General features: G+C 36.6%; 3 protein-coding genes and 3 long non-coding RNA genes across 6 annotated transcripts; 1 reads left to right on the forward strand and 5 right to left on the reverse strand.

Moving 5' to 3' along the window:
- Nucleotides 1–379: 379 nt before the first annotated feature.
- On the reverse strand, nt 380–2,916 carry LOC126824989 (uncharacterized). Its single transcript, XR_007681722.2, has 3 exons — nt 2,781–2,916; nt 2,189–2,256; nt 380–1,520 (listed from the first exon to the last, which is right to left on the reverse strand). It is a non-coding gene; the product is annotated as an uncharacterized LOC126824989 (long non-coding RNA).
- A 13,816-nt stretch (nt 2,917–16,732) lies between these two features.
- Nucleotides 16,733–30,834, reverse strand: LOC126824954 (TBC1 domain family member 7). The gene is made up of 6 exons (XM_050554416.2): nt 30,557–30,834; nt 27,966–28,150; nt 27,035–27,175; nt 26,740–26,891; nt 26,110–26,239; nt 16,733–25,226 (listed from the first exon to the last, which is right to left on the reverse strand). Exons 1-6 carry the CDS (start codon nt 30,756–30,758, stop codon nt 25,113–25,115), a joined length of 924 nt encoding a protein of 307 aa, XP_050410373.1. The 5' UTR covers nt 30,759–30,834; the 3' UTR covers nt 16,733–25,112.
- A 2,885-nt stretch (nt 30,835–33,719) lies between these two features.
- LOC126824957 (uncharacterized) lies at nt 33,720–51,922 on the forward strand. Its single transcript, XM_050554420.2, has 6 exons — nt 33,720–33,858; nt 40,106–40,263; nt 43,219–43,371; nt 44,183–44,301; nt 45,057–45,235; nt 46,747–51,922. Exons 1-6 carry the CDS (start codon nt 33,752–33,754, stop codon nt 46,871–46,873), a joined length of 843 nt encoding a protein of 280 aa, XP_050410377.1. The 5' UTR covers nt 33,720–33,751; the 3' UTR covers nt 46,874–51,922.
- Nucleotides 51,923–68,348: 16,426 nt separating this feature from the next.
- LOC126825000 (uncharacterized) lies at nt 68,349–73,067 on the reverse strand. The gene is made up of 5 exons (XR_007681737.2): nt 72,790–73,067; nt 71,427–71,912; nt 70,488–70,533; nt 70,137–70,177; nt 68,349–69,782 (listed from the first exon to the last, which is right to left on the reverse strand). It is a non-coding gene; the product is annotated as an uncharacterized LOC126825000 (long non-coding RNA).
- Nucleotides 73,068–74,632: 1,565 nt separating this feature from the next.
- Nucleotides 74,633–80,045, reverse strand: LOC126825016 (uncharacterized). The gene is made up of 3 exons (XR_007681758.2): nt 79,907–80,045; nt 76,165–76,282; nt 74,633–74,954 (listed from the first exon to the last, which is right to left on the reverse strand). It is a non-coding gene; the product is annotated as an uncharacterized LOC126825016 (long non-coding RNA).
- A 14,975-nt stretch (nt 80,046–95,020) lies between these two features.
- On the reverse strand, nt 95,021–118,439 carry LOC126824924 (leucine-rich repeat protein SHOC-2). Its single transcript, XM_056101621.1, has 17 exons — nt 116,937–118,439; nt 113,793–113,924; nt 112,979–113,047; nt 112,258–112,287; nt 109,824–110,009; nt 108,993–109,088; nt 106,708–106,828; nt 106,038–106,146; nt 105,041–105,134; nt 103,716–103,820; nt 102,783–102,897; nt 102,304–102,428; nt 101,420–101,507; nt 99,919–99,988; nt 99,116–99,183; nt 97,214–97,383; nt 95,021–95,275 (listed from the first exon to the last, which is right to left on the reverse strand). Exons 1-17 carry the CDS (start codon nt 117,165–117,167, stop codon nt 95,246–95,248), a joined length of 1,839 nt encoding a protein of 612 aa, XP_055957596.1. The 5' UTR covers nt 117,168–118,439; the 3' UTR covers nt 95,021–95,245.
- Between the last annotated feature and the right edge of the window lie 9,556 nt (nt 118,440–127,995).

Raw genomic sequence — 127,995 nt, forward strand, 5'->3', positions numbered from 1 at the left:
CACAACCATACATAATAATTACATCCAGGAACTGGCACCAAGCGATACTCGTCTTCTTGTTCTTGGAGTTGACTCTCTTCGATAAAAGCGAAGGCTATGTCAGTTCAAACAGGATCGACACGAAACCATTTTCAGGCACGCTTGTCGCTTCGACACTTGCGCTGCTTCGAATCAAAGTTGGTGACAATGACGACAAGCTGGGCGTATGGTTTATAATATACTGTACCTGTTATTGTGTAATTTCTTAAACGTTAACTTTTCCAATTACATCTATATTTGTTCAAATTGTAATAGCATAAGATTAAGATATGATGTCTACTATTCACTTTGAAATTACAAAGTCTGCAACAGTCTGTTTACATAAAACAAATGACCAATATTTAATCATTGATTATAGTTTATTTATTAAAGGCCATTGTACACTAGTATAATAATGTACATATATCAACAGCATTAGACACCGACTCTGTACAATATTACATTTACGTATATATACAAGTTCATGCATGCTGTATTTTGAATATAAATTCGTTTATCTTCGGGTACCATATCATTGACTTATTCCGTTAAGTGCAAACTTTATTTCATTTTTAATTATCACTTTTAAGTACTCTAGACGAAATTACTGAGACAAATAAGGATAAGAGAGCGAGAAAGCGAGATTCAAATATTATACGCAAAAAACAATTGTTATAATACATGAAATAAATCAAATTTGTAAAAATGGAAATACAGAACATTTCATTCACAACTTTTCATTATCAAGATTATTAAACTAGTGCTCACTATAATCTAATTCATATTCTAAAGACTGTGTGGCCTATAGCAATGGCTATTTAAATATTTAGAGGCGTTATATTTTCATAGCTTCTAGCTATCTATTTAATTGCTTTTGACAGTTCAGTCAGAACTTTTATTGTGTCTTCTATTTCATTCGCCTTTTGTAAGAATTGTATAGCCAATTCATTCTGTTTTCCTTTGTACATATCTACTGAAGTAGATATAATCGTGTATATATCAAAGGGCATTGATATGGCTATTGCCATTTTTTTAGCGGCTTGCGCAAACATTTTAGGGGCTACGGAAACCTCGACAATTGCATCACGAAAAAAGAACGATATATAAATTTGTTTAACCACCCATTCTGCACTTTGATTATCTAAACTCCCAACATCATTCGCCATTTCCATGAAGTCAAACAGTCTGGTCATCAACTGTTCGTCATTCTTCAGAATAGTGTTCATTTTCGTGCGTGTCTTTTGAGTAATAAAGTATTTACAAATGGAGGCTCCAATACTAGTCATAGTGCCCATAGAACCAAGGGTGCTCCTAACATTCCTGCAACCCACATGGCACCCCCCACGACACCAGCCATACTACCAGTTAGTTTACTGATCTTTACATCTTTATCCATTTTGTTCATGGACATGGCTTCTCCTCGAAGCAATTGCACCAAATTTTGTCTGTTCTCTATTAGTTCCGTTAGCAATGATAACCCCATCTTCATAGCAGACGCCAAGCTGAAAATAAGAAGATATAAATAGAGACCCGATAAAGGTTGGCGAGGATCGATAAATCACAGCAAAAACGTTTTTATTATCGACTCCTTAGTTGCATGTACAGTAGAATCTGTATGAGCAGCCACTCATATTCATTGATATCTCCTTGTAAGCGGTCACGATAAATTACCCCCGTAAAAATTCTGTTGTTTCATCTCTTTATTCAACGGTCACTCCTCTAACGCGGCCAGCGGTCACTATTTTACTAATAAATTCAACAAAACATCGCCCATTCAACGGCCATTGTTGAATGATACCATCTTGTCGTTCTTTGTAACACCCTCACTAATCCCGTGAGTAGTAGTTAATTAACTGTACCCCCTCTGATCAGTTAAAACGAAATGTAGTAAAAATAACAACCAACCCGGGGTTATCTGTTTATTAATCTTTGTTTTATTAAACGACTAACCTGATCATTGTTTTCACGCGTAACGGCACATTATTTTATACTGATTGAATAAAATAAAAGCAAAAACGTTTTTATGATCGACTCCTTAGTTGCGTGTACATGTATAGTATTTGTAACATCTATAATTTATAAACAAACAACACTTCGATTATATTTGCCATGAGTGATATTAATTGTATTGAAATCAACATTATTATGAATAAATAATACAATTAGTTACCTCATCACATCACTCGCCATATTCTCCAGTCCAATTTGTATCCCTGTACAAGGCTATTATTATATTGTCTGTAAAGAATGTTAATAGCTAAATGACAAATTCCCAAACTTTATTTCTATACGATTTACGAGTAAATAGCCCCTTTGTGAAAACAAATATCACCGTTTCCAATACAAGCCGATATTTTTGCTCAATCCCAGGTGGAGAATATTTAAAGGTGCTAAATCTCTAACTCAATATTTTCCATTAGAATTAGAATTCAATATTGTCCATTTCAATCAAAATTTATGTTGTTATCTTGCCGCGAAAATATTGGATCCAATTTTAGAAAAAACATATCCTACTAGACACCGATGAAGTAATTAGTAATGTCCATAAAAAAATTGAACATAGATCAATTTACATACATTCATATTACATTGATATATGCTTTACACCCATTTTCGTCTATACACCCTTTAAATGTATCATATATAGTGTATGTAAGTACGAGTGGTAGCTCTGCAACAAAGTAACCAAAACAATTACAATACACGTATTGAATGGTTTATCTAACCGCATGTATTTTACACTAAAATAAAATAATTTCTACCTGTACTTCTTGTTCTTGTAATAGCGCCCTCGACTCTATCACAACAGTAAAGACACCGGCAGGTAAAAATTCAAACCCACTTATTAAAAGTACAAGGGGTATTATGTCAGCTTTGTATATGTGCACAAAAGAACTGTTGCACACAGAAGTAAACAGGGGCGGATCCGGGGGGGGGGGGGGAATCAGCTAGATAATTTTTTTTTGTAAATCAACACTTTTTATGAGAAAAGTTTCTCGGCCGTGTGCTTTATCCTTTATCGTCAGATGTGGGACAGGAAGGGCACTCAAAGCACCAGATAATGATATAGACATTATGTGATATCATAATTAATGTTTTGCATCCTTGAAATTAAATCACTATGTCATAGTATTAATTCATAATAAAAATTGACGTCAATTGAGGTGTGGAATTTTTCTGTTTAAAAAGCTCAATGTGTATGTATATACGCCAAAATGACGATAGACATGCGGGAGGGGTGGGGGAGATACATTGTCACCAATCTGGTTAAAACACAGATCCTATTTCGTTTCGTTTTTATAGTTCAAAATTTCGTTTTACTTGTCTTTACTACACTTGGATCTGGAAGACTTGTTATTTAACGCGTATTCTGCTTGAAATGAGGGGTCAGCCAATCAAATGGTCTGTCGAATCGAGTGTTTGACATTTTTTGCCCGCAACTGTGGGTAATCCACTAGTAACATCAATGCTGATTGGTTAATCAAATGTCTGACGTCATAGGTCAAAAGTCGGTCTTTTGACCCCTGACGTGACCTATCGCTATAACTTGTCAGATCTTCATGTAGTGTAGGCCATCGAAAGTATACAAAAAATGAAATGAAATATAGATCTGTATTTTAATCAGATTGTATTGCCACAGGAACCTGGCAAACCCCCTCCTGCAAAATTTCCTGGATCCGCCCCTGGTAAAATCTAACGTGTGAGCCGTGAGAGAGAGAGATGGGGTTTAACGTCCACTCGACACAAACAAGGTTATTTCGGAACTACATTTGATTTAATTTTATTTCATTAAATCGCTTGCGCGTAGGTGTCTTTAGCAGTGGGAGGAAACCGGAGGACCCGGAGAAAACCTACGAGGTTGGACAGGCGACCCTACACCTTGTCACGTATAACCGGGGACTCGAAACCACGGCAGTTGACTGAGTGACAGACCTTATGATACAGCGCGCACATGCTAACCATTTGGCAGAGAGAGAGAGAGAGAGAGAGAGGGGGGGGGGGGAGCTAAACTTCTACTCAACACAAACTAGGTCATTGTTTGTTTATTTATGAAATGTAAATACATATGTATCTATATCTGACAGGGAGAAGGGTTTAATATAAACTATATCAGTTAACTAATCCCTATTCTGATACAAATCTTTATAAAAATATTGTTTAGAAAAAAAACACTAGGTCATTTCGGGACTATCATACTGTACAATTGTATCTTATTAATCGCTTGAATAGGGGTCTGTAGCAATGGGAGTCATTAGGTTAGGCAAACGATTTTACGCCTTGTCGGGTTTGAGAGTGCATGTCTAAATATAGCGGGCCTTGTCACCCCACACCTCGTTAAGTGTTAAAATATTTAAACAAAAATGTCAGTATTTATTTCGAGGGTATTAATTGACAAAGGGTTGGAACGTGACATCTTAATTCGTCTGGCTGTCAGCCCAGTCGGATCCAGGGGCCTGTTTCACGAAATTTTAACTATGATAAAATCCAAATTTTAGTAATTTGATTGGATAATAGTAGATTGATTTTAGTGCTAAGCCAATCAAAATTGAAATATCTACTAAAATTTGGATTTTATCTTTAGTTAAAATTTCGTGAAACAGGGCCCAGGCCCACTTATAACCCTTCAACTGGCTCGTCATACGTTTAATAACTATGTGCGACCAATCTAAAATGATATAGTAGAATGCTAGCCCACTAGTTTAGGCTGGTGCCACAATAGTATAGCTAATAGTAAGTGCAGGGGGACTTCACCACAATGATGTAGAAATGAAATGGGGTTTAACGCCCTATTTAAAACCAATTGCTTCAATGAATACGAGCACACGCTATGCAGCGTGCTGTAAGGGACATTGTATCCGGACAACGGTGCTACGGTATACTCCTATTTCGAATTATAACTGTCAAGTAACCATGGAAACTCATAATGTATACAACGGCTGAAAACAAGCATAAGTTACAAATTATAAAATAAATTACATTTCACGCAAATAGAACAAGAATTAGTAAACGATAGGTGGTACGTGGGTGTTCCACGTAGTGGTGTTCTACGATGTGTTGTTTACACAAATTAACTAAAAATACTCGACGATAGATGGTGTTCCACGATATGTGGTGTTCCACGAACAATACAAGTGCGTGGTGTATGCATAAATATAAGTAAAAGTATTCAACGATAGAACGTGTTCTACGAATCGACATTTCAAATATTAAACATACATTATGCAAAAACTACATCTGCCTATTTCAAGTATTTTTTTAGACTTCAGATGTTATAGAAATTATTAATTAGACCTTTATTTACCTGAAATACTCAAAATCAACTCTGTAGACTCTCGGATGGCTTGGATACAGCCGATGAAAGGCCTACCAAGCGAGGGTACCATAGCCATTGAGAATGTTACTTGATAATCGAGCATATGTGTTTGGAGTTATCGTCTGTCTATCAAATGATCGACAATTCTCGTAGACGGTGCTGACACAGTTGTTGCTTATTTCTAGTCCAAACTTTCAATAGTGTTAACTCCGCTCAGAATAAAGTAATTGGACTAAAATTTTCAATATTTTCTTTTTTTATCATCTATTTTTGAATTATTATAGCAACAATGGCCAACTCTTTATTAAACTCTAAAGTAATGATTCTATAAGAATGGCGAAATCACTTTTCACAACGGCAGGTTCAGTTTCAAAATGCCACAGTGGGACCACGCCCCTTGTAACATAATGTCCAGTTAGGGGTTTACAAAAGCCAAGTTCCCAATTCCTCACTAAAAATATATTAGAAATATCAAAACAAATAAATTGAAACTAGAATCTTCATCGGACTGCAGTGTTTTTATTGGCTATTCAAAAACTGTAAGCAGAAACTGGTTAGCGCACGACAACCATCATAACAAATGTGTCCTATATACTAGACTTATAATATAACCCTTATTACATAGACAATATTACCGCGGTATATAGTATAGAAATGAAATAAAATGGGGTTTAACGTCCTACTGTTCTACCCCGACTGGGCTAACGAAGACGGCCATACGCTATACAGTGTGCTATGGGGGAAATTTTGCACAGGCAACGGCACTATGGCCTACTCTTATATCGAGTGATCTTTTACTTGCATGCCAATGTACACACTGGACCTCGTTTTTTCGTGCCATCCGAACGACTAGTAAGCTGTCCTTGAACTAACTCGGCCAATGCTGGGATCGAACACGCGACCTTCAGACTAGCGAACCAGCGTCTTACCCACTTAGCCACCGTGACTTCCGAATATAAAGTAGAATATAACCTGTGTAACATAGAAAATATTATCATGATGTATATACAGTATATAGTTATTACATAGTGAAATATATCATGCTATTCTCTGGTTGGCTGGTAAATACATGTATAATTAAACAGTTAACTTGACAGGGGAAATGCCAAAAGGACTATATCCGTCCTGGGAGTCACGCACAGTAATCTACCACGTAAGTTATAATATTTCAATTATTTTGAAAATGTATTAAAATAGGCAATAAATATACAAAAACTTAAATATACAAGTATACAATAACTTAAATATACAATAACCTTTTCTTTTTAGTGAAGCCTGTACCATAACAGGCCCGGGACTGTACAGTGCAGTGGACGCTTACGGCTGGCCCCCGGATCCATTCACTTGATTTGATATTTGTTTATTTGGTGCAATGTCTATTTTCTGTCTTGTCCGCAGGTTTATCTTGTAGATTTTTGTTTTGCGCGTAGTGCGGTCCTCCTGCACTAACTAGTAAAGTAGCTAAGTCTCTAACTTAGTATCATCCAAAGTCTTCCACATTGAAAACCCGAATTATTTGTCAATTTAAATCAATATTGGGTTTCTGATATCCAATATTTAAGACAAAATAAACATTTTACCATTGGTACACGAATCGTGTACCACAATGCGTTTCATTTTATTTGTAACAAGGGACTCGAAGAACAAGGCTAGACATATTCAACAAGTCATGTCATACGGTAACCTCATATTCTTATCTAGAGCATGCAGAATAACCAGACACAATAGGTTACCACTCGATTGAGACTTCTGCCGTATTTCGCCGAACATAACTGATTTGAAATTAGAGTAAAAACGGAAACGATTGAATGTAAATCAGTTTACAGAGAGAGAGAGAGAGAGAGAGAGAGAGAGAAATGGGGTTTAACGTCCACTCGACACGAACTAGGTCATTTCGGGACTAAATATGGTTCCATTTTATTTCAATAACTCGCTTGCGCGTTAGGGTCTTTAGCTATGGGAGGAAACCGGAGGACCCGGGGAAAATCCACTAGGTTGGACAGGCGACCCTACTCCTTGTCACGTACAATCGGGGAATCGAAACCACGCCAGTTGACTCAATGACAGACCTTATGATACAACGCGCACGTGCTAACCATTCGACCGATTTGTTTTACAGATTTACACAATGGAATTCACTCGGGTTTAACGTCTTGGCAACACAATATTAAGGTCTCTTTGAGATTAAAATATCATTATTTGCTCTCAATATTTACATGTGCATCATGAGTGATTTTCGGGCGTACCTAGTGATGGTGCTATGCGGTGCATACGTTAAAATCACAACATTGTGCTATGTGGTACATACGTTAAAACCACAGCATTGTGCTATGTGGTACATTCGTTAAAACCACAGCAGTGTGCTATGCGGTACATTCGTTAAAACCACAGCATTGTGCTATGTGGTACATTCATTAAAACCACAGCAGTGTGCTATGCGGTACATTCGTTAAAACCACAGCAGTATGTGCTATGCGGTTCATCCGTTAAAACCACAGCAGTGTGCTATGCGGTTCATTCGTTAAAACCACAGCAGTTGATATCTTTGTATATTAACTAGAAGGTCAAAAACCACTGCAGAGGATATCTTAGTATATTATACATACATTATGCAAGAGCTAAATCTGCCTAGGTCTTTCTTTGGGCCTGAAATGTATGTTATCTAAATTATTAATTAGACATTAATTAACTTATCCACACCATAATCAACTCTTGATGTCATCGCTAGCCTGCGATATTTACTGGATTAGGACCTGATTTGCTGCTCAACTTTCATTCATGATTAAATCATGAAATGGATAATCGAGACTATGTTTTTTTTTTATCGTACCGACAAAAGTAATGATTCAATCGCTAAATTCTCGGTTCAGAGTGGATCAATTTGACTGAAATTTTCAGCAAATTACCTTTACATTGTCTAGTTTTTAACTATTATAGTGAGAACTTCCAACTCTTTATCTATTCTCCGACGATGTATCTTTAAGTAGGAGGCCAAACACAGCAGTGGATATTTTAATATAATATGCAACACATTGCTGACAAAACATGTCTCACACGCTGTGCACTTTTTAGGAATTTTACATGTATTTTTATTCTTTTATTTTCAGAATCCAATCATTGATGAAAATGGGTAGAAGTCTAGCCTCATCGTATTATGACTTCAGTGACAAACTGAACTTTTATTGGACGAGTTTAATTCTTCTCTGGGTGCTGTGCTTAAATATGTATTTTTGGAGTCGTTGATCAGCTGCTGGACACCTGCTCAGTTCACTAACCAACTGGGAAAATACGCACACGGGGCATGCTGGGAACAAGACAAGGTCTACCTTCCCTTGCAGAATGTCATCCCAGTATCAAGTCATGGTGGTGAAAGGTCAACAGAAACATTCCATACATGGATTCCAGTTGTTCTAATATTTATGATGTTGGGATTCCAGATACCACGTGCTGTCAAGTTGGTGTTTGATTTATTTCTAAGAAATCCGACCAACACAATTAGCGATAAGGACAACCAAGCGAGTAATACAGAAAATGCTGAACAACTCGCTCAGATCATCAGAGAATCTCAGAATCAAAGCTCATTTATTAGAACTGTATCCTTCATTATTGTCAAACTTTTAGTTTGCCTAATCTTCTTATCCAGTTTGTTTTTGTTTCACGTTATTTCAGAGATTCCGTTTGAAAGGAAACCATTGAAATATACAATGAGAAGATGAACAAAACCATCTCGGTTCCGGTTTACATCTTTCCTAAAACCATTTTATGCGATTTTGCAGTCAGACAGTTTCAGGTCGTTCAACGCCATACCATCCAATGCAAAATGCCCGTCAACTATTTATACGAACAGTTTATTCATATTTTCTGGTTTTGGCTTTTGGGTGTCGGCATATTCACTGGCCTCGTTTTGGTCGTTCAGTTGGCCTCGCTCATTATACCGCCGATAGTCAGACTGAGATTCCGAGGAATTATTCCTGAAAAACAATTGAACCAAAGGAATTTTTCTATCGATGATTCGCTGTTAATATTGTTGAACATTGAGAATAGATCTGGCTTGGCCATGACACGAAAAGTGACTGCCATTTTGTCACAATCACCACGGTCGAGCGCGAACCAGGGACCAAAGGGATATAACTCTCAATCGGGCTTCCACGTGGGAGAAGATGCTCATGACGAATATTGGAATGAACGCTGAGGCTGATACAAGCACCTCCCCGTTGATGGACGTTAGTAGATCAGAAAATCTGGTCTTCCGTAGTCTCGATTAATATTAAACAATTAGATATTTTGTTAAGATCATTATTTGCACAGTGAAGACAATAGCCTGGCTCTAGGTACAGATCCCAATCATTTTTACAGCCTGAAATCAGCATGAAAGCAAACGGTATTTTTGTCGGCGATATTCTGTCGGGCAAAACAATCAGCTCCTACGATACTCATGTCTGGCCGCGTATCTCCTTGGAATTCACCTGAGTAACGACTCCGGGGATATCTTTTTAAACCAGGAGCTTACAGGCGATGACCTAAGGCAATTTGTACACAATTTTAACTTGCTCCAATATTGCTAGCAATATCACCCGCTTGTTCGTTACTGCGACATTAACGAATATCGAATTTTGTCGCTCTGCAATCATTTATCAACTGTAGTCTCTTTGCAGTACATGTACTTGTTTTGTTTGATCAATCAACGTAAGCTCAACTATCATGTGAGCGTACAAAATGGTGGCACTCATTACCTAGATTTTCATCCATGTGCGCCGCCATTTTGTCAAATTATAATATCAACGAGAGTAATCCCTAAATCGTCGCCTGTAAATTGGATGTACGAACACACATACAGTCCTGATTGGATGTACGAACACACATACAGTCCTGATTGGATGTACGAACACACATACAGTCCTGATTGGATGTACGAACACACATACAGTCCTGATTGGATGTACAAACACACATACAGTCCTGGGGGCAGTTTCACAAAGCAACTTACGATGAAAAATTTGCGTAAGTTTATCGTTAGGTAAACTTACGTAAAAATCGCGTTTCACTAAAATTCTTAACTTATGAAATTCGTAACTTTTATCGTAAAGTCTACGGCAACTCTCACCTTGTCGTAAGTTGGAATTTTTTTCGTATCTTTGACAAAATGGCCACCTTGTTACTTTATGCGGATCGGCAACTTCGACGAGAGAGAATATTCTGGGATAGATTAAACCCTCTCGACACCCATACAGATGAGGAGTTAGTTTCGCGGTACAGACTTGATCGGACCAATATATTACATCTTATTAACTGTATTATTATTAATAATGATGATATCGAAACCGCAACTTACCGATCGAAATCCTTGTCATCACCTGTACAAGTCCTGATTGCATTACGATACTATGCCACAGGTAGCTTCCAAAAACTCATTGCTGATGCATTTAATGGTGTTTCACGAGCAATAACAACCTGTGTTGACGATAAATTATCAATAAATTTCCCCTATTCCATGGAAGATATCAATTCTACAAAGGAAGGTTTTCACCAAATAGCAGGCTTCCCAAATGTAGTGGGAACGATTGATGGTACACAAGTTGCCATCATAGCACCATCGGGAGAAAATGAGCCGCTGTTCGTCTGCAGGAAAGGGTTTCATTCCATTAATGTTCAAGCAACAGCTGATTCTAAACTCAGGTAAATGTACGAATTATCGTCTTGTTTTAACTTTAAGCTTCAACATGACACGCGATAAGGGGAAAGCGATAAGGGGACTCGTCGTAAAATTACATAGTTCACTGCATAGTTCCTTCAGAATCCCATAATTCTGTTCAACCCCCTTAATTAAAACACCGAGAGCTGCCGGGTTCCAATTTTGTTTTCGCCTTTTTGGTTCCATTTCGGCTTTTGGCAGACTTACAGACGACGTATGGTACTATGTCACGCGCTATGACGTAGCAAACAAAAACAAGTAAACAACAGGCATGAAAATAGCATTTTATTCATAAATACACCGCTAAATCTTAGCATATATATAAGGAATATATCATTTCGTCGTTTATGTTTCAAAAGGTAAGGATCAAATCAAACATAACGGCTATAATGCCGACATTGTCAACATTCAGTCCGTGGGAATGTTTACAGAAGTGTGAATGAAGTGACGCAACATGACGTCACGACCATTCGTGACGTTTTTACGAAAAAAGATACGAGAAAAAGTTAAGAAAAAACTTACGCCGGCCTTTGTGAAACCGGCGTAAATAATTCGTATCTTTTTCGTAAGTTTTTCTTAACGTAGTTTTTTTTCTTAAAGTTACGAACTTTTGTGAAACTGCCCCCTGATTTCGACAACACCGGGGCATCTTGCTTACACGAGCAAGCACAATCGACCTTGTACATTAGGCTGAAGCGATAGATTGGCGGATATGCCTCAAATTTTGCACTGTATTATCATACTATATGAGAATATTTTAACTCTATATTTTATTACCATACTATATGAGAATATTTAACGCTCTATATTTTATTATCATACTATATGAGAATATTTATAACTCTATATTTTATTATCATACTATATAAGAATATTAAAGGCTTTATATTTTAATCAAAGGCTTATTAAAGGCTTTATATCTTAATATCATACTTTAAGAGAATATTTAATCACCGTACAATATCTAATTATTATACTCAATGAGAATATTTAAATCTCTGTCTTTCATTATCATACTTTATGCGAATTTGTAAAATTGTACTAAATAGAGTTGTGTAGGGCTGAATATTTTACGATTTTTCTCTGAGTATCTGAGAAGATTTTAATCTATCACCATCAATGTTTCATATAAATGAAATATGATATTTTCTAGTTTTGGAACACGTTTGTAACGTATCCATAATTAAACGAATCAAGACCCTGGTTGTTTTTCTTGTTTCCTGTCGACTAGTGGTCGCGAAAATGAAATGGGGTTTAAGGTCCTGCGTTTTTGCACCGACTGGGCAAATGAAGACGGGAATTCGACATGCAGTGTTCTATGGGGAAAATTTTGCCCGGACAGCAACACTATGGTCTACTCTTTTTTCGAATTCCAACTTTCAATATGGTTATATTACATGCACGCTAATGTGTAAACGGGGTCTCGGTTTTTCGTCTCATCGCAATGACTAGACACTCTTTCTTGTCACGTAGCGCCTTACTCACTGATCAAACGTGGCTTCCAGTAGTTTTCGTAATATCGGTGTGTACCTTTGCAAAAAGTTTTTTTTTCAAAATCACAACATTGTTCAGCTGTTTGCTCTTAATAACTTGGAATTAGACATGACGTAAATTCAGCCATCTTGTAATTGTAATTGTGACGTCCAATCAGGACAAATGTCCAAAGAACAAACAAGTCGAATTTTATGTCGATCTTAACCAAATGGGCAGAGGCTCTGAATCTTTCCGAAGAACATCTTCCCAAGGGCAACAAGAAGAAGAAGAACAATGAGAATGCATTTTAATTCATAACAAAGTAACCTCAATAAACTGATGAATAGCGCTATGTTATTATTTCACGTACAGGTATCAGTCAATTCAGTCTGATTATAACACAGATCTTATTCCGTTTCGTTTTTGATAGTTCAAATTTTCATTTTATTTGTCTGTACTACACTAGGATAAGAGTTATTATATAACAGGCGTTCTAGTTAATGTGAGGAATTGGCCAATAAAATGATCTGTTACGACGACTTCTTGGCGTGCGATGCGCCGAACTGTGGGTTAACAACTAGAAACATCAACTCTGATTGAATAATCAATGTCTCACGTCATAGGGTCAAAAGCCGCTCGTACGACCCCTGACGTGACCTTCCAGTACAACTGATCAGATTTTCATGAAGTGTAGGCCATCGAAGGTATAAAAAACGAAATGAAATATAGATCTGTATTTTAATTAGATTGCAGTCAATTTTGAAGGCAACTATCTGAACTGCTCACTGTATAACCGAGATACAAACTTTTGAATACCGTGAAGACAATGTGCATTGTAATGAAAATACCTCGGTTGCATTAAAAATAATAATTTTACAAAAACTGTGTAATAACATTATGACTTATTCATAAAGATCTGTTCACGTTTTTCCGTGTTTTGTGTGTGTGTGTGTGTGGGGGGGGGGGGGGTGGAAGGCCGAATGGTTAGCACGCGCGCGCTGTATCATAAACCCTGTCATTAAGTCAACTGGCTTGGTTTCGAATCCCCGGTTGTCCGTGACAAGGAGTAGGGTCGCCTGTCCAACCTCGTGGGTTTTCTCCGGGTCCTTCGGTTTCCTTCCACTGCTAAAGACCCCTACGCGCAAGCGAATTATTGAAATAAAATTAAACCACATGTTAATCCAGAAATGACAGGGTTTGTGTCGTGTGGACGTTAAACCCCATTTCTCTCTCCCTCTCTCTCTTTTCCGTGCTTTGTGTCTCTGGGTAAGCTAGAGGTAACCTATATATCTGATTAAAATTTCTGTTCCAACTGGATTACACTTGCCTTAACTGGATTACAAGGGCGAGGCTACTATTTGATCACTTCAATTTTCTCTGGAACCGACACATATATCGGCGACAATGGGATGGGATGGGAGAGGGATTATTGGGGAGTGGTTTATTGGAGAGAGAGAGAGAGAGAGAGAGAGAGAGATGGGGTTTAACGTCCACTCGACACAAACTAGGTCATTTCGGGACTAACATATGGTTTTAATTTTATTTCAATAATTTGCTTGTGCGTAGGGGTCTTTAGCAGTGGGAGGAGAAAACCCACGAGGTTGGACAGGCGACCCTACTCCATGTCACGTAAAACCGGGGATTCGAAACCACGCCAGTTGACTCAATGACAGGCCTTATGATACAGCGCGCGCGTGCTAACCATTCGGCCATCCAACCCCCCTGGTTTATTGGAATGGAATGGGTTTGTTGTAATGATGATGGGGTTTATTGGAATGGGGATGGAGTTTATTGTAATGGAGTGCGGTTTATTGTAATACAATGGGGATGGGGTTTATTGGAATGGGATGGGGTTTATATAATGGGATGTGATTTACTGGAATTGGGATGGGGTTTATTTAATGGGATAGGGTTTATTGGATTGGGGATGGGGTTTATTGGAATAGGATAGGGTTTATTGGAACGGGATGGGGTTTATTGGAATGAAATGGGGATGGGGTTTAATGAAACAGAATGGTTTTCTTTTAGAATGTGATGTGATTTATTGGAATGTGATGTAATTTTTATACGCCCACATTTTCATGTGGACGTATTATTTCGTCGCCCCTGTCCGTCCGGACATCAATCCGTCGGTCCACAATTTGTTTGTGCACACTCTACAGGTCATAATTTTTATCCGATTTTGATCTCCCACAGATCTCTGTTCCTTTCGATATTGGCATGTATCGGATCATAACTTCATGGATTATAGAACCTGGTTGTACCAAAAATCACGTTTTAGCTTGTGGTCCCTCTAGAGGTCACAATTGTTATCCGATTTAAAAAAAAAAAAACCTTTGAATATATCACCGTTACACCGTAATGTTGGTTGAGTTCGAATTTCGTGAAAATCGGGCCAAAACTGCCGGACAAAATGGCCGCCTCTCGTACGCAAATAGGTTGTGGACCCTCTAGAGGTCACAATTTTGATCCGGTTTTGATAAAACTTGAAATGCATGTTTATAACCCAATGATATTGGTTCCTTTCGATATTCGTGCATATTTCTGAATTTTTTTCCCCACCTTAAAAATATATCACCATTCCACCATAATGAAGGATGAATTCGAATTTCGGGAAAGTTGAAATGAAACTGCCCAACAAAATGGTCTTTCTTTGTACGCAAATGGTGTAAAAATATTGTAATACGAAGGTTATGGACCTTCTAGAGGTCACAATTTTTATCCGATTTTGATGAAACTTAAAACACATCTTTATACCAAGGTTCTCGGTCCCTTTTGATATTTGCGCATTTCAGACGATAACTTTCTGGATTATTACCCTGATTGTACAAAAAATCGCGTTTGTTTTTAGCTTGTTCTCTATCCATCTCTTGCAAAATGTGGGCGTATCCTGACTGGCAGTCGCTGGTTTGGAATGGAATGGGTTATTGGAATGGGATGGGGTTTCTTGGAATGGAATGGGATGGGAATGAATGAAATGTGATGTGATTTATTGGAATGGAATGGGGTGTGGTTTATTGGAATAGAATGGGATGGAGTTTATTCAAATAGAATGGGGTTTAATGTCTCGGTATTTTGAGACTAACATATGTTATTTTATATTTCAATGTTTACCGATAATATGGGGAGAATTTTACCCAGGACAGTGTCGTTTCCGCATACACCTCATCGCATTCCAACTGTTAATGGTTCTTGTCCGTGGATAATGTCAACAGATGGACCCATGTTTTCATCATCTCATCCGAACGACTAGACACACTTTGCTTGTTAATCCGACAAGCGCCACCCCTGTCAGGCAGTCCAGAACTGTGTTTTTCCTATGCCTACGACGTGTCCGAACCACGAACCACCTCTTTTGTGTTCTCGTAGACTTTGGCTTCCAACCCCTACCCCAATTTCAGAATTTGCACATACCCTATTAAATTCGCTGACACTCTGGGAAATCCCGGATATGCTACACAATATTTATATGAATTGACTTTGCCTTGTTACATCTGTATGATTGTGCTTCTCACGACAGGATTACATAGTCTGCAACTGGCAGTGAACACAACTGACAACAATTCAATCATAGATTCATACATTATGAAATAAAGCATGTGAACGGTGATACAGTAATAAACAATATCTACAACATATTGTCAATCGTTCAAACAGTGATGACCTGCCTCAGACTATAAAATAATTTGAATGAAATTTTCAAAATTAATTTTGCATTAACTATTATAGCAAGAACGATCAGCTCTTTATCTAAATCTTATATTTAATATACAGGAGAGAGAGAAATGGGGTATAACGTCCACTCGACACAAACTAGGTCATTTCGGGACTAACATATGGTTTATTTTTTTTTCAATAATTCGCATGCGCGTAGGGGTCTTTAGCAGTGGGAGGAAACCGGAGGACCCGGAGAAAACCCACGAGGTTGGACAGGCGACCCTACTCCTTGCCACGTACAACCGGGGATTCGAAACCACGCCAGTCGACTCAATGACAGACTTTATGATACAGCGCGCGCACGCTAACCATTCAGCCATCCAACCCCCCTGATATACAGGAAAATCAGAATGAAATGAAATGTAATGGGGTTCAACGTCCTACTCCGACGGGGCTAATGAAGACAGGCATACGCCATAAAGCGTGCTATATGAGGGAAATATTGCCCAGGCAGCGACACTATGGCTTACTCTTATATTGAATTCTAAATGCCAAGGGATCTTTTACATGCACACCAATGTATAGACGGGACCTCGGGTTTTCGTCTCATCGGAATGATGACCATTAATGACAATATCATAAGTTTTTTAATTTTATCTTCCATTTATTTATTTTTACAAAAGATTGTTATAGCCACCCTTCCACATATACCTATACTTTACAATACTAAGACAACACAAGAATCTATATAAATTGCAACATATATGCCCAGTGCTCACTCTGGGTTCCATTTGTTTCCGCCAATGTTTTATTTTAATTTATTAACCATACATTTTTTCCACCAAAAAAAAAAAAAAATAAAAAAATAAATAAAAATATCTGTTAGTTTTTTTCAGTAATTTTTATTACATTTTTGCTTTCAATATAAATACATACAAAAGACATACATGTACGGTGTTACAATTTACAAAATTCTTCTCTGCTTTGCAGAGACCCAATTTTAGTACACTACAACCAGTTGTGAATGAATTTGTAAAGCTAGTTGATTGTAGCAATATTGCTAGAATTTCTCTATAATGATGGCATTATATTGTATTAATTAATGTCTTTGGCTAATTGTACTAAAAATGAGTGACAGGTTGACATATAAAAAGAGTTATAGAATCAAAACATAGCTGTTTTATGTGTCAAGAAAAAAATCACCAGATCACACGTGATTGGAAATTTATTAATTGCATTATTTGACTTAAGTAACCGATCATCTCAGTAATTGCACAGGTCCAGGGTCATGAATAGATTAGTCTGTGTGTGGTGTCCATATGGGTGCTATAAAAGAAATCCTGGCAAGCCTTTAAGGCAGATTTTCATTAGATTCCGTAGATTACATATGAGTTCCTAGACCATATGATATAGCAAAATCGGGGCGAGTCTGGCTGGATGGGGTTTGAGAGAATGACTTTATTATATTATGCATTGTACCATATGTAACCAGCTTAATATATAAAATGTAAAAAGGAACTGTTGCATTGTTATTCCTGGCAAGACAAAAGTCTTAACTTACTGACATAGATAAGAAGAAGAGAATACACAACGTGAAGGGGAAGCAAAAGACGGTAAGTGAAATTACTAGACGATCACAAGGCTACTAAGATATGTAGTAAGAAAAGAATGCATGGGTCATACGTAGGATGTGGCGACCGGTTTTAGGGTGTGCCCGCTTTCCACGTCTGACAAAAGATGTAGCAATATCGTCGTGGCGACATTGTTTTTAAATGTATAGACAAAGAATAGAGAAATAAGATAGCTGTATATTTCATTAATTAATATATTTGGCAAGTTAGGAGTTTCAAACATATTCACAAATATATTATATATAGTGTGTACTTAAATCAACTTAGGGTATATATAAATGACATATTGTTATATAAAAAAAAGAGTTATTTAGCCAAAATATGTGTCTATAAAATACCACAGAGAGCACGTGTGAAAGGAAAAGTACTATTGCGTCATTGGGTTTAATTAAACCAATCATTTTGTTAATTACACAAGTTCATGGCCATGAACACGCTCTGTTATGCGCGATATACGTGAGTGCTATATAAGATATTTATTTGAAACAGAACTCCATTAGATTCCAGAGAGGTTCCATCTGAGTTCCTAGACAGCCGCGAGGCTGGCTAGGGTGGAGAAATGGTTTTAGCTAGTATTGTAATCTGTGCTATGCTTGTATACATATATTCGGCTATGCTATATAAAATGTTGCATTGTTATAACTGGGGAAGGCAAACGTCTTAAGAAAGCAGTAAGAAGCAAACCCACAACGTGAAGGAGAAGCAAAGACAGCTAGAGACAAATTCTAGACGACCACAAGGCTGCAGAAATATTTAGTAAGAAAAGATGCATGGGTCGTATGTAAGATGTGGTGACCGGTCTGACATCTCCCGCTCTCCACGTCTGACAGAAAGGCCCATGGTGCTACAAAGACCCATGGTGCTACATGATACACGTGTGGAACAAAACATTGCTTTGGTAGCTGCATCATCAAGGATTTGAAAATACTAAGACAACACAAGAATCGATGTAAACTGCAATATATATATATATATGCATGTTTATCTTAAAAGATTGAAGGAATAAATGATTTTTGATTTTGTTCTTAAAAGTAGGTCTCTTAACATTTATAACAGGAGATGATGTCATATGGTTAACTTACACCATAAATCAGGTGCCTGAACACTAAAAGATCTTTACCAAAAATGTAAAGGTTTGGACTTTAAAGAAAAATATCATCTGAAGAACTTAAACATGGCCATGATGCATACATATTTAAGAGTTCAGATAAATAAACAGGTGCTAAGTTGTTCAAACATTTAATCAATTCTATAAGAAATAGGTAACCAGAGTAAATGTTTTAGAATTGGGCTAATGTGATTATAATTTTTTTTTATGCTGTAATAATTTACATTTTTTTTTTCAGAAATATCAAAAAAAAAAGAGTAAAGTTCAGGAAATTTTAATCATCTATACATATGAAAAAAAAAAGAAACAACATAAAAATGTGTTGTTATCAGCAAAATTAATTTTTTTTTATAATAAAAGTTTTTTTGGGGGAAAATCTATGGATAGGTAGCGACCTTAATAATAACATAATCCCATATACAGGCCACAATTCTATGAAATACAATTACTGCTTATTACTGAGCTACGTTTTGATTAGGCTTGATCAAGCAGTGAAGCGTCGCTCAGTAATGAGCAGTAATTGTATTCCATAGAATTGTGACCTGTTTATATTCCAGTTTAATTACTATATATCACTGAAAGAATAATACAACACTATGTGGTACTTTATCTAGAGTATAATAATTAACATCTAGATGTACATGTATGCGTGGTACTTTACCTAGAGTACAATATCTAGTTGATTGTTTGCATCTAGATGTGCATAATAAGAATAAAGATGGTCAAACACCTCTAGATTATTGTAGGGGATCATTCACTGAATCAGATGAAAAGATAAAATATATTAAAGCTAAATCCTCCTATTTCGCGTTATAATCATACAATACCACATGTAGCATGTATGTTTAGTACTTTATCTAGAGTACAATATCTAGTTGATTGTTTGCATCTAGATGTACATAATAAGAATAAAGAAATTATAAGTATTTTTTTTCAATAAAGGTGTTATTGTACGGTTCGTACAATACAACACGAGGGATGTCTAGAAGGTATTTTATCTACAGTACAATATCTAGTTGATTGTTTGCATCTAGATGTACATAATAAGAATAAAGAAATTATAAGTATTTTTTTTCAATACAGGTGTTATTGTACGGTTCGTACAATACAACACGTGGCATGTCTAGAAGGTATTTTATCTACAGTACAATATCTAGTTGATTGTTTACACATAAATGTTCATATACAGAAAGTTTTTTTTTAAACCACACACAGTTATTTCACTGTTGTAAATCAGGTGTAAGTCATGTAGATAAAATAAAATATCTAGTCAGTAAAGAATCTGATATTAACACTCGAGATAGTAGTAAGAATACAAGGCGGCATGTGAGGAAGGTACTTTATCTAAAGTACAATATCTAGTTGATTGTTTACATATGAATGTTAATATACAGACAGGTTTTTAAAAGCACAGAGTTATTTAACATGTAAGTCATGTAGATAAAATAAAATATCTAGTCAGTAACCATTCTGTAATGTCCTATAGCTTTTCCTTTAAATTATATTGATGATATTGTTACAAAATTAAAAGGCAGCAAATATTTTAGTGTTTTAGATGCAAATATGGGTTTTTACCAAATTAAATTATCAGATAATAGTTCAAAATATACAACTTTTAATACACCTTTTGGTAGATATAGACATCTTCAAATGCCTTTGGGAATCAGTAGTGCACCTAGAGTATTTCAGAGAGCGATGCAATAACTTTTTGGAGATTTAAATGATGTAAAAATCATGATGGATGATGTTTTAGTACATGGTACAATCATTGAAGAACATAACAATAGACTTGAACATAATTTAAATTTCAGTCCACAGAAACCAAATTAGGGCAAACAGAAGTAAATTACTTAGGACATATACTAACGCAAAAGGGATTGAAACCATTACCTACACGCATCGATTCCATCGTTAATCAAAAAAGATCCAGAAAACCATATACGAGTTAGAAACCGTTATGGGCATGATTGCCTATGTTTCTAAATTTGGAACAAATTTAAGCCATATAAATGCGCCATTACGCGAATTGAAAACCAACCCAGAATGGACATGGGGTTCAGATGAAAAAGACGCATATGAAAAAAAATCAAGCAAGCCTTAATTTCAGCGCCAGTCTGAATATTACGGTTTGACCAAACCAGTTTTACTTAGTGTAGATGCATCAACCAAAGCATAAGGAGCAGCAATTATACAAGAAGATGGAATAATTGCATATGCATCCAGATCATTAACGGTAACAGAACAAAAGTATGTTCAGATAGTGAAAGAAATGTTAGCTGTAGTTTTTGGATGCTCCAGATTTCACAAGTTGATATATGGGAAGAAAGATGTTAGAATTGAAAGTGATCAGAAACCATTAGAGCGTTTATTTCGAAAACCGATTCAGATGAGAATTCAGAGAATGATGTTAAAATTACATCCATATCATTTTACTTTAAATTATACAAAAGGCAAATCTATTGGATTAGCCGATTGCTTAAAACGGTTGTCAGAAAATAAAACAGATCCAGAGATGGAAGACGAAGAACTAATGGTTTGTATAGTAGATACTTTAGCTAATAGTTGTCATGATCAAATAGCCAGTGAAACGTGGAAAGATACAGCATTACAAGAAGTTAAAAACTCTTATACTCAATGGATGGCCCGAGAGCAAAAAAGATGTTCCTACCCAAGCAGTACAATATTTTGATCTTAGAGAAGAACTCACGCAAACTATTAATAAATTTCTGTTAATTTGAAATTTAAAATTGAAATGTCATAATATATATTTAGGTGTGAATTTTTTTTTTGATAATAAAAGTTTTTTGGGGGGAAATCTGTGGACAGGTATCGATAGTTTTAATAATACAATCTTATATACAGGGAACAATTCTGAGGAATACAATTACTGGTTATTACTGAATGATGTTTTAATTAGGCTTCACTTGCCTTTATCAAGCAGTGAAATGTCGCTCAATAATGAACAGCACATGTATTCCATCATCTTCAATAGAAGGCTTGATCTAGCTTTAACTATGTACATCTTATCAAGGTCGTCACGTAATACCCTGCATATTTCGGCACTAATTTCGATTGGGTATTCGCCCAATCATCATCGCCAATACCATATTTCACGTTCTTCATCTGAAATGTCTACATGTGATAATCGAGTTGCAAAGCTCAAGGTTCGTTCAATGTCAAGGTTTCCGTGGAGGTCGCTATGTCACAACCTCTGATTGGACACTACTGTTTACGTGTCTGCAGATAACGTAGCTAAAAGTTCGGGAATTATAAAGTAATATAGCAACGTCCAGATGTTGTAAAACTTGCAGTCGTTGCTTCAGGAAAATGGTATTCCATAGAATTGCGACCTGTATATATCCCGGTTCAATTACTATATATCATTGAAATAATAATACAATACTATGTGGTACTTTATCTAGAGTACAATATCTAGTTGATAATTAACATCTAGATGTACATGTATGCGTGGTACTTTACCTAGAGTACAATATCTAGTTGATAATTAACATCTAGATGTAAATGTTAAGAGAGAAGATGGTCAAACACCTCTAGATTATTGTAGGTTATCAGACACTGAATCAGATGAAAAGATAAAATATATTAAAGCTAAATCCTCCTATTTCAGGTTATAATCATAAAATACCACATGTAGCATGTATGTTTAGTACTTTATCTAGAGTACAATATCTAGTTGATTGTTTGCATGTAGATGTACATAATAAGAATAAAGAAATTATAAGTATTTTTTTTCAATAAAGGTGTTATTGTACGGTTCGTACAATACAACACATGGCATGTCTAGAAGGTACTTTATCTAAAGTACAATATCTAGTTGATGATTTACACATGAGTGTTAATACAACAGGTTATAGCAACCGTACACCGTTATTTCACTGTTGTAGATAACATGTAAGTCATGTAGATAAAATAAAATATCTAGTTAGTAACAATGCGGATATTAACACTAAAGACAGTAAGAATACAGCGCAGCATGTGAGGAAGGTACTTTATCTAAAGTACAATATCTAGTTGATGATTTACACATGAGTGTTAATACAACAGGTTATAGCAACCGTACACCGTTATTTCACTGTTGTAGATAACATGTAAGTCATGTAGATAAAATAAAATATCTAGTTAGTAACAATGCGGATATTAACACTAAAGACAGTAAGAATACAGCGCAGCATGTGAGGAAGGTACTTTATCTAAAGTACAATATCTAGTTGATTGTTTAGCCTACATATGAATGTTCAGAAGGTGTTTTAAAGCACAGAGTTATTTAACATGTAAGTCGTGTAGATAAAATACAATATTTAGTCAGTAACAATGCGGATATTAACACTAAATAGAGTAGTAAGAATCCAACGATGCATGTAAGTTAGGTACTTTATCTAAAGTACAATATCTAGTTGATTGTTTACATATGAATGTTAACATACAGAAGGTGTTTAAAAGCACAGAGTTATTTAACATGTAAGTCGTGTAGATATGAATGTTAATATACATGTGAGGAAGGTACTTTATCTAAAGTACAATATCTAGTTGATGATTTACATATGAATGTTAATATACAGAAAGTTTTTTTTAAACCACATGTAAGTCATGTAGATAAAATACAATATCTAGTCAGTAACCATTCTGTCTATTCAAATGGAGTAAGTATCCATCTCAAAACAACTTTTAAACCACATGTAAGTCATGTAGATAAAATACAATATCTAGTCAGTAACCATTCTGTCTATTCAAATGGAGTAAGTATCCATCTCAAAACAACTTTTAAACCACATGTAAGTCATGTAGATAAAATACAATATCTAGTCAGTAACCATTCTGTCTATTCAAATGGAGTAAGTATCCATCTCAAAACAACTTTTAAACCACATGTAAGTCATGTAGATAAAATACAATATCTAGTCAGTAACCATTCTGTCTATACAGTGTGAAGTACATACCAATATTAACTCATTCTTATACCTCATTATACATAGCGGCATGTGAGTTAGGTACTTTATCTAAAGTACAATATCTAGTTGATGATTTGCATAAGAATGTTAATATACATTTAGTTGACACATTAGGTATTAACTGAGAATGTACATGTTAAGAATATATATATTAGCAAACAGCTCTGCATTTTTTGTCTTAGTGAGAGGGATAAGATTGGTCTGCTAATCATAAAAGAGTACGTTAACCATGGTATGTTATCTACAGAACAATATCTAGTTGATAGATTGGGTATGAACTAATAATGTACATGTTATATATGTTGGCAAACAGCTCTACAACTTTTGTCTTTGTGAGAGGGATGAGATTGGTCTACTGATCATAAAGCAGTAAAATATCTGAAATTCAGACTCATCCATCTAACTTATGTGGAATTAGTCACCTAAAATCCAAAATATGGATCAAGGTATTTCAGGATGTTTTTTAAACCCAGGCATGTTCAGGATTTCTTTGACTGGCATTTAGTATCAATTACTTGATAAAGAAAAAATGAAATGAAAATAAAATGAAATGATATTTAACGTCCTACTTTTCTGCTCCGACTGAGCTAATGAAGACGGGCATACGCCATAAGGAGTGCTCTGAGGGAAATTTTGCCCGGGCAGTGGCAGTATGGTTTACTCTTATATCTAATTCCAACTGTCAAGGTTTCTTTTATGCACATGCCAGGCCCTCTGTCCTGCATCACTGGCAAGTTGGAACCACGCTGGAAAATCCTGATGAACTTTCTCGGCCAACGCAGCGAAGGAACAGGTGACTTCCATGTTAGCGAGCCAATGCCTTACTCTGTGAGTCACTGTGGCTTCGTCAAAATGTTGCATGTTAATAACTCAGTAATTGTTCTTCTATAAGTAGCTTGTATTTCAGGATGTTTTTTTCAAACTTAGGATTGTTTAGCTGGTTGTTAATAGGACTGTATTAAGATTCAGAGTCAACCAACACTGTTATACACGTCGTTAAAACTGAGAGCAATTATTGAAAATGATGTTGCTACACATGTATATGTTATCCTGGACAATGTGTATATCTACATTCAATCCAGTTTACACAAGTAACATTTTTCAAATGGAGTAAGTATCCATCTCAAAACAACTTCACAAGTTGAATTAATTAAATAAATACTTTCATGTTTCACCTATGATGTTGTTTGTGTCATCTCGAGACAGGTAAAAACAGAAATTTCTGCGAACTGTTGGTAAGATATATTTATCATAATGATTTATCTAAATGTATGTCTGTGTCTGGTTGGATTAAATAACCACCATTTTTCTGCCACGTTTCCAGGGCATCGTTGACCACTCTATCACCACAGTCTGTTGGTATCTGCATTAAAAATGTAAAATAAAAAATGACAATTAGTCACAACAAGTCACATTCATAATGGGCTTACAAAAAAAAAGGGGGCGGGGGGTAAGTGTCGAAATGGTTAACAGGCGTACATTGGCTCATAAGGTTGGTCACCGAGTCAAGTGGCATGGTTTTGATTTCCCGCTTCTACATGACAAGGAGTTGAGTCACCTGTCTAACCTCATGGGTTTTCTCTGGGTCCTCTTCCGGATTCCTGCCACTGCTAAAAAAAACCTATGCACAAGCAAATTATTGAAATTTTTTTTTTAAAAAACCCATTTTAGTCCAGAAATGACCTACTTTGTGTCAGTGGAATTAGACCCCACCTCTTTCTCTCTCTCCTCCTTCTCCCCCCCCCCTCTCTCTCTCTCTCAAAAAAAAAAGAAATATTAGGCTGAATTGTGTGGTTAGTACACAGCATAAGATAAAGCTGAAAGTCCTTGTAATTACAAGTAGATTCAAGACAACATTCTTCTCCATTTTAAACAGAGCAATGGAGTTTAATATTCACTAAACACAAACTAGGGACCAACAAATTGAATAATTCTATTTTTAACTGTCAAATCTTCTTGTAAATGCACACCAATGGGTACAGAGCAATGGAGTTTAATATTCACTAAACACAAACTAGGGACCAACAAATTGAATAATTCTATTTTTAACTGTCAAAGCTTCTTGTAAATGCACACCAATGAGTACATGGGACCTTGTTTTTTCGTCCCATCCAAAAGACTAGACACTGCCTTTGCCCAGCTCTCCATCCTACACAAGGGGAAACCACACTGGAAATTTCTCGGACTAACCTGGCACCCAACCCGAGACTTTCTGGCATGCACATATAAATAAAAGAATGATTTACCTTTTTAAGATATGTGATCATATCATCTGTATTGTTCATACTTAATAACGGTCTTTTAAAGGTGAGAAAAATAGAAACAGCAACATAGATTAAAATAGTCAGAGATCCACCAATCACTTTATCCCAGATCCTGTAAATAAAATACCATCATTAGGTGCACAATTCAGAACACTTAAAATTCCAGGAGTTTTCCAGGAGTTAATTACTAGATTCCAGGAGTCCCTGTATAGAATTTTACATCATAATGTATTTTTTCTTAAAATATATAGCGAAACCACAAATGTTAATTTTCCAGGAGTTTCAAGGAGTAATAATGTTTTTCAAGGATTTCCCAGTACTGGAAAACATATTTTCATTTTTCCAATATTTTCAAGGAGTTTCAAGGAGTGTGCGAACCTTGTTATATGAAAGGGTAATCATGTCCAAGAAATAAGTTTGCACTCGCCTTACAAGAAAGTTTGTGCGGTTAGTGACAAACTGTCTCTGTCTCTCTCAGGGGTGCCGCAGCTATACATGTGACTTGGGCAGTTTGGGGCACTTTCAGAAGTACTATTGCAAGGAAGTCCAGAGATAAAGCGTTAGATGATGTTCTATAAATTTTCGTAAGCAATTCTTTAAAAATATCTTCACCTTTCAAATGATGTTTCTGGTAAGACATCACCAAAACAACCTCGAAACCAGTCTATTAAAGGGAGATAATCTAATACATTATTCTGCTCCAAATGATGGAATAACTTTAAATCACAGTCTTCTTTTTTTAAACAGATCACAGTTTTATCAACCTGAAACAGAAATTAAACACTGATTGGTTATATTTAATACTAATCAATGATTGGTTATTTTGGTATACTGACCATTGATTTATACATGTCTACTGATCATTGATTGGTTAAATTTATATATATATATATATATGTATACTAACCATTGATTGGAAATCTTCGTCTAACTGATGAAAATAGGAGAAGAATTTGGTGGAGATCCAGTATTGTTCTATTCTATCATCCGTTAAACTACACACCCCTCGGGCTATTGATAAAAACCCACTATATCTTGGATCACGTCTCTATAAAACACCAGAATAAACACATGACTTTTAAATTTCATTATTGAAACTACAAAACACCAGAATAAACACATGACTTTTAAATTTCATTATTGAAACTACATGTATTGTAGCAAAGATGAAAATATGTGAATCAGTTTATGTGGCACACAGCCATCTTAAGAATATCTTAGGCTCCCAAGGATCAATATGCAACTCATGCAACAAACCATTGCCCAATTCTTGAGAAACTCGCATTGTGTGCTAAAAATAGTTCCCGGTAAATCATCAAATCGGAATGAACTTTTTGAAGTCAAGATGTGGAAAATGTTCCAAGGATCATTAATATGTAACTCATGCAACAAACCGTTGCCTAATTGTCAAGAAATCAGCAACATTTCATTCTAACAATGGCGAATAAGTAGCCACTGGGGGCGGAGCTAAGGAACCGATTTCACGCTGATTAATGGTCAGCGAGTTTTACAAGAGATAAGCAAAGGGTAAAGTTATCTCTGGGATCGAGATAGCATCAAAGTGGGTAAATTCGAACATCACGCTTCGTCACCCCACTCCACTGCAACATATGTGGTACATATAACCGGCATGACCCCATGAATCTTTTAGGACATCAAATTTAGGCCACAAGCGAATTGGGCCTGGGCCCTGGGCGAATCATGCTTCATTGCTGCACTCCATCCCCACATGTGTGTTACCAAATTAACCATCATCACTCATGACTATTTAGGTCATCAAATTTGGGCCACAGGTGAGATGGGCCTTGGGTGAAGCGCTGGGTATTTTGCTAGTTTACCATATTAGTTTCCTCAAAGGGGAGACAACCCTGGTCTAAAAGATACATCTTGAAGAGAATTTCTTCTTCCGGTGTTTGACTAGAGATTCTACGTAAAACCGTTAAACCATGGTGGATATCTTTATACTGTTGATTTCTCTGATCTGTTACAAATTTATGTGAATCTTGACTTGTTGGTAAAATTCCTAAAGAAATAAAAATAGATTCATGTTTATCCTCTGATTAAAGATGCATTATATTGCCAATCTAATTAAAAAGCAGATTCTATTTCATTTCGTTTTTTATAGTTCTAAATTTTGTTTTACTTGTCTTCACAACACTAGAATCTGGAAGAGTTGTTATATAACAGGCGTTCTAGTTGATGTGAGGAATTAGCCAATGAAACGGTCTGTTAAGGCGAGTTCTTGGCGTGCTCTGCATGGAACTGTTAGTGAACCCCTAGAAACGTCAACACTGATTGGTTAATAATCAATGTCTGACGTCATAAGGTCAAAAGACGCTCATATGACCTCTGATGCGAACCCCCCAGATCTTCATGTAGTGTAGGCCATCAAATGTATAACAAACTAACAGTGAGGCTGATGTCCCCCGCCGAAATAGGAAAATAATTAGAGGACACATATAAATTTATCACAAATTATCTTTTACAAAGTATTGAACAATCAAACAGTATATCTTTACTTATAGTCTAACAATCAAAGTAGGAGAGTTATTGTTTTCCAAAGTCTCGACCAATCAAATTGCGTATCGCTCTGCTTACCCTGAGCAGAAAATGCTCATTATCAAACTTAGTCAAGGTATTACTGTAATGAAACTATACACCAAGTTTCATCAATCTCACTTAATTAGAACAAAAGTTACCGTGTCCCAAAGCATCAACCAATCAAACTGCTTATCTCTGCTTACCCTAAGCGGAAAATGCTCATCTTCGAACTCCATCAAGGCATTGACCTAATCAACACATACACCAAGTTTGAACATTCTAGCTCAATTAGGAAGAGAGTTATCGTGCCCCAAAGTATCAACCAATCAAATTGCTTATCTCTGCTTACCCTAAGCGGAAAATGCTCATCTTCGAACTCCATCAAGGCATTGACCTAATAAACACATACACCAATTTTGAACATTCTAGCTCAATTAAAAGTTATCGTGTCCCAAAGCATCAACCAATCAAATTGCTTATCTCTGCTTACCCTAAGCGGAAAATGCTCATCTTCGAACTCCATCAAGGCATTGACCTAATCAACACATACACCAAGTTTGAACATTCTAGCCCAATTAGGAAGAGAGTTATCGTGTCCCAAAGCATCAACCAATCAAATTGCTTATCTCTCCTTACCCTAAGCGGAAAATGCTCATCTTCGAACTCCATCAAGGCATTGACCTAATAAACACATACACCAAGTTTGAACATTCTAGCTCAATTAGGAAGAGAGCTATTGTGTCCCAAAAAGTGTGACGGACAGACAGACGGACAGACAGACGGACGAACCCATTTTAATAGTCCCCTGCTTTCTTCGAAAGGCGGGGGACAAAAAAACGAAACAAAATATAGATCTGTATTTTAATCAGATTGGCAGTAGGACGTTAAACTCCATTTCATTTCATTTAATCAGATTGGGCAACTGTATTCTCTAAAGTCCAGTTGTCAGGAGAAATCGATGCCACTATGGTATTCTGTTTCAAGAGAGAGAGAGAGAGAAATGTGGTTTAACGTCCACTCGACCCAAACTGGGTCATTTCGGGACTAACATATGGTTTAATTTTATTTTAATAATTTGCTAGCACGTAGGGGTCTTTAGCAGTAGGAGGAAACCATAGGACCCGGAGAAAGCCCACGAGATTGGACAGGCGATCCTACGTACAACCGGGGATTCAAAACCACACCAGTTGACTCAATGACAGACTTTATGGTACAGCGCACACGTGCTAACCATTCAGCTATCCAACCCCCTGTATTCTGTTTCAAACACTGTTTATTCAATACATATTTACGTACCGGTAATTATGGTATCTGAAAACAAATGAAATGAAATGGAGTTTAACGTCCTACAGTTCTGCTCCGAACTGGGCTAATGAAGACGGGTATACGCCGTACAGTGTGCTATGAGGGAAATTTTGCCCGGACAGCGGCACTACGGCTTACTTTTATATCGAATTCCAACTGTCAAGGGATCTTTTACATGCACGCCAATGTGTACACGGGACCTCGGTTTTTTGGCCGCCAAGTCGGTTAGAAGTCAGAGACATATTTTTTAACAAAGTGTTGTGTCTCTATACTGACCCTAGCGAGGTAAGCAAGGTCTTATTTTCTCACTAAGATGTTCCTTTACAATGTACAATCATTCACACCATCACCGATTAGCAGTAAAAAGTTGCCCAGTAAGATTGACTGGGGCAGATCTCAGTTTCGACAACGCCACGGACAAGGCCGTTCAGGGAGAGTTCCTGAACGTACAGCCAGGCCGAGTGTAATGAGAACTAACTACGTTCAGAGCTGAACTAGGCATAACCATGCATTAATCAATCACAGTCACGTGTTTGAAACATCATTATTACACAATTCAGTGAGATTCTGATGCTTTAATTACCTAGGAGAACTTTCCAAACCATCAATCTGTACATAGCCGGAAGAGAGAAACGTAGACAGAAATGTCTCAATTTATCGGCATCTAAAAACGGTTCTTTTAACAAGCTCAGAATCTCAACAGATTTTTTTTCTTCCACCTCATCTTCCAGACGAAATCCACACTTTTTATAATAATACTGTCGGAAATTTCTTTCCTCTGTCATTTTAGTTTTTTAAAGTTTTGTAAGACATATAAAACGCTTTATGGCTCAAGACGTGAAGACAGGAAGAAAGTCCAGTTTACGGCGTCACATGAGTAGTCTCGGTTACCCAGTAAACTCGTCCAAAAAGAACTCGACCACAGCAACTAGTTAAGTCGTCCACAAGGTAATGGTTATGCCGACCAATACTTTATTCGTACTCTTCAATTGTATGGAACAAACAAGTTTTACTCATTGGTTGTTTAATGGAAGATAAGAGACCCAATCTATTTCACAGGGGTAGTGCGAATGCCTTCTTCTGTAGCTGCGAAACAAAACAATTAATTTTTGAAATTATTCTTTCAAGAAATCTTTCAAGAAAATAGGTATTTTATCCAAAAACCTAAATTAAAAAAAAAAAAGAACAAAAAATTCAGTCTTTTTACAGGAATGATAGAACGTAGCTGCAACATTTGTGAGTCGTGAAATTTGTCTTAATTGGAGCAAGACGGAAGACACCATTTCTAGATAGAAAGAAAGGGTGACAGTCAATGACGTCATATATATATATATGACGTCAATTGATGCCAGTTAACTCTATGAACTCTTTCACAAGCAAAGTCGTCAACAGTTAAATCGTCCACAACTCGTGCACAATTTGAATGTATGGAATAAATAAGTTTTGCTCGTTGATTTTTGTTGATAACCGATCACGACCAAGATTAGTTCACCGCTGTATATTCGTATTGTTTGTTAATTGGCGTTATGATTTTAGGTCAATTCACCGATGTTTTTGTAATAAAGTGTATTCGAATTGTTATTTAACTGGCGTTATGATTTTAGATTTATGATTATTTCACCGATGTTTTTGTGATAAAGTAAACTGGTATTGTTTATCAATTGGCGTTATGATTTTAATGTTTAGACAGCATTTAATTGACTTGATATGAAATCTGAATATAAATTATTCGATGGATAAACGTTTGTGATCAGATTAGTTTATAATGTCTAACATAGTTTATCTTGTTTATGGGGATCACGTGGCTATGTGGGTAAGACGCTGGCTCGCTAGCCTGGAGGTCGGGTGTTCGATCCCTGCATTGGCCGAGAAAGTTCATCCAGATTTTCGGCGTGGTTCCCCCTTGTCAGTGATGCAGGCCGGGGGGCTTGACAAGGACAGCTGTCTAGTCGTTCGGATGGGACGAAAAACCGAGGTCCCGTGTACACATTGGCGTGCACGTACAAGATCCCTTGACAGTTTGAATTCGATATAAGAGTAGGCCGTAGTGCCGCTGTCCGGGCAAAATTTCCCTCATAGCACACTGTATGGCGTATGCCCGTCTTCATTAGCCCAGTTCGGAGCAGAACAGTAGGACGTTAAACCCCATTTCATTTCATTTCATTTATCTTCTTTATAAAAAGGTATTTTACAATTACATATTGACAGCTGAATCACTCGCCAAAACAAAATACGTCACTGAGTCTACGGTCAATAATCAACTAAATTGCGCCGGAGCAACTTTTAGATAAGACAAATTAGATTGATATTATTTCGGCACCATAAATAATTTAAAAACTAATCGTTGATTTAATTTCCGTACATGAAATGGAACTAAACAACTCCAAATATAAGAATTCCGTATATGAATCAATTTAGAATAACAAAATACGAATTGTAACACATTGTGGTCTAAACCATGTAATAAATTATAAAATAAATCAATTAAATCAATGGAACCCGTTGTAACGTGGAGATTGCATGCTTTCTTTTAAAGTTGGGTCGTCTGAACAACTGAAGATAACACTGTCTTGTCGAAAAAGTGGCTACGTGCAATTGTATTCTCTGATCTCTTATATCACGGGGCAATCCTGTTTTAGTGAAACCAACCTGCATGAAAAGTGTAAGCAAAAAAAGAAGTTGGACTCTATTCATGATAAAATATTTATAAGATGGGAATTATATGAACTGGGGAAGAAGAAGAGTGTACCGGGACTATTGAGGTGAGTCGTTTAGTGGCTGTGTAGTGGATTATCTATTAATGAAATCGTTATAGAATAAAGTGATCTATTTTGTTGTTTGTTATTTATAAATGCGACCGCTCTAGATCGGCGATAGCCTGTTAACTGACGTGAAGAAAATATACTCATAAACACTCATATTATACTGACTGAATACTTTCTGTGTCCCTAACATTACACAATGTCGTGTGGACGACTTAAACAACGTATTTCTACATCCTGAAATTAAACTAAGTCGTGTGGACGAGTCAACAAATGCCGTGTGGACGACACCACCAACGAGTGTGGGCGACTTAACTAGATTTTTCGCGTGGACGACTTGACTGACTTTCCACACATTCGGCAAACCTCGAAGATTCTACGCATCTAATCTCGGCTGTATGACCATTTCCGACATATTTGAACTATTTTAAAGGTTCCGAATGAAAAATGACCACCCCCATGGAGATTTCTGTGGAGAGTGTATTATATCAACAAACGTCACGTTTGGCATTGGGTTTGGGGAATTACAAGGGAATTTTATCAAACCAGCAGCCTTGAGACACTATCTCTGCTCATTTAGGTATATACACTCTACAAAAGACGCAATTTGGGACTTTTTTGTAAAAGCGACACGTTTTCCTGTTTAAAGTAAACCGGCAGCCGCATCGCAAATGTATGGGCGTAGGTACATATCACTGACTGTCATACAGCCGAGATTAGATGTAGGGTAACGGAATCTGTCGAGTTTTGCCGAGTGGCTTTCCACAGAAATCGTAGCAAAGTCTGGGTGACAAAGACTAAACAACCAGCCTGTGGAATTTTTCTTCAATTCTAGTTTCGTAATAACGATTTTTTCAAAATCGTTATAAAACACGACGTTTATAGATTGTTTTACTACTCTTAAAACAGTTCTTAATCTAATTATTTCATATTCTATTAGATTTTTATTTATTTTTTTTATTTTACGAAAGTTCAACTCTGTGACTAATTCTGTATACAAACCTCAGTTTATCAAAATGGAGGCCAAAACAGAGGTTGTGGTTTATAACTCGGAGAAACCGTCGATACAGACGGCGATCTCTGCTGTTGATTTATCAAAAAAATTGCAGAAAAGCATGCTAAGGTAAGTAATACAACTAACTGTAAAATATAATGACATTATGCCCATGTCTTGAACCGTCTGCATTTTATATTTTATGTCTCGAATTCCAGTACAGACCCGACTGCGCCAGCTTCACTCTACTCTACACATCTACGTATAAGTTACCAGTAGCCTACATACATGTACATGTACTACATGGGTTGGGTTAGGGGTTGCATAATTTGTAAACTTTATATTTTACGGAATAAGGATGATACATAAAATGTGCTATTTGCCCTGTCATTAATATCTAATTCAAGCCTCTAGAGGCTAATCTCTATTTTATAATATTAAACTTTTTTATTTGCATTAGATCTACTTAATACTAGTTACAGCACACACTTCATGTACACACATCAATGTCCATACATAACAAATATAGATTATTTGAAAGTGAATAATAAAATAATAATATAATTAATACTTGAATTAACAATTTTATCGTATCAGATTTATTTTTTTTAAAAAATACCGAAAAACCGTATAACCTGATATATTATTATGTCCCAATATTGATGATAATACATTGCTATATCATTAACATCTCAAGACAAGTGACACTGTAGTGCATGGTATGAAGTCAAAATGGCAATGTGAGAGGTCACATTGGTGCAAGGACTCGTAATTGAGGAACACTTGTTTGGCAAGGTCAAGGTTAGACAGTAATTACAAAAGCTAAATACCAACATATAAACCTACTGATGTGCTTGTTTTTAGCTACGATCAGGTCCCTTTAGTTTCACTTGATAAACTTCAATTTTATTATTAATGCCTGTAACATCTTGAAAATAAGTTAATTTTATACTATTATTACATGTAGGACTTGTTAAACATACGTGCCCCAAAGAGAAACAACTTTGGTTTATCTGCAAATATTGTCAAAAATATAAATTAAATCAAGTGTTGTTTTTATTCAAATTGATGCAGACATTAATAATTATGGTGTATTATTCCTGTGCAACCCATATCGGGTTAGTACTATGATTGGCTGTTGTACAAGACGATCCGCCTTCATGGCGTCAAAGATTTCAAGTTTAAAATGCCGAAGAGTCAGGCTATTATCGCTTCGATTTAAAAAGACATGATTTGTACCTGTGTCAGGTAGGATTATATGCTTAATTGTAGTTGAATGCGGCAGAAATGTTGTGAATAACAGTAATCAATCGTTGTTTGGAAAAAAAATTGTCTGGTTTGCGAAATGAAAGCCCGATTTGATCAGCATTGGGGTTTGCCAGATGGATTTATATAGTACCATCTCATATCTCAAAATACGGAGGGTTGAGAGATGAGGTTTCTTATTATATTTACCCCTGTCACAACTGTCACTGTCTTGTAAATATCAAAAAGTAGATTTTAGAACCCTGCCAGTTACATTTAGAAATGTACATATTATCTTTATTAAACATACATACATGTACATTATGCAAGAGCTAAATCTACCTATTTCAAGTCTTTCATTAGGTCTGAAATGTTATCTAAATTATTAATTAGACATTAATTAACTTATCCAGACCATAATGCACTCTCGATGGCATTGCTAGCCTGCGATGTTTATTGGATTACGTTCCGATTGGCTGTTCGCCTTCCATTCATAATTAAATCAAAAAATGGATAATCGCGACTATGTTGTTTATCCTACCGACTTTATAGGGATGATGATCAAAGCTAGTCCCAATATTCAATCGCTAAATTCCCGGTACAGAGTGGATCAATTTGACTGAAATTTTCAGCAAATTGCCTTTACAATGTAAAGTTATGTCCCTTTATTTTCGGTAAAAATGTCCAACAAGAAAAATTTTGAAATCCCATCACTGCTTTACATTATCTAGTTTTTAACTGTTACAGTGAGAATTGCCAGCTCTTTATCTAATCTCCCATAATGTATCTTTAATATTTTACTTTAACTAACTGGTATGACATTCTATTGTTAGAAATTGAATTCATCAGTAAAAATAGCATTTTAAACATACAGGTACATTATCCAGGTCTTTCTTTAGGATTGAAATTAGTGAAGTGTTATTTAAACTACTAATTAGACACTTACATGTATTAACATGAAAAGACCATAATCGATGCCATCTTATGGATCTTAAGTATCAGTTGGTTGAGGGTGAATCTCCAGCATGATGCCTATTGACATTAGCAACAATAATTTGACATCAAGCGATGATTTTCGGCCCAAGCACCGGTACATGTATTCAAAATTTGACTTCTTAAGATAAATGTATAAATTATCACGATAATACATGTATCTTTTATTGTGATTTGATAAATTGTCACTTTTTATACGTCCACATTCATAATGTGAACGTATTATGCCGTCGCCCCTGTCTGTGTGTGTGTGTGTGTGTGTGTATGTATGTATGTGTGTGTGTGTGTGTGTGTGTGTGTGTGTGTGTGTGTGTGTGTCTGTGGTTCGCCTACAGGGCGCAATTCTTCATGGATTTTCTTCAAACTTGGTATACTTATTCCTTATACCCCAAGGAAGATCCCTATTGTTTTTGGTGCATGCCCGACCCCCCGGGGCAGAGCCACGCCCATTTCTAGTATTTGTTTGTTTGTCGTCTACAGGCCACATTTCTTAACTAATAATCTTGAAACTTTGCATACACATTCTTTGTACCCTAAGGAACATCCCTATCGTTTGGGGTGCATGCCCAACCCCCAGGGGCAGAGCCACGCCCATTTTCTTTTCGTGTGTCTTTGTGTCGCCTACAGGGCGCAATTCTTACTGGATTTTCTTCAAACTTGGTATACTTATTCCTTATACCCCAAGGAAGATCCCTATTGTTTTTGGTGCATGCCCGACCCCCAGGGGCAGAGCCACGCCCATTTCTAGTTATTCTTTAAGTGGCATTTAGCGATCAGGGAACAAATTAACAGAACACAGTTTTTATGGGATACAATCACTAGTTTATTCTAAAAGCACGACGTTTCCACAAGTATTCTCTTATCGTTATCAATCAAGCAAAAAAAAACAAAAAAAAAACGTCATGCTTTTAGAATAAAGACATCGATTGTTTTAAAATAAAAATTGTGTTCTGTTAATGTGAACGAAATGTTATACTGATAGCAGTCCTACAACCCAGTTTTATTTCACAGACCCTCAATGCAAACTGGACCATATCAAACAAAACAGGAATGTGGACGTATATTGCTGCGTTAGCGATGCTCTTGTTTTTTTTTCCCATTATACAGGTACATGTACATGTATATCGCTCAACCCTAAAAAAACATACTTGTAGCTATTGTATGAAGAACAAGCCTATCTTCTTATAGTTTTATAGGCCTACAACTTTTTCATAATAACACAACTTTATGGATTTACTACTTCTTTGTTTATTACATGCAACATTTCAATACTCTTACTGGTACATTGTATCTTTATCAAGCAATAATCAATAATGAATAAATTTTTGTTTAAAATTTTAGTACCGGTATTGAGAATCATATCAAGTGTAATTTATATTCAATGATTTTGTTCTCATGTACCTGACTGTACAAGAATTTCCCTTGTGTAATAATTGTCATGTTTATTTTTCTTATTGTTAGATTATTTTAGAGTAGAAGGTGTGCAATCATTTATTAATTCATTTTTCTAAAGATAGGCCTAAAGTCTGGATAATGTTGCTACTCATAGATAAACTGTGGTCAATGATCCGTGAAGAATCTGCCCTGGTTTACTTTATTGATTATTAATAGATATACTATTCAATAAATTCCAAAAGGGACATGAAATAAATAAAAAAATAGGTGAAGAATATCTGTTGTCAATAGAATACCCAGAATAAATAGATATGTTGATAGATGTAGTAAAAAGTATAGTTATTATTCAAATTTCTATATGATATTCTCTTTGTGTGAATATTTTATTTTAAATATATTCATGAGTAACTTGATCACTTGTTCTATGGAGAAAAAATATGTATAATGTAGACTACACGTAGGACTATGCTTTGGTACCATACTTAAAGATACATTATGTAAGACAAGAGCTGAATTTTTTCTGGCTTCACATGTTATAAGAATTATTATTTAAACATTTATTGTCATGACAAGCCCAATATCAACTCTCTAGCTCTGATTTTAAAGAAAAATGTGGGTTAGAATTAGAAATGAAATGAAATGGGGTTTAACGTCCTACTGTTCTGCTCCTATACTGGGCTAATGAAGACGGGCATACGCCATACAGTGTGCTATGAGGGAAATTTTGCCCGGACAGCGGCACTATCGCCTACTCTTATATCGATTTCCAACTGCCAAGGGATCTTTTACGTGCATTCCAATGTATACACGGGACCTCGGTTTTTCGTCTCATCCGAAGGACTAGACAGCTGTCCTTGTTCGGCCCTCCGTTCTGCACCGCTGACAAGGGGAAACCACGTCGGTTAGAATTAGAGTGTCACGGCCGTTTAGATGTTGAACAAGGAACTAGATAATCCAATCTGATTAAAACACATACAGATTACTTAAAGATTACATACAGATCCTATTTCGTTTCCTTTTATATATTTCAAAATTTAGTTTTACTTATCTTTACTATACTAGGATCTGGAAGAGTTGTTATAACCTGCATTCTGGATGATCTCGAGGAATTAGCTAATGAAACGGTCTGTCACGGCGAGTTTTTGGCGTGAGGTGCATAGAACTGTGGGTAACATACTAGAAACATAAGTGCTGATTGTTACTCAAATGTCTGACATCATGGAGTCAAAAGCCATTCGTATGACCTCTGACACGACCTTCCACTAGTATAACTGATCAGATCTTCATGATGTAGTAGAGGCCATCGAAAGTATAAAAAAAAGAAACAAATTATAGATCTGTATTTTAATTAGATTGGTGTTTTGCCATAAGTATGTGTTATGGTAGATTACAATTGTTACACTTTCGCTACAGTTTATACTATATAGTCTACGTCTACCTACATGTATATTCTGCCACAACCATGTTATGCAGCAGATCCTAGAAAATATAATTGTTAATTTGGGTTTTTTTTGGCTCAACTCCTCTGGTACATATACATTTGTAGGCTGCCCCTCACAGCCAGAAAGCCAGAATTGGAATAAAAAAAGTTTAACTTAAATGAATGTTCTCAATTGACAATCTTAAAGGGGTTTTAAAACAGGTCCAGTGCATATGCACAGTCAGTCAGCAGCCCTATAGCTTTTATTCACCTACAGTACATGTATAGTCGAGCTCATGATATTCTCTATGCATCAACCAATACAGCTCCAAAAACATCTAATATTAATGATTCTGAATTACACTTACATTTTGATTGCTAATTTTGGAAAATTACATCAGGTATATTTTTCTCTGCCATTCTTGCTGTAATAGTTAAAAAAATAAATAATACAAAATGAATATATTGAAAATTTATTTTGAGCAATTAAGCTGTCAATGGTTTTAGTTTTGACAAGATGTGTACAATTGATCGTAACCACCGAACTGGACATTGGAGCCTTAGTCTCGCTTCTCCATTTTAAAATTAAATCTTTAAATGGTCAAACCGTTCTACTCTACTTAAAATCAGAACCAAGCGATGGCATCAAGAGTTGATTAATAGTCTTGTCATGTTAATAAATGTCTAATAAATGATTTATATAAAATTTAAGGCCCAAAGACGGCCTGCAATGGGCAGATTAGCTCTTATACATGTATAATGCCTATTTAATAAATTTTCCAGGCCATACCCATTGCAGAGATTTAAAAGGATTTGAACGACCGCAAGATTTAAAAAATGAACTATAAAATGAACAAGCAAGGCTTAGTCTCGATTGTCAAGTACCATTGCTACGATAATAACACCCCTCCCCCCAAATACATGTAACATGACTATTTCTTCAGTGATGACAGATGAGCGTGACTAAAGCAGGACACACACTGATTCGAATTGGAAACAGGAACCACATACTACCGATCAAAAAACTATGTGAAACAAATAACGCCACCCCCATGCAATAAAATCAAAGAAGAATCACAACATGTTCAAAATGATGGCGTTGTTGTATGGTTTTTTTTAACATATTTTTAGGTTGAAGGGAGAATTTATTGTTTGTTTATATATTTTTAGTTTGAAGGGAGAGTTCATTGGTGGTGTATATATTGTTAGGTTGAAGGGAGGGTTTATTGTTTGTTTATTACATGCAGGTTGAAATGAGAGTTTATTGTTTATATATATTTTCAGGTTGAAGGGAGAGTTTATTGTTTGTTTATATATTTTCAGGTTGAAGGGAGAGTTTATGTCTGAAGATGGTAAAGGTGTAGCGTATCCCAAATTAAAGACTAGTCCATTATTTAAAGAATATAAAGAAGATGCCTGTTTATTACAAACAATAGATTTAAACACTTTATCAGAAGATGAAAAAATACCATTTTTTATAAGTATCCTTTTAAAAAACTTTTACTCACATCATTTGATTGGATCATACATTTGTCGTTTATTGTGTATATTGAGTCGTGTGTTTGGGTTTGTCTTATGTTTATGTGTGGTGCACTATAATTTGATGAGGTGGGGTGGGGTGGTAGGGGATCTGATGGTCTAATTTGTACACTTTAGATTGTAAGGTCTGTCATTGAGTCAAGCAGTATGGTTTCAGTTCCCCGCTTGTTTGTGACAAGGACTAGGGTTGCCTGTCCAACTCCAGATCCTGCAGTTTCCTCCCAAAACCTACCGGTAAGACCCATATGCGCAAGCTTATTATTGAAGTATAATTGAACCATGTGTTAGGCCTGAAATGACCTAGTTTGTGTTGAGTGGATGGTAAATGCCATTTCTATCTCTCTGATTGAAATGTCTGTGTATAGTTTTATGTCTTGTCCGTGTGATTGTTTATGTGTTGTGCAGACTGGAAGTCGCGTGTTTGATCCCAGAAGTGGTGCAGACTGGAGGGCCTGACAAGGACAACCGTCTAGTCGTTTCGATTAGATGAAAAACCGAGTCCCGTGTACACAGTGGCGTGCACGTAAAAGATCCCTTGGCAGTTAGAATCCGAGATAGGAGAAGGCCATAGTTGGAGCCTAACAGGATAATGTTAAACCCCTTTTCATTTCAGCCTAGAAAGTTCATCAGGATTTTCCGACGTGGTTTCCTCTTGGTGCAGAACGGAGGGCCTGACAAGGACAGCTGTCTTGTCCTTCAGATGAGACGGAAAAACGACGTTCTGTGTATACATAGGAATGCACGAAAAAGATCCTTTGGCAGTTGGAATTCTATATAAGAGTAGGCGATAGTGCCACTGCCAGGGCAAAATTTCCCTCATAGCATACTGTATGGCATATGCCCGTCTTCATTAGCCCAGTATAGGAGCAGAACAGTAGGAAGTTAAACCACATTTCATTTCATTTTATTTCATTTTATTTCCTTCTTCACATTCTAAGAATAGAGTCATTAACTCAGTTGGAGCAGATTGATTTCCTTCTTCTTATTCTAAGAATAGAGTGAAATAGATGGCTTCGATCTGATGAACATGTGTATATAGCGTAATAATCTCTATACAGCAGTTTGTTGATGTTATCTGTCAATTGGTGCAGAGAAGAATACTGATTGATTGATTTGATAAACAAATCTTGATATTGATCTCTGATGTAGATATAAACTAGGTATGGTAATATAAGATTAGTAATTATAAACAGCAACTGCACTCATTAAAACACAGAATATACAATACGTTATTACAAATCACACACTCAGATATCAGAATAAATGGTGTTTTTTTGTTTTACGTACAGCGTAAAGGTTATGGATGGATCGCACTAATTACCTTTTACCAATCAGCCATTAAGTCATTAAATATTGATAGAAATAATAAGTCTATTTTCTTATTGGTTTGTCTGATGGTAGCCATGCTTATTCTATATGTTCAGTGTATTTTACTATGTAGGAGTAAGGATGTGGGGTGGGATGGTAACTTGTTATAGAGGGCACTTATTTACAAATTTATATGCTTTGATACCGACCAGTGAAATCTTGTTTAAATGTCGTGTGTAGGCCAATATAAAATAGTCATTATACCTTTGTGCTGTTATTTTATGTTCACAGATTACACTGTAAATTGGGTATCATTTAATCTTGTGTATTTAGCCCTCTGAAATCTGGTCAAATATACACAACCTGATTGATTATTGATGTGTAATGTTTAACAGTCGTTGGGAAGTGAAATACTTGTAAATTGGATAGCCATTATCGAAATTGAACAGTCAGCTTTAAGCCGCGTTTACACAATACAAAAAATCCATACAACTGTCAGATGCAACATATTGGACGTCCGTTTACACAATATAATAGTTTTATCCGTTGTATGGCCACATTTGTTCCTTTTTAGTAATTAAATAAAATGGTAGCAATAGACCTCAAGGCGACCCCTCTCATCCCCGTCATCGTTTACTTTTGACGCCGCAGGTTCCAGAAAGTCCAAGCTTCCGATACACAGTTATTAGATTTTCTAATTCAGTCGTGGATAGGTTTAGATCCATTTTAGAGGAAGTCAAAATACATGTCCTCGAAGCGACAGAAGGCGACATTATTTTTATCCTTGTTAGCGAATGTTATTTTCTTTCAATGCTTAATGAATCAAACTATGAAAGATGGACTTCTGTTTTGTCTCCTTACTGATCAATACGCGTTGAATTCGTGTGTCAACAAATTGGTGAATACATGTAGTATCTTAATTGTTGGCCACTTCTGGTCTAATTGTTAAAATAGTGTTAGTTGATGTCTGTACCATGTGTTACATGTGTAATGCACATCGTGTGTACATGTAGTTGATGTATGTGTCATGTGTACCTACATGTATGTATTTTATGCTCTCTATAAATGCATATTAACTTAAACCTGTAGAAAGGATCGTTCAAGTAGCAATAAATCATGAGGAGATAGATAAGAGAATCTGTTTATTAACTATATAACATTAAAGATATAATATTTCGATATTAATATGTACCATGTACCAGCACCACTCTACAAAGTCGACATACAGTTATAAAACTTCATTTCTTGTGCAAGTCTTCAAATTATATGTGCTTTTGTCAAGGGGGTTGGGTGGTAAATGGTTTAATGCATGCATGTTAGATCATTAATTAAAGTGGCAAGGTATCGATTTACCATTTGTACAATCTTGAAATAAAATTGACGAATGTTAGTCCTGAAATGGCTTAGTTTGTGTAGAGTGGATGCTACACCCAATGTTAACCTACATCCATACACGTACATGTACCTACATGTATTTGTCTATGGGTTTTTTTTATACGCCCACAATTAATTTTGAGTGTATCTTTTTTCCCTGAATATGAGAAAGATGAAACGTTGATAGAATTTATTCAACCATAACTTTATACAAGATATTTATAACGCTCTGACTATACATAGTCTAGCTGAACAGAAGGAATTACCAGATTCAGTTTTAAAAATGTATCAGTTCTGGAGGACGGCAGCGTATAATATTGGTGGCCATGTTTATACGTTAGATGACATTGAACATGGTATACTACGAGGTAAGTAGAGATATAATTTGGTAATGATTATAGCTGACCTGGGAATATTCATTTTAAATGTATGACAAAATGTCAGGCGCTGTTTGTTTAACCTGTCATTTTGAATTTTTGTGTCGGCCATGTAATATGAATTTATAAAAACCCTGAATAAAGACAAACCAGTACCAAACACAATAAAAGGCATCAGAGGCATTGTGCCAAGAATTTGTGTCTGACATTATCTGTAAAGTTAGCAGAAAATATAGTAAATGATTTATGGACTATAAATGTTTCACGACTATAAAACATTGTAGAATGGATAAACCTTTTAACAAAATTACAAAATCTGTCTTCTACGTGTTTTTGTTTTTTCAATAGATTTTCATGTACGTAGTTGATCTTAAACACGAAGTGACTGTAATTTCTCCTTAATATTTGAGTATGTCAGTAGGAAAATGACTTGTTTCTGTTAACTACTTGTATATGATAAAATCTTTAGGAGACATATTTTTATACTGCATCCACTTGGCTCAATTCGTCCAAAAATTTCAACAGAGAACTGGAAATCTCTGCCCCGGGGGTCATGCGTTTAGTTATTATTGCAAATATGTGATTGAAGTACATGTATTGACGGGTAATTATAATCTTTCCTATACATTATTCTATGTATTACAGGTAATCATTATATTCTATTACAGGTAATCATTATATTTATTACAGGTAATCATTATATTCTATTACAGGTAATCATTATGTTCTATTACAGGTAATCATTATATTTATCACAGGTAATCATTATATTTATCCCAGGTAATCATTATATTTATTACAGGTAATCGTTCTCATCCTGCCAGTAATCAACCACTATTCAGTGAGAAAGATCCCAGATTAAAATTTGCTGTGAAGAAAGTTGATCCTAGAATCCATTTTGCCCTAGTCTGTGGAGCCAAGGTAAGAATTCAGTATTTACTACTCTTTTAGATGAGTCACATTTATTGTGATAATAATTTGTGAAATGGGGTTTACCATCTTACTGTTCTACACCAACAGGTGTGCTGTGATGGAAATTTTGATCTGACTGTGGCATTACGATCTACTTTATTTTTCATCACATATGAATGACTAGACCCTTTACTTGCCAGGGTCTCTGTTCTGCACTTGACTAGGGTCATTGGGGGTTGGACAGCTGAATGGTTGTATCACAATGTCTGTCATTGTCAACTGGCGTGGTTTCGATTTCCCTATTGTATGTAACAAGGGGTAGGGTCGCCTGGCCAACCTTGTGGGTTTTCTCCGGGTCCTCCGGTTCTCTCCCAATGCTAAAGATCCCTACGCACAAACAAATTATTCAGATAAAATTAAACCATATGTTAGTCTCTCTCTCTCGTACCAGACTTAGTATTTTTTTCAACCAACACTGGGATCGATTTCAGGACCTCTTGAGTTATTGAACCAGGCCTTAATCTCACTAAACCACAGTATGTGTGGTTTGTGAGAAGTATTGTTTACAAAATGTCTACTGCTACACCATAGAGTACATCATGAAAATATGTTAGTCCCAAAATGATCTAGTTGTGTTCCGTGGATGTTAAACCCCATTACTCTGACACAAAACTCAATCATGCCTTCTTAACACTGTGATGAATACAAATTTATGTGAGGAGTCTGATTTTGTGGTTACAAATTTTGTATTTCTTGTGTTCCAGTCATGTCCAGCTATAAATGTGTACTCCCCAGCGAATAAAGACCATGCATTAGATGAGGCCACGAGAAATTTTTGTCGTCAAGAGGTCTCCATGTTTACTGAATCAGATGAAATTTGGTTGTCAAAGATATTTCAGTGGTATCGTCAAGATTTTGGTGAAACAGACACAGATGTGATTCGGTAAGTCATTTGTTTTCATCTGTTTAAAAGAGCATCCAACTTCAACAGTGGCTGATCCAGAGGGATGTGGGGGGGCGGGGGGGTCAACCCCACTGCTCATCTACTTAAAATAAAATTATGAGAAAAGTGTCACGGTCATGTGCTTTATCCTTTATCATCAGATGGTGGGATGGGATGGGCATTCAAAGCACGGAATAATGGTATTGTCATATGTGTTATCACAATTACTGCTTTTGCATCAATGAAATTGAATCACAATGTGGTCCTATTAATTCATAATACAAACTATGCCTATGCAATTTTAAAACGATGATGGCTTCTTGCATTGTCAAATGTCCTTAACAGGAACCTGACAAACCCCCTCCTACAAAAATTCTAGGATCCGCCCCTGTTCAAGCTGTATGAAAAAATGTCTGACCTCTAGGGGTTCAGTGATTTATAGTTTTGAAGCAAAATTTTGCTAAGATGTATAATATGACTATTATAGTATTTATGAAAAAATTGGATTAACTCTTTGATTTAGTCATGAAAATTACAATGATAGTAACAACTAAGAATTATCCCAGCTCCAAACATTTCTGTTCCGAAATCCCTTGTGAAAAACATAATTAGTGATTAGACCTCACCAGTTTGATTTCTTTTCTTTGTGGGCTTTATAAATAAATAGATACATGTTTGAATCTCATAAAAATTTGAAAAATCTTAGAAATTAAAGACAGCACAACCAAGGACTTTTGGTTTTTTATTTTTAGATAAGTCTTTTTCATGAAGAAATAAGAACAAGTCTTCTTACATTTTTTTATCAAAGAACCGAAAATCAAATGGGTTTGACCTCACTCTGGAACTTGCATCACATTAGAATTTTTGTGCTTATACATTATAATAATTATGGTCTTATACTGAAGCCATTCATATGCTTCCTTATGTTAGGAGCGGGGTGAGTTGGCTGAATGGGTTAACACCTGTGATTTAGCTCATAAGGTCTGTCACTGAGTCAGTTAGTGTGGTTTTGATTCCCTGATTATATTTGACAAGGAGTAGGGTTGCCTGACAAACCTCATTGGTTTTCTCCCGGTCTTCCGGTTTTCTTCCACTGCTGAAAACCTCTGAAATGACCTAGTTTGTGTCATATGGACCTTAAACCCATCTCTCTCTCTCTCTCTCTCTCTCTCTCTCTCTCTCTCTTTGACCATGCTCGATTGACAGTCCGGAACATACAGAATTCTAATATAGGTGCGTGGAATTCAGTCCTGTCACATTCCTGTCAACTCTTACAACGGAGGTGGTGTGAGTAGAATCGTGACATAATTAAACACAACAAATAAGTTTCGGCTGTCGCAGTTAGTCGATGTATTTTCTAATGCAGACAACACATGCATTGTAGTCCGAAATCCAACTTTTAACTCGATTATCACTATTTTTGGGATTTAGAGAATTCAATTCCAAACGTTCGACTGTGTGTTCCTTTTGTGTTATTATTGGTTTTTAACTATTTAAATATTTTCTTTCAGATGGACAATACCATATTTAGACGCAAATCAACAAGACAGAGCTAATCTTCTGCTCTTAAAGTTAGAAAAAATAGGTCAAGTTGACATCAAATATAATGAATACGATTGGTCATTGAATAAATCATGATACAAGCCAGATGATTGGTTGATTTTAAATATTGTAACCGCTACATAGTCGTTTAAGCGTAACAGCATGTATTTGGTAATTGACTCCGTTCATGCATTTATAAATTATATAATTTACTATTAATTTCATATTAATTTCATTATAATTATTATCCACATGTAATATTTAAACATTTTATTGAAAGATATGTATCTTTGACAGCCAAGATCTTAAATATGTAACCCATCGTTTAAAAACAACCTGAAACTACTGGTAAAACTGTCTTTGTGGCCAAAAATATGTGGATCAAATGTGATACTTCCAAGACATCCATAAATTATTTTAAAGGGCATATAGCTCTGTTCCTTGAAACCTAGTGATGCAGGACAGAGGACCTGATTAGGACAACTGTCCAGTCATCCGGATGGAATTAAAAAAAACATGGTCCCGTGTACCTAAAAGAGCCGTTGGCAATTGGAATTCGATAGAAGAGTAGGCCGTAGCGCTGCTGTCTGGGCAAAATTACCCTCACAGCACACTATATATCGCATATGCCCTTTTTGATTAGCCCAGTTGGAGCAGAACAGTAGGACGTTAAACCCCATTTTATTTCTCTGAAACCTTAAATTTTGAATATTATAGATAATATTGGATTAGAGCTACATGCCCTTTAAGTTACTGGTTTCGAATCCCCGGTTGTACGTGTCAAGGAGTAGGGTCGCCTGTCCAACCTCATGGGTTTTCTCCAGGTCCTCCGGTTTCCTCCCACTGCTAAAGACCCCTACGCGCAAGCGAATTATGTAAATAAAATTAAACCATATGTTAGTCCCGAAATGACCTAGTTTGTGTCGAGTGGATGTTAAACCCCATTTCTCTCTCTCTCTCTCTCCCTTTAAGTTACTCTTGCCGTGAGACGATGAATGCTTTAAAATTGTTTCTGATTCTATGAATGTTTACGCATTCTAGGAATCGTGAATTATTACTTAAAGATGCATTATGTACATGTAGGAATTTGATAAAGAGCTGACCCTAGTCACAATTATCTCGGTCAAATTACTTTATTCTGAGTGAAGTTATGACTGTTTGAAACTTTGTCAAAAATAGCGTACTCTCGATTGTTATTTCTACGATAATAAACAAAGTCTTGGTTTTCCATTTTTTTCTCTAACCAATTAAATGGCACCGGTGGTCTAATCCAATGTTCTAGAGAGTTGATTATAGGCTTGTCATGTGAATAAATGTCTAATTAATAATTAATATAAGAGACCTTCAGCATGTACATAATACGTCTTTAAAGCTACAATTTCATATTTTTAAGTTATATTTTTAAAATTTATTAAAATAAAGCCTTAAAATAGATGGTATCCATACACAGTCCTACCGTGTTAAAGAATAATCCTATTAATCCTATAATTCACTATTGCCAGCTGAGAAATTGGCAAAAATATCATTTTCAACTTCAAATTCAAACATTTGAACATAGCTATTCCATGGAGGGAATAGGAAAACAAGGGAGGTAATTGTGTTATTTCCTATGTCAATGATTTTTAAGGGTGGGAAATAATGCCCATGATTTTATAATAGTGAGTTGATAACCTATTGATCAAAAGACATAGAAATAATTATGAAAATATGAAATTCTCGCTTTAAGTGGATTTGAGTCTGGAAACGACTTAGTTGTGTTGAGTGTTATCTTTTTCACTTGCATATTTTTATACACCCACATTGAAATGTGATCGTATATTGACGTCACCGCCATCCGTCGGTCCGGCATCCACAAGCAAGGCTAAAAGAAATCTTGTGGCCACTGTACAGGGTAAAGATACTATCTGATAGATTTTAAATTTATACACAGTGTTTACGATCTTAAGGCGAGGAAACCTATTGATTTTCAACAATTTCCGATAATTACTGCCAGAGTTATGGCCCTTGAATACTTGAGAAATCTTGTGGATGCGCAAGAGGCTAAAGGTAATATAATTTTATACACAGTGTTTAAGGTCATGAGACAAAATATTGTGATGTAATGGTTTTCATTACTGACAAAAAACCCCCTTGTTGACTGTCTGGACAACTTAGCTGCTGTGGGTGTATGATTCGTTGCTTGGCAACCTATCTTTTCCTCAAACCTCAACTGCACGATATAGAAGTATGTAGAACTATAAGTACATAAAAGACTGAGTTAGAATATATTCAGAGTTTTAGACTGTGCTATGTGAAACTTTTCTATGCAAATTATTTCTGTAGTAGTTGATATAAGCTGTAAATATTTTTATAATATGTTTTTAGCTAGACAGTGTCCTGATATCATTTAATAACCATACTTCAATCTGATTGTATTTATTATAATCCATCCTTCCAGTTCAGTGATAAAATATTGGATATGTGGACCACAGCTGATTACATGTTTCTAGCACATATTTAATCTGATTGTTAAATGTGGCTATATGTTGCATGTGCTGTAATCCATTCATCCTATGAAAGACCAGTTCAGTGTTAAAATACTGGATGGGTAGGCCACAGTTGACTCAGCTGGGTTACATGTTTCTAGCTGGCATCCCAATATCAATGCCATCTGCACATATTTGATAACTGATTGGTAAATATAGTTATATAGTGTATATGTATTTCATTCTATTAAAGGCCAGTTCAGTGATAAAAATATTTTATGAGAAACCACAAGTCATTCAGCTTGTTATGTTTTAAGTTGAGTACTTTGTGAAAATTCTGTATGATTGTGTTGTATTGCCTTTCTCTGTTCTTCCATAAATACCGCAACATTTAACACACATTAGAGAAGTTACTATTTTTAAATTATTTTCATATTGTTGTATATAAAATCAATCAAAGTAGTTTTCGATCTTGACATTCGATTGACATTTACACCAGAATCAGTGACTATATCATGGAGAAATTAATTGATATTGACAAGATTTGAAGCAATTATTAATAGAGAGAGGCACTCTGCAGATTCCCAGTGCAAGTTTTACCTCATTATTACTTCTGTTTGATTTTATTTTATAACTAATGTCCATTCATACTTCTGTTTAATTGAATATTATAGTATTTAAAGTGTTATATTTTAATGAGCACATAAGTCGTGCACTACAATAATGTACAATATTGATAATAATATTCATATAATTATAAGGATGTGTTTTTCTTGTGAGTGGCCCTTTTCTCAATTTATTCTGCATAAATTAGATTTAGTAAAATAGTTATTAACAGTGAATGTGTTTGTTAGAGGAATGACTGTTGACGAGATGAAGTATGTTATAGTGACTAGGGCTTCATTAAACTACTGTTGTAGTGGTCTGCATCCACGTTATTGATACTGGGTGTGACTGATACACCAGCACTCCATTGTCACTAGGGCTTTATTAAACTACTGTTGTAGTGGTCTTCATCCACGTTATTGATACTGGGTGTGACTGCTACAGCAGTACTCCATTGTCACTAGGGCTTTATTAAACTACTGTTGTAGTGGTCTGCATCCACGTTATTGATACTGGGTGTGACTGCTACAGCAGTACTCCATTGTCACTAGGGCTTTATTAAACTACTGTTGTAGTGGTCTGCATCCAAGTTATTGGTATAATGTAGACTAGGTGAAGGGAACCATGACACTTAACTTATGGTATATCCATAAAGGTATTTGCTTGCACGGGTATTGATTCATTAATTCACTTGTTTAGAGAAGTCAATAGCAATGAGAGGAACCTGGAGAAACCCACAAGGTTAGGCAGGTGACCCTTCTCCATTGTCACGTACAAGCATAGAATATTTATACATGTATTTGCTTGTGCACATATTGATCGGATAATTTAGTTATGTGCAGGGGTCTTCAGTAGAACCTGGAGAAAGCTTACTAGGTTAGGCGTACAAGCAATAATTCTCCTTATTACCTAAAAACGTGGACGTATAGTTAGGCACTAGTGTAATTACTTTAATAAAAATAAAAATACAGCTGGTTCGTTGTTTTTATGACAAATGTTAATTCTAATCTTGTTAGCATCCATTTATATTATTATCGCAAGTGGCTTATACTGTTTTTGTTAAAAATTGTCTGTGATCTGTTGCCATTCCTTGGATATTTTATACAAAAGGACATTTTGATGTCTGTTCAACACTGCTCAACATAGTTTTTACAGTGTTTCCCAGTTATAGAAAATCATGTTAAAGGAGAACTCCATATCCAGTGTGCTAATTTATTAAAGAGGTAACTATCTGCATAAAATAGAAAAAAACTGCAACAGATGGAGTTGTCCTTTAAAATAAGATTATTATTAAGTTTAATAGTGCTGAAGTTTTTATATGTTTTTCACTTTATGAAATAATGTTTTATGGTGTTTTTGTTTTGAAATCGGCATTTGAAATGCATCCAACAAGCGTTTTCCTTCGTTAGATTTTAAAGGGGCATTACCACCATAACCATAAAAATAAATGTAATTTTGAATATGGTATTCAGTAAAACACATGGAGGAGTGTTCATTAAACTACTAAAACAATTGTGTAAAATTTGTAAAAAGGAAATTAAAACGCCTGTATCTCAGCAATCGGAAATTAAAACATCTGTATCTCCGCAATGGCTTGACAAGATCTGTCTCATACATGTATGTTGCATACAATATAATTTGTAATTTATATCGCGGATGTAACTTTATTGTCAAACCACTTCAAATTGTAGTGATGCCTCTTTAAACTTGGTGAGATGTAGATCTTTGATTAATGTATTTTATAAAATTTCTCAATTCTATTTCTAATTGAGGAAAGGAAGTTATTGTACATACATGTACACAGCCAGGTTTAATGAAGTGATTTGTTGAATGATAAAGTTGATTGAATGAATAAAACAAATTAGGTTATATATTGCTATGGTTATCAATCTTTAAAATAATATACATTACCATGGTTACCACCAGTCTTTGTTATATATTGCTATGGTTACCAACCTTTATAATGTTATATATTGCTGTGGTTACCAGACTCTATAATGTTATATATTGCCTTGGTTATCAATCTTTTTAACACTCGAATTGCTTTAATCATCCATTAAATAAAACATTGTGTTTCTGACATTTGTTGTCTTTAACTATCACCTGTAACAGATTCTGTGAAATATCCTCTGTTGTCAATGCCATAAAAAGACCTGTGTTCCTCATCCACAGCTTTGACACTTGCTGAGGCCATGTGATGCTTGTTTGCTAACCAGGGGGTCCTGTGGACATTTTAAATGTTTCTTGATGTTGGAATTTGACTCAAGAGTAAGTCGCGGTCTGGGCAAAATTTCCCTCATCGAATATTGCTTGATGTATGCCTGGGCTAAACAATACTTTGTTAAAAACCATTTCAGTTTTAAGTACATTTTTAACAGGGTGACGTCATTAAAACATACGTAAGGGAGATAACCAGTCTGTGCTTTCTGGAGGCAGACCACCGTTATATTTCCCTATCTCGATGCCCAGTTCTATTTATAGCAATTCTCTCTCCTGTCTCTTTTCTCCTCTTTTGCATGCCCATTTTTGTTGATTTTTTGGTCTATAATTGACGAAGAGGGTTTGAATTAACATTTACCGCCAGGTTTTGGTAAATATTCATGATTTGGAGGCGGAAGGATAACGGGGTTATCAGGTTGGCTACGGTGATATGTACGGCAACTAGTTACATGTTTTTAGTATGCTTCTGCAAGTTTGTGTATCTCCAAATTTTGGTGGTCAACTTCATACAAATTTTAGTGCAAAGACATGACCATTTGTTCCTCTGTCTGTAGTGAAAAGCATTCAGCCAAACGAAAATTTGAAAATTATCCACCCTTTTCCACGTTCTCACTACGTGCTGGTTATCTCTGTTACAGCCACCTCACCTCCTGGAGGTTCCGTGTTCGATCCCTGCTTTGACCGAGAAAGTTCATCGGGATTTTCTGGCGTGGTTCTTCCTTGTCAGTGGTGCAGAACCGAGGGCCTTACAAGGGACAATGTATAGCCGTTCGCATGGAACGAGCAGCCGCGGTACCGTGCACACATTGTCCAGGCCAAATTTCCCTCATAGTACACTGTATGGCATATGTCCGTCTTCAGTAGCCATGTCGGGGGGTTGGATGGCTGAATGGTTAGCACGTGCGCGCTGTATCATAAAGTCTGTCATTGAGTCAACTGGCGAGGTTTCGAATCCTTGTACGTGACAAGGACAAGAAATAGGGTTGCCTGTCCAATCTCGTGGGCTTTCTCCGGGTCTTCCGGTTTCCCCCAACTGCTAAAGACCCCTACGCGCAAGAAAATTATGGAAATAAAATTGAACCATATGTTAGTCTCGAAATGACTTAGTTTATGTCGAGTGGACGTTAAACCCCATTTCTTTCTCTCTCTCAGTAGCCATGTCGGTACAGAACAGTAGGACGTTAACCGCCATTTTATTTCTACTTAGCTGTGTATAATGTAGTTCAGCTCTGAACGTAGGTCTCATTACACTCGTCCTGTACGTTCAGGAATCGTCCTATTGAATCCTTGTCGAAAAAAATTCACTTCCCAATAAATTTTACTGGGCAACTTTTTACTGCTAAACGGTCGTGTGTCACTCCCTGTGAACGCCTGAACAATGTAAATGAACACCTTAGTGAGAAAATAAGACTTTGTTTACCTCGGTAGAACCAGTATGAGCGACACAACACGTCGCACACTGTTTAATAAAATTGATACGAAAAAAGTCAATTTAAAGGAAAAGAAGTGATGTCTCCGGTCTAAGTAGACATAAACATCATTATTAAATATATAACCATAATAAACACCATAATTACCTTAAATAGCATTCACCTAAAACAATATAGGGAACACCCTTAGGGTATACAGAATAGGTATGCAAAGTTTCGAAAGGGTCTAACAAGAATTGCGGCATGTAGGCAACACACAAACAGACACACAAATTGGGCGGGATTCTCTGCCAGGGGGTCTAGCGTGCACAAAAATAATGGAGATCATCCTTAGGGTATACGGAATAAGTATGAAAAGTATTCAAAACGATCCTTTAAGAATTGCGGCCTGTAGGCGACACACAAACAGAAAATGGGCTTGGCTGTACCCCTGGGGGTTGGCATGCAACACTAAGGAATAAGTATGCCACACTAAGGAATAAGTATGCAAAGTTTCAAGATGGTCCGTTAAGATATGCGGCCTGAAAACGACAACCAAACATTAAAAAATTGGGCGTGGCTCTACCCCTGGGTGTCGGGCATGCATTAATTAGCCTGTAGACGAGTAACAGGGATCATCCTTAGGCTATAAAGAATACGTATGCAAAGTTTCAAGGCAATCCATTAAGAATTGCAGAGGCGACGGCAATAAACGTCAACATTATGAATGTAGACGTATAAAAATAAAATGACAAAATATTGTACAGCAAACGTAAACAAACACTTAAAGAATTTTTGAATAACGAGTTTAATCAACATGAGAATACACTAGTTAGTACCAACGGTAAACAATATATTGAAAACATTTTGAATTGTATTGAGGAGGTGAAAACTAAATTGAACAATGAGAAGGAAACTACGTGCTCAAATGAGAGAGAGAGAAAGAGAGAGAGAGAGAGATAGAGAGATCATTTAGGGTCTAACATATGGTTTAATTTTATTTCAATAATTCGCTTGCGCGTAGGGGTCTTTAGCAGTGGAAGGAAATGGGAGGACCCGGAGAAAACCCACGAGGTTGGTGTTTAAATAGCATTTAGTAATTAAACACATTAATAGTGCACGTGTTGCAGGAAAAAAAAACGTAGAAAAAACTTGACGTAATGACAGGCCTTATGATACAGCGCCCAAGAAGAAGCAAATACAAAATGTTTCCTCGGAATAGAAACAAGAAAGAAAATAAACACTGTTATTCAACAACTGACTTATGACAATAACGAAATGATTTCCACCTGTAATAAAAATACAGTTTGGAATTTATAAATTGTATGAAAAACTGTATTCACAAACCAGTAAATCAATACAAACACAAAATATTTTAGTAATGAATAATAATAAACACCCAGTAAATGATATATTTGAACACATGTTTGAATGTCAAACTGCTCTCAAATCATTCAAACACGACAAACCGCCAGGTAATAACAGGCTTAATGTTGGATTTTACAGAAAGCACTGGTCAATGGTAAGGATCAATGTACCAAATTCTTGACTTCGAAGATGGAAAATTACCTATTCTTGGTAATAAAACTAATTCCAAAATCCGTAAAAAAATAAAACTCAACCGACTAATTGGAGACCAATTAGCTTAATTAATGCAGACGTGAAAATCTTAATGAAATCCATGATATCCATAAGATTAAAACCGTTCCAAACCAACCTTATGTATCCACACCAAACAGGCCCAGTACCTGGTAGGCCCATATAGTCCAGTCAATCTGGGGTTAGACCCAAAACAAATTGCAACAGAATTAATTTCACTAGGATGCTTTTCAATATAGTCCCCTAAACAACATCCCAAAAATTTTCCAAAATATTTTGGGTGGAAATGGGTCAAATTGCGTAATATGCTAATTAGCATAATTTTATATTTCAAAAATTGACTTAATGCTATAACTTGGCTATTAAATGTTCAAATTTGGTGGAAATTGTTTCTAAAGCCATGTTTGCGTGGCCTGGGAAGCAAATAAACACATTTAGAATATAATCACTTTATTACATAATGCACAATATGCAAATTAACAGCCGCCATTAGTGAAAAACTTATATTTCCCCCTAAATCTGAAACTCTTTTACTTAGCTCCATGAAACCAGTATCTACGCTCATAATTTCAGGGTCAAGGGTACCGATAAACACTAGGAGAACATCACAGTGGTATTGCATAATATAGAATATGCAAATTAGACGCCTCGGCCATGACTGAAAAATACACTATTAGTCCAAACTCAAAGTATTTGCAATAACCTGAAAGATCAAGTTCCAACGCCCATTTTATTACTTTCAAAGAAAGTAATAAAAGTATCTGTACCTCATTATGGAGAATATTTGACTGATTGCATTAGTACCAGAGCACTTTTGGCATGGGGTGGGGAGGGGGTGGTCATATAGCCCTGATGAAAACAAACAAATATCAAAATTTTATCATCAGAATTGTTTCGGAGGTGCTACATCTATGTCCTTTGAAGTCTCCACAAGTATGTCAGTGCAGTCCAGTGAATGTTTTTTTTATAAGTGGACCAATCAGTGCCACACCTAGTTTAACAGTTACACCTGAACAGTCACAGGAACTCTTTAGGTATTAAGAAACCCTCGACGTTTTTCATCACCATTATATGTAATCATTATAAAAACATAACTGTAAATCTTATTGTCAGTGATTTTATTTATTTTTAATATAGTTTATTAATTGATGAATGCACACTATAATGTATCTATACATTAATCATTATCAAAACATTATAACATAGCTGTTAATTTTATTTCACAGTTAATCATAAATAAGCACAATTGAAAATTGAGCACAATGTTTATAATAAAATGAACAGTAAATTTGCAAAAGTCCTTGCTAATGGTGCTGTTGTCTGGTAATGCGAGAAACGCGGACATGGTAAATGCAAAACCACAGTAAAGATCCAGAGGGAAGAGGTCAGCCAGTCAGAAAAAGTGAACAAACTGATGCTGGTGACCCAGTACGTCAAATGATTTTTGGGGTGAAAAATAACATAAAGAGTAAATCCACTGGAACTCAAGAGATTGCAGAACCAATTGTCACTGCTGCAGTCTCAAAACTACCAGAAAGAACCGTTTCCCGTCTTCCACCTATTAGACACCTCAAACGTACTATAAGATGTTTCAAGACTACTATCAGGAAAGCTGGTACCTCTACCACCAACTCAACAGGCCATGAAAATACCGGACCAATACAAAGAATATTTTAATGGGGAATCTTTCCTTCTGTCTGGCAGTGGTACAAACAATCCAGGTGGAATTTTACTGTATTCAACAGTGACCAACCTGAGGGTCCCGACCTCAACCGATCATCGGTTTGCTGATGAAACCACTAAAGTTGCACCTGAAATATTTTACCAGATTTACACCATACATGCTCCTATCGACAACCACATAGTTCCACGTGTTGGTGCTCTACTTAAAAACAAGACTGGGGATACCAATTTCCGGGTGTATTCCCAGTTGCTAGTATTAAAGTCAGATTTTCGTCTGTTGTCTGCTATTAATGACTTTGAGATTACTAAAAAAGAGAGCTTTTCCTGAAACTGAGATATACCGTAAATTGCAGACGTAGGGACCTCATCAACGTTAGCAAACAGACAATGAATCCAATCTTGACTTCAGAATGATACCTGATAGTCGTAACCGTAGGAATATGTGTACAATTGAACTATGGTCCCGCTTCCAAGAACGAACAACAATATAAATGGGTGGCACAGATGATTTCAGACTCTTGTCTACGATATCACCCTGACCCTTCTTGTATGCTGATTGAAATTGGTCATCAAGATTGTTAATAACAAAATGTTGTTTTAGTCTCGTGGATATAACTTTCTCAATTAATTTTGATATGTATGACAGATTAGACACAGGTCGAAAGTTCTTAAAGTTATTCGGGTCTAGATTTGGTTTCTTCAGTAGCGGTTTAACATGGTCGATTTTTGTGAACTGACTTACATTACCATGCATAATTGATGTATTAACAATATGTGTAATTATTGGTAAGAGTTCATTTATACACAGTTTAAGTAACCATGTTGGTATTGGTCAAGGTTGCATGAAGAGGACGAAGATTTACTTATCAAATCCTTGAGTTCCTTATTAGAAGCAGGAGAAAAAATTGTAAGGGGTGAACCAGCGAAGGGTTTTTCTTCAGACAAGGCAGTAGATATATGATCAGGAAATTCGGAACGAATTTTGAGAACTTTTCGGTTAACTTAGTACTTGTATTTTGAAATCTGTGGCCTTGGTTCTTTAAGAAACTGGAAGTCAGCTTATAGATTTGACGTGGGGTTTTCTTATTTTGGATAAAGCTATTGGAAATGTAACTGCGTTTTGACGAAGAGATAAGACTGTTAGTTTCATTTCTTGCTTGTTTATATAAGTCTCGATCAATTTCAAGTTTAGATTTACGCCATCGTTTTTCAGCTTTACGTCGGTCAATCTTTGACTGTCGAATGTCATCTGAAAACCATTTTCTATTCGGTCGTAAAATAATGTTTCTTGTTACGACTGGAGCATGTTCATCAAGTATGTTTGTTAGTACTGCATTATAAAGTTTAATCTGATCAAGTACATCGGGAATTTCCTGGACACGATCTTAAAGTTTACTACTTGTTATCGATGTTTTAAAATCTTCAACGCTCAAATTCTTTGTATCGCGATAGGAAATTAAAGTTCTTTTTGGTTTTGGTTTTGCGGAAATCAGTTCACTAATAACACAATAATGATCCGAGATGAGATTATCTTCAACCTTCAAAGATTTGATCAAGTCACTCACTGTTGGCGCGGGTTATCACTATTTGCCAAGGGTTCTTTTACGTTCACGCCAACTGGTACACGTGATCTCGGTTTCGTGTCCCTTCTGATCGGGTATACATTGTCCCTTTTTCAGTCCCTCCGTCCTGCACCACAGACAACGGGCAATCACGCCGGAAAAACCGAGGACTGCTTCAGTTAACACAGGGATCGAACACGGGTCCTCCAGTTTACCGAGCCAACGTCTTACTGCGCCACCGTTGCTCCCAAATGGTCTATCGCCTGCGTTGTAGTTCATGTCCGTCATTAATGATGCACTATTCAAGAGCTAAATCTGCCTAATGCATATTATAATGACCTCAAATGTTATATAAATTATAAATTGTTTCTATTATAGTGAGAACTGTCAGCCCTTTATATAAATCTTACATAATGCATATTGAGACATGTGCCGTAAGGCAAAATGTCCCTCATAGCACACTGTATGGCGTGCGCCCGTCTTCATTAGCCCAGTTTAGGAGCAGAACAGTAGGACGTTAAATCCCATTTCATTTCATTTCATTTCTTTATCAGCAAAGAGAACGTAAGTGTGGTTTCCCCTTGCCAGTGGGTGTAGGTTAGCGTCGTAGGACGTTAAACCCCATTTAATTTCATAGCTGAAATGAATGGCACGAGGAATAATTTAAAATGTGATATTGTCTTACGAAAATATGCCCCTTTTCCATTCAAGATCTGAAAATAATTCGTCGGACAAAATTACAAATGCTGATTATCCAGTTCCAAATTAAATGTCGGCCTTTGGGTTAATAAAAACGAAGGCTACTTGTACAATATCACATTCCTATATCTCAAGAAACGTAAGTGTTAATAAATACGTACTACAATATACTACAGCTGTGTTTGGGGTTGTAATAACATGACCATGGTTTGCTGGTTGCTGGTTACGGAACGAACAAAGAGAGGGAGAGAGAAATGGGGTTTAACGTCCACTCGACACAAACTAGGTCATTTCGGGACTAACATATGGTTTAATTTTATTTACATAATTCGCTTGCGCGTAGGTATCTTTAACAGTGAGAGGAAACCGGAGGACCCGGAGAAAACCCACGAGGTTGGATAGGCGACCCTACTCCTTGTCACGTACAACCGGGGAATCGAAACCACGTATGATACAGTGCGCACATGCTAACCATTCGGCCATCCACCCCACCCCCTGAAAAGAACAAACAATAATAACTATCACCATTATAATAGTGATAAATAATATCACTACACCTACTATCACTCCTATCATGGAATTGGTAATGGATCTGAAACACAGATCTGTATTTCATACTTTGAAACAAAAATGATGTGATATATGCCCCAGAGTCCTACAATCGAGGGCATATAGGCTATCTTTTTTTTTAATAGAAACATTTATTTTAATCCAAAGATTCTATTGTTAATATCATCACTACAGTATCAATTTGTAATGCTTTAGCTACAACTCAAACGTTTATAATTCTACAGTTCTTAATATTCTTAGTTCATTTATCGCCACGTAATTCACAAACTACAGTCCACTTGATGCTGTACGACAGCCTTCTAAACAAATGCGATGGTGAATACGGAGTTCACAAATCAAAGTTATATATTTCACAGTGTTATAAGCGAATACGGAATTCACAAAATTACAGTTATAGTTCTAATGGGCAGGGTTCACGGACATGAGCCTACTAAATTTCACATTTCACAGTGTAGCGGATACACACTAACAAATTCAGTAAACTAACTTTCACGATTCACGGTGTAACGGATATACACTAAAAAATTAGTTATTAAATTTCACATTTAGGGTCTATCTCCATTTTCTTGTTCTAAGATTAAACATAACTTAGATATTGGTCTCACTAACGTTCTCGATTTTGTCTTTAATTTCACACTTCTAACATTATCATGTTTATCTTTATTTGTTTCGATGATTAATCCAAACAGCCATAAGCCTCGCGGAAGAGATTCATCTACAATTAACGTTACATCACCATTCTGAAAATTCCTCAAAGGTTTAAGCCATTTTTGTCAACGTTGTAGGTTGGGTAAATATTCCCTGGTCCACCTTTTCCAGAACAAATCTGAAAAATATTGCATTTGTCCCCATCTACGGCGAGAATACTGATCCTCGGGAGAGAAAACACCACGCGGAATAGTAGTTGAAGGCTGTATAACACTAAACTATTTGAAGTTATCACACTAAAATCATTAAAACTATTTGAAGTTATCACACTAAAATCATTAATGTCGTCTGAAACTTTAATCAAGGGTCTACTGTTTACAACAGATTCGACTTCACACATGAATGTCCTTAATTGCTCATCTGTTTGAGAGGTTCTGAGAAACTGTTCATTTAATAAGGATTGGAGAACTTTTTTAACAGATCTGATTTGGCGCTCCCACACACCTCCATGATGGGATGCCACATGTGGGTTAAATGCCATTCTAAGCCACACTTTATTTCGATCTCAATTCGTTGTTCGCACCAACGAGATTTGTTCCGTGATCGGAATATAAATCACTTATTGGTCCATGGTGTGCTATGAAACGACGCAAAGAACCAATGCAGGAACTTGTGTCTAACGAGTCACCTATCTCAATATGGATAGCAAGAGAAGACATGCAGGAAAATAAATACCGTATAGTTTCTTAAGGGATCTGTCACATTTCACTTGAAATGGTCCGAAATAATGTAGTCCAACTCTTGTAAATGCTGGCCAATCTGGTTTGACGCGGGGGGATGGCAAATCGGACATTTTCTGCTCCCCTTAGCTCTTCTGATACTTTCTACAAAGTACACAGTTTTTGACTAAGTTCTTGATTAAAACACCACCTTTCACAATCCAAAACTTTTGACGAACATAAGCAAGGGTGTGATTTCTTCCTTGGTGACCTATTTTTGAATGTGAATGTCTAACTACCAATAAAGTCACGTGAGCATCTTTTGGCAAAATAATCGGGTGTTTAGCATTATGTGGTATCACAGCATTACGGTGTCTACCGACTACTTTCATAAGCCCTTCATTAATTATCGGATCTAAATTTGCAATATAACTGTTACTCTTGACTATTGCACGATTCTTTAAGGCTCTCAATTCATTTGGAAATGAGTGTTCTTGTACAAATTTCAAAATCACCGTTTCAGAAGTGCGCTCTTCATCTACACTTAAATGTTTGTCCTTTACGGAATCGGGAACTTCTAGATTTTTCGATCTAAGGCGAAGTATTTGTTTAAGACGGATCCACCATGAAATAGATCGCGTTAGTCTTAAGCTGTCTTAATAATAAGGAAGGAGTTTATTGCAGTTTCTACTAGTGTCATCTGCTTTCATCGAGAGGTTTTGGGGCCAATCAGTGATTGGGCGATTTAGAAACTCAAGGGCTTTCAACCAATTTCTAGTCACTAATTCACGAACACTAAGACTTCTGGATGCGTGATCAGATTGGTTTTGAGCGGACGGAATGTAGCGCCGTTGATCATCAGTCGACCCATCATGTATAATTGCGAGTCTATTCGCAACGAACACTTGATGTCTGGTTGTCTCGTTACTAATGTATTTAAGAATTGTTTGACTATCAGTCCAGAAGAAACACTTGTCTATTGGAATAGAAATGTCTCGTTGCAGCATGTTGTTGACTCTCACTATTGTTGTTGCTGCAGCAAGTTCAAGCTTTACTACCGTATGTAGTTTGATCGGGGCCACCCTGGATCTGCCAATCAAGAATGATGTATGAATTACACCGGCTTCATTTTCTAGTCGTACATAAGTCACTGATCCATATCCGAGCTGGCTCGCGTCAGCAATATGATGTAACTGTGTGCTAACAACAGCTCCAAAGTCACTAGGTTTAATACTTCTTGAAAGATTCACAGTTTCTAAATTTTTCTTCAAATCATCAATCCACTTATTCCATTCGCGATAATGATGAAGAGGAATGGACTAATCCCAAGACAGCTTCTCTCTGCATAAAGCTTGTAGAATAATCTTGGCTTTCAGGATGAAAGGAGCAGCGATTCCAAAAGGGTCGTACACCGAGCTCACGATGGACACATGTTGACACTAAATTCTATCATATCAGTTTCAACAGACCACTGTATGCCAAGAGCACGTTTAACTGGAAGACTGTCGATATCGAAATCTAGATTCTTAAATCCGTCTTCTCTCTTTTCTAATGGAACGGTCTGAAGTAATTCTTTACTATTACTGATCTCTGTTACAGTAGGTAGAGATTTCAGGAAATCGTCTACATAAAAGTCCTATTCTATACCGCGGGTTAGTTCTTGCCTATAAAGATGCTGATACTCTAAGGCAACTGGGGGAGCTGACAGCTCCAAAAAGATGTACCATCATTCTATATTCTGTTAAAGGTTGACTTAAGTCACTGTTGGGCCACCATGGAATGGAAATCTCAACATGTAAATGTCTGATTTGTTCACACGGACCTGATAAAACATGGCTTCAATATCCGCCATAACAGCTATAAAATCCTCTCGCTATCTTAAGAGGATCCCTAAAAGGGTGTTTATAAGGTCGGGACCTTGCAATAAAAGAGTTTTCAAAGATATTTTATTTTTTTAAACAATATTTTTATTCAGGTTGTCTGAATGGGATTGGGGAACAGGCTTAGCCTATGTAAAACCCCTCTCAAAGATATTCCATTAAAGACAACTCCTACCTTGTTAGGTTTCTTTGGGTGTGTTACAGGATGGTAAGGAATGTACCATACCCTTTCATCGTTCCTGGCTAAATCTTTAGGCGGAATCTTCTCACAATAGTTCTTGTTCTTCAGGTTGTCCATGAAATCTGCATATTGTTCAAGTAATGAACTGTTCATCATCAGACGACGCTTTAGTCGAAAAACGTACATTTCGGCTTGTAGTTTATTGTTCGGAACAAGTTGGCTTGGATTCCGAAAAGGAAGTCTTGTTTCAAAATGACCATCTTTTAACACAACAGATTGGCTCACAATTTGTACAAACTGTTTATCTTCAACAGACAAGTTCAGTGTGTTGTCACACAAACGTTCGCCAAATTCAAGGTTTAAATATCGTTTGACCTAGTATTCTAATCTAGCATCAAGACTACAAAAGTTAACTTTCACATGGTTCACTTTCACGTCTTTTATCTTATTAAATCCATAGAACAGCCACCCAAGAGGTGACTTTATTCCACAGGGTTCACCTAATTTACCTGTTGCGAGTTCTAAGGGTGTGGTCGCAGCTGGCACGTTAATTCCAATCATGATGGAAACGTTAGGGATCTGAATTTCACGAACATCAGGAACAGAAATTCCTTGAAAATGTTGATATTTTTACTCTGTCATTCTAAGAAGGGGCATCAGACGCGGTAACGGGCATCTTGCCTTGCAGGTAAGGTGACGGCAAGTCAATAAAATGAGTACCATTCAAGTCTCTAATTTGTAAGATATCGGTCACAATTTCAGTCTTAACAGCTTGTTCACCGTTCAAAGTTTTCACGTTAAGAGTCACAGGTCTACACCGAACTTTCAAAGCGGTTGTGTAATCTGGTGTCACGAATTCTGCACTAGAAACATTATCAACAAATGCGTAAGTTGTCACGCTATCACCGGTTATCTTGGATCTTATTAGCCATTAGTGGATCACCGTTAGAGGCAATTTCTGCACCACTGGTACTACAGGTTACTGTCAAAGAACAACTGGAAGTCACATTAGTCATCGGTAGGGTCATTAGTCATTTATTTCTGCTATTGTCTTCTGTGATCATGGAGAATTGTGGGGTGGGATATCTGACACTTTGTGCATCTTGCAGATTCAGGAAATATACAGTTCTGTTTCCTATGCCCACTGTTCAAGCATAAAAAACAAAGTCCACCTTTAAAACAAAAAGACGATCTCTCTTCTGGTGATAAGGCACCAAATCTACAACATTCTAACAGGGAGTGCTTGCTTTCTCGACCACAGTAAGTACAAGGTGGTGTCTTGGCTAAATTCTCAGGTTTAGTATTCTGGGTACCGGAACTATTCTCCCTTGTCACAGAAGCCATAACTCGTTTAGGTCGAACCAAGTGAGTAGGATAGCTTCTCTGGGCTAATTGTGTGTTGGCGCGACGTTGGTATCCAAGACCTGCAACGCGTGGGTCATTCTCATTTCTGGACAAATGACCAACAAACGACTCAAAATCGTCCAATGTTGGAGAGCGGTTATCAACTTCACGTAACCTTCCAACAGTATCAATCCAGCTTTGTTGCCAGGACAATGGTAACTTTAACGCCAGTAATTTCTAATACTCAAAACTGTCCATGCTGTTCATTTCTAGGTTCCAATTTTCGCATTACAGCAGTTGAGGATGAACACAGCCAATTTTCTTATGGCGAGTTTATCACCTACATTAATCTTGGGCCACTCTTCAGCCTTACTTCGGTATGCAGCTGCCAATATTGGGGTTTGTCCATACTCTCGCTTCAATAACATCCAGGCGAGATCATAACCATGCTCTGGTGGGTCAATGAGTGGACATTGCTGGATTAATAGCTTTGGTATACTTAATCAAATATTCTAATTTTCTGGCATGATGCTGGGTTTACTTTCAATGACATACTTGGCGCGGCGCGACGTTGGTATCCAAGACCTGCAACGCGTGGGTCATTCTCATTTCTGGACAAATGACCAACAAACGACTCAAAATCGTCCAATGTTGGAGAGCGGTTATCAACTTCACGTAACCTTCCAACAGTATCAATCCAGCTTTGTTGCCAGGACAATGGTAACTTTAACGCCAGTAATTTCTAATACTCAAAACTGTCCATGCTGTTCATTTCTAGGTTCCAATTTTCGCATTACAGCAGTTGAGGATGAACACAGCCAATTTTCTTATGGCGAGTTTATCACCTACATTAATCTTGGGCCACTCTTCAGCCTTACTTCGGTATGCAGCTGCCAATATTGGGGTTTGTCCATACTCTCGCTTCAATAACATCCAGGCGAGATCATAACCATGCTCTGGTGGGTCAATGAGTGGACATTGCTGGATTAATAGCTTTGGTATACTTAATCAAATATTCTAATTTTCTGGCATGATGCTGGGTTTACTTTCAATGACATACTTAAAGTTTTTCACGAAGGTACTAAATGACAAAATATCTGTTCCATCAAATATCTCAATGTCAGTTGAAGGCAAGGAGAATTCTCTTTGGTTCTCGGTCAGCTTATTTAGTATCGCCACCTTACTAGGCCTATTTACGGGCGTGTATTGCGCGTGATCAGAACGAGGGGGTGGGCTGGGGTTCACTGGTTCTACAAAGTCACTTGTAGCATTCACGAAATTAGGCTGGCTAGGAATACGAAATGTTTCTTGATCATTCACACGATTATCTGAATTAGAGTTTTTGATAGGAGTTAATCTTGTCATGCTTCTTTCAGTTTCAGAAAACATGAAATCGCTAACAACTGGTTTCTGTTTTAAACGACGATTCAATTCTCTTGCAGCCTAAAGTTTTGACTTTAAAATTAATTCTTCTTCCTTCCGTTCTAACCAGTTTCTTGGGCCTTTAATTCTAACTTTCTTCGTAAAAAATCAGCCTTTTCTGTTGCTCGACGAAATTCTAATTCGGCAGCTTCTAATTCTATTCTTCCTTTTATATCTTGTTTCCGTTCTTCAATTCTGGTTCTATCTTTCAGGGTTTCTAACATGCACTGAATTTCAATTTTATCTTTAAGACTTTGACCAAAGCTATTTTTATGGTTTTCTTTCGGTGCTTCATGATTAGCTGTGTTATCTACAGGAATCACGTTATTTGGCGATTGATCAATGTCATTCTGTTCTACATTGTTTTCTTGTTGCTCACCTACTCGATTGGGGGTTGTTCATTCTCATTTTCAGCAACACCGGCCCCGTTTGGGGGAGTATCGCCATTATGACCCGTATCGTCTTCCATAATTACAATCAGCACGATTCTTCTGTCATACTCATTGAATGGGCGATTGGTAACATTCTCATTAGTTCTATCCAGAGTAACATCTGCTGCACTGCACACAAATGACAGTAGGAAGATATTCAATAAAATCTTCATGACATTCTAACATTCTCACTCTACTCACGAGTCCTTGTGTTTTCACAAATCTATGTGGTTGCTTGATAGTACCTCGCCATGACGAAGTCGAAGGGCGCTCTGTAATCATTAGTTCGAACGCTGGTTGTCATGTAATTTGGTTTATTGTCGATTCAACTCATGTAGACAATACAGGACAGCTTTCAAAACAGTCTACAACAAAGTTTACATCTCTACAACACAATAAACAACAAGACCGGTGAAAACAATATACGGACGTCAGGCACCCACCATCGTGCATAACCGCATGACTTCTATCTAACCAATAATAATCAGTTACTATGACAATAATACAGATAATTCAACCGGACACACGTGGCATAGGTTTACGTTTTTGCTTAATCCTTCGTACACTACTTCACTTTTGCATATCTCACAATTTCCGTGGTCAACCTCTTAAATACTTTTCTCAGATCTGAAATCTGTAGTTAATAATATGAATAGTAATGGGGTTTAACACCCCACTGTTATACTCCGGCCATACAATGTGCTATGAGGGACATTTTGCCCGAACAGCGACGCTGCTCCCTACTCTTATATCGAATTACAACTGCTACGGACTCTTTTAAATGCACGTTAATATGTACACGGGACCTCTGTTTTTCGCCCCATCCGAACGACTAGGCGAGCCAGCGTCTTACCAACTTAGCCACGATGGCTCCCTGTGGTTAAAGTTAAAGTCGTAGAGAGGGAGATTAAAATAAAATCAATCGAAAAATCTATGGTGATTTGTGAGTTTTATTGACGATACAGATTATATATTTATATAACATATTCTTTTTATTTATTTATTTAAATCTATGGTTATACAAAAATTAATAAAATACTTATAACGTTTAAAGTTAAATATTTCAGTATATTCGAATAGTACGTGAATTAAAACCTAAACTACTTGGTCTTTCTGTTTACAAACCGATCAACTTTCAACAAAGTTATAAGGAATAATAATATGAGTTATCGCCCTTATTAGTAATTTTGACTGGTTATGTATGTATAAAATTGTTTTGGGTTAACAGAAATAAAAGATTATTATACAATGGTATATGAGAGACCCTTCTCTGGTGAGCAACCAAAGCTCGTCTGTTTTATATCCCTTGTTGTTCTTAGCGTTTAACGTCCGCTTCCACCGAAGGTGATATCGCAGACAAGTTCATTTTAATGATCTTAGCGCACGCGCAGGGGTCTTTGCTGTGGGAGGAAACCGGAGTACCCGGAGTAAACCCACGAGGTTGAGAAGGCGCCCCTTTCTCCAAGCCACATACGCTCACACCTGGGATCGAAACCACAGCCGCAAGCCAGAGAGGTGACCGGCCAACTAGAAGTCGAAGCGTGACAATCTAGACCACTAGGCCATCCCAACCCCTAAGAGAATTTATAATTAAATGGTACATTCATTAATGATACTGAACAAAAGAACATACGATTATCTTACGATAATCACATAGCAGGTTACAGGAAAATTGATGTGTGACAACTGAACACATTGTAGTTAACACAGCTAGCGGTCAACGTATCATCTAACTTGACCACTATAGATATGCCAGCCGTTGGGCATTTGTTAAATTAAAAAATAGTATGGTCCCACTATGCCGGCAGACTGTTAATCCTTTAATTGATCTTAAAACTAAAAGTAGTCACTCAAGAACTAGAGGGAGAGAGAGAAAGAAATTGGGTTTAACGTCCACTCGACACAAACTAGGTCATTTCGGGACTAACATATGATTTAATTTTATTTCAATAATTCGCTTGCGCGTAGGGGTCTTTAGCAGTGGGAGGAAACCGGAGGACCCGGAGAAAACTCACGAGGTTGGACAGGCGACCCTAATCCTTGTCACGTACAACCAGGGATTCGAAACCACGCCAGTTGACTCAGTGACAGGCTTTATGATACAGCGCGCACGTTCTACCCCCCCCCCCCCCCCCAAGAATGATGTTCTTACCACATTTTTATATGTGTAAATTATTTAATGTTATTTGATAAAAGTTAAATTTGTTAAAATCAATACAGTTTTATTCATAAAAAAGATATGGACTATAGTTTATAACACCATTGTTCTAGGATTATAACTCTGGATTAGCGGCAAAATTTGACATCAAAGCCTACCGGCAAAGTGGGAACACTCCGATTGTATCACACATGGCGTCATATGATGATTTTAATCTGTCACCTATCACTGTCTCTCACATTATGTAAAATATGATTTTAAAGCTTTCCTTAAAATAACCCAATATTTTCTATAAATACTGTAAAACACCATAGCTATACATATGGAAATATAGATAATAAAGCATATAGTCAAGGGCGTGTTCAGGAACTTAAGAAGGGGATGGGGGGGGGGGGGGTCTGTGGTGGCGACAACGTCAAGTTTGACGTTGGTTCTGGGAATCACCATAAATTTCATAAAATATATATGTGCATTTAGATTATCATTATCTATTTTTGAACTATTATAGCAGGAACTATCAGCTCTTTATCTAAATCCTTTGTGGTTTTGAAAATAAATTCCTAATAAAGACTTTGACTTTGGTGGCAAAATGAATTTCTGTCGAATATATTCGTGACTTTGAATATCAATAGGATTCATACAATTCCAGAAAGGTTAATGAAAAATTCTCAAAACACGCCACCTTTTAAGAGATCATGGAAGCGGTCACTGACAGCACTTCAGACAGTTAAACAATGACATTTATGTTGGGAATACCGCAGGCAAACAAAAATTTTTATATCAAATTTATTATAAATAAACAAACAGCAAACAAAAATTATAATATCAAATTTAATTATAAATAAAGAAACTGCAAACAAAAATATCATGTCCCCCATTTCAATCCCAAAATAAATAGATGACAATCATTAATTACTTGGCATAATGTTTGTACACATGACCATAGAAACAAGCCAACGGTGAGATGATCTCCTCCGCCTTTTCAAAATTAATTGCACATTGATCTTTTATATAAAACATCGGACAATCAAATTGCTTATCACTCTGCTTAGCCTCAGCGGTAAATGTTCCTCGTCGAACTAAGCCAACATATGCACGCAATGAACAATTATATACCAAGTTTGAGCATTATAATTAAATTACAAGCAACGTTAGTGTGTTTTAAAATGTGGTATATACAGACAGACCGAGAGACACACAGACGAACTTATTTGAATAGTCCTCAGATTTTCCGAAAGGCGGTGAGAAAATAATAAATTGCGCATTGATTAAGACGGGGGTCCAACTGGAATATTTCGAACCTAGAATGATCAATCTGTTGTAGTCCTCTTAAGCAGATTGATTTGGTCCGTCGTCCAGATTTTCATAAATTTCCTCTTCTGATGGATTATATGCAGTGTTGTCATAGTCTGCAATAAAAACAATAATAACATGCTTGTCAAACAATACATTAACTAAAAGATCGATAATGATGCATTATCTAACAGATAAATCTTTCTGTTGGCTTTAAATGTTATTTAAATTATTTTAAACAGTTATTAACCTGAAAAATCCATAATCAACTTTGTGGACCATCGTGTTGCTCTGACGACTATCACGCGCCATGCAGTATGTCATGAGGGAAATTCCAATTTAAAATTTACAATGGTTATAATTAGCAAAAAGTCAATGTAAGTTGGAAACATTTCCTCGAAACCGTGAGTAGCATCTTGTTTTGTTTATGTACGCCCTTTCACAGGAAAAATTACAAATGAATATATTACCTGATTGTTTGGTTCTGTTTTTATGTTGGCCTTTGTTGGTGCTAGAAATAAATACAGATAAAGCGGAAGGTTAGCAATGTAAAGAACAGGACAAACGAAGAATTCTTACATTATGTCCAAACATACAGAACAGGCTTATATAGAATTTTCTACAACGTCTAAGTAAGTAATCCAGTTTTCCGGAAACAAGGAATATATTGATACCTATTTGGAACAGCATATTTTTTCTCGAGCGGTAGAAATAAACAGATTAAATCTGGGTAAAACATCACTTCAAATGAATCAAAATAATTTATTTGTGCGATGATATAAACAGATATTCGTCCAAGTACAAAGAAATAGAAAACTAACCTCGTTGATTTTGCTTCTTTGTCTTTAACATCTACAACTACATTGGCTGTTAAAAAATAATATGAGATAACAATAATCTATAAATATATATGTATATCATTGATTGTTAATACTTAAGATGCAATAATCTTTAAATAGATATGTATATCATTTAGGATATCGTTAATTGCTCATATTGTTGTTCTGTTCCTTATTGTGACTTATAGCATAGCATAAGATATAGCTTAAACTGATCATATTGTTAACAGATAAGATCCATTCGGTCTCTTTCCGGATATACGGGGGCTACTGAGGCTCTGTGAATAAGAGAGAGAGAGATAGAGAGCGAGAGAGAGAGGGGTTTAACGTCCACTCGACACAAACTAGGTCATTTCGGGACTAACGTATGGTTTAATTTTATTTCAATAATTCGCATGCGCGTAGGGGTCTTTAGCAGTGGGAGGAAAAGGGAGGACCCTACTCCTTGTCACATACAACCGGGGATTCGAAACCACGCCAGTTGACTAAATGACAGGCTTTATGATTCAGCACGCACGTGCTAACCATTCGGCCATCCAACCCCCATGTGAGTAAGGCACTGGCTCACTAAAACCCAGGATGTGGTTGTTGGCTGGGGAACTAACTCGTAAGTTTCCTTCGTGATTTTCCCTTGTCAGTGAGGATAGAAAGCCTGATAAGGAACAGTGTCTAGTCGTTCGGGTATGACAAACACCGAGGTCCCGCGTACACATTGGCATGCAGAAAAGTAGCATTCATTTGATTCCATTTTTTCCTGCTACAGGTATCAAAACACCGACATGATTTTCACAAAATGTTAATTGATGGGAAAGAATGGGGCTAAATATAAAACACTGTGACTACTAATGTGATTGGACGTCACGCTATCTGCATATGTCAGATTAATCACAACCTAGGAATTAAACTATTTATCTTACTTACCTCGCGATTTCAAAGTTCTACTAACTAGCAAAACCACGCCCTGTACTAGAAGAGTGGTTATAACTCCTACAGCGATACCAATACCCAATCCAGCGGCGGTAATGAACGGCAGTGTGGTTGCTTCAGCTTTAATAGTAGAGTTATGTTGTAGTGCATCAACTGTCCAGTTGGATGTCATTACTGGATTTACGTTTAATGTGAATAGAACAACAAATCCTTTCCCAGTAGCATTAATATGAACACTGTATTGTCCAGCATCTTGTAGAGAAACATTATTGATTTGAAGATAAATGTATTTATGACTATCATAGGACCATGACTGACTTGTTCTATACCCGTTCATCTTAACCTCAACCTGTGATAATCGTCTGTACCAGGTGAAGCTAGAAAAAGGATATCCATCATAATACGCGCGTAACACAGGATCAGATCCAACAGTAGCATTAACCGTTGTGTTTGTTTTGTCTAGTAGTAGTGTCACTGAACCTAAATAAACAAAAAAAACCCCAACTAATTTTTAAAATATTCACGTATACGTATTCCTAAAGGCCCGAACAGCTTTTCCAGATGCGCTTTATATTTATTTATGTGCAGTTCCAATGATGGAAAATATTTTCTAATGACGATCACGTTCAACAAGAATATTCGATTTCAATTATAAATTAAAGATGCATTATATACGATTTAGATAAAGAGATGACCGATCTTTTTATAGTATTCAAAAATAGATAATAGAATGAATACAACAAAATTTGTAGTCAAATTACCCTATTCTGTGCAACATTATGAGTGTTTGAAGTTGTGACAAAATGTAGCGTATAGTGTTTGTTAGCTTTTTTATTATTAAACTTTTAAATGGTCTTGGTGTTCTAAGTTGATTAAGGGCTTGTCGTGTTAATAAATGTTTAAAAAATTATATAATAACAATGAAGCCAGACAAACGATCTTCTCTTAAATGACGCATCTTTAATGGGGTGTGGCAGGGTGGGTCGGGGTCGGGGTGGGGGTGAAATTGTCATTCTAAAAAGATACAATTACTGATTTTTCAACGTCGGTTTAATATAATGTAATAAAAAATAATATTAAATAAAATATTTTTAATGAACAGTATATTTTAAATAAAAGTATAATATGGCTACTGATTGGTAGGATTTGTTAGAATGAAATGCTGCCGATATCAAAATGGCCGGCGAGCTTTCCTAGAGATAAACGAAGGGTATATTTACGAGAAATGGACAGGAGCGACGACAAGAACATTTTTGTACCAACCGAAATAGTTTTCTGCATGTTTAACTTTTATTACTAAAGTACATATACTACATTATTTGCATAATTTAGTACAACATGTATTTATAATACTCACACTTTAAATTGATAGACAGCTTGTGGGTATAAACTTCAATATAACCATTGTATGCGGTACAGAGAAACATGTAATCGGTACATTGTATCTTTGTTGATGCAGTGAATTTTCTTCTTGAAGAGCTGGTGACGTATGTTAGATTCCCTTCTCTAGAAACACTAGATATGGAAACATTTACAGGTAACAATGTAGTACCGCGCACAATACATGTCAATGTGATAGCTGTACTCACATTTACATTTCTACTACTAGGACTTGATGTAAAACTAGTAATATAAGCTCTTCCTGAAATATAAAAACAAACCATATTCTAAATAGATCTACACATCTCTTGAGCGTACCCTTGCATTGTATAGAACAATCTAATCATGTATACGTAAATAATATACTCATTCCTACATTTATTTTATACTCGTAACAATCGGATATAATACGTCTAGACATTTAAAGTGAGATGATTATTGTAGTAGCTCATACCTCCTTCCATTTCGCGAGTGTTTCAAAGTGTTTGTTATACGGCAATTTGGAAATCTTTTATTTGAGAATTCGAAGCTGGCAGCCTATTATCTGTATTTTCAATTGTTTGATGAGTGATATTTATAGATTATTATTTTTATTTATTTCCCCTTTAGATTGCGAAAATAAAGGACCAAACAACAGATACAAGGGCTATAGCCTAACTTAAATGGCTGATCATCGGCGTATGGGCTCGATGACATTTATGGGGGCAGAAGAAGGTCACGTGGATAACATTGAAACGTCATCTTAGACTTGATTGTCTACCTAGCGAAAATATATGAGTATTGCCATTGCTCGACGGAATCTTGAGTAGTGAACTTTGATCCCAATTATTTAATTCCAATCCGTTTCTCAATTATTTAATTCCAACTGTTTCTCACCTTGGTATCATTATATCGACTGAAAGAGAATCGGTTTCAGGCGAGTTATTTGCCCTAGAATTAGAAATCGGATTCAGACCACATGGCCGCAACAGACTTTCGACATTACACTTAGTCATATAGCTTAGGACTAATGTTATTTTAAAAATATTTTCCACGTTACAGGCGGCTGTGATCCGAAAGCGTAATGACGAGAACCACCGATAGGTTAAAGTGAGACTGTATGGGGTCTCGCATAGTTATTGCAAACACAAATTTATGACATCTCGCTCATTACATTTGGTACAAAATAACACTAAGATTCTGGAGGTATTCGGCTTTTCTTTCTCTTATATATATCATGATATCTGCAAAATCTAGTGTTTTGGAGCCGAAGCGAAGCTTTCCTAGCAACATTCCCCCCATAGCAGACTGTATGGCGTATACCCGTCTTCATTAACCCAGTCAGAGCAGAATAGTAAAACCCAATTTCATTTCATTTCATTTCCTTATCTCGGATGGTGCAGATACATAGAACGTTAAAACTCATTTTATTTCGTTTGGGAAACAAGATGTAGGTCACCACCCAGGCTTCTCGATTCCTCGTGGTTCAACGGACACGGTTTACAATATAGCAACTAAATATACATGTCCCAAATTTTCGCAGCAATTTAAAAGGCATGAGTGATTGTGGTAACCAGTAAAGTCGAAATTTAAGAGACGGACATAGTGTAAGGATGAACGTAGCCATCATGAATAATTTTTCCTGTTTATCTTTTTCCTTTTTTTTTAATTGTTGTGTAAAGGATGTACTGATTACATTATCTGTCGGATTCTGAATCTATTCATATTGACTCTAATTCCAAATGCAAATTTCATATAGTCAATTCTAATTTAAACATAGTCATATTGTATAGTCAATTCTAATTTAAATATAGTCATATTATAAAATAATCTTGCCGTTAACAGGATCAATAGGGTTAACATTGTACGTAGAGCTGTCTCTACCGTGTTTACATGTCCACAACCCTTCTAACTGGTTCTTGCGAGAATATATCCTTACTGTGGTTATACCAGATGCTGTATTGACGTCAAATTTAGAAAGACGATAAGGTGATGTTGTATGTATAAAACACAGACCAGCACGATATGGTGATGTACATGAGAAAATAGTTATTCCTTTATAGATCCATTTAACTTCATCAGTTATGGTACCAATATGACACGTTAATATAAAATAGTTGTTGTATACTATTGTCTCCGGGTCGCTGGTTATAGTTATTTCACCTGCAAAATAAATAGTATCAATTATTATCTGACAAATTTTATCAGTTTAATATTTCTTTATAATAATTTAGACTGTTTAAATTAACTAATTCGGATTATATATAGCTGAATACACACACATTTTATTATTCTAAAAATGACCATCAGTTAGGGACGTACATCATCAAGTACTCCAACAAAAAGCTAAATTAATTTTAAATGTTCCGTTCACCCACAAAGAGTTAAAGATACTTTCCCGCGTAAAAACTGTGTGATTTGATGATGTATCTTTCAAATTAAAGCTGTTAGTATTTGTTGTATGGTGCGCGTGCAATATCTATATTCCAGACATATATGATCGTGGAAGCCTTATTAAAATTTGTAGGTTATAAATGGTAATCCGTATGAATAGGGCCCCCATGCATGAAGGTAAGGGAAGCACAGTTAAAAGTATCGTTGAATTTAACATATGACCGAAAGAAGCATTAACTGTTATAGGGTTTTTCTCTTCTAAAACAAAAGGGGTAAAGTCAGATTTTATGATCTTGGAGTACCTCATATTGATGTCAGTCCCTACATTATATGACTTAAAATATGGCTTATATCCCTCAGTTTATAAAGATAAACTGGATGCTAGTCCGCCGAAAAAACTTACCATACATTCTAGATAATTAGAAACATTAACTTGACGCTATGTTGAAAGTTGACATCTTAAGCTGAACGGGGGGGGGGGGGGGTGGATGGCCGAATCGTTAGCACGTGCGTGCTGTATCATACGGCCTGTCATTGAGTCAACTGGCGTGGTTTCGAATCCCCGGTTGTACGTGACAAGGAGTAGAGTCGCCTGTCCAACCTCGTGGGTTTTCTCCGGGTCCCCCGGTATCCTCCCACTGCTAAAGACCCCTACGCGCAAGCGAATAATTGAAATAAAATTGAACCATATGTTAGTCCCGAAATGACCTAGTTTGTGTCGAGTGGACGTTAAACCCCATCTCTCTCTCTCTCTCTCTCTCTCTCTTAAGCTGAACGAATATGTAAAAAGACACAAGTTTAAACAAGTAAGCTGCAAATTCTGGGAGTTTTAAATTATTTGCTACTCACACCATGGACTGCATATTTCATAAAAATGGGTACAAATAATATATACTAGTTAACATTTCATAATAAAAATGATTATTGCACTTTATTACACTAGAAATTCTACAGTGTGTTTTGCTAGACTAATACTTACCTTGTGTAGTCAATACAAATATTGATGAAATTGTCACACAGACCACTACCAGTGCTGTCATCTTGGATATCATTCTTGTGATTATGACAACAGTTACGCTGGTGTCTTCTGTCTTAATCTCAAAATAAAAGGATGACCCCATAAATTAGTTTAATGTTTATTTTTTGGTGGGTGAATGTTCAGTGGGTGAAGGACTTGACTCGGTCTAATGAGCAATTTAATTTCCCAATGTTTTGGAAAACGTTTACTCTCATTCTAATTAAGTGTTGTTCAAGACACCCATCTTAAGAACCTATTACGTACACTGTTTGTGTCCTTGTTGGGCTATAAAGCAGAGATAAGCAATTTGATTTCTCAGTGTTTCGGAAAACGCTTACCTATTGATTCTAGTTGAGTATGCGTGATGAACCCCGTCAAGACACCAACCGCTGCACCAAGTTTGTACATACTACTTTAATTACAAACATTGTATCACAAAAGGCCTTATTTATAAAGCATTGACCAATCATATTGCTTATCATTCCGATTAATCTTAGCATGATTATTACTAAAAACTGATTGCACGGTATTGATGCATTGCAACATACAATCTGTTTCACAGAGAATTACGAGTCTTCTAATATCTCTGTAAAAGATTACTGCCTTTAACACGTGTCGTCACAGCACGAGGCGTCAATCATCGGCTGAATGGCGCGTGCATTGTTTACATAAGACGTTACTGCTTCGGGCAGAATGCTGCATTTTAGTCATTTTAAAGGACAATATTGGTGCCAGTCATTAGAGCTGGTTAAACACATTCCAAATATAATTTTAACACAGAGATCATTGCTACGATAGCTGAGTAATACAGGTTTCCTGAATCGGAAGTGACGAACGCCAAAGGGAAACACGAGTCATCTCTCTATATAACTGACTGATGTGACGAGTGATAACGGATAGACGGGCGAATTTCTGCTTACTAATAATGTTGTGTTTCACAGCTGAATTTAAATGAAATATAATGTCATTCATATATTTTGTTTCCTCTGCGGTCAAAGATAAAGATGAAAATCGACTAATCATATCCATCAAATTTTCTACAACTGGAATTAAACCATAATCATCGCACCGAAAGTTATTTATGGCATGAATAACTTGGCTTAATCTTTCGTTCATAATAGATTTCATTTGAAACACAACAGTATCATCCATTTTTGCCACATTCGAAACACGCGTAGGTCTAATTTACAAACACTATCCTATAGTTATAGTTAATATGAAAAAGTAAATAAATAACAGTGAATAGATTCCATTTAAAACACAGCATTATCATCCATTTTTGCCATATTCGAAACACGTGTAGGTCTTATTTGTAAACATATGAAAAAGTAAACAAATAACAGCGAATATGTAAGAAAGGCCTTTGTCCTAATTTTTCTAGCTGTTTAAATTATAGAAGTTATTTGTATTGTTATTATATCTCGAGCTTAATTTCTGTTTCATGCAGTTAATTACTGTAAACACAACAGGGGCCCACTTCCACTCGTGGAAAAGTCTACTTTTGATTTCTAATCTATAGTCTGTATCAAAGGTGTACACATACGCTAACGCCCTCTGGTGTAATAATGTTGATAATTCATTATATTTTTCTGGACATTTTCATTTCGAGATTTTAACTTCAAGACTTTTTGAAACGTAGAAAAAATTTTCATAAGAGTTCAAATTCCAGATTTTTTTTAAAATACTTTCAGAAACCAATGAATTGATTTCTTTGTCGTGTAAAATTAAGAAATTATTTTTTAATTTTAATATTTAATGATATATAAAAGTTACCGATAATACGCCGAAAATGAAACATAAAGTCAATCTTTTGTTTAAAATGTTGATTTTGTGCATGAAATGTTGACATAAGAATGTAGAAACAAGAATCATTAGTTTAGAATGTTGCGTTCGTGTCTAAAAATGTTCAAACTGGAATGTAGAAACAAGAATCATGAATATTGTCCCATTTGGTCTTCCATAGCAAATACGTCAAACGTCTTTATTTATTTTTTCTAATACATCCCAAAAATGTTTTAAAATTTAATTTGTCGGTGGAAAAAAGTTAATATTTGTGACTCATTAAGTCGCATTGATGTCATCCTTATCAGTGATTGTAGCGACCAAACGAATATTCACCCCTGATCAGTGTGGGCAACATACTGTACGCCCATAATCGCTGTACATCGATGTGAATTAGGGTTCTAATGCCATACTGACTCGATGGAGACACCAAACTTTTATTGATCATCGAATGATAAATATATGGTTTCTCAGAAAGCTTTCCAGGGGGCGCCAATGAAATATGAATTGTTAGTGGGAAATAGAATTAAATCGATTTTTTAAAAACTGCAAAATATTCTAGGGCACTTATCCCCCTTAAGACGCTTCCCACTTTGCATGACTTATGTCCGTCATAATCAGTAGTACGGTAAGATAATTTGATCTTTCGCCCTAGACCCCACAAATATGCTTCTAATTATAACAAGGAATAGAACACACTGATCAGCAGTGAACATTCGCTAGGCCGCTACAATCACTGATAAGGAAAATGAAATGAAATGGGGTATAACGTCCTACTGTTCTGCTCCTATACTGGACTAATGAAGACGGGCATACGCCATACAGGGTGCTATGAGGGAAATTTTGCCCGGGCAGCGCCGCTATGGCCTACTCTTATATCGAATTCTAACTGCCAAGGGATATTTTACGTGCACGCCAATATGTACACGGGACCTCGGTTTTTCGTCCCATCCGAACGACTAGACAGCTGTCCTTGTCAGGCCCTCCGTCCTGCATCACTGACAAGGAGAAATCACGCCGGAAAATCTGGATGAACTTTCTCGGCCAATGCAGGGATCGAGCACCCGTCCCCCAGGCTAACAAGCCAGCGTCTTACCCACTTAGCCACGTGATCCCCAACTGATAAGGATGACATCAATGCGACTTAATGAGTCTCAAATATTAACTTTTTTCCACCGACAAATTAAATTCTAAAACATTTTTTTGATGTATTAGAAAAATAAATAAAGACGTTTGACGTATTTGTAGGTCAAAATTATTTCCTATTTAGTGTAAATGGGTATTAAAATGACTAGAAGGCAGCATTCTGCACGAAGCAGTAACGTCTTATGTAAACAATGCACGCGCCATTCAGCCAATGATTGACGCCGCGTGCTGTTACGGCACGTGTTAAAGGCAGTCATCTTTTACAGAGATATTGGAGAAGACTCGTAATTCTCTGTGAAACAGATTGGGAATAGAACTGTAACTACTATTAACAGCAAAACAGGATCAAAATCGTAAAAATCGTCGGGTGAGTCTTACAACGGATCCACTTGGTTTACTCTCCACGGTTTCGCACTACCCGCGGCAACTGCTAAACCCTATTGAAAACGCCGCCAGAAAGTCTTGGTCCCTTTGCTGCGACCGTCACACTCAACCACTTTTTAGTTTAATTTAACTATTCTTTTTTTTAGTAACATCTTTTGGTTAATTCAATTTGACTGCATTAGGCTTCAGTCAGTTCAATCACTTATCTTTTAATTAATGCAAACTCTAAACATTCTGTGGTATCAAAATATTAAAAAAAAGAAGACGGCATCAAAGTTTTAATTTTTTAGAAACATATTTTGGTATGCAAGCAGAAATTTAAATTTTTACAAAAAATACTTTAATTTTGGCGTAATACTATATAGTTTCCTGAATGAAATATAAAACTTACCAAATGTCAGTAAATGTTTTTGTGTAGTTTTTAATGTTCTGTGCAGCAGTCCTTAGAGGTGTCTTTGGCAAAAAATTGGGCAACTATTTAACATAATTATAACTCCAATAAATGTTCGTCTTTGTCCATTCGTTTATGCTGCTGCTTTCTCAATGTGATTTTAATCTAAAGTCACGTGATTGTATAATGTTCTGTATTAATTATTAAAGGCGTGCACCAATAAAGTTATATTCATATATCTGAATACAAGATCTGCAAAACGTCATGGGAAAGGTTCATTTGTCCTGCACACGCACTTGGGAGGGGAGAGGGGGTGCAGTTGCACAAGGTCCGTATGCCTATGGCAAGGCAGCATAGCAAACTAAAATATCTTTGAGGGACTACACACCACCTCGGCTCCCACATTCTGGGTCTCCACCGATTGACATATTATGTGATATTATAATCAATATCTTCTAAGATGGGTGTTCTACTTTAACGGTTGGTATATAACAAGAAAGTTCTCATGGTGTAAATTGTATGACAAGTTTCCGTTTTTTATTTATATATCACATTCAATTAACTTCCCAGTTTATGTGGACAGTGCATATAGTGATCCATTATGGCCAATTTGATAACCAGTTAAGAGTAAGACTGATTCACGTGGTTGCTAATTATTACTTCCGTGTAGAATTTTGAAGTTTGAATGGTGTGTAGGATTATATACTATACATCATATACTATTCAAAAAAAGTAGGGGATATTTGATTTTTAAGTGTTATTAAAGTCACCTAATGAAACTGACGAAGAAACAAATGACAAAATGAAATGAAGTTCACATTCATCGATTTATTCCAAATGATCGTTAGACTAAGTAAGGCACAGACTGACCATTATAAGGGTAAAATGATACCCGGGGTCAAACAGCAAAGTTACCACAACATCACAACCAAGTCAGTAACGGGTAAATCCTCCTCTGTTTGCCAAACAAGCATTGATCCGACGTGGCATACTCCTAATGAGACGTCTAAGGTCATTTTGGTCCAGATTGTCCCATTCCTGTTGCAACGCAGCAGCAAGTTCTTGGACATTGGCAGGACGTTGTTGACGTTGACGTAACCTCTGTCCAAGCATGTCCCAGACATGCTCGATGGGGGAGAGGTCGGGACTCAGTGCTGGCCAAGGTAATGTGGTGATGTTCTGTTGTTGGAGGTAACCTGTAACGATCCTGGCCCTGTGACATCTTGCGTTGTCATCCTGGAAGATGAAACGGCGGCCATGACGTCGTGCGAACGGCACAACATGGACTGCCAAGATGTTGTCCCGGTAGTACTGGCCTGTAACACGCCCTGCAACAACATGTAAAGCCGTTCTTCCAGCAACAGTGATGCCTCCCCACACCATAACAGAACCACCCCCAAATCGATCATGTCTGATGACGTTAACGTCTTGGAAGCGCTCGTTTCGACGACGCCACACCCTCCTACGTCTGTCCAAAAAATCAACAGTGAACCTTGACTCATCTGAAAACATCACATTGCTCCAGCGTCGATTATCCCGGTTTTGACGATCCCTACACCAACGACGTCTTGCCTGAATGTGATGATCTCTCAAACAAGGGATCACGCGAGGACGTCGGGCGCGAAGGTGACCCCTATGCAGTCGATTCCGAATCGTCTGGCCACTCACTCTCACACCAGTGTCTGTTTGAAGACGAGCGCTGATCTGATTTGCTGTGATGACACGATTTCTCAAGGCCAAGGTACGGATAAATCGATCCTGGGCTTGAGTTGTCGCCCTTGGTCGACCTGAGCGTGGTCTGTCCTGTACAGATTGTGTATCACGGTATCTGGACCATAGCCTGCTTATGACAGACTGAGAAACATTCATCGTCCGCGCCACAACCGCCTGTGTTGTGCCGATCTGTAGCATGCCAAGGGCACGTAACCTTTCATTTTGGGTAAGCCGACGCATATCAAAATTTGTTTTCTGGTCACTAAAACAATTAAACTTATGTTTCCACCCTGGAATTCAATGCCACAATGACTGTAACATTCAAAGTCAGAGTCGTGCAAATCTTGGGTTGGACCCCCATGATGATCCCAAGCATCACCTGCATTTCATGCGGTAGCTATTGGTGCGTTTGGGCGTCACATTTAACTGGAAATGTTTCTTCTGTTAGGTTCTATAGTGACTTTTTTCGTAGTCATTTGCATATTTTAGTATTATGCCCCCAAAATCAAATATCCCCTACTTTTTTTGAATAGTTATGATGAATGGTGTGAATACTATTGTACATCAAATTGTACATCATAGGTTGAATGGTGTTAATACAATGATGATATACTGTACATCAAAGGTAGAATCGTGTGTAGTAATAAGATATACTGTTTATCATAGGTTACACTATGTTAATACAAATATAACTACAACTCCAACGGAGTACTGAAGGCTTTCACCACACCGAAAACGTCACGGTGAGCCCAAGATAGTATTCTCGACAACATTTTGAAATCGAGGTTAAGCTCGATACCAAAGACGCAATTAGAGTCTACGCCGAAAAGTCGCGGTCGAAACCGGAATCGAAAGGTATATCACTTTAATGATCAAAGTCTAAACCTTTTTGTGCGTAATGTGAGTTTACGTCGAAATCGAAGTAGAGCGTAATTAGAGTTGACATTAAAACTCAATGTCGTAATCAAGACACACCGAAGTTATGGTCAAAACTGGAATCGTAATAGATATTAAGTTAAAATTGTAGTCCTAATAAGAGTTTAGGTTGAAATGAAATGAAATGGGGTTTAACATCCTACTGTTCTGCTCCTATGCTGGGCTAATGAAGACAGGCATACGTCATACAGTGTGCTATGAGGGAAATTTTGCCCGGGTAGCGGCAGTATCGCCTACACTTAATCTAATTCCAACTGCCAAGGGATCTTTTACGTGCATTCCAATGTATACACGGGACCTCGGTTTTTTCGTCTCATCCGACGGACTAGACAGCTGTCCTTGTTAGGCCCTCCGTTCTGCATCACTGACAAGGGCGAACCTTGCCGGAAAATCTAGATGAACTTTCTCGGCCAATGCGGGGATTGAACACCCGACCTACAGGCTAGCGAGCCAGCGTCTTACCCACTTAGCCACGTGATCCCCAGCTTAGGTTGAAACTCAAAGTGTAATTAGAAATGAAATAATTTTCCATGGTCTTTAGCACTCAACATCAGTTTTTCTTTTCTATATTTTTCGTTTATAAATAGCTGCAGCGGAGCGCTTTTTATTCATTGGTGTAAAGTGATCTCGTCATGTAGAGTATGTTCACTCTAGAATCACCGGCCCCATATTTTGGTTAACAGTAAAACACGCTTAGTTCAACAATTGTCACCTTGAAAAAAAAAGCTCTCTATATATGTATGCTTTATACGTTGATAATTCTCAGTCACTTTTTTTCGTACACTGAATTTCTGACTGACTGTTATTCAAAGATTTCATAAACAAGAATACCGATTAAAGTCTCTACAGAGTCTTCGTGCACGTTAAAGATTTACATCATTTCCGAGCTGCTCACAACTTTAGCAATACTTACAAGTGTTAACTGTGAACAACGTACATGGAAAAACATCAGTATTCAGAACTTCTTTCAGTTTCTGAGATCTACGCGAAATGGAAAAAGAACAGTTTCGCGAATTTGACGAAAAGCAATGTCGTGGTCCACACCGAAGTTATGGTAAAATCTGGAATCGCAAATTGATTCAATATTGAAAGAATTATCGCCAATTTTCTGGTTTCGTGCGCGTTAAAGGTTTGGCGTCACAAACATGCAAAAACTTAATAATAATTACAGCTAGAGTTCATGCTTAAACATCATCCGGTAATCTGCCACAAGTACAATACATCTACTACATCTACTACAGCAAATTGGACGTGCTTATAAACAGCGTCAGCCGTCGATTCGGTCTAGATGATTACGGTTATGAGATAATTTTGACAAAGAAGCAACCTTATTAATTCAAAGACTAAATATTACATAAAGAAATCAACTATTTCTGTTATAGGGTCAATAAACCTATAAATATAGTTGAAAACATTTGAGTTCAAATATTGTCAATGTGAAAGAAAAGGCACTCTTGAATATGCCCTATACGTGCACAGGCACCCATTTTTCAGACTTTTTGTCAATTTGTCAACTGGAAATGTATCGACACCATCCCCACCTAAACCATGTAGTCTAGCTCCAACGAATAATGCATTTGTAGCGAACATAAAAATATGACATCGCAAAGCTATTGAGTAGCGTTCACTGGAAGATCGGAATTCGCCGGAATATGACCGGGAACTGTATTGCTGGGAGAAGGACACTAAATTGAAAACATTACAACCAGTAAACTTGCTTCGGAGTCTTCCACGTGGCTCATCAGATGTGGATGCAAGAGTGACAGCTAATGTAGTACGTGTGCTTGTAGCTGCACTAGGGATGGCTTAGAATATACAATATTTTGCGCTTGTGCTGTCATAGGTTGCAGCCAGAAACACGACTAAAGTATTAAATTGGATATAATTTGTCTCTAGTTTGGTTCGGTGAAATAATCGCCCCCAACCGCCGCTAACTAGTTAAAAGGCCATATTGTCTGGCATGTTTGATTCTACTATTATTTAATCACCCCACATAATAATTGATTTCAGTGTATTCCATGGCCCCAGAAACATACAGTTAGACACCAAAATTATCATCCTAGAATAAATACTATGGGAGCCATAGGCGATTATTTGATGTGGCGGCCGTCTTCGACGCCATCTTGAATTTCCCAAAACGCTCACGGGTGACCGAGGTTCACCTGGCAGATTCTGAGCGAGGACACCCTAGGCTTCTAAAATCAATCATAAAAAAACTTTGTATACAATTTCCAGGTTCAGCCATAGTTCTGCCGGACTAATACCACAATTTCTTCTCAGACCCCCTTATCTTCCTGTGTGGTACTACATTCCACAATATTTTCGACTTTTGATTGAGTGTATTTGGTCTGTGATGTTTTTTACCAGTCTAATTGTTTGACAAAAAGCTGTTTAAAAAGGCGGTAAAACGAAAAAGGAGTGAAGTGGTATTTTGCATTTAGTCTTATGCTATTTTGCCAACGTGCAACCAATTTATTTATAAGTTTTATTTCATATGTTACAAATGAATACGAGGGTATAACTCTAAGAATTTTGTAAGGGAAAATAAATCTTTGGTAATGCATATCTTATCATAGTTGTATAACGTTTACATCCCACTTAAGAAACGAAATCGATTATCAGAGCTAATGCTGATGCCGACGTAACAGACGGTGTCTTTGTGTTGTGAATCGTGACGTCGGAGTAATGATCATTTTATTCTAATACCTTTGTAAATGAGACAACATCCTTACTTTAGACACAGACTAGTCGATACGCCCGAGATCTCAAGGTCTATCATCCCTTTCAAGGTGTAGTACCTCTTGTCTAACCTCGTGGGTTTTAGTTGGGTCTTTTGACTAACCTCGTTGGTTTTAGCTGGGTCTTACGGACATGTAAGTTTAAAAAAAAATGTTTTATGATAGTCTCGAAATGTCATAGTTTATTAGAACAATGCGCCGTGATGATCGAAACGTCAGGCCGCTTATCTCTTGACAGGGATGTCACAAGGAAAACCTTTTCAAGTCTGAGCTTTACATGTCCTGGGTGACACCTGGGAGATTGATTAGGAAAGCGTGGCCCGTGGTTTGAATAGCTTGACATCATTTCACGGGAGCTCAGTGAGTAAGACTCTGGCTCGTTAACCAAGGGGTCTAGGTATTGGCCGAGCAAGTCCCTCAGGAGTTTCAGATGAGGGTTCCTCTTGCCCCTGGTGCAAGGATTGTGTCTAGCCGTTCGGGTGGCACGACAAGTGAAGTCTCGTATACACGTTGGTGTGCACTTAAAAGATCTCTTGACACTTGTTATTCGATATAAGAGTAGGTAGTAGTGCCGCTGTCCGTGTAAAATGTCTGTCACAGCACACTGCATGGCTCATGTCCGACTTCATTAGTCCAGGCAGAGCAGAACAGTGGCACGTTAAACAACATTTCATTTCATTTTGTATTTCAGTGATTCAGATTTTGAAGTTAAGAGTTTTCGGCTTTTCGATGACGTTCGCCTACTAAAAGTTAGAGACAAAAAGACGTAGATACTTGTTTTAATGCTGACTGTAGTCATTTTTGTTTTATTGGATAAATAACATTGGGATACTGTTTTATGGGGGCATTAGCACCATAACCACCATAAAAATAAATGTAATTTTTAATATGGTATTCAGTAAAACACATGGAGGAATGTTCGTAAGACTTGTAAATAAGAAATTAAAACGCCTGTATCTCAGCAATGGATTGACAGGTCTGTCCCATACAATATAATTGGTAATCCCTGATGTAACTTTATTGTCCAACCACTTAAAATTGTAGTGATGCCCCTTTAAACTTACCAATCTTTATAATGTTATATATTGCTGTGGTTACCAGTCTCTATGTTATATATTGCCTTGGTTATCGATCTTTTTAACACTCGAATTGCTTTAATCATCCATTAAATAAAACCTTGTTCTGACATTTGTTGTCTTTAACTACATGGGGAGCCACGGTGGCTAGGTGGTTAAGACGCTGGCTCGCTAGCCTGGAGGTCGGGTGTTCGATCCCTGCATTGGCCGAGAAAGTTCATCCAGATTTTCCGGCGTGGTTCCCCCTTGTCAGTGATGCAGGACGGAGGGCCTGACAAGGACAGCTGTTTAGTCCTTCGGATGAGAAGAAAAACCTAGGTCCCGTGTATACATTGGAATGCACGTAAAAGCTCCCTTGACAGTTGGAATTCGATATAAGAGTAGGCGATAGTGCCGCTGCCCGGGCAAAATTTCCCTCATAGCACACTGTATGGCGTATGCCCGTCTTCATTAACCCAGTATAGGAGCAGAACAGTAGGACGTTAAACCCCATTTCATTTGTTAAGGCCAGCTCAATCTTCGTCAAGGGCGAGATAGTAGGTTAGGGCTAGGGTTGGAATTAGAGCTAGTCCTGTTTACATCTTGTGACCTTTCACCAAATTTTGAGTTGGCCTTATCAAATAGATCTAGCTGGGCCTGGCATGGTAAACCACAACTGACAGTCATTTGGTTGAGATAAAAACAAAACACACTGATCATCAGTGAATATTCGCTTTTCGTAATCCTCTGCGAAAATGATTGCAATGTCCTACGTGTATACATTGACAGTTGGAAATCGAAATAGGAATAGGCTGTAGGAAAATGTCCTTCCTAGTAGGCTACGTAAACTAAATGCCCATCTTCATTCGCCCATTTGGTATCCCCATTTCCTAAATTAGATTCAAACAATCTTCGGGGAAAGCAAAACATTAAAATCCTATTATTAATTATTTTTTTTTTACTTTTTAAGCCATAACTGAAAACTACAACGTTAATAAAGAAGCCTGTTCATGTTCATGGTAAATACATTATTTTAATCATTATACATACGGTCAAAGGGTAAAAGTTCAAAACAGCAGGCTATATTTTGCCTTCTAAGAATTTGGCTTTTAAATCCTTTTACATGATTTACAAAAAAAGTTAATATCAACCAATAAATAATTTTAAATTCTAATTTCAGCGAATATTATCCACTGTAGTGTCATATCAAAAATCACCAAAGGCTAAACCATTTTGATTGTTGTAAAATGCTTAACCCAGGAAATGATTTAGTCCGCAGGCCAGAGAGCAGAAATTTATACAGTGCCGACACTTTCAATTTTAGCAAATTCTACTTCCGATTTCAGTTATTACTCGCTGTATTAATTTACACCCAATCATCAATTCCGAACCGAAGAGACATGCTACCAGCGGAAAATACAGCTAGCTATGTTTAGTTTTCGAGCGATAGTTACATATGCCATTCACCACTGTTGAACTGTCAATTTCACTGCTAGTCCGTCACCGTCTTATTCTCTGCCTTCATGATGTATTCGGAGGGTAGGTAATCCTCATTTAATGTACGCCTATTCATTGACAAGGATGTTGTGTATACCGGTACTTTATGGAACATCCTATACCACTTTTATATCCCCACCCTCCATTTCGTTAAATTCCACTAGTCCACGACAACAAAAGTTCTTGTTTTATGTATCTGCCATCAACTTCTGCTCCAACTGAGATAATGAAGATGGGGATTAGCATGGGCGCAGATCCTGGTGGGGACACCGGGACGCGTCCCCACCAATATCTTTAGTGGTGACGACATGATATACTGTGTCCCCACCACTTATTTCCGATGTTTTGCTAACTGTTTATTTTTTTAAATTGAAATCATTCCAGGGCTTTTATTGACATTTCAGAAAGTGTAGAGTTGTATCAAGCGTGAATTGCCATTTAACCTCTTTATCACATAGTACACAAAGTAGCAATTTTGTGATAATTATTAAATCTTTTCCAAATATCACTAAAATGTTTTTGTATAATAATTTAGTTGTTTTTCAGTTGTCAAATATGAATGCAAATAAAAACTAAACCGCTGCCTTTTAATCCAAATATATCTGTACGTAAAAACTTTGAATTTTAACTGGGGTCCATATGGACCCCTTGAATATACCTGCTATGTGATTCTCACAACGTGCACCGACAAGGGTTAAAATCGTAAACTCTGGTGTGAATGAGTGACCTCGTGGTCTCTGTAGATACAGTCACACACTATTATAGTTAAACACACGATGACAATATACTGATAATGTTGTAGGTTTCCGTTATTTACATCCGTTGTTTTATAGATCCTCATTAAGTGTTGTATAACTTATAGTGTGAACATTCCTTGACATTTTTACACACAGAATTAATACGAGAATATCCGAAGACGAATATATTAGCAAGGTTGGGGGCGGTACTGAGTAGGGCATACGCCCGGGGCGCCGGGGCGACTCTTCTTTGTGGGGGGGGGGGGGCTCAATTTATCTAAGTGCTCACCTTGGAGGCTGAGATAACAAATCACCGCCCTTCACTTCTCCTAAACATGTGTAAACCAGGACATATTTCATCGACTAGAGGGGTAGAATAATGATTTTTCCAAGACATATTATAGGGTTTTTCGATCAAACGGAGAGTTGACGTGGAAATAAATATAACAAATTTAATAAATAGTTATTTAGACAAGGTGTTAAAAGTATAAAAGATGATATTTTAAAATTATTTGATCACCAAAATGCAACTGAGCGAAGACACTGAACAAAGCGGATACCAGTATGCAATGGCGGCGGGGGGAGGGGGGGGGCTTGACTAGGTTAACTATTCGTCGTAGGATATCCACAATAAAAATATTCTCGTATTAATTCTGTCTTGAGAACCTATAAAACAACTGATGTAAATAACGGAAACCACACCTACAACATCGTTATCAGTACCCTTTCATCGTTTGTTTAACTATAGTGTATTACTGTATCTGCACGGGGTCACTCTTTCACAGTAGAGTTTAAAATTTTAAGTTTAGAACAGAGATTTAAAATATAACATATATAATCTGGATATTATAGAAATGTCTTGTTATATAAAGGATATTCATGATATAGTTCCTTAATTGTGTCCAGCATAAATCAATGTATTGAAGATAAAATACCAAACGGCAAATAAACTGCAAATGAATTCTCCCGGTACATGCGCATTAGGAAAGGCGACGCGTCGCCTTTTTTTAGGCGACACAAAACCCGACGTCGCTTTTTTCTAAAGGCGACGCGGGACGCGAAGTTTGCGTCGCGCGTCGCTTTTTTCAAAGGCGACACGCGACGCGCGACGTGGCCGAAATAGAACACCATAGAACAGTACGCTGTGCCTCAATTCACGCCACATGGCTAACTGTTTACATCACGTGGTTTGATTGACAGCTTGCAAGTGACATGTATTTCGTCTGCTTTTATGTTATTGTGCTTGCTGACAGCGTTTTTCAACATAAACAGATTACAATTATGGGCATGTGAGACGTATAATATACTATATAGTGCATTTTGGCACATAATGTCGACGTGAACGGCTTTTCCTTTTTTCTTCCATTTCCTCTTGAGAATGGCTGCATGGGCTCGAATGTCTATACGGCATTACTGTAGACCCATAGAAGAGATATTTTATATTCCAATACGTTGGTGTCTGACGTTGACATACTTTGGAAATTTATATATTTATTTGAATATATATGTGCCACAAGTCCCTTGAAATAAATAAAAACACTGCCAGGAGACTCAGCACGCACAGAAACATTCAAGCAGACGAAACATCTCTCACATGCAACTGTCAATCAAACCACGTGATGTAAACAATTAGCCATGTGGCGTGAATTGGGGCAAAGCGTACAGTTCAGTATGAGAGAATTTACTCGAGGGCTTTGTTTACTAAAAGTTAAAAAAACATCAATTCGTGTTTATAATATCCTAATAAACAGCCCATTTGATCAGATTTTTGGCAAAGGGACGACGCGTGAACACAATACAGCAGTAAACTTGTGCCAAATTTGTATGCTTACTATAGAGCCCAGTGAGCGTGCTGAACCAACTATGTCACTTCCGGTTGAATAAGAATTAATTTCTCGCTTACAAAAACTTGTTTGCTTGTTTTACAGAGGGCATTATTTATCAATAAATATTTAAGATTTATAGAAACCTTGTTGAAAATCGCCGGTCTTCCCCTTTAAGGAATAACTGAGATTTTGTTTTTATCTGGTATACTTAATGATACTAACTAAAGGATTTAGTTTGAATATCAGGGGAACCCTTCATTGCTAGATTTGCTGCCATACTAAATAAACGTATTTTTAAAGACTGGTTTCTATCTCTCCCTGTGGAATATAGGCAATTAAATCTAAAATTTAAGACTCGAACCCTCTATTTTTTGGAGTACAGTAAGCTGAGCCAAGAATCGTGTACTTATTATTACAAGTAAGTGAAATGTTTTGCTGTTTTGAAGATGGTTTAGAAATTTAGGAAATTTATCGGAAAAGACATTTTTTAAAACCTGTCATGGGCCGTCCAGAAAGAAGACAAAGGGAAAAGGAACGGGCAGAGTGGATATAAGTGTACTGTTTAAAATATATTAAACATATTGAATGTTTTTTTTTTCGTTTAAAAAATTGCTCTCTGTACTATTTTGTTATTGGTAAAAACTCCTCAGAATCATTAAAATAGCTATGGGAACAATATAAACAGCTAGATTTAACTTTAAAAAAAAGCGAAAAGTTATTATTTCAATGTGGTCGCCATTTTTGAATTTTAACGTGGTAAAATTCGCCTTTGCCATCGGATTGTTAATCACCAATGAATAATACAGTAAAATGTTACATTTATTTCAATTGGAATTGAATATTGATATGTTTACCTGTGTGTGTGGCTTGTTTTAGTTTATATAAATTAAAAAATTTGTAGGCCTGTACATTTGTGTATCCAATTGAATACACATTCTCAAAGACTTTACGTAGTCTTCGAACACTACTGGGAATGGAGGTGGAGCTGGAATCTTAGTAGTGTAAATATTTCTAGTTCTTGTAGTGTACATGAGAGAATAAATCGTGAATGGTGGCTTGAAGATTTGTCTTTAGATTAGATTTCGTATCATTTGCTGCCTCAGGGATTAGAATTGTTTGCCAGAGAATGATGCTGAAAATACCCACATTGTGCGTTTTAGAGCGTCTAGTTTTCAAAAAATTCAGGGGGAGGACCCCCTAACCCCCATCTATACCAATAGTCGCCCGCGCATGTCCATAAAGATCGCAATCTATGTACATAGTGGAGACGTAAACGTTAAGTCTACAGGTAGGGCCTATGTTGCATAATAATGGACCAGTCGCAGAGGCCTCAATTAACCCTAAGTAGCCCCATCAGCACCAGCTAGCACCTGTGGTCAACCATTATACCGTAACCCAAATTATTTGGGGCTCACGAGAAACGTTGTCTGGACAATGTATGTGACAGGGGTCTGACAATATTTGTGACAGGGGCCTAACAATATCTGTGACACACAATATCTGTGACAGAGGCCTGACAACATCTGTGAGGGGCCTTATTTCCGGTCTTGATTGTGATGATAAATGTATCAGCATAAATAATTGATGTAATTCACAAAAGCCAACACAGCAATAATATTACATGTATTTCAATACAGTTTTAGTCATACAATATTATATTATTTAAAACAAATAATGTCATATTAGCCTACACATAAATCTATCATGACCTTCACCTATATCTGCCATTACATTACCCACCCTTGGTAAAGATAGAACTGTTACTGTTGTATTAATGGATGAAACAGACTGTCAACAATCTAATATAATATCTGCCATTACCTTACCCACCCTTGGTGAAGATAAGAGCTGTTACTGTTGTACTGTTGTATTTCTGGATGAATGAGACTAAATAAAATGTCAATCTAATACTGCATGACTGTGCTAAGACTAAATAACATGTCTGCAATTTAATGTAGTATTTCTGGTCTGAAGCCAGTGCCAATGGAACAATAACAGCTCAATCCCTACCAAGGTTAGCCATGGAGGTAACAGCCATTGAGGTTGAATGAAGAGAGTGCAAGCTCATTTAAAAACTTTCTAGTTATCTTGTTTTTTTGAAGACTGTTTCAACCGTTTGTTCTTATGTGTGGTTTAAAGCCGTGTTTACATGATACAACAAATCCATACAACCGTTGGATGCAACATATTGGACGACCGTTTACACGATACAATAGTTTTATCCGTTGTATGGCAACATTTGTTCCTTCTTAGTAACTGAATAAAATGGTAGCAACAGACTTCAAGGCGACCCTTCTCTTCCCCGTCGTGAATTTTTGATGCCGCAGGTTCCACAAAGTCTGTGCTTCCTATACACATGCTGATTCAGTTGGGGATAGGTTTAGATCAATTTTAGAGGACGTCAAAATACTCGAAGCGACAGAAGACGACATCTTTTCTGGTTGCCATGTCAGATATGACGTCATACAGCGTATGATAGAAATTGGTCGGATGAGAATAGAACTGATCCTATCAATACAAGATGTCTATCCGACCATTTGTCTGGTGAGTTGGTCGGATGCAACTGTTACATCCAACGGTTGTATGGATTGGTTGTATCGTGTAAATGCCGCTTAATGGTCTAGAGGGATACATTAAGTAGCATACTGAAACCACACGATATACTACGCACCGTCTTAAGCTCCAGACCATTAAACTGTAAACAACTTAAAATACAGACACTCGCACTTGCTTTGCAATAAAATACGTCACGCAGGTCCAAAATTTCAATTAGTAGTATGCTTAGCACATTGCCTAAACCTTTTTTTGAAATAATGGTACGCCAACATCAAAGGATGACGTCACATCTGCATTTTAAGTCCAATTAATGTGTAGGCGGTCCTGAGCAGTGGGAGGATACCAGAGAACCTGTAGAAACCGTTTAGGTAAAGTAGGCGACCTTATTCCTTGCCCTTTTTAAGTTAATGATAAAAAAGAATAACATGTGACTCAACGACAGAATTTATAATAAAAAGCACACATGCAAGATAACCCAGACATTATCAGAGCTCAACCCTATTCATTCATAATCCCAGAATTGGCTAACGGAAAACAAACAAGAGGAAGGCCAAGATTACACAGTTCCAATAATTGGTGATTTGCTTAAAACCTTTTTTCATTCCACCAGCACATCCTCCCACTTGAAACAAACAGAATATTTTTCACTAAACCAGACCAAACCAGATGGATAAAAATAAAGTCTTCAGCAGCAAGCAAATCAAATCAACTTAAATTTCATTGGCTAATATACATACAAGCAGGATAATAAATAGTTTCTCCTATTAAATATGTCTTAGAAGGTGGACCATAATCGTAGTTATACTTTCATCTGTCTCTGTGATCTTGTCAAGAAGTGAGGGCAGAATGGGGTGTTAAGTTTATTTCACTGCCACAGATTATGGACAGAATTGGGCTTCATCCTCACGGTAGTAGAAGTGTTTCTAATTCTACAAAATCATTCAAGGTGAAAGCAGGAATTAAACTCAATCCCAGAAGTAGTTGAGAATTTGTTGCCAACTAAGATATCAGTCAGAGTGGATGCGTGCGTCATAACTTCGTTAGTATTAAAACTGTCTCTTATTTGCGACATGATTCAGGGTAGAGGTGTTTGTTTTAACTCTGGTAGTAGAATCTGTTCCCTTGTCCCTCTGGGTGTCAGCCGACATCCAACACCATCCTAGACGTAAGCCAAGGAGACATCTAGTCTGTCTTATCACAGAGAAATATTTTTATGTCGCAGCGTAGTGTAGGATGAAGTAATGCGATTTAATAATTATAATTTACAGATCACGATTCAGTTAATGCACACATCTAATAATAAATCGTTTCCGTAATGAAATGTTTCCGTTATGTAGCACTAGGTTATAATGTTCGGTTCCAAAATAAAGTCTTGTGAAGTAATCTGGAATTATAAGCTCTTTTCATATACTACCAAAAAACTACCATATTGTTATTCTCCAACCATCGAAATATATGGTACAAAATCAATTTGTTTCAGGATCTGAATAAAAAATCTTTGTTTTTCTTTCTGCATCTGCTTCATTTTTTGTTATTTTTCAACCATCCAAATCAAATTGTTCCAAGATTTGAGTAAAAAGAACAGAAACAGGAATGTCCGCACTTGTATCATTTAAATCACCGTAAATGCAGAATCCATTTAAATAAATTCATATTTTGGTGAATTCGGAAACCTTCACCATAATCTGCTGATAACTAAACACAAATCAACAAATTGGATGTAGAAAGACTGGATGTACATCGACTAAAGTCTTGGTTAATCTAGCGTTATATTATCTCATAGGGGTTATATTAGCACATGAAACAGAAGATTAAACGTAACTTATAACTGAAACACGGCAGCAAGGTATTAAAATAATACATCTGTTATAAAGCTGTTATGGAATTTAATGCGTTGTCTAGCTAAAAATGAATGTCAAATAATGTTATTATATTTATTAAACTTTCCAGCGTTAAATAACCGTAGGATAAAACTGATGAATATTATAATTAAAGGGAGATAATTTGTCGCATAAAGCTATATATATATATATATATATATATATATATATATATATATATATAGTCTTCTATCATAGATCTGTAATCTGTATGTATATATATATAATAAAACATGTTTGTACAAATAAACATTATAACACGATGGTACACCAGTTACCATCCCTTTATAACAGATAAACACAGTTATCCCCCTTTGACCTACAGTTTATAATGTGTATAACGTGAAATAATGTTTGGTTTTCTCTGTGAGTTGTTTGTGTTGTATTACTGGTAGTCGGTGTTAACAGTAGGGGCCTTGTAGCTTTAAATACTGAAATACACAAACAATATATCACATTAGATAATCTTCAAACGCAGACGGAGAATTAACAATCACATGATGTCTACCTGCTCTTGTGTAGAGAGAGAGAGAGAGAAATGGGGTTTAACGTCCACTCGACAAAAACTAGGTCATTTCGGGACTAACATATGGTTTAATTTTTATTTCAATAATTCGCTTGCGCGTAGGGGTCTTTAGCAGTGGGAGGAAACCGGATGACCCGGAGAAAACCCACGAGGTTGGACAGGCAACCCTACTCGTACGTGCTAACCATTCGGCCACCCAACACCCCCACCTGCTCTTGTGTGTCACCTCATTTCCGATAAAGACATCTTAATAGCATTTATAGGGGCATTATGGAAGATCAGATAAAGAGCTGACAGTTTTCGCCATATTAGTTAAAACCAGCGGCTGCCAGGCAGGATACGCCCACATTTTGCAAGAGATGATAGAGAACAAGCTAAAACAAACGTGATTTTTTTAACAATCAGGGGCAATAATCCAGAAAGTTATGGCCTGAAATGTGCAAATATCAAAAGGGACAGAGATCTTTGGGATATAAAGATATGTTTTAAGTTTCATCAAAATCAGATAAAAATTGTGACCTCAAGAGGGTCCACAACAGTTTTTAAAATCAGAAAAAAATTGTGACCTCTAGAGAATCTGCAAGCTAAAAATGTGATTTTTCGAACAATCAGGTGAGATAATTCAGGAAGTTAAGTCCGGGTATCCATGTTTATCAAAAGGAACAAAGATCTTAGTGTGTAATGGTGATATATTCAAACAATTTTTTAAATCGGATAAAAATTGTAACCTCTATTGGGTCCACAAGCTATATGTAAAAACGCGATTTATCATATAATCAGGGGCGATAATTCAGGAAGTTATGGTCCGATATGCGTGAATTTCGAAAGGAACCGAGATCTGTGGGTTATAAACATGAATTTCAAGTTTAAACCAAATCGGATGAAAATTGTGACCACCAGGGGGTCCACAACCCTGATACACAATAATTTGACACTATTTGCGAACAAGGGGCGGCCATTTTGTCCGTCAGTTTTGATCCGATTTTTACGAAATTCAAACTCAACCTCCCTTAGGTTGTAACGGTGATATATTGTAACATTTTTTTAAATCGGATAAAAATTTTGACCTCTATGGGGTCCACAAGCTAAAAACGCGATTTTTCGTACAATCAGGGGCCATAATTCAGGAAGTTATGGTCAGATATGCGCGAATATCGAAAGGAACCGAGATCTGTAGGTTATAAGCATACATTTCAAGTTTAAACCAAATCGGATAAAAATTGTGACCTCTACAGTGTTCACAAGCTAAAAACTAGATTTTTCGTACAATCAGGGGACATAATCCATGAATTTACAGTCCGATACATGCCAATATCGAAAGGAATCGAGATCTTAGGGTGATAAACCTATATTTCAAGTTTCATTGAAATCGGATAAAAATTGTGACCTGTAGACTGTTCACAAACAATTGTGGACGGATGGATGGACAGGTTCTACGACAATATACGTCCACATGAATATGAGTGAATCCAAATATATAAATATAAACAGAGAAATATCCCAAACCATTTGAATAACATAAACTTAGATGGGATCTAAGTCATAATAAACTTGATACAGTGAATACCCACGACTTTGTTTTTAACCACATGAAAATGAGGGCGTATAAAAATAGATAATGTAAGTATATGCTGAAAATTTCAGTCAAATTACATCACTCTGAGCCTAGAAATCCTCATTTCAATAACATTATAGCCTCGATTGTTATTGTTACCGCAATAAACAAAGTCTTGATTATTCATTTTCAATGGGGTAATTTACAACATTGAGTATTAATGTTTGAAACGTTAACGAAACACGAAAAAGGCCAAAGAAGAATAGATCGCTAACATGACTGACTTACCTGAATAACTAATGATGGCCCTCTGGCAACTATTTCAGCGGGAATCTGGCTTAAGGGACAATTTTCTATGCTCATAATTTGTAAATTACTACAATACGCCAACTCATACGGTAAACTGTGTAACTCAGGGTTATCATTTATATATAAATTCTCCAAACTTTCTAAATTACCTGTAAATAGCAAACATACAAAATTTAAATTACCTGTAAATAGCAAACATACAAAATTTAAATTACCTGTAAATATAAAGATAGAGAGAGAAATGGGGTTTAACGTCCACTCGACACAAACTAGGTCACCTTGGGACTAACATATGGTTCAATTTTAATTTAATAATCCGCTTGCGCGTAGCAATCTATAGCAGTGGGAGGAAACCGGAGGACCCGGGGAAAGCCCACGAGATTCGACAGGCGACCACAACGCGCATGTGGTGCTAACCATTCGGCCATCCAACCACCCTGTTAATATAAAACATACAAAACTTAAATTACATAGAAAAACAGAACATATAAAACTTAAAGAGGCATTACGTATGATTTAGACAAATCGAACTGACAGTTCTCGCTCTAATAGTTAAACAATAGATAATGAAAAGAGAATATTTTGAAAATTTCAGTCAAATTACTTCGCTCTGGGCCTAGATATTACAGAGAGAATTATAGGCTAGCCTCGATCATCATAGCTACCATTGTTATGATAATAAACAAAGTCTTGATTATCCATTTTTACGTTAAATTATCCATCACAAAACACATTTGAATCCAGAGTTGATTATGGTCTTATAAGTAGAGACTGCTGTCATGTTTGAGCTAGGATGTTACTACCCATCAGACTTCAGTTGAGAACTTACTCAAAATTGTTTGCCTTATTTTAACTAAAATATAGCCCTTTATAAAACTTTTGTTGTTTTAATGTATCAAATACATCAATAAGAAACTATGTGCAAAGTTTTGTGTTTCTGCATCAAAGATATTTCTCATAAACAGTGATTGAAAGTTGAGCAAATTCTCAACTTAAGTCTGAGAATGCTTTGTGAACTCGGGGCCTGATGCCAGAGCAGGAAAGGGAGAAAACAAAGTCATTTCTGGCATAACTATAGATCACATTCTTATTAACAATTAGTTGGCCACAACAGTCTTTAGCAGGGAAAGGAATTCTGAGAAAATCCATAACGTTAGGCAAGAAACCCTACTCCATGTGAACAACAAGCATGGAATTGAATCCATGACACTCAAATTGACAATCTCAAGCCCAGAGATATGTTTACCCTTTGTTTATCTCTGGTAAAATTTGCCGGCCATTTTGAAATAGGCAGCATTTCATTCTAACAAATCCTTCCAATCAGTAGCCATTTGGGGCGAAATGAAATGAAATGGGGTTTAACGTCCTACTGTTTTGCTCTGAACTGGGCTAATGAAGACGGGCATACGCCATACAGTGTGCTATGAGGGAAATTTTGCCCGAACAGCGGCACTACGACCTACTCTTATATCGAATTCAAACTGTCAAGGGATCTTTTACGTGCACACCAATGTGTACACGGGACCTCGGTTTTTCGTCCCATCCGAACGACTAGACAACTGTCCTTCTCGGGCCCTTTGTCCTGCATCACTGACAAGGGGGAACCACGCCGGAAAATCTGTATGAACTTTCTCGGCCAATGCAGGGATCGTACATCCGACCTCCAGACTAGCGAGCCAGCGCCTTACCCACTTACCCAGCTAAGGAACCGATTTCACGCTGATTAATAGCTGGCAAGTTTTACAAGAGATAAGCAAAGGGTAAAGTTATCTCTAGGAACGAGATTGTCAAATCGATTCGGCTCCTAGTAGTTCCATCCGTGACAGGGCCTGTGTTAATAATGAGATTATGGTATTATAAATGGATTAAGACTTGACTTACCCACTTCTGACGGAAGGGACGTCAAATTATTTTCACCAGCACCTAAATACTGGAGATTTTTTAAGAACCTGTAAAGTAAAATACCAACAGTTTTAGACGGCAACTGGTTCAATTCACTGACTTTTCAATGACAGCAGTGTAAATTAAAAGGAAAGGGAGAGAGTGAAATGGGGTTTAATGTCCACTTGATATAAACTAGGTCATTTCGGGACTAACATATGGTTCAATTTATTTCAATAATTTGCTTGTGCGTAGGGGTCTTTAGCAGTGGGAGGAAACTGCACATGCTAACCATTCGGCCATCCCCCCCCCCCACACACACACACACAAACAAATTGGAAGAATTTTGAAGTAGCACAAAGCTTGCATCTACAAATATATGAACTGGGATAAATGTTCCTAAATTGATACTAACGGTGACAATGGAATTAACAGGTGATTTTTGGTTATCAGTGGAGTGAATAGGAGAAGTTTGATTATCAATGCATGCATTTGGCATCTTTCGCTAGGTCACGTCAGTACTTACATCCGTTATAGTGACAATGGAATGAACAGGTGAATTTTGGTTATCAATCGAGTAAACAGGAGAAGTTTGGTTATCAATCATGTGTGCATTTGGCATCTTTCACTAGGTCATGACAGTACTTACATCCGTTACAGGGAATGAACAAAATATGAAAACACTTAAATCTGTTTTCACTTGATTGTAAGTCTATCAATTCAGAATATTACAGACTCACAATTCATCACTCTCTAGGACAATTACCCCCAAAATGGCTATGTTAAATATGAGTGTAACTTACCCTAAATTTCTTGGTAAACACGTTAATTGATTGGACTGTACAACCAATTTCTGTAATTCAAGTAACTGACCTATAAACAGACAACATAATAAACATTAGAATGGTGATAGGTTTATTGTAGACCTTAATCCTCTATTCTATATGTAATCAAGGAACATTAGACTGGTGACAGTTTTATTATAGACGTTAATCCTCCATTCTAAATGTAATGAGGGAACAGAAAGAGAGAGAGAGAGAGAGAGTTTATCCCCCACTCAACATGAGCTAGGTCATTTCGGGACTAACACATGGTTCAATCTTATTTCAATAATTTGCCTGTGCGTAGGGGTCTTTAGCAATGGGAGGAAACCAGAGCACTGAGAGAAAACTAAAGAGGTTGGACAGGCGACCCTACACCTTGCCACACCACACAACAGGGGAATCAAAACCACGCCAGTTGACTCAATGACAGAGCTTATGATACAACACGCACCACTAAACATTTGGCCAACCAACCGCGCGAATATTAGAACAGTGATATGTTTATTATAGACTTTAATCCTGTAATTAACATTAAAGTCTCTAAGCTTCATATGAGGGATCAAGGAATCACGTGCAAACTACAATATTATGAAAAGTGAATCTATATCCCAAAACTGGTTGTAGCACTGTAACCCAAGTATCGTTTAATCTTGTGTATCTAGCACTAATTTCTTTCACATTCGTTTAATATCAAATCTTTGTTTAAAAATTTGTAAAAACTGTTTAAAATCACCATGAATCGTTTAATTTTACTTCTGTCCAGTTTAAAGCTGACCATTCAATTTTGATAATGAGTGTCTACCTGTATCTTATTGGTAGTAATTGTGTCTAGATTTGAGTATAGAGAGAGTGACATGGCTTTAACGTCCACTCAACAAAAATTAGGTCATTTTGAGACGAACATAAGTCACTTGAACATGACAGGTCTTTAGCAGTCTGAGGACCTGGAGAAAACACAGTCCTCCTTGACACATACAAGTGGGGAATTACAATGCCACTTAACGTCCACTCGACACAAACTGGGTCATTTCGGGACTAACATATGGTTCAATTTTTTTTCAATAATACACCTGTGCGTAGGGGTCTTTTGCAGTGGGAGGAAACGGGAGGACCCAGAGAAAACTACGAGGCTGGATAGGCGACCCTACTCTTTGTCACGTACAACCGGAAAATCAAAACCACTCCAATTGACTCAATTACAGACCTTATGATACAATACACATGCGCTAAACATAAGGCCATCCAACTACCCAAACATTAGAATGGTGAGAGAGAGAGAGAGAGAGAGAGAGATGGGGTTTAATGTCCACTGACAAAAATTAGGTCATTTTGGGACTAACATATATTTCAATATTTCACTTGCACATGACAAGTGTTTAACAGTAGGAGGACCTGGAAAAAACACATGAGGTTGGACAGGCAACACTATTCCTTAGGTATAACCTTTAGTGGTACAGAAAAAGTGCATTATGATACTGACCTATTTCTGGTGGTAAAGTTTCCAATCTATTCTCTTCTAAATCTAATGTTCTTAAATTCTTTAAATTACCAATACTAGCTGGTAATCGCTATAAAATACAAAATATACAATTAACACCCAATACCTGCAAGTAATTGCTACAAAATATTTAATTAAACCTAATACTAGCCAATAGTTGCTATAAAACACAAAATAATCATTGTTTAAACAGCAGAGAGAGAGAAATGGGGTTTAATGACCACTCGACACAAATTAGGTAATTTTGGGACTAACATATTGCTCAATTTTATTTCAATAATTCGCTTGCACGTAGGGATTTTTAGCAGTGGGGCGAAACGTGAGGACCCAGAGAAAACCCACGAGGTTGGTGTTTAAATAGCATTTAGTAATTGAACACATTAATAGTGCATGTGGTGCAGGAAAAAAAAACGTAGAAAAAACTTTACGGAATTTCGGAATGAATCAAGATTTGAAAATATTTTCATGTTTTCAACTGAATAGAGAAGACAATAGAGAATAATTCTCAATTTGTATAGTACAAAAATACTTAATGGCAGTTTCTATTGCACTTTTCAACTTTGAACAAATTCATTCACTACTGACAAGAATAAACCTAGCGGAAAAGATGAATTTAAGCTACGAGTTTAAACCTTCCGACAAGTCAAACTGACAAGGGTGGTGAATTTCATAGAAAAAGGGCTGGGGCCGTCAATAGGTTGTTTTCAAAATTATTCTCGGAACTCTTATATCAGGCAAGAAGAAATCCTTTTTCTTGGAACAGGCAGAATAAATCAGCTGTTGAAAGACACTCCTCCACAACTTCCATTCTGATTATAATTATCTAGATTAAAATAGCTGTTGAAATAAACTCCCCCTGAACTTACTTTCAGATTATTATTACTCAAAATTAAAACTTCTAATTTCTCCAGTTTTTCGATATCATCTGGTATTACTGTTAGTTGATTGGTTCCTAGGTTTAACTCCACCATATTCGTCCACGTTCCTAAATCTAATAACAATAACCAAAATATAAACTACAGACAAACAACAGTTTTGACAATGACATGTTTGGCTTCCTTTGCAACCATTTTTTAAAAATGATACATATAATCAGCATATAAAATTTTTGAATTTTGTATGAAAGAAAAATAAGAAAAACCTTACCACCGAAAACATAATTGTTCCATCAGTTTTTTGGGGGGATCAAATTGGAAACAAAATTAATGACAAAATCAGAAGGATAAAAGGGTGACCAATCAAATCGTTTTTTAAAAGTTTGATAGATTTTAGACCAATGAAATTATCTTTATTACAAATAATACGACTAAATTGGTTGACCAATGAAATGATCTGTTATAAATACCTAAAGGAAGTGATGTAAGCTGGTTATCTTTCATGTTGAGTTTAGTTAAACAGTGTGCTCGCATAAAAATACCAAACGGTATGTGATTCACTTGATTGTGTTCTATATTTATAGCCTGAAATAAAAATAGATCATTTTGGGACTAACATTTGGCTAAATTTTATTTCAATAATTCGCTTGCGCGTAGAGGTCTTTAGCAGAGGGAGAAAACCAACGAGGTTGAACAGACAACCCTACTCCTTGTCACGTATAACTGGGGAATCAAAAACCACACCAGTCTTCTGCAACACTTGATAAGGTAATGAAATGAAACAGGGTTTAATTACTACTATCCGTGCTAATCCTGATAAGGTAATGAAATGGGGTTTAACATACTATCTTTGCTAATGAAGACATGCCACGTAGTGTGCTATGAGGGAAATTTCGCAATGACAGCAGAGCTATGACCTACTCTTATCTCAAATTCCAACTGTCAAGGATTAACTTAGGAGCACACTAATGTGTACACATGTTCCCATCTGAACGACTATTCATTGTTCCTTGACATGTCCTCTGTCCTACACCACTGACAAGGGGAAATCATAAGGAACTTGCTCAGCCAACACCAAAATCAAACACTGAACCTGATACAACTTGCCACTAGAATTTTCTACACTAACCACTCTAATCGAGGTATACAGCATGAAATATGGTGCTAGTGATATACAGGAGACATCATTTTACGAGCAGTCTAAACGACTTAACGCTTTTCTTTGCCAGGCCTTCGACTACTTACAAGGGAGATAATAGGCTGGAAAATCCAGAGGGACTTTCTCGGCCAACTGTAGAATACAAACCTGTTGGATAACCAGCATCTCAAGAAAATAAAAGTTATTGAGCGACCGACCCAGTGATCTAGGTTTATTCTTTAGTTTACAAGAATCATCAACTTACGTAAACAGAACAGAACTGTGAGGGACCACCAGAAGGATAAGATTGGAACGCATTCCGCGATAAAGTTATACTCGTCAAATTTACCAGACTTGACAATAACCCTTCCTGTTAAAATAAACAAAATATAATAAATATTCAAGGTGTATTCGACTGTATACACTCAAACAAATTACACAGATACACCTTTACTTTAACGGCTAAATCTATTTGTTAAGGCCAGCTCAATTTTTGTCAAGGCCTCTGAGATGTAAATAAGGTTAGGGCACGTGATTGTTGGCAAGATTGTAGGTTAGGGTTAGGGTAAGCATTAGGGCTAGTTCCAGGGTTAGTGATCGGGTTGGGATTAGCACTAGCGCTGTTCACATCTCTTGACCATAAGTTGGCCTTATCAAATAGATCCAACCTACTTTGACATTAGTCTCTATCATCCAGAAAAATATTCTACGAATATTAGTCTGGATTGCTTGTCAACATTTGAGAAAAATTGGCTAGACAATTCGGTCTATTACATTGTTATATTCAACGTCTAAGGTAGGTAACTCCTTTTAAAACAAGATGTTTACGCCCATGAAATTAATTTAAGAATGTCATTTCAAAAAAATATCCATTTGATTTGCATGTAAGTTCAATATCTAACACTCTTAATTTTTTATTGTAAAATTTCTCTCTTCATGGGCCATATCTATACTTTGAAAATTAATCCTAATTTGTCGTCACGATTCATGTTTGTTTATATTAATGCAAGAATTATGGGATTTATTGTGCGAAGGGGCGTAACTCTTACTTTACTTGGCTAAAGAGACTGGATAATCAACCACATTAAAAACCAAACTCCCGGTTACGCATGGGCAATGGACTTTCCGTCAAATATTGACAACCTTCCCAGACCCTCCCTATGTTGAAGACTAGGAGGTTCTGGGGACCAATTCCTTTTAGTCATTCTGGTTACTCTTTTTAAAACATCTCTGTGTGTCAGTTCCATGTTCCGGACAATATCCAATTTTTCACGGCATATTCCGTGCTAAAAACTAACAATAAATCATTTAATATTTAATTAAGAAAGGAAAATAAAAATATCAACGGTAGCAAAACTTGTCTTGGATTCAGTCGAATTAAAAATATCAGAGAAAATGATAGGTTCTGCTATTGACCTCGATTTTTTTGTGCCATCCATACAACTGGGCATATTCAAACAACTTGGTCAGTCCTGAAGAAGCCACCTCTTACAAGTGAAGATCAAGCTTGACACATCTGTCGTTACCTCTCAGCCCATAATGGGATTTGAGAGTTCCATGTTTACATATGGTGTAATGATGATAACTTACGGGTAATTGAGATATGTTATTTGACTCCACGTTAAATTCATCCATGTTAACACAATTAGCCAGTGATTTGGGTATACTGCTAACACGATTATACCTGTCAAAAATATAAAACAATCACACATTTATTTTCTATAGTTGAGCGGACAACACGGGGGAGAATTCTGCCTGGGCAGCAACTGAATTAGCCAGTGATTTGGGTATATTGCTAACACGATTATACCTGTCAAAAATATAAAATAATTACACATTTATTTTCTACTGTTGAGCGTATACAGGGGAGAATTTTGCCTGGGCAGCAACTGAATTCCAACTGTCTTTTTCTGTAAATTGTGTAATAGTTTCCTATATTATCTGAATAGTCTTGATAATGTTTCCTTGTCAGTCTACATACAACTTGTCCCTTAATTACGACTTCAAGCGGCATTAGGTAAGATTAGATAAAGTGCTTACAGTTCTCGCTATAAAAGTTGAAAGAGATGAAAAGAGAATATGCTGAAAATTACTTCACTGAGGCTACTAGATATTGGCGATACAATTATAGGGTAGCCTCGATTGCCATTATTACTATTGTTACGATAATAAACTATATATTGATTATTCATTTTTACGATAAAGCTTCAACCACAAAATGTATTTAAATCTACTAAATATCGCAGGCATCTGATGCCATCGAGAGTTGATTATGGCCTGGATAAGTTAAATAATGTCTAATTAATAATTTAGATAACATTTCAGGCCTAAAGAAAGACCTGCAATTGGCAGATATAGCTCTTGCATAATGTATGTTTAAATGGGTTTTTATCTCTTCTCTGGGTCATAAGCATTTCAAGGAAAAACATAGACCGACATGTTGAAAATCAGTAAACTTCTTCATTTTGTAACAATTATTGTAGCCTCTATGGTGCTAAAAATAAATGTGAATGACAGACATTGTGACAGCAATATACCACCACGGTAAAATGTGGGAGTATACAAAGAAAATAACACGCATATATACCTTAAACCAAGTCGAGTTATTTGTCGTAGATTACCAATGGATTCTGGGATATCTAACAACTCATTATGCTGTAGATCTAAAGAATTTAAATTCACACAATTTCCTATTTCTGAAAAACACCAAATAACATACACAATATTTTATTTTTTTGTGTATATAATTTGTATATATAACTTTATTTGGAAACAGTAGAAAATTTGACCAATGACTTGTCTTACATTTTGCTGTTTTTTACCCTCTTTTAATATACTGAATGAGAATTATGCAAGATATATAGGCTTTAAACAAATTAGGACTATATTTTGGGCATCAAGGGAAGAGGGGACGTACAGACGTTTTTCATGCAGTGTCGAATTTACAGAGCCAACAAAAAATGGACGCCTTAATCATACAAGTAAATACAAGAAAACAGCTCTTCTAATTGGTTTTATTTTGAATTAAATATATAGGGGCACCATATTGATGTTAATACATTGGATTTAACATTCACTGGACACAGACTGGGTTATTTTGGTACGAACACCTGCCTTAATTTTATTTTAATAATTCACCGAGGGTTGCACATGAGGGTCTGGGAGGAAACCAGTGGACCCTGAAAACTCTATTGTAACTCTTAAATGATAAAATTGTAAACTTTTAACACAAGATTGGAAGACGTCCTCAGACTTACCATCTGGTAGGTGTTCAAGGTGATTATGGGATACATCAAATGTCAAGAGGTTAATTAATTTGCCGATTCCTGTCGGTAATTCCTTGATCTTATTCTCACGTAAACTAAATTTGGTTAATTTCTGAAAGTAAAAAAATAAAGAGTTGATGTTAAATATTCTAGAAAATCAAAATACAGTAAATTTCATTAATAACATTGTCAACCATACATGTATCATCCTGTTGATTGCTCAAGAAATAACATTGTCAATCATATCATCTTTTTAATTGGTCAATTTCTGGTTTCCTGGGAAACAGTTTCATAAAACACAACCACATAACGCAGGAAGAAGATGACTCGCCCTTTCTATTCACGGCAGTAAATTTGAACACCATGTTTTCTAATGGGACCTTTTTTTATGTTTTTTCGCATTTTTTTTCATTACTTATTCATACGTAAATAACGTAATTAAATCACCCTGTCCATAACCTCAATGGGCCTTATGAGAGTGAGAGAGAAATGGGGTTTAACGTCCACTCGACACAAACTAGGTCATTTCGGGACTAACATATGGTTTAATTTTATTTCAATAATTAGCTTCCGCATAGGGGTCTTTAGCAGTGGGAGGAAACCGGAGAAAACCCACGAGGTTGGACAGGCGACCCTACTCCTTGTCACGTACAACCGGGGATTCGAAACCACGCCAGTCGACTCAATGACAGAAGTTATGATACAGCGTGCGCACGCTAACCATTCATCCATCCAACCCCCCAATGGGCATTGTGTATTGGACGTTAAATTTGTAATAACAATGTTGTTCATTATGACTCATGGCATTATACACGTCTAGTTTATCATGTATCAAAATTTTATTTGTCTTCCTTATTATCGAACATTAAGTGCTACCATTTTTATCCAAACAATTCCTTCCTGGTAACTTTACAAAAGTAAATTACCCCCACCCAGTTTTGTTGAGAAATTTTAGTTTTCACTTCCACACCAGAATATAACAATTTTGACTTGAATTACTTCCTTTATAAATTCCGATTATATTTTAAAATTATAATTGAACAAAAAATTTTAGGCCCAGTTTGGGAATACTTGGTCTGTATCAATCTTTTGATGATTAATTTTTGTTAAATCTGGTTCGTAGATGTGTAATTTATCGTGATGTATAAAACAATCAAGTGAGTTAGCAAAGTTACCCCTCTATTTGGGGGGTTGGATGGTCTAGTAAATTAAAGCATGCGCATGAAATCACAAGGTCTGTCATTGAGTCAGGTGGCAAGGAGTAGGATTGCCTGACCAACCTTGCAGGTTTTCACCGGGTCCTGCGGTTTCCTCCTAAGTCCTACTGCTAAAGACCGGGCTGGGCTAATAAAGACAGGTGTACACCATGCAATGTGCTATCACTGCTGGGTGCATAGTGTGTAGAACCTATCTCTAAGTATTGACTAACTGGCCTATGTGTTAGAATATCTATATATGAAGTAGAAAGGGTTCATTATATGGGAGAAATTGACGAAAGCGTGACTAATTAAGAAACCGTCACTATTTGAGGCCTACGTCACTATCAGAGTGAAACCGCCAGTTATCTTTGATGTGCGTCAGTAACTGGACCTGACGCCAGTAGAACGTGAAATCGTTAACTATATAAATTTCTGGCGAGTATTGTGACGGTTTCTTAATTAGTCACGCTTTTGTCAATTTCTCCCGCATGCGCCTGACTAGTGATATGATCGGCTTAACTTACGTTTGTTTAATTACTCACGTTATTTTTACATACTGGCGCAAGTAAGGAATACTAACCAATTGACTTAAATACTCACCTTTTGATTATTACTGACCATTTATAGGAATACTGACGTACGGTACAAATACTGACGGGTTTTAGCGACTACTGACAACACGTATATTTCTCACAAATTCCCATGAATAGTAACCACAATGAACCCTTTCTACTTCATATATAGATATTCTAACACATAGGCCAGTTAATCAATACTTAGAGATAGGTTCTACACACTATGCATGTTACCGTGTATACAGGAAATTTTTGTATGGGACATTGGTTTTTCATCCCATCCAAATGACTAGAAACTATCCTTACCAGGCTCTCCATAAAGTTATAAACAAGCCTTGGACAGAAGGCACCTGTCAGACTTTGTCAGGCACAATTTATCACACAACGTAATTATTATAACAAAAACGTGTGACAATCTCTGACAGGTGTCTGCTATCCAGGTTGTATGCTGTGTGTACTGGACAGGCTTGATTATAAGAGATAAGTAATAGGTTTTACTTACAGTTAAATTACTGATTTCTTCCTCTACTTGTCGTATTCTATTGAAGCGTAGAAATAAAGTTGTTAACGACGTCAACTGATAAACTACTGGTGGTATCTATAACAACAAAATACAAATATATAACAACAAAAAACAATTATATCAACATACAAAATGAAATGAAATGGGGTTTAATGTCCGATTTCATTTCTCCCGTCGACCGTGCTAATGAAGACAGGCATACACAATGCAATGTGCTATGATGGAAGTGCTACCTACTCATTTCTGAAATGCAACTACTCAGGGTTCTTTGACATACATGCTCATCCGATTGACTAGATACTGTTCTTGCTAGGCCCTCTGTCCGGCACCACTGACATGGGGAAACCACACTGGAAATACCATGATGAAGTCTCTAGGCCAATACAGGGATTGATCCTGGGATCTTTTGGTTAGTTAACCCACACCTTACTCATTGATCTATAACCAATCTCTTCACTGATCTATAACCAATCGCTTTACTGATTAATAACCAATCACTTCACTGATCTATAAACAATCGTTTCACTGATCAATAACCAATCACTTCAATCTTAACCCGCAATATTCCAGACAAACAGGGGATACTCGATTGAAAGTTCCAGAATTTAATTCTTTCAATCACAAAAATAGAGACAATTGAGTGAAAAAGTAGATTTTGCGCTACAATGCATGTGTCGACCATATAAACAAATTTTTCAACCAACCATGACAGCTGAAACTTGTTAATTGTGTTTAATTACGTCACGATTCTACAGGATGTGCAGGATGTTCCAGGCTTACAATTGAGCATTCCCATAGACACCAACTTACCTCTTGTAATTTATTGTGGCGGAGATCTAGAACCCGTAACTGTGTAAGATTTTTTAACGTTTCTGGTAAACTTGTGATGGAGTTTTCACTTAACGCCAAAGTCTGTAAATTCTTCAGATGTCCGATTTCCACGGGAAGAGACGTTAACCGGTTGCCATATAAATAAAACTCTACTAACTGGTGTAACTAAAATCAAAGAGAGAGAGAGAAATTGGGTTTAACGTCCACTCGACACAAACTAGGTCATTTCGGGACTAACACATGGTTTTAATTTTATTTCAATAATTCGCTTGCGCGTAGGGGTCTTTAGCAGTGGGAGGAAACCGGAGGACCCGGAGAAAACCCATGAGGTTGGACAGGCGACCCTACTCCTTGTCACGTACAACCGGGGATTCGAAACCACGCCAGTTGACTCAATGTCAGGCTTTATGATACAGCACGCAAGTGCTAACCATTCGGCCATCCAACTCCCCTAAAATCAAAGAAAACAAGCCAACAGTGAGGCTGATGTCCCCCGCCGAAATAGGAAAATAATTAGAGGACACATATAAATTTATCACAAATTATCTTTTACAAAGTATTGAACAATCAAACAGTATATCTTTTCTTTACTTATAGTCTAAGCATACAATGTTTTTGATGGAATAATTATAGCATATTAAGGGGAAAACATGCTCTATGCCTACAGATCTAGAGTTTGGTTGTATCAACGGGTCTATTTTCCATCTTGCTGCAAGTTGTGCAAAGTTCACTGTTTTCTTTCTGTCATTAAATGTCAATTCATTATTGCATACTACATATTTAATTAATTTATAATAGTTTCTTTTTCAATTTGTTTTTTCTGCTTACCATAAGCGGAACGGACAGACAGACAAACAGACAGACGGACGAACCCATTTTAATAGTTCCCTGCTTTCTTCGAAAGGCGGGGGACAATCAAAGTAGGAGAGTTATTGTTTTCCAAAGTCTCGACCAATCAAATTGCGTATCGCTCTGCTTACCCTGAGCAGAAAATGCTCATTATCAAACTTAGTCAAGGTATTACTGTAATGAAACTATACACCAAGTTTCATCAATCTCACTTAATTAGAACTAAAGTTATCGTGTCCCAAAGCATCAACCAATCAAATTGCTTATCTCTGCTTACCCTAAGCGGAAAATGCTCATCTTCGAACTCCATCAAGGCATTGACCTAATCAACACATACACCAAGTTTGAACATTCTAGCTCAATTAGGAAGAGAGTTATCGTGCCCCAAAGTATCAACCAATCAAATTGCTTATCTCTGCTTACCCTAAGCGGAAAATGCTCATCTTCGAACTCCATCAAGGCATTGACCTAATAAACACATACACCAAGTTTGAACATTCTAGCTCAATCAAAAGTTATCGTGTCCCAAAGCATCAACCAATCAAATTGCTTATCTCTGCTTACCCTAAGCGGAAAATGCTCATCTTCGAACTCCATCAAGGCATTGACCTAATCAACACATACACTAAGTTTAAACATTCTAGCCCAATTAGGAAGAGAGTTATCGTGTCCCAAAGCATCAACCAATCAAATTGCTTATCTCTGCTTACCCTAAGCGGAAAATGCTCATCTTCGAACTCCATCAAGGCATTGACCTAATAAACACATACACCAAGTTTGAACATTCTAGCTCAATTAGGAAGAGAGTTATTGTGTCCCAAAAAGTGTGACGGACAGACAGACGGACAGACAGAAGGACAGACAGACGGACAGACAGACAGACAGACAGACAGACAGACAGACGGACGAACCCATTTTAATAGTCCCCTGCTTTCTTCGAAAGGCGGGGGACAATAAAACATCAATTGATTAACAATTTGGAACTAACATAGGCCTCGTGTACAATTTTATTTCAATATGTAGGGTCTTTCATAGTGGAAGGAAACCAAAGGACCCAGATAAAACTCACAAGGCTAGACAGGCGACCCTACTGCTCATCACTTACAAGCTTTGGCTTGAAACCCCATCAGTTGACTCAATGACACATCTTAAGACCTAAAGCGCATGAGTTAGGCAAAGAAACATATACCAGCCACCAGTTACATGCAGGTTGCCTGAGCTGTTCTCAACTAAACAACTCATAAATAGTTCGAACAAAATTGATCATATATAAAGTCTCTAAGGAGGTAACACAGTTATGTAACCAAGGAGAATAACACTTGAAGTTACTATTGACCATTGTTGAGAATCAATAGGATTCTTCCTTTCAACAGTACAGAAACGCGATATATCTCATTTTTAATCGCCCATAGACATCTGATCCGTAACTCATTTAAATACTAGAAAATCAAGGCCAAAATGGAATCTAATTGTTTTGGTTCTAATCTCGTACTAATTTTGTAATGTATTTAATATAAAGGAAAATGTTTATTGTTAACCTGTTATTTAAGGTAAACACACTTACCTCTCTAACTGAGCTATTGAGCGAAGAAATCTACAAAAGAACAAAATATTAATCTGATTTGTTTTCTTCTCTGTAAATACACACTGATATATTTGATAATTAAGTGGTCAACATGGTTGATTTTGTTCTTATAATGGCCTTTATCATGTTGCTATTGCTAGGTCTTGTTTTGCCAGTGGCAGCACTAAGTTTATAAAAGTTGCTTTATTTTTATAGCTACTACTTAAAAATAGGACAACTACCTTGTACATATATTCATATGAAAAAAAATGTTACAGCACCCACAGACCAGCCCAGTGGGTGCTTTAAATAACACCTAATGCAGTGTCTCAGTACATAAGTGTATACCTACCAGATACTTACTGAGCCACATTGTCTAAGTAGGTAAGACGCTGGCTCGCTAGTCTGGAGGTCGCATGTTTGATCCCTGCATTGGCCAAGTGGTTTCCCCTTGTCAGTGGTGCAGGACGAAAGGCCTGATAAGAACAACCGTCTAGTCATTCAAATGGGACAAAAACTGGCATGCATGTAAAAGATCCCTTTCCAGTTGTAATTCGATATAAGAGTAGGCCAGAGTGCCACTGCCCGGGCAAAATATCCCTTATAGCACACTCTATGGTGTATGCCCTTCTTCATTATCCAAGTCAGAGCAGAACGGTAGGATGTTAAACCCCATTTCATTTCATTTCAAGTACTGAGATCTAATCCTGTGTTTCCTTACCTGAGATTTACTGAGATCTAATCGAGGGGCTCCTTCTTCCTTACATTTCTTAAACTCTTTAGTCACATCCTGTTGAGATAAAAAAAATTACAAGATAAGATGAGAGAAAAGAGGTTTAACATCCACTGGTTTGTGAGTACATGTTCGATTTGGTATAGTTTTATGTCCTTAAAATCCTTAAAGATATTACGTAAAGAGATAAGTTTTGCAATCATCTCATCCTAACATATTTGAGATTATTTCTATATTATCAATATAATTAGGAATGGTAAAATCTTTCAGAATGAAAGAGAGAATAGGCTTAACATCCACTAAACACATTGTTTGTCAAGCTAGATTTTTTTCAAGACTATCATTTGGTATTTATAGTACTTTGTTAATTTGTCTATCAGAAGGAATTTGAAGGAGTTCAAGGAAACCAACGCTAATAGGCAAGCATCCCTACTCCTTGATCCAGTTTCACAAAGCATTCTCAGACTTAAGTTAAGAATTTACTCAACTTTCAATCAGTGCTTACGCGAAATATCTTTGATCCAGCAACAACAAAATTTGCACATAATGTCTGGTGCATTTGATACATCATAACAACAACAGTTTTATAAAGGGCTATATGTTAGTTAAAATAAAGCAAACAATTTTGATTAAATTCTTAACTAAAGTCTAAGAATGTTTTGTGAAACCGGACCCTTGTCATGTAGCCTACAAGCCTGGGATATCAACCATGACATCTGATTCAATGACATGATAGACCACTCGGCCAACCTACCCTACCTTTCAGATTGATGAAGATATTAAATAAATATATACTACTCACCAGATCAGCTTTAACAGACTGTCGACCTGGTACTGTTTGTTTAGCTTTATGTCCAGCTTGAGTTACTACCGTTACTTGTTTTTTAGAATTAGCTGGATCCACCTGTATTGATCCTTGACTTGCCTTCTTGGGCTGAAAAAGTAAAACATTTACATCAACATTCATAATACTGGTCTAGTGTAAACGATGTTCACAACATTACTATAACTGTTTATCACAGTCACATAAACAAACTTTTATGTTATGATTGATTGTAAGTGATAAGTCCACTCGATATCATTTACAAAACATCTTTTGGACTTTGGAGTTTGGACACTGTATAGAATCAACTGTGTTTAAAGTTTACCCTGTGAGACAGGGAATCCCACCGGGTCTAAACACTGACTGTGCATTGATCTCTTGTGGACAGTTATTTAACGGCACTTTATGAAATTTATTACAGGAACATTCTTTAGAACAATTCCAAAGCATTAACAGAGTTGTTGATGACAGGGATCAAGAAGTTCATGACTGCAACTTGATGAATCTTGCTGCGTTCCACAGAGTTTTCTATACAGAGTCCAACTTACGTAAGTCACCTGATCTGGAAATAACGAGTGTAGTTGTATTTGACAAATTATTAATAAAACACTGAAAACAAACATGATTTCTTTCATGTATACCATGTTACTTAAAATAATAAGAAATAAATGGACCATATACATGTAATTGTGTCATAGATAATGATAATAAATATGTCAATTTCTTTAGTGCCAAACCTCCACAAAAATTATTGTGCTCGAAGCGCTTGACAAAACATTTTATAAAACCTGCAAACACCGCATCTCTCCGATATTTCTTTCAGTAAAACAACTTATAAATAAGGAGACTGGCCAATATCTGTCGTGTTTCCCCCACCATTAATGTGATAAATGGTGGAGATCCGTGTGTATTTATTGAAGCAGGAACTTTTCATTGAAATTCTGGGAATATCTGCCAGTAATGTAAATCCAGTGATCTAGTTGACTTTAATTACAAAGTGACCTTATTACACTTGAAGTGGCAGTTCCAGGTACACTCATGGAAAAAAGTGGGTTTAAAGAAACTGGACACAAATATGTTGAGAAATAGCCCAGACACATGTAGCTTGTCAAAAAGTTTCAGTTCAAAATACCGAGCCATTTGGAAGTAATCAAAATATAGGCCTATCATTTATAACTGATGAAAGTATGTACCAATACCGGTAGAAAAGACTATACAGGCACACTGAACACATGGAATTTGGGGACTTGTCAGGCACATGGAATATACATGTAGGCCTAACATGGAATTTAGGGACTTGTTAGGCACAAGGAATTACATGTAACATGGAATTTGGGGACTTGTCATGAAAATATCTGTGGAAAGTATTAAGTAAAACACCTCCTTAGATAGTTGTACATACATGTGCATGCAGTTGCACAGGACAGAGAAAAGAGCTAACAATGAAACAATCATCCACGATTTTTCTTTGATTTACAGGTGGGGGGGGGGGTGGATTTAATGTTAGATTATAACTAATAACTTCCATAATGGAGTCAATTGGCATGGTTTTGATTTGTCGCATGTACGTGACAAGGAGCAGGGTTGTCTGGGTTTTAAAATTAAATTGAACAATCTTCTGGTCCCGTTTCTCTCTCTTTCTCCCTTTGATTTCTTCCAATATATCTTGAACGGCTCCTTTAACGAAATTACCAATTGAAATCTGTTTTAACTGGTGACCTTGTAGATTATGTACAGTACATGTTCCGTAATATCCCACTTGAAAACTCAATGAATTCAGGGCAGTGAATCACAAAGGAAACCAGGATGTAATTACCAGCAATATTATTGTATCATCAACTATCTACATTATACAATTACTACATAATAGCATGTACAATGTATGTATAAATTGTCTCATCTTAGAGAGAGAGAGAGAGAGAGAGAGAGAGAGAGAGAGAGAGCAATTAACCAGGTCATTTCGTACTAACATGATTTAATTTTATTTCAAGCGGGGAATCGAAACCACACCATTTGACTCAATGACAGACCTAATACATTAACCCAATAGGCCACCCAACTCCCCTTATCATACATGTATTTGTATATATGTTCATGGATCATATAATCATATAATAGCACATATATCAAAATATTCCACGTTAACCGTACTACTTGTTTGATCTTAAAGAGATTTTATCACTCTGGTCATAAAAAAAAATTTATGTCATATATCTTATACAGGTACCTCTTCCCTCCTGTCTTGTCCAGGGAACCTTGTCTGCGCGCGCCTGTGATTAAGAAGAAGTACTGGTAGTAGCGACAAAGAAGTGACAAAGAAGTGACTAAGAAGTGGCCAAGAAGTGCACACAGAGTGTTGTTGTCAGTATTCAAAATAACCTTCCTTTAGGCTCATAATCATATAATTATCTACATGTAAAATCCAAGGCCTGGCTTATTTGTATTGTTGGCACTTTCTGCATTATACTTTTTTTTGTAATTATGAAGGCATCTGGCACTACTGCCAGGTACATGAAACTTTGGTATTTTGAAATGTGGGTGCTGTTCTGTATATTTGTTGAGTGTACAGTGACTGACTACTACTCTGTTAATAACTCATATTGTTCAGTCCGATAGTTTAGTGCTGCACTGTTCAATATTAACATACATGTACATGTACTGTTTACATATTTCTAAAAGCGTATCTAAACACCTTGTTCTGTCCTTGTAAACCACCCGTCTTCATTAGCCCAGGTTAGGAGCAGAACAGTGGGACGTTAAAACCCATTTCATTTCATTTCATTTCCTTGTAAACCACTAAAAACAATGTAGGACACCAAGGTATTAAAATTCCTCCTTCAGAAAAAGTGGGCTGTCGTGCACGAAAAAGATCACGGAATCGGAAACACCCAGACCACATATTCATTGAGTTTATGTGAAGAACTGGAGGCATGCAGTACATCAAAGTATTAATACATATACCGTAGTGTTGTGACTGAGGGTGCAGGTCGTTTTGGGATGAAACGACCCTGGATGAAATTGTTTTGGGATGAAACAACCCTGGACAAAATGGTTTTGGGATTAAACAACCCGGGGTGAAATTTCTTTGGGATGAAACGACCTTCTCTCATGACAGATACTTACCCTGTCCTTATCTTTAAATCCTAAAGTTTCAAGGTTAGGTAAATCATCCTCTGGTTTTAGTCCATACGTCGATGCAGCTCCATGACGAATTGTATCCTGATCTGGAGATTCTGATCCAGAGGCATATGCACCAGACGTAGAGTTGCCAATAGAAACAACGCTCTTTCCTGTGTAATCAGCCAATCGCTCAGCAGCAGCTGAATTCTCTCGTGGTTTCGGTTTTCGCGACATTTTTCCGTAATATTTATTTATGTACCGTATACATGAAAAGTTTTATCTCAATTATACAAGTAGTCTGTCACTGTAATAATAATCGGACACCTTTTTTAATTTATAAATTATATCCTCAAAACAGAAAACAAATGAGTCTGTTGTCAATTCACCTCACGAAAAATTAACAATTGTCGATATGGATGGTGTCGTGTTCGGTTTATTTAACTTAAATATGATGTCTCATTGCAATTAAATTTGAGGAATCGCCCATAGAAGTTGAAATATGATATTCGATTCAGAGATTGCAAAATGATCAAAATCCAACCACCTCTATCCAGTTCATAAAACTGTTGAATAATATTTTTGACCTTTTCAGTGATTAATGAAAGTATGCCATGTATAGTATTTCACACATAGCTGTAACAGTCTAGTCTGTGAAAGTATTAATATTAATAATATATCAGGATATCATCAACTGACAAGTTTCCTGATTTAGGGATGTCAGTGTAGCTTGGAACCTGTCACTGCTGACCACACTGCGGTCTTCTGAAGGATATTATAATGTGACTTGCTATAATAAATAACACAATAATAACAAGAGTCAATGAACTATCTGTGAAGCTCAAGTTACTATGATTTGTTATGGTTGTAGAGTTTAACTATTTGTATCTAAGATCTATAGTAAAACAAAGTCACATGGTTGATTGTAATTTAAGATAATTAATCATAACTGGATCACATGATTATACTATTTTATCTTTCTATATTATTATAGTAGTAATATTAGATGACAACATTGACTGGTCATGTTCTAACCACATGCCATGAAAAGAAAACAGTTATATCATAAACACTTTGCATGACATCCAAAAATCATCATTGACAACCGTTCGGCACAATTTTAATAATATATTAGACCATAATATTATAAATTATATCCCCGTGTTCTGGTACATCCATTAATTTTTCACTGTCTTCCCAAATATTCCACATTTTTTCTATGATATCATTTACTATCGCATATTATCTGGCGTATTGTTGAGAACGAGGCAGAGTCTGACACTGTTCTGTACGTCAGGATATCAGCTTCATTCAAAGCTAAATTCTTGAGTTATGCGTCAAACCAAAAATTTCTAATGGACTTTCTTCGTTGCGGGGATATTTTCGACAGTTGGCTATCGTCCTAAATGCTGGAATATTCCATGCACAATAGAAAACTGGATGAAATATTCGCCTATTTGCTGTAAAAATTGCTCCTTATTTTCTTACAAATAGATGCGCAGTAAGATGCGCGGTAATATTGTATAGGAAGTGACGTCAATCTCCCAAACTTGTTAATAACTAGGTCAAATATTGTCCTACAATTTTAACGCTATATTTTTTTTTATTTTGTTTGCTAACAAATTCGCAGCTGCAGATAACTGTACAATTACAACAATTTCTTTATACTGCGCACCTTAAACTTTGTTATCTTTGCATTGCTTTAATCTATTCTGATAACTTTTATCTGGTTATCGGAATAAATTCCATCCTTATTATAATATATCATGTGATATACATTGGAGCATTTATCAAAGTCCATTTTTGCATTTTTTTATAATCAAGAAATGTCTTCTTTAAAAGAAAAAAAAAAAAAAAAGAATTATTATCTTTAAACAAATTATGATAGCTTATTAATCGAGAAAACGGGCACCTGTTCATGAATTACCTCCCCTTGATTTCGTTGACGGCGCTCGTTTCCAACTTCCTTTTCCGCTATACCATTTTGACTGAGGGTAAATATTGAGAAATGTGCAATGAAATCTAATATATATCGTGATTAATTAAAAACATCAATGAGTAAATAAAATAAAAACCAACCCCTCTATAACCCTTATCATATTCTAAATACCAAACTATCATCGAAGTCCTTTTAAAAGATGGAATTTCGCATTTAAAGTACACGAGGGTTCACCTGGGATCTTTGAAGTGTTGCTAGTGAACCAATGTAATTGTAATAGGGATAAAAATATTACTATAAATGAATTGTATTAGAACATTTTAAAATTTAATGAAATCTAAATATCTCAGAACTTGCCTTTCATAATTTAATGGCAAAGAATTTGCGCTATCGTCCTCCACGTTATACTTTTATAGACATTACTACAGCCAAAACGGACGCTTTCGTTCCGAACAGAAGTTACCACAACCAGTATCGTTGGGAGTCAGAAATTATACAACTTTTCAAAGATTTCTGGTCTAGTTTTTCGCTGTTAACGTAACATAGAATTGTTGAGTGGCATTGTCGCCTTGGAAGTTGGATTGCCACACATAACTTGTTCATTTGACAATCATTTGCAGTGGACACAAAAATGTCAATTGTTCAATTCATCAAGGGTGTGGGGGGGGGGAGGGTTAGGTTGCAGAATGGTTAAAGCGTGTGCGGTCTGTCATTGAGTCAGTTAGTGTGGTTTCGATTCCCAGCTACTAGCTAGTACATGACTTAGTGGGTTTTCTCTGATTTCCTCCCACTGCTACGGGCAAGCAAATTAATGAAAGAGTTGTTAGTTGACCATGTGTTGGACCAGAAATGGCCAGGTTTGTGTCTAGTGGTAGGGGTTTCAGGTCACGTGACTTTAGCGTGAAATCGGACAGCCAGCGGCTGAAATATAGCCCACTTCAATCTACGTTTCTGATTTACTATTTTATGTAAATGCATTAGTAGCAATTGAATTGCAATAGTTTAATATCAATCTCAATATCTGCAAAGATTCAGGCTAAAAAATTATCGAAATGTAAGCGAAATTACCGTTTGTTTACATGAGACGCTTGCGGGAAAATACCGCTCTGACGTCACGCGGCCTGAGATTTTCCATTGCTACGACTCACTTCATTAGTGAATCCGCAGCTTAGTTACCGGATAATTTTGATATAGAACCAATCAAACGATAGATAACACAGGGATGTGCCCAGAAAAATATTCATGCCGGGTGGTAATCTTCGGCAGAAAATTATCGGGTTTTTTTGATCTAAAATGCGCATTTTCACGAGTCTAGGGGTCAAAATTCACGATGGCACCGCACCGTAGTATTTAGTGAAATTACCGTTGAAAATAAATAAGAACTACGGGCGGCATCTTTAGCCGTGGTAATTTATTTAAGAATGTGACGACGGCAATTTGCCAATGTTGACACTGAAACCACCATTGTATACCTGCGTAATCCACGGCATAATTGAAAATAGGAATTTATTAATTATTGTTTTGTTTCTTTCCTCAGTTCTCGTGACTATTTTTCTATCGAAAACACAAGTCGGCATTTGTTCAGTCGTACCATGGAATGTATACGGTCCATTGTCGTCATACGCTTACTCAAATGGTTGAAAGTCAGGTAGCACTAGCAGCCAATATTGTAACAATTATGAATTTCACACTGACCATCCACGCATGTTTTCACCTGTTTGTCACTAGTTTATAGCATTATGAAGTATTTATATCTAAATAAATAAAACACGTATTCCCCCAAGTCATCTGACCTATTTCTACCGTAACTCACATGCTGGTGAATGGAATGGAGATGCACACGGTTCGTTGACTGGTTTATTTAATCATTTAAAAAGTTCAAAACAATTTCCAGAAATAACGGCTATGAATAATTTACTGGAAAATATGATCAAATCAAATAATTAGGTCGGGAAAATATATCATATGAATTAATATAATATAATTTTTAGACGGGACGTTAGAAAGGAATTCCAGGGGGCGTTACATGTCCACCGCACGAAGTTGATGTAATATAATGTCATGCACATGTGTGAAGTCGTCTTTTGATAATCAAATTACAGTATTATTACGGATATTTTATAATCGGAATTCAACACCTCAACGGCGAAGTATTCATTTAAAACGCAAGTTTGGTACCATGATACTTATACTTGGTGGAATTTACGTGGATACGAATTGTAGAATTGCACGAATCTATAAAAATAGTTTAAATAGCAAAAATAGTCATCTGCTAGTGCTATTTTTAAACAATAACGGTGCTGTAGGCTAGTTTAACCAGTCATGCTAGCTTAGTAGTTACATCGCACTGATGTGACCAGTTAAAAAGAGTCTAAATATCAGATAACTGTGCGCGTCAAATAAGAAATCGAAAGTAATATATTTCGTCGAAAACGAACGTTATATTTAGATGTCTATGATACAAGGTCAGTTTGACGCGAGTCAAAATAATTTATTCAATTTATGAGGTTAAAAGCAACAAATAAAAATGCTTTTACCAATTTAGATTATCTTTCTTTACAAGAAAATGGAGGTGGGCGGAAATCTGCGTCAAGATATTTTTGCCGGGCGGACAATATTGGTGCCGGCCGGTGCCGCCCGGTAATTGTAATAGTAGGCACATCCCTGATTACATTTTTGTGGTTATTATGGTTGTTGATACCACGTGATCGGACAAGTAGACCCGTAGAAAATGGGATTTATCTGTTTTGATGACTGAAAATTGCCAAATTTCGACTAAATATAAAAAAACTTTCTTGAGGTATCATCCAGATTATAAATATTTGACATATTATCATTCAAATTATTACGATTTTAATAAATTTTAGCTGACAATAATTTAAAATTGGTACTAGCGATTCTGAAGGGAAAATACCGCTTATGACGTCACTCTAATATGACTGAAAAGCACTTATTTTGGTGCCATGCCACGCATTGACTGGTATAGAGCATTTTGATTACATTATTGACGTCGATCTCGGATTTTAAAATTCCATAACTTTGGATCTAATTAGAATATTTTGATGAAATAAAAAAAATTGGGTAGCATTTTATGTATATTTTCACAAAATATTTTAAAAAAAATTTTTTCTGTCATTTGAAACTTTGACCTGAAACCCCTACTAGTGGAAGTTAAATCCCATCTTTCTCCCAATTCATCAAACTGTTGTAAATCAATTATTACATCTTAATTTTTATTTGTGAACGAAGTGACAAGACCAGGATTAGTCAGGAAAAAAAATTCATGCCGGGCGGTAATCTTGGGCAGGTGGTGCACACCCCCTCCCCTCCTTAATAGCAGGAGGAGTTGAGTGGGGAGAAAGTTATTTTTCCGATCGAAAAAGGGCGATTTCGTTTTTTTCGTGACATTTCTTGGCGCAGTTTTGCTATTTTCTTTGCTCAAGTTTTTATGAGAAATGGAATTTGTTTTCCATTGAGAGAATCCATACTATGAATAAGAATTACAGAGCTTTACAATAATGAAATATTATAAAGATCCAGTCTGATGTCTGAACATGTTTTGGATCACTGTGCAAAATAGCACACACTGCCAGGAAGATAACTGGTTTACTAGCCATACTCTTCTACAATGGTGCAGTGCGGTAAACAAACTAGACTTTTTTAACCAGTCATGTTAGTTAATTAAATCGCACTGATATGACTGGTTAAAAGAGTCTACATATCAGTTAGATAGCCTTATTATTTTAATGGGGGGGGGGGGGGTTGAATGGCCGAATGGTTAGCACGTTTGCGTTGTATCATAAGGTCTGTCATTAAGTCAACTGGTGTGGTTTCGATTCCCTGGTTGTACGTGACAAGGAGTAGGGTCGCCTGTCTAACTTCGTGGGTTTTCTCCGGGTTCTCCGCTTTCCTCCCACTGCTCAAGCAAATTATTGAAATAAAATTGAACAATGACCTGGTTTGTGTCGAATGGATGTTAAACCCCATTTCTCTCCTAATAATAAACAACAATTTACATATGTATACGTGTTCTGAGAAACTTTACTAATGTCCGGTATCCCAAATATCCTTTAGACATGAGCTTTAAAGATCTATCATAACATTGTACAGTTTTCAACTTGGAACTTACACTTCATCCCGTCGTGATTACGACAGTGAAAATTAGTTGTTTTGGATACTATTGATCGCCATTTCACTGCCACTTAGCAATAGTAAAAATCACTATTGAGATAGGCCAACATTAAGAAGGAAACAAAATGGAAACCTCTTTGGCTTCAGGGGGGTTGGATGGCTGAATGGTTAGCGTGCGCGCGCTGTATCATAAGTCTGTCATGAGTCGACTGGCGTGGTTTCGAATCCCCGGTTGTACGTGACAAGGAGTAGGGTCGGCTATCCAACCTCGTGGGTTTTCTCCTCCCACTGCTAAAGACCCCTATGCGCAAGCGAATTATTGAAATAAAATTAAACCATATGTTAGTCCCAAAATGACCTAGTTGTGTCGAGTGGACGTTAAACCCAATTTCTCTCTCTTTGGCTTCATGTAATCATGACTGGTCTGCATAATTAACCATCATTATTTTTTTTCAGGTTTCCCCTAGTTAATCAAAATGGTGAGAAGTGCTGTCCGCCCTGCGTTGAAACCTAAAGTTGTCAAAAAGAGGACAAAAAAATTCTACAGACATGAATCTGATAGATATATGCGTGTAAAGGTAGGTCACTTAAACCGATCATTTGAAATATCTTGGTTTTGATTGGCTGGGTGTTCTGACGTGTCGGCCGTAGATGTTATTGATGGCTAATATATCTATTTTCTCTGGATTTCCCTTTTTGTCTCCTCCATTAAAATTGTTTTGTGGAGCCATGGTTGTTTAGACGCTGCTTGCTAATTGGAATTTCTTGGGTTGGCTTCCAGTTTTGGCATGACATGGACAACATATTGTCATCCATTCACGACGAACCAAGGTTCCGTGTACACATGGGTAAACACATAAAAGAACCCTTGAAGTTGGATTTCGAAACAGCACTGCTGTCCGGACAAAATGCCCCTCGTTGCACACTATAGAGCCCAACCGGAGCAGAAAAGTGAAATGATCAACTTCATTTCATTTCTGGGGGTTGGATGGCTGAATGGTTAGCATGTGCATGCTGTATCATAAAGTCTGTCATTGAGTCAACTGGCGTGGTTTCGAATCCCCGGTTGTACGTAACAAGGATTAGGGTCGCCTGTCCAACCTCGTGGGTTTTCTCTGGGTCCTCCAGTTTTCTCCCACTGCTAAAGACCCCTACGCGCAAGCCAATTATTGAAATAAAATTAAACTGTATGTTAGTCTCGAAATGACCTAGTTTGTGTCGAGTGGAAGTTAAACTCCATTTCTCTCTCTCACATTTCATTTCTATTTTTAATTGCAGAGAAACTGGCGTAGACCAAAGGGTATTGATAACAGAGTTAGACGAAGATTTAAGGGTCAATATTTAATGCCCAAAATTGGTTACGGTAGTAACAAAAAAACACGACACATCTGTCCTGATGGTTTTAAAAAGATTCTCGTTCACAACAAACGGGTGAGTTGATTATCTGACATCATCCAGCCTGTAATAAAGCCATACGACGACTCTAGTAATGACGGTTATGTATGAAAATCTATCAATTTGAAATGTTTAGAACATTTATATGCACATACACAATTTATCAATCTATAACATTTTTAGTTTTTACCCACTTCGTTATCTTTACATCACACTGAATTGGATTTTAACATGTATTCTACGATTTATTTGACCTTGGAAATCGGCCATCCTTTATACATATATAAAATGAAAGATGTATGTATGTTTGCCCATCACGCTTCATCACGTGGCCACAATCCGACCCCACATATGTGGAATCGAATTAACCAGCATGACCCCTTGAATGGTTTAGACCATGATTTATGAATGTCAAGGTCACAGATCTTGGTCCCTGGGCAAAGCCAGATATCCAGCTAGTTACTGCTAAATGCAAGTATCCGTGGCATATCCTGACAGCGATTGACCACATATCGAACAGGCTGGGGTTTTCCAAATATGAGATCTAACAAGATGGAAAACAAAATTACCCATTCCAAAATTAAAAGCATGTTAATTCATTTGCATTTATTTTGTATCAGTGAAATTTTGAATATCGTATGCCTGATATAATTAATATATTACATGACCTAGGGATATATTTTCTTTAATTTGTTTAATTGAGATTTTTCATTTGGTTCAATCTTCTGTTTTTCCAAGAGAGAGGAATGAAAGGGGGTGGGGGAAATTAACAATGACTACACCAGGTTTGCTGCCAAACTTGGGTTTGTGTAATTTATCGGGTGATTATCATTGTTGAATGATTTATATACTGCTAATCATCACACATACTTCTGTTGGTCGTTGTTGTATATAAAAGATTTCTGTAGGTTATAGCCCTTGAAATGATAAATCTGTTAATCATGGGTCTTACAAAAAACTGCCAACATCTGGCGGTACACCATTTTTGTAATAGCTCATATTTGAAACCAGTGTCTGTGTAATGTCTGTCACGTTGGAGATGGATTGATAAACAAGGGGAGACAACTCCAATTTTTGATTTTACTTTATTCTGAGCGAAGTTACCACTGTAGTTATGACAAGATGTATGCAATAATTTTTTATTATCGTAACCATGAAACTGGTATATTTGAGTCTTGGCCTCACTTCTCCATTTTTAAATTAGATTAAATCATTAAGTAAAATTCAAATAACTATCAGTGGCTTGAAGAAAAACAGAATTCCATGAAGTTTTCACAATTTAGGCCTTGAAGAATTTGTAAAAAAAGACAATTTGTAATTTTAAGTCCAGTCTTGACAAAACATTGTCATTTTCTGGTGATATTGTGTTCAGGAAGTCAGTGATGGATGCATTATTAAACATAAATTTTCTGTTTCAGGAGTTGGAAATTTTAATGATGCAAAATGGAACCTTTTCTGCCGAGATTGCCCATGGAGTGTCGAGTAAAAAACGAAAAGATATTGTAGAACGAGCACAGCAATTGGCCATCAAAGTAACTAATGCCAACGCTCGTCTCCGATCACAAGAGGACGAGTAAACTGTTAAAAAATAAAAAAATAAATAAAAAAAACATTCAAAGCATCTTGACTTGATTCTTTTTTTCTGGGCTTATTGACATGATGCTTCTCATGCTCGTACTAAATGATTTCCTATCCTGTTCTCAATCTGCTGATAGTCTTAAGTTCGAGGCATCTAAATCAACATCAACCTTGGATGAGAATTGGATTAAGTTTTTTAAGTGATGAAATTGTGGATGACAGTTAATGTCATGAGGAATTCCTCAAACTGACTTATATTTCCAGGGGCAGGACGATTTACCCAGTACTACCCAATACCACCCAATACTAACTAAATACTAACTAAATACTACCACAAGATTGTGAAAAACCAACAGATTTTTCAATTATATATAAAAAAAGAAAAATTGAGTTAATTCATGGAAAAAATGGAAGTGGTGGCCAGTTCCTCAATGTTCCATTTTATTCAGTTTATCACCCAATACTAACAAATATTAGCCCATACTATCAGAAATCAATCCATCAATAATGAGCCAATATAACCCAAAATGAGATAAATACAATTATTTTAATAATGGGTTTATTTGTGGAAAATACATTAATTATTCAATGTTTATCCGTTTCATTTATCACCGATACTACATAAATACATGTTTATCTGTTACAATTTTGCTAATTCCGCCAATTAATTAATTTGTTTCTTTATATAATTGAAGTAGTATGTTAGTTTTTCATAAGGTGGTATTTGGAAGTATTTAAATAATATTGGGTGAATATTCCTGCCGTGTTTTCGAGCACATTTTTTAGTTGTCCATAGTTTCCCTATATTTTACATTGAGTCGGCTCAATCTGAACGACAGACTCACCCTACCTGCAGAGAAGTGACTGACACAGTGAATAGCCATGATATCCATATGACGTTATCTAAACGTCACAGGTCATGAGGTCACATCAACAAACACATGTAAACACCATCATTATTAACATTACAAGACACAATGTTACATTGTAAACAATAGCCTTCTTGCAGCCTTTATGACTGTATAATCCGTACAGAACGTCTTATCGCTTCATCCAATGATTTTTCACAAAAATAACATCTATAACTCTAGATTTGACGTCGGCATATTGGCACTATTTTGTGCTTCGGTCGTGTCTATTTCAGATATACATAGTCAATTCTGTTAATGTTTTTAGCGTGGGGATTGACTAAAAGTTAATTTATTTTAGTTCTAAACAAAAATTTAAAATTTTAACGCAAATTTAAAAAAAATAGCCAAATTCTGACTGGGTTTACTGAGCAAAATGGCCATTCACTGTATACGTGCGAAAAAAAAAAAAGCCAGCTACCATTTAATTTTCGTACGTACGTGAGTCGGCTATTTATATTTAGCCAACCTAAATCATTATTCTACTTTCAATTTTTACGTGAATAATCAACTAGTCCTGGGTACAGCCAAACACGGTATCCATTCATTTGGTTTTTATAGTTCTCTTGTAGTAACTAACGCCCCTCCGTATCGTATTGCCATTCTGGAAGATTGTTGGGCACAAACATAACAGGTCATATTTATTGATAGTGAAAATTCTTTTTATAACTATTTAGGTGCCAGTGTGACAAGAATTTCTCTCGGTTCTTTGTATAGGCAACTCTTCTCTTGCTGTTTGGGTCTTGTCAGGAATAAACCCCCACTCCATTCTCTGGAACACTATCCTAGGGTTTGTGATGATTGGATTATTTTGGTGGATCAATTGGTGTTCTTGCATATACTATTAATGGATTTAGAATTGAAGCGATTTATCCAAAGAAATCAATGTAGATGAACCCTCGAATTCAAGATGGTGAGAAATTGGGATTTAGGTCTCGTTCAACATATCTGGACTAACATGTATTTCACCTGTAGATTATTGTTTTATCAATAATTGGCCCGGGGAATGGAGAGACAGGAATCTTTAGAAATGGGAGGAAACTGGTAGTGTTCCGAGAAAACCCAAGGGGTTAGGTAGGCAGTCCTATACTGATTGTCATGTACAAGCCGGATT

The sequence above is a fragment of the Patella vulgata genome, chromosome 6, assembly GCF_932274485.2.
Source record: "Patella vulgata chromosome 6, xgPatVulg1.2, whole genome shotgun sequence".
Classification (NCBI taxonomy): Eukaryota; Metazoa; Mollusca; class Gastropoda; family Patellidae; genus Patella; species Patella vulgata.

Excerpts from the sequence above, each read along its gene's own strand:
- LOC126824954 (XM_050554416.2), bottom strand. The coding sequence starts at position 30,758 with ATGACAGAGGAAAGAAATTTCCGACAGTATTATTATAAAAAGTGTGGA. Across the intron at positions 27,176-27,965 it reads CCTTTGAGGAAACTAATATG|AGACGTGATCCAAGATATAG; the intron begins GTAAACTAGCAA and ends GGTGTTTTATAG. Across the intron at positions 25,227-26,109 it reads TGATCACATATCTTAAAAAG|ATACCAACAGACTGTGGTGA; the intron begins GTAAATCATTCT and ends TTTTTAATGCAG.
- LOC126824957 (XM_050554420.2), top strand. The coding sequence starts at position 33,752 with ATGGAGGCCAAAACAGAGGTTGTGGTTTATAACTCGGAGAAACCGTCG. Across the intron at positions 33,859-40,105 it reads TTGCAGAAAAGCATGCTAAG|GTTGAAGGGAGAGTTTATGT; the intron begins GTAAGTAATACA and ends ATATATTTTCAG. Across the intron at positions 45,236-46,746 it reads ACAGACACAGATGTGATTCG|ATGGACAATACCATATTTAG; the intron begins GTAAGTCATTTG and ends ATTTTCTTTCAG.
- LOC126824924 (XM_056101621.1), bottom strand. The coding sequence starts at position 117,167 with ATGTCGCGAAAACCGAAACCACGAGAGAATTCAGCTGCTGCTGAGCGA. Across the intron at positions 102,429-102,782 it reads GCTTACATCACTTCCTTTAG|ATTTAGGAACGTGGACGAAT; the intron begins GTATTTATAACA and ends TATTGTTATTAG. Across the intron at positions 101,508-102,303 it reads TGAGTAATAATAATCTGAAA|CGATTACCAGCTAGTATTGG; the intron begins GTAAGTTCAGGG and ends TGTATTTTATAG.